General features: G+C 47.0%; 13 protein-coding genes and 1 non-coding gene across 15 annotated transcripts in view; 6 read left to right on the top strand and 8 right to left on the bottom strand.

Moving 5' to 3' along the window:
• Window positions 1-6,092: 6,092 nt before the first annotated feature.
• On the top strand, window positions 6,093-14,120 carry fosl2 (FOS like 2, AP-1 transcription factor subunit). Its single transcript, XM_076137596.1, has 4 exons — window positions 6,093-6,719; window positions 9,111-9,365; window positions 9,619-9,726; window positions 11,440-14,120. The coding sequence occupies exons 1-4, from the start codon at window positions 6,591-6,593 to the stop codon at window positions 11,992-11,994; spliced, it is 1,047 nt and encodes a 348-aa protein (XP_075993711.1). The 5' UTR covers window positions 6,093-6,590; the 3' UTR covers window positions 11,995-14,120.
• A 1,591-nt stretch (window positions 14,121-15,711) lies between these two features.
• Window positions 15,712-17,031, bottom strand: LOC142988438 (delayed-rectifier potassium channel regulatory subunit KCNS3-like). Its single transcript, XM_076137616.1, has one exon. The coding sequence runs from the start codon at window positions 17,029-17,031 to the stop codon at window positions 15,712-15,714; it is 1,320 nt and encodes a 439-aa protein (XP_075993731.1).
• A 1,225-nt stretch (window positions 17,032-18,256) lies between these two features.
• wdr35 (WD repeat domain 35) lies at window positions 18,257-29,419 on the bottom strand. The gene is made up of 28 exons (XM_076137623.1): window positions 29,031-29,419; window positions 28,828-28,945; window positions 28,377-28,448; window positions 28,176-28,268; window positions 27,956-28,084; window positions 27,694-27,827; window positions 27,253-27,418; window positions 26,883-27,028; window positions 26,655-26,780; window positions 26,291-26,476; window positions 26,065-26,100; window positions 25,921-25,981; window positions 24,936-25,080; window positions 24,501-24,570; window positions 24,315-24,368; window positions 23,660-23,769; window positions 23,194-23,410; window positions 23,037-23,117; window positions 22,689-22,825; window positions 21,900-22,103; window positions 21,679-21,825; window positions 21,431-21,563; window positions 21,213-21,323; window positions 20,261-20,425; window positions 19,948-20,088; window positions 19,683-19,839; window positions 19,016-19,256; window positions 18,257-18,921 (listed from the first exon to the last, which is right to left on the bottom strand). The coding sequence occupies exons 1-28, from the start codon at window positions 29,052-29,054 to the stop codon at window positions 18,771-18,773; spliced, it is 3,555 nt and encodes a 1,184-aa protein (XP_075993738.1). The 5' UTR covers window positions 29,055-29,419; the 3' UTR covers window positions 18,257-18,770.
• Window positions 29,420-29,972: 553 nt separating this feature from the next.
• On the bottom strand, window positions 29,973-39,094 carry LOC142988437 (matrilin-3-like). Its single transcript, XM_076137615.1, has 7 exons — window positions 38,815-39,094; window positions 37,390-37,965; window positions 35,466-35,585; window positions 32,318-32,437; window positions 31,970-32,089; window positions 30,879-30,980; window positions 29,973-30,657 (listed from the first exon to the last, which is right to left on the bottom strand). The coding sequence occupies exons 1-7, from the start codon at window positions 39,092-39,094 to the stop codon at window positions 30,605-30,607; spliced, it is 1,371 nt and encodes a 456-aa protein (XP_075993730.1). The 3' UTR covers window positions 29,973-30,604.
• Window positions 39,095-40,214: 1,120 nt separating this feature from the next.
• Window positions 40,215-44,674, top strand: LOC142988420 (G-protein coupled receptor family C group 6 member A-like). Its single transcript, XM_076137595.1, has 6 exons — window positions 40,215-40,405; window positions 40,523-40,835; window positions 40,986-41,741; window positions 42,600-42,806; window positions 42,891-43,008; window positions 43,494-44,674. The coding sequence occupies exons 1-6, from the start codon at window positions 40,251-40,253 to the stop codon at window positions 44,417-44,419; spliced, it is 2,475 nt and encodes an 824-aa protein (XP_075993710.1). The 5' UTR covers window positions 40,215-40,250; the 3' UTR covers window positions 44,420-44,674.
• Window positions 44,675-44,869: 195 nt separating this feature from the next.
• odc1 (ornithine decarboxylase 1) lies at window positions 44,870-49,749 on the bottom strand. The gene is made up of 11 exons (XM_076137620.1): window positions 49,577-49,749; window positions 48,535-48,683; window positions 48,273-48,404; window positions 47,843-48,016; window positions 47,578-47,750; window positions 47,276-47,492; window positions 47,099-47,182; window positions 46,845-47,007; window positions 46,624-46,739; window positions 45,970-46,184; window positions 44,870-45,879 (listed from the first exon to the last, which is right to left on the bottom strand). Exons 3-11 carry the CDS (start codon window positions 48,366-48,368, stop codon window positions 45,738-45,740), a joined length of 1,380 nt encoding a protein of 459 aa, XP_075993735.1. The 5' UTR covers window positions 48,369-48,404; window positions 48,535-48,683; window positions 49,577-49,749; the 3' UTR covers window positions 44,870-45,737.
• A 5,006-nt stretch (window positions 49,750-54,755) lies between these two features.
• Window positions 54,756-63,342, bottom strand: nol10 (nucleolar protein 10). Its single transcript, XM_076137619.1, has 20 exons — window positions 63,178-63,342; window positions 62,836-62,881; window positions 62,650-62,748; window positions 62,485-62,562; window positions 62,358-62,395; window positions 62,097-62,233; window positions 61,940-62,005; window positions 61,649-61,709; window positions 61,214-61,299; window positions 60,777-60,855; window positions 60,451-60,600; window positions 60,269-60,335; window positions 59,808-59,860; window positions 58,234-58,360; window positions 56,752-56,831; window positions 56,545-56,643; window positions 56,284-56,376; window positions 55,643-56,118; window positions 55,441-55,543; window positions 54,756-55,333 (listed from the first exon to the last, which is right to left on the bottom strand). The coding sequence occupies exons 1-20, from the start codon at window positions 63,241-63,243 to the stop codon at window positions 55,091-55,093; spliced, it is 2,247 nt and encodes a 748-aa protein (XP_075993734.1). The 5' UTR covers window positions 63,244-63,342; the 3' UTR covers window positions 54,756-55,090.
• A 598-nt stretch (window positions 63,343-63,940) lies between these two features.
• On the top strand, window positions 63,941-71,016 carry LOC142988433 (V-type proton ATPase subunit C 1-B-like). Its single transcript, XM_076137610.1, has 13 exons — window positions 63,941-64,073; window positions 64,297-64,529; window positions 64,976-65,043; window positions 65,588-65,673; window positions 66,524-66,618; window positions 66,758-66,849; window positions 66,939-67,034; window positions 67,289-67,357; window positions 67,981-68,073; window positions 68,168-68,255; window positions 68,375-68,472; window positions 68,561-68,690; window positions 69,970-71,016. The coding sequence occupies exons 2-13, from the start codon at window positions 64,401-64,403 to the stop codon at window positions 70,072-70,074; spliced, it is 1,149 nt and encodes a 382-aa protein (XP_075993725.1). The 5' UTR covers window positions 63,941-64,073; window positions 64,297-64,400; the 3' UTR covers window positions 70,075-71,016.
• A 1,049-nt stretch (window positions 71,017-72,065) lies between these two features.
• Window positions 72,066-73,610, top strand: kcnf1b (potassium voltage-gated channel, subfamily F, member 1b). The gene has a single exon (XM_076137621.1). The coding sequence runs from the start codon at window positions 72,148-72,150 to the stop codon at window positions 73,468-73,470; it is 1,323 nt and encodes a 440-aa protein (XP_075993736.1). The 5' UTR covers window positions 72,066-72,147; the 3' UTR covers window positions 73,471-73,610.
• Window positions 73,611-80,165: 6,555 nt separating this feature from the next.
• hhipl1 (HHIP-like 1) lies at window positions 80,166-87,386 on the top strand. Its single transcript, XM_076137598.1, has 9 exons — window positions 80,166-80,709; window positions 81,300-81,946; window positions 82,036-82,179; window positions 82,321-82,649; window positions 83,081-83,207; window positions 83,441-83,586; window positions 83,683-83,764; window positions 84,637-84,719; window positions 84,836-87,386. The coding sequence occupies exons 1-9, from the start codon at window positions 80,428-80,430 to the stop codon at window positions 85,402-85,404; spliced, it is 2,409 nt and encodes an 802-aa protein (XP_075993713.1). The 5' UTR covers window positions 80,166-80,427; the 3' UTR covers window positions 85,405-87,386.
• On the top strand, window positions 86,970-87,042 carry trnat-ugu (transfer RNA threonine (anticodon UGU)). The gene has a single exon. It is a non-coding gene; the product is annotated as a tRNA-Thr (tRNA).
• Window positions 87,387-92,221: 4,835 nt separating the features above from the next.
• LOC142988440 (isthmin-2-like) lies at window positions 92,222-103,186 on the bottom strand. The gene is made up of 6 exons (XM_076137618.1): window positions 102,771-103,186; window positions 99,913-100,146; window positions 99,523-99,820; window positions 97,570-97,704; window positions 97,412-97,471; window positions 92,222-96,663 (listed from the first exon to the last, which is right to left on the bottom strand). Exons 1-6 carry the CDS (start codon window positions 102,918-102,920, stop codon window positions 96,146-96,148), a joined length of 1,395 nt encoding a protein of 464 aa, XP_075993733.1. The 5' UTR covers window positions 102,921-103,186; the 3' UTR covers window positions 92,222-96,145.
• Window positions 103,187-104,811: 1,625 nt separating this feature from the next.
• Window positions 104,812-109,090, bottom strand: ldah (lipid droplet associated hydrolase). Of its 2 annotated transcripts, none has more exons than XM_076137625.1 (7): window positions 108,992-109,083; window positions 108,121-108,358; window positions 107,758-107,892; window positions 107,451-107,620; window positions 107,132-107,372; window positions 106,945-107,027; window positions 104,812-106,854 (listed from the first exon to the last, which is right to left on the bottom strand). In XM_076137625.1, the coding sequence occupies exons 2-7, from the start codon at window positions 108,254-108,256 to the stop codon at window positions 106,666-106,668; spliced, it is 954 nt and encodes a 317-aa protein (XP_075993740.1). In that variant the 5' UTR covers window positions 108,257-108,358; window positions 108,992-109,083; the 3' UTR covers window positions 104,812-106,665. The 2 variants fall into 2 exon arrangements, with proteins under 2 accessions (XP_075993740.1, XP_075993739.1); XM_076137624.1 differs by having other exon boundaries at window positions 104,813-106,854; window positions 108,121-108,265; window positions 108,992-109,090.
• A 675-nt stretch (window positions 109,091-109,765) lies between these two features.
• Window positions 109,766-127,452, bottom strand: part of apoba (apolipoprotein Ba) — an 18,238-nt gene continuing 551 nt past the window's right edge. Inside the window, exons 2-29 of the mRNA XM_076137614.1 lie at window positions 127,432-127,452; window positions 126,796-126,908; window positions 126,541-126,686; window positions 125,937-126,078; window positions 125,673-125,825; window positions 125,427-125,548; window positions 125,263-125,339; window positions 124,709-125,165; window positions 124,479-124,587; window positions 123,927-124,073; window positions 123,632-123,840; window positions 123,234-123,444; window positions 122,971-123,144; window positions 122,652-122,855; window positions 122,038-122,205; window positions 121,752-121,954; window positions 121,451-121,612; window positions 121,172-121,305; window positions 120,680-120,890; window positions 120,398-120,570; window positions 120,121-120,296; window positions 119,914-120,035; window positions 119,372-119,745; window positions 111,989-119,245; window positions 111,771-111,882; window positions 111,551-111,583; window positions 111,282-111,468; window positions 109,766-111,159 (exon numbers count right to left, since the gene is read on the bottom strand). The exon at window positions 127,432-127,452 is cut by the window's right edge and continues 18 nt beyond it. Of these exons, the coding sequence (XP_075993729.1) occupies window positions 109,987-111,159; window positions 111,282-111,468; window positions 111,551-111,583; window positions 111,771-111,882; window positions 111,989-119,245; window positions 119,372-119,745; window positions 119,914-120,035; window positions 120,121-120,296; window positions 120,398-120,570; window positions 120,680-120,890; window positions 121,172-121,305; window positions 121,451-121,612; window positions 121,752-121,954; window positions 122,038-122,205; window positions 122,652-122,855; window positions 122,971-123,144; window positions 123,234-123,444; window positions 123,632-123,840; window positions 123,927-124,073; window positions 124,479-124,587; window positions 124,709-125,165; window positions 125,263-125,339; window positions 125,427-125,548; window positions 125,673-125,825; window positions 125,937-126,078; window positions 126,541-126,686; window positions 126,796-126,908; window positions 127,432-127,452 (12,770 nt within the window). The 3' untranslated portion in view covers window positions 109,766-109,986. The remainder of the gene's footprint in view (window positions 111,160-111,281; window positions 111,469-111,550; window positions 111,584-111,770; window positions 111,883-111,988; window positions 119,246-119,371; window positions 119,746-119,913; window positions 120,036-120,120; window positions 120,297-120,397; window positions 120,571-120,679; window positions 120,891-121,171; window positions 121,306-121,450; window positions 121,613-121,751; window positions 121,955-122,037; window positions 122,206-122,651; window positions 122,856-122,970; window positions 123,145-123,233; window positions 123,445-123,631; window positions 123,841-123,926; window positions 124,074-124,478; window positions 124,588-124,708; window positions 125,166-125,262; window positions 125,340-125,426; window positions 125,549-125,672; window positions 125,826-125,936; window positions 126,079-126,540; window positions 126,687-126,795; window positions 126,909-127,431) is intronic.

Raw genomic sequence — 127,452 nt, 5'->3', positions numbered from 1 at the left:
TTATTGAGATTTATTTGAGACATTTCACAGAAAGAAATCAACATCAATTTAGTCAGAGAATACAAAGAGAAAGAATGGAAAATAAAGCTCAGACTTCGCTTTATAAGTAAATATAAAGGATTACACACAGATCATTTCCTGTTTCCTTTACAAACATACACACACACATACAGCACACACACATACAGCACATATACATACAGCACACACACATACAGCACACACACATACAGCACACACACGTACAGCACACGCACATGCATGACACACAAATACAGCACACACACATACAGCACACGCACATACAGCACACACACATACAGCACACACACATACAGCACACACACATACAGCACACGCACATACAGCACACACACATACAGCACACACACATACAGCACACGCACATACAGCACACACACATGCAGCACACACACATACAGCACACACACATACAGCACACACACACACATACAGCACACACACACATACAGCACACACACATACAGCACACACACATACATGCAGCACACACATACAGCACACACACATACAGCACACACACATACAGCACATACACGTACAGCACACACACATACAGCACACACACATACAGCACACACACATACAGCACACACACGTACAGCACACACACATACAGCACACACACATACAGCACACACACATACAGCACACACACATACAGCACACACACATACAGCACATACACGTACAGCACACACACATACAGCACACACACATACAGCACACACACATACATGCAGCACACACATACAGCACACACACATACAACACACATACATGCAGCACACACATACAGCACACACACATACAGCACACACACATACAGCACACACACATACAGCACACACACATACAGCACACACACATACAGCACACACACATACAGCACACACACATACAGCACACACACATACAGCACACACACATACATGCAGCACACACATACAGCACACACACATGCAGCACACATACATGCAGCACACACATACAGCACACACACATACAGCACACACATACAGCACACACACATACAGCACACACACGTACAGCACACACACATACAGCACACACACATACAACACACATACATACAGCACACACATACAGCACACACACATACAGCACACACACGTACAGCACACACACATACAGCACACACACATACAACACACATACATACAGCACACACATACAGCACACACACATACAGCACATACATACAGCACACACATACAGCACACACACGTACAGCACACACACATACAGCACATACACGTACAGCACACATACATACAGCACACACACATACAGCACACACACATACAGCACACGCACATACAGCACACACACATACAGCACACACACATACAGCACACACACGTAAAGCACACACACGTACAGCACACACACGTACAGCACACACACGTACAGCACACACACGTACAGCACATACACGTACAGCACACACACATACAGCACACACACGTACAGCACATACACGTACAGCACACACACACATACAGCACACACACACATACAGCACACACACATACAGCACACATACATACAGCACACACACATACAGCACACACACGTACAGCACACACAGGTACAGCACACACACGTACAGCACACACACGTACAGCACACACACATACAGCACACACACGTACAGCACACACACACATACAGCACACACACATACAGCACACACACACATACAGCACACACACATACAGCACACACACACATACAGCACATACACGTACAGCACACATACATACAGCACACACACATACAGCACACACACGTACAGCACATACACGTACAGCACACACACACATACAGCACACACACACATACAGCACACATACATACAGCACACACACATACAGCACACACACATACCGCACACATACATACAGCACACACACATACAGCACACACACATACAGCACACACACATACATACAGCACACACATACAGCACACACACATACAGCACACACATACAGCACACACACATACAGCACACACACATACAGCACACACACATACAGCACACACACGTACAGCACACACACGTACAGCACACACACATACAGCACACACACGTACAGCACACACACATACAGCACACACACGTACAGCACACACACGTACAGCACATACACGTACAGCACACACACACATACAGCACACACACACATACAGCACACATACATACCGCACACATACATACAGCACACACACATACAGCACACACACACGTACAGCACACACAGGTACAGCACACACACATACATTGCTGTAAACATCAGTATAAGGAGCTTCTGTGCAGGATCAGATGAAGTCGTTTGTTCTGGTAGATCAGCTGTTATGTCAGCTGTTAGAGTTTCAGTGTGAGTGTTTTCAATTTCAGTTTAGTTTTCTGTCTCACTCACTCTTTGAGTTTCATTGTTGCTCAAATGAACTCTGAATGATTTTGTCCTCCGTTGCTAACAGCACCAGCGCCTGGGCGGACATGATGAGGTCCTGAGAGGTCCAGCAGGAGGACAGGCTGCAGACAGGCTGCTGAGGGGCTGCAGACAGGCTGCTGAGGGGCTGGTGAGAGGCTGCTGAGCTCTCTGCATACCTGAGTGTGATTGGCTTTATTGGAGCTCACGCAGCCTGAATTCATCTTCCTCCCTCCACAGTCCCACACTCTGCAGGTCAAGAATGATCAAATTATGCGCCGTTGTGTTTGTGTTACACAAGTCGCCAAGGCAACCGCTAAATGAAATAGCTGGAGGACAGTTACTTGAATTCCAGGAGCCGTCTGTCTGCCTGTCTGCCTGTCTGGCTGCACCTGGTTCCTGCTTCCTGCTCCTAAAGTCAGACGTAAGGACGATCTCTTCAGAGCTGATGTTTGAGCAGGAGAACGTGGGATGATGTTTGACATTTATTCGTTTTGAGTAAAGGCTGAGCGGAGTGAGAAAAGGATAGAGAAAGTGCTGCACACACACACACACACACACACACACACACACACTGAGCAGATGAGGGAACAGCAGCAGCCTGGCTTTGCTGCTGTTTCCTTGTGAAACAGCACATTCTCCAGATTGACCGGCCACAGCTCCACATTAAAGCCCCATGTGATGTCACACACACACTGATTGTTCGTTAACACACAAACGCCTTCCCAGTCAGCACTTGTGCGTGTGTGTGTGTGTGTGCAGCAGGTATAACACCTGAGCCCTGAGATTAGCTGTTATCCAGGTTATGGGAATTACAAGTTGACATGTGAGCAGCGTCTAGGAGAGGACAGAGGACAGAGGACAGAGGACAGAGGACAGAGGACAGGAGATAGGAGATAGGAGACAGAAGACAGGAGACAGGAGACAGAGGTCAGGGCGTCATCAGAGCAATGTTTGGACTGGAGTTTGTTGATTTGAGGGAGAGGTTACACAGCAGCTCAAAGTGATGATGAAAGCACTGGAGCTGTTCGAAGTGCTCGAAGTATTGTGCAATAAATGAGTCATTGATACTGTAAATGCTTCCCACTGTCACTGCCCTCATGACAGCAGCAGGAGAGAGAGAGGATCAAGCTGAGTAAGGGAGGGGGGGGGGGGCGTGACTTGATCCAGCAAGTAGACGGATCCAAGTGAAAGCACATGAGTGTCCATGTGGCAGACACACAAACACACAAAACAGAAAGATTATAAGAATAACAATGAATGTTAAGATTCATATCTTGAATCAATATTCTATTTCACGTGTTTGCATACACACATAGATACTTTGGACTTTGTGGTTTCCTCCTCCAGGTGAGTTGTATTCTAAACCAATCTTCTCCATCCAAGGTACCTGTCCGTCTCTGCTGCGCGGCCTCTGAAGCCGCATTTACAGATTACTGAGGGGACCATGAAGGCAGCAGCGCGTCACCGTGTCCGTGTCACCTGTGGCTCAGCGCCGCTTACATCCTGCGGGGGAGATGTTCTGATGGAGCCGATTGATTAGAAGCAAGAGGAAGAGAGGCAAAACCCGCAGTTTATCAGCGTCACTGTGCACACTGAGCGTCTCCATGAGCGTCACCTCGGCCAGAGCTTTTTTTCACTATTGACCGTTTTATAACGAAAAAGGTGCCGGACCGGAGTGACGTGACCACGTGACCACGTGACCAGGCGGCGCGCTGACTGATCCAGATGTTGCCAGATGCTCCGTCCTGACCCGGAGCTCGTGAGGCAGAACCTTCCTGATCTGAGCTGCAGCGGGAATAATTACAGGACTCCGGCAGATTAGATTTCCTCAAGCAATTTAGCAGAAACCGTGTCGCTTAGCAACGCTGTTTTGATGTTCAAGAAATGTGCTTTTGGCAGACAGCCAACTAATCACTAATATCATTCAAACAAAGATTTATTGAACATCTGCGTCCTTTCACTCACTGCTTGCATCGCGGCTCCCTGATCACCGTCTCACCCTTCACACCAACGGTCAGAGGGGACAGGGACACAGAGGGGGACAGAGGGGGGACAGGGACACATGCAGAGGGGGGGGCGTTATGAGCAAGCAAACACGGGGTCAGTCACCCTAGAGAGAGAGAGAGAGAGAGAGAGAGAGAGAGAGAGAGAGGGGGAGAGAGGAGAGAGAGAGAGAGAGAGAGAGAGAGGGGAGAGAGAGAGAGAGAGAGAGAGACCTCAGCTCAGCAGGAGCTCTGTAGCTCTACGTTAAAATAGGAACCATATCAGATCGGATTAGATTTAATGCGCCTCTTCTCTCTTCTCCTATCGTGTCGCTCTCCTGGCTCTCTGCTTCTGGGCTCTCTGCTTCTGGGCTCTCTGCTTCTGGGCTCTGTGGTTCTGGGCTCTCTGGTTCTGGGCTCTGTGGTTCTGGGCTCTCTGGTTCTGGGCTCTCTGGTTCTGGGCTCTGTGGTTCTGGGCTCTCTGGTTCTGGGCTCTGTGGTTCTGGGCTCTGTGGTTCTGGGCTCTCTGGTTCTGGGCTCTGTGGTTCTGGGCTCTGTGGTTCTGGGCTCTCTGGTTCTGGGCTCTGTGGTTCTGGGCTCTGTGGTTCTGGGCTCTGTGGTTCTGGGCTCTCTGGTTCCGGGCTCGTTTCTGAGCCATATTACTCCACACTTCCTCCTTTGAAGCTGCCGCACCGCGCTGCTCTCTGACCCTCATGGGCCAAACGCCTCTAACCAACCGGATGTACATGTCGCTCTGTGCGCCGCTCCACATCACTCAGTGTAACAACCCACACACACACACACACACACACACACACACACACACACACACACACTGAGGCGACATGGACAATATTTACCTTCAGCTTTATTACCAGGAAGAAGAAGAACACGGAACATGGTGACCTTACAGGTCAGGTTAGGTTAGGTCAAGTTTATATGGAGATGAACATCACACACATACGCACGCACACACGTACATCCCCGTGTTATTATTATGTGCTTTAAAACACAGATGGACATTTCAGACTAACTCGTCTAAACTCTCCTCTCACTCTCTCACTCCCTCACTCTCCCTCTGTGTGATCGTGTGTTTCTCTCATTTCCTCCAAAGCCCACCGGGCCGAGACCGGACCGAACCGAACCGGCCCCGGCCCCGGCGCCCCGGGAGCTGCGGGTCCGCAGAGCAGCGCGCCGAGGGAGGGAATCCCTCCAGCGTCTGACGCGTCCCGTACCAAGGAAACCCACACGCGCTCTGACGCAGCTGCCCATTTTAGGAAACATGCGTCAATGGACCGAAGCGCCGGTGAGACGCGGAACTTCACGGCGACCGCTGACGTCCGTAAGAGAACAAAACAATCCGCCCCTGGCACATGTCGCCGCTCCGCACACCCGAACCCGCACTTCACCTCCCCGGAGTCCACGGGACGAGACACGGAGCCACGGACCGGTCCGCTTTCTGCTGCCCGAAACCAGAAGCACCCCCCCCCCCCCCCCCCCTCTCTCTCTCTCTCTCTCTCTCTCTCTCGCTCTCTCAGCCCCGCCCCCCGCCTGGACGCTACGCCCAGGCCGTGACGTAGGTCGTTTCGTTGGCGTTGAAAAGCGGTTGCAGTTCTTCATAGTGCCATAGAAGTGAGTCATCTGAAGGAAGTGGAGAGGAAAAGACAAAAGTTCCGTGAAGTGCAGAGCGTAGAGCGGCGTAGAGTGACTGACAGGCAGAGCGGCGGAACACACTCCAGAGCAGCACAGACTTGCGCTTGAAGTGAGTCACTGAAGCGACGACACACACACACACACACACACACACAAACACACACAGCTGAGGCTGAAGCTGAAGCTGCGCGTTTGACTTTAGGCTGAAGTTTACGCGCCGTGAGGACCTTTGGTAGCGCAGTGGAGCGACAGGTTCAGTCACACACGCACACACACACACACAGGCAGCAGCTCCTCTACCTGCTGGTCCCCTCACAGGTTCTAGACCCGGTCCGTCTGAACGCGTCTCTGGATTTCTGAGCTCAAAGTCCGAGGATTTACACGTTTGTGCCTTTTTCACTGCGAGGATTTAAGCCCGGCCGCCCGCTGAAGCCTTCGTCCTTCCTGGATCATGTACCAGGACTACTCCGGGACCTACGACACCTCCTCCCGCGGCAGCAGCACCTCTCCGGCCCAGCCAGAGTCCTTCACCAGCGGCAGCAGCACGATCGGCAGTCCGCTCTCTACCTCAAACTACCAGGTAACACCGCTGATCACACTGAGGATAACTGCGCTAATTCTCCTATAATCACTGTGCACAGCTCCAATGACGCACCGGAGATTCATCTGCGCCTTTATTCTCTGCCGTTTACTGACATTTGGCGTATTAAAGGCGAATTATTAGAGTTTTATTCTGCGATTTGTTTTGGTAATCGAATAAACTCGATGACACCGAGTCACCGGTGATTCAACAGATGGAAGAGAGAGTGTGTGTGTGTGTGTGTGTGTGTGTGTGTGTGTGTGTGTGTGTGTGTGTGTGTGTGTGTGTGTGTTCACTCCTCTCACACTCATAATGCAAAATACAATGTGGCGATTCAGTTTGAATAAGTATCAGTTTGTGTTCACCGGCGGGCTGCGAGCAAAGACAGGGGAAGAGGAGCTGAGGAGCAGAGCGAAGGAGCTGAGGAGCGGAGAGGAAGAAATACTTTGCAGTTTTCACCGCGTTTCGATATGAAGCTGAAGAGTTACGCGCTCATGCTTTCATTCGTTGTAAAATAGAAAATGGTGAAGTTTCTCCGTGTGTGTGTGTGTGTGTGTGTGTGTGTGTGTGTGTGTGTGTGTGTGTGTGTATAGACTCGCTCTGTGCAGCTGTGGGGGGATTTGAACCCAGAGCTTCCACATGTCAGTCCCCTGGATCCTCGTCCTCCATTCTACATTATAAGCTGACCCGAATCACAACGGGGGGTCGAACTTTACGCGTCCTGTTCCCTCTGGCATGAGGGTCTGAGCTGCTCTATGAGGGTCTGAGCTGCTCTATGAGGGCCTGAGCTGCTCTGTGAGGGCCTGAGCTGCTCTATATGAAACCACAAACACACACACACACACTCAGGTTTTATATACACTCGGATCTTCAAGAGAACTCAGCACCTGAACGCCACACGATTGCAGCTGCGCGCTTCCAGGCTGCGTGTTCAACTCCAGATCTCGGGTCTGAGCGGAGATCGACTCGGTGACTCGGGGACTCGGGGACTCGGCGGGTCTGATGCTCGCAGACGCGCTTCACGCTGCGGTGCGCATGGCCCACTTCCTCCAGCGGGAAGCAGCGCGCATGGACACGGAGTCTGAGCCCGGGACCCCGCGGTGTTTCCTCCGTGTCCCGGTGTCAAAGTGGCGCTCATGTGTTGATTTAACTTCCCGTGGATACGAGCCGCAAAGGTTCTAAAGCTGCGAGGCAGACGCGCGGATCTGGATCAGGAAGCTGCGCGTTGTTTACCCGCACGGACACACACACACACACACACACTTATTGCGCAGTGGCTTCTGTGGAACAGGCGCACGTTAGATTACAGTAAATGACTTCGGTTCATATCTGACACCGATTCGCTTCCGTGGAATCAAACACTGGCTGCCTGTCACAGCGGACTGGAACATGACCGCCTCCTGGGAAAACAAGGGATATTTATGAGAGCAACATTTGATCACAATCTCTCTTCTAAATGCATTTTCTTTCTTCCCTCTATATTATTATCACTACTTTAATTACAATTCTAACAATTATTATTATTATTGCTTACCTGATGCTTTTATTTTGAAGGTAAACTCGTCTAATTCTGCCCCCCCCCCCCCCCCCCCCGCCCCCCCCTCCCTCCCCTCTTTTCCTTACTGGAACTGACCGCGGGTCACATGTGGTTAACAAATCCCACTCACATGAGTCACCACGTAAACAAAGTTCCAGTAGATTCCGGGATATCCGTAGGAAAGTCGGGAATAACGCGGATGGGGGACGTGCGTGAGTTACGCTCAGCGACACAGCGGGGGACCAAAGGGTTAATGCCGCTGTTCTGATGCAACTCGCGCACTCGCCGGTTAGTTGTGGGTTCGAAGCCTGCGCGAAGGATTCTGGGTTCAAATGTGAACCAAAGTGCGATTCCGGTTTGAGAGCAACAATTAATGCTTTTCCACTTCATCAGACCTTGCATCATCATCATCATCATCATCATCATCATCATCATCCTCCTCCTCCTCAGATTCCTTCCCTTGCTTCATGTCCACTTGTCTCCTTCTTCATCCTCATTATCTCTCTGATTATGGATCCAAAGCTCCAGACGTCTTTATGTTCAAGCCACTCTGTTGTAGTAAAGAGGAGCTGCTTCATCTCGGGCTTCCCTGCATGATTCACAGCGTGTGTGTGTGTGTGTGTGTGTGTGTGTGTGTGTGTGTGTCACAGCTCTCCTCATGTAGCTGCACAGTGTTTCAATCTTTACTAGAAGCTTCAAATGTGGAGAATGTGTGAATCTGATCATGATGAAGCAGAACTCCAGAAGCTTATGGGAAGAAGTGACACGATGCTGTATCACCGTATAGACGCGCTCTTCCTCACACGCTCTTCTTCACACTCTTCTTCTTCTCCTCCTCCTCTCTCTCTCTGTAGAAGTACAGGGTCGACATGCCCGGCTCTAACAGTGCCTTCATCCCCACCATTAATGCCATCACCACCAGTCAGGACCTGCAGTGGATGGTGCAGCCCACCGTCATCACCTCCATGTCCAACCCGTACAGCCGCTCCCACCCGTACAGCCACCACCTGAGCAACGGGCCGGGCCTGCTGAGTCACAACCCGCTGGCCCGGCCCGGCGTCATCCGCTCCATCGGGGACGCCCGAGGACGACGCAAGAGGGACGAGCAGGTGAGAGACGCGGCTCTGGCTCCCGAGTGTCGGTTTAAGTGTGTGTGTGCGCTGTAAGCCGAGCGAGGTGTCTTATATTTACATTGGAAATCGTTGAATGAACATGTTTGCTTAAGGGCGAAGCGTCGATGGAAACGTGTTTATTTTCTAGCTGGCAGAATGAGTTCAGCGAGGTCGTGTTCCTACACTTGTGTATTGATTGTTCTCGTGTGTGTGAAGTCTCACCTGCCGTGTTCTCCTCACTTGCTCTCAGCTGACCCCGGAGGAAGAGGAGAAGAGGAGGGTGAGGCGCGAGAGGAACAAGTTAGCCGCAGCCAAGTGCCGCAACCGCAGACGAGAGCTCACCGAGATGCTCCAAGGGGTGAGTAGGAACCGGAGCTGGATCGGCTTCAAAGGCCCGATCCACCTGAACGCGGGTGGAGGAGGACTCCTTTTCTGTCTCTCTTTCTTCCTCGCCGCGTCTCCCTGCAGCTAAAAGCACCCAGAGTGAGTCAGACCTCGCCGCACCTGAGTCGTCTGTCGAGTTGAGAAGCGAACCAAAAATGGAACGCCGGCAAACAAAAGAGTGTCAGTTCAGCGCCGGGCTCACGTCTCTGCTTCAGTCTGGCAGCCGTCCAGACTCTGACGGCCCGGCCGACTCTGACTCCAATACCTGGAGTGACTGGTTTGACTCCGGCAGGTCTGGTTGAACAGATGACGGCTGATGAAAAGCTTTGTGTGTGTGTGTGTGTGTGTGTGTGTGTGTGTGTGTGTGTGATGCAGACAGAGGTCGGCCTGTCTGCTGGCTGCAGACGGTAACAGCGTCTAAATGAATCATTAGCTGAATTACAGTGAAGTGGAGTCTGTCGGGCCTGAAACAGAGGAATGTGCTGCAGGCCCACGCCGCTGCAGAATGCGGGACAGTTTGTAAACGGGGCAAATTACTCCTCTAACAATCCAACATCCAGACTGCCAACACGTCACACACACACACACACACACACACACACACACACTCTTCCAGGGGGAATAACGCCCTTCCTCCTTCACACTGCCGCTTTTTTTAAAAGCCCAAATAAGGAAGTATCTCATTCCAGGAACGTAAACACGCAGCGTTTGTGCCGTTTCCCCGTCTTTGATTGAGCCCGTCGTCCCTTAATGTTTTACTCGCCGCTTGTCCCTGGGCTCCTCCTCCCTTGGCTCCCTGTCCTCACTTCCTCATACCTTTGCCTATGAGTCAAAGTTCTCAGACAGCATGTCAGCGTATCCATGTTTATCTGCCTGCATGTCTCGCTCCAAAAACCTGAACTCACCAGCTCAGCCCTGTCCTTATGTGTCTGTATGTCTCTGTGTGTGTCTGTGTGTGTCTCTGTGTGTGTCTCTGTGCGTCTCTGTGTGTGTCTCTGTGCGTCTTAACTTGTCTCCAAGTGTCTTTGTGTCTCTGAGTGACACATTAACGAATGAGGCGTGAAATCTCTGTTCAGAATCCTTTTTATTAAAGGCTTTGAAGCTCCAGTTTGTGTTTAAGCTGAAGACTTTAGATTCTAACACTTGAAATCTAAACTGACACACACACACACACACACTCACACAAACACCGTTGTTGTGCAAATAGGAGCGTTGTTGTGTTTCTGTCCGGGTTGAGTTGTGCAAACAAACACTGCCCCCCTGTGGCACTTTAAAGGAACACTTCATGTTTACTCAAAGGGTTTTACAGCAAAAGAGCCTGAGGAAAAATCCCTTAAGTTATCAGGGACAAACGTACAACATCTTCATTATCCAGCAGAGTCAAACTAAGCAGACAGGTCTGTTTAGGGTTAAAGGTGAAGAGGTCAGCCTTTAACGTCTTTAGGGACGTGGATGTTGACGACTCGTTGCTTTCTAGTTTGCGTCCCCGACTCGTCCTCTTGTCCGGTAACAAGGAGGCCACATGCATGAGCTGTGTGTGAGCAGGTCAGAGGTCAGAGGTCAGAGGTCATTCAGAAGAGTCTAATCATAAATTCTTATTTTATTTTATTTCGTATTTAGTCTCTACATGTTCGTCCATACTGACGTCGTTCTCCCTCTCTTTGTGTGTGTGTGTGTGTGTGTGCAGGAGACAGAGAAGCTGGAGGAGGAGAAAGCCGATCTGCAGAAGGAGATCGAGACGCTGCAGAAGGAGAAGGACAAGCTGGAGTTCATGCTGGTGGCTCATAACCCCGCGTGTAAGCTGCCCATGGAGGATCGCCACCAGCAGCCCCTCCTCCACCAGCAGCACCACCAGCAGCAGCAGCAGCAGCAGTGCGCCCCCCTCCCTCTGACCATGCGCCCCAACATGGCCGCCCGTGGCTCCATCAACCACGTGGTGGTGAAGCAAGAGCCGGAGGACGAGGAGATGAAGTCCCAGCGCTCCGTCATCAAGCCCATCTGCCTGAGCGGCGGCGGCATCTTCTGCATAGACGGCGACGCCCTCAACACGCCGGTGGTGGCGGCTTCCACCCCGGCCGCCACGCCCAACGCCCCCAACCTCATATTCACCTACCCCAGCATGCTGGAGCCCGACAGCCCCTCGCCCTCCTCTGAGTCCTGCTCCAAGGCCCACCGGCGCAGCAGCAGCAGCGGCGATCAGTCCTCAGACTCGCTCAATTCGCCCACCCTGCTGGCCCTCTGAACCGGGGCCGAGCCGCTAAACGAACACTGTGAGGAGCAACTGCACACCTCCTCCCGTCTGTCCACAGACCCAAGAGCACATTCACAAGTCCGGACCAAGCTGACCATGTGAGCCGTTTCTCCAACAAAGGGCTAAGACGCTCCTCCTCCTCCTCCTCTCCTCCTCTCCTCCTCTCCTCCTCTCCTCCTCCTCCTCTCCCCCTCTCCCCCTGCTTCAGTGTTGTTTTTTTTAAAGTGTGTGAACCAAACCGAGGAGTGTCTCTGATCCAGCTCCCCTCCAGACTGTCGCCGTCTTTACCGAACAGACTGTTTTGACAGACGGAGAGTCGCCGAATTCTGCCGATGGCGAGATGAGTCGACGACAACTTAAGAGTTCTTATTCTATTTTTTTGAAAACAATGAGGAAAACAAAGAAGCCATGTGGCTGACGCTTGCACTCCGACAAGATCAATCAATCAATAAATCACTAAGCGAGGTCAAAACTCTGCCGGAGGTTCTGAGGTGTGAGACTTCCTCTCATCTTTTATCTGGACCTTGATTCAGGAAGAGTGTGGACAAGCTGGTAAACATTGACTTCATCTCTTTCATGTATTTCTGGGCTGTGCTAATAGATTTGACAGCGTGTTTAGTTGATGCGTCGTCTCTGTGGCTGCAGGGCGACCCTCCAGCCTGCAGGGCGACCCTCAGCCTGCGGGGCGACCCTCCAGCCTGCAGGGCGACCCTCAGCCTGCGGGGGGACCCTCCAGCCTCACTAATCTATTCCTGCTCTTTTGCCATGTGGCTTGACTTCAGTAGTGTTGATGTGCTTTTTCCTCGGTGATCTTGCAACATGTTTATGACAAAGTGTATGTGATTTACATTGATGTCAGGGAATCTCTGGTGTGTGTGTGTGTGTGTGTGTGTGAGTGTGTGGTAGACCCCCTCCCCTCCCCCCGGCCCCCCCGTCGTGTGATCTGGCCCCAGAGGGAAACGTCGTCGTCGCTCCCTGTCGTCCCTTTGCTCCGACATTCCGCCGACTCAAACCCTCCTCAGCTCTTTGTTTCTCTCCTTATCCAAATAAGGGTCTGACCCTTTCAACACTGCCTCTCATGGCAGGTCAGGTTTCAAAAGCCAAAAAGGTTTGTGTTACACATGTGATCCTGTAATTTGTGCGTCTTTGTGTAACGGAGGGACTCGCTCCACTTTGGAAAAAGCCACTGTGGTTTCCACCGTCGCCAGCTGGCAATAACCTCAAGCCTGTTTATACGGTTCTTTGTAAATCTGTCACTTTTAGTATAAAAACAATGTGGAAATTCAGTTCAAACTTGCTGATCTTTCTGTGCATGAACATATGCCAACATTTGAGGTACTTGGTAGAAAGTAGGAGGCCGTTTGGCTTCAAACAGGCACAGCGACTGATGTGAGCTTAAGGACCAGATGAGACTCTGCAGCCGGCCTGAGATCAAAGAGAACACGTCGTATTTCTGAGGTTCTATGAAGCACTTCTTCTTCTTCTTCTTCTTCTTCTTTTTCATTATTTGAGTGTGTTTGTATCTTTAAGGGGTGAGGGGTTTCACTAGCATGCACTGAGAAGAGGAGAACTGCAATATTTGTTTACTTCAAACATTCCTTATGAATATAACGTCAGGGGTGTCGTCGTCGTCGTCGTCGTCTTTGTTTTTTTGTTACCTGAGGATGAGACGTGGGGGGCGGGGGGCTGGGAGACTTTTGTTGTGCTGGGTGCAGCAAATGGACGTCCATCCATTGATTGATTACAAGCTGCTGTTTGCTTGATTCGAAGGAACGCGTCACCTTTTTCACCCGCTCACGGCGCTGTAGTGGGGCTGCAGGGCGGAGATCTGCCGCCCTGCGCCGACGTCGTCGTGCGTGGAGGTGAAACGATGAACCAAAAACTGTGGGCGAGTCTGAATCGTCTGTGTGTTGAACCTTTCTGGACCCCTGAGAATCACATAGGAAAGCCATTGACTGTAGATCTACTGTCTGTCGCCTGTTTTCAACTACTATTACTTAATTTTCCAAATGCTTTATCTGTTTAAAATGATTCAAAATTAATAAAAACAGCAATATGTATAGCAGTGTTTGTTAATTTAAATCAATAATAATAATAAAATGCATTTTCGACTTGAAGTGGGTCTGTTTTGTTCCTGGGAATGTTCAATCTACAATGTTGAAGTGAAAATGTCATGAACTCGGTCACTTCCAATTATTATCAATCAAAACATGTGAGTGACCTACAGCAGTTTGACTGTAAATGACCTAAATGTGAGGAAATCCAGTGAAATTGCTGGAGTGAAGCTACAGTTTGTCAGGGCTGAAGGTGTGAGTGACTAGGCCGGTAGGAGACAACGTGAATAAAACAAACTTTGCTTCTATCAGTCGATTAAAAAACAAACAGATTCCGTTTCCAGGGCAGTTTGTGTTTGATGGGAAACAGCTCCACCCTGTGGTCGCAGAGCCGCATGACACCTGGAGTCATTCAATTCAATCCGTGTTTGGAATAACAAGAAAAGGATAAACAGCTGAGAACAAGAACCAAAGTGATCAACCACCTGATGAAGCAGTTTGAAAGGTCATCATCTTGTATATTTGGATGTAAATATGATTGAACCTGTTCACTGTGCCATGCTTGTATGTTATACAACAAGAGGCCACTGGGGGCACTGACGTCAAAGCCAGGTCCTTTTCTTTCTACAGAAGAAATCGGAGGGTTTGCAAATATAAACATACAATTCTATGTGTAATAAATATTCTTTTAGAAAAATACCTAAGATAATGAGAAGATTTCACGTTAGGAAACTGATTTATATGAACGTCACATTTAAACTTTAATACATTTTATACAAGATACACTTTATACACTGCAGTCAAGTCATTCGATTGGATACTTTTCCATTTCTTTATACATTCGTCTTGGTCACTTTATAGTCCTTCCCTACAAATCTGTGTTTTGATCTCGGTGTGTGCGTGTGTGTTTTCTTGGCTGCCCTTCAGAGCGGAGATGACCTTCAATGTTGCTGACGATAAGGACAAGAGGCAAGGGAGAGAGGAAGAGAGGAGGAAGGTGAGCGCTGAGTGGATGTTTAGTTAAAATGGCTTCAGCCTCAGAATAATCAGCTTCCTGTGACTCACTGAGTTTTATCTTCATCAGCAGCAGTTTAATCCAGAGATGAAGAGATCACATCGATTGATCCTGCAGCCTCTCTCTTATCCAGGTTAGTGGAACTCTTTGAAGGGCGTCCAACAGATATCTGTCCTGTTTCTAATCAGTCAGTGTGTCCGCATCTGAGGACGTACACAAAGTTCAACAACCTAAAGGCACAGCGATGGGATGAAGAGTCCATCCTCATGTTTACACGCAGCTTCAAACTCAGATTAAAGTCCAATAAGGACATAAGATTCTGTTCAGAGTAACAGGATGGTGTAATGAGTCTAAACTACAATTGCTACTAGAGAACAGGAAGGGAGGTAGTTACTGTCCTTACCCTGGTGAAGGAGCTCTGTCCAGTGTTTAGCAGAGCATCAAGCTCCTCCCACCCAGACAAAGAGCTTCACAGGCCGCATGTTCCAGTATTTATTACTGTTGCTCTCCTGGAAGAACAGATGTATCGTCTGCGATGCTGACAGTCAATATGAGCTCAGTAGCATAAGAAATATGAGGTAGTCGTGTTGTTGTTCCTTCCAGGCTTCAGGTTCATTCTGTTCTTACCCACATTCTGTCTCACTCGGAGCTGCTGAGCCTGATTCGTTGGTGATTCCTCTGGCGGGCAGCGATGCGTCTCTGCCTCTCATAGAACTTGGAGAACCTGTCGAAGATGTTGCTGATGGGCAGAGCCATGATCAGCAGCCCGTACACGATGCACATCGCCCCTATCACCTTCCCGTTCTGAGTAACAGGGACCGTGTCCCCGTATCCCACTGTGGTCATGGTGATGGTGGCCCACCACCAGCAAATGGGAATCGTGTGCAGCTTGGACTTCTCAGATTCTTTCTCTACAAAGTAGATGAGCGTGGAGAAGATGGAGATGCCCACAAAGAGGAAGAGTACCAGCTGCCTCACCTCCCTGGAGCCTTGTCTCAGTGCGGCCCCCAGAGAGCGAAGGCCGATGGAATGACGCGCCAGCTTCAAGATGCGGAACACTCTCATCAGCCGCAGGATCTGCACCACTTTGCCAACGTTCTCCAACTCAGAGCTTTCGCCTTCATCTGCCACGTCCACGGCCAGAGTGACGTAGAAGGGCACGACCGTTATCAGGTCGATGATGTTAAGCGGGCTGCGTAAGAACTTCCTGGCTGAAGGCGCCACGGCCAGACGGACCACAAACTCCACAGAGAAGAAGAGGACGCAGAAGTTCTCGAAGTGGGCCAGCGCCGGGTGCTCCTGCACCGTCTGATCCAGCTGCTCGGCATTTTCGTCCACCTGATGAAACTCCGGCATGCTGTGGACGCACATGGCTACAATGGAGAGGACGACCATGCTCAGGGAGGCCACGGCCATCGCTTTAGCCAAGCAGGAGTAACTGGGATTCTCAAGTCGGATCCAAATGTTCTTACGGACGTCTGCACACCAGGAGCCTTCGAACCCTCGCAGGTCGGCCTCTGAAGGAAAGAGCTCCATGGACGAGTCCGAGCTGCTCTCATCCGAGCTGTGATCCTCTGCCAGCTTCTTCAGCTTGGAGAACTTGTACCTGCAGCAGGAGTCCAGGTAACGCTCCTCGATGCCCCAGTACTCAATCTCTTGACTGAAGGACACGACGCACAGCCCCTCTTTCAGGTGGAGTTTGCCTGTGAGGTAGAAGTTGAGGATGTAACGGAAGAAAAGTGGACTGCGGTCGAAGAAATACTCCATCTCAGAGGGGATGAAGTCGTCACACAGCTCCAGGATCGCCTCTCTGGAGCTGCAACCCAGCAGAAGGGCCAGCCGAGTGTGAGGGAAGCGCTTCAGATGGTCGTGCTTCATGCGTCGCTTGAAGCCTCCTACATTAACGTTAATGAAGCAGTCGTCAGGTGTGGCTGTGTGAAGAACTTGTCTGTACACCATGATGGAGGCGGAGTTAAGTCTCAGACAGGTATGAAGATGAAGAGGCTCCTCAGAGGTTCTTGTCTGTGATGTGCTTCACATTAGAGCAGGTGCAGGGTCTGGTTGCATCACAGTTACAGCCTGTAGAATGACACGAGATTCCTTTACTGGACATTTCCTTTCTCAGCACAAAATCCAGACTAGGCTGCAGGTTGGACTGTGTTTGTGTTTCAGAGAACAGAAACTTCAAACCTCAAAAATTACAATGAATTTAAAGCTTGAAAGAGACGAGCATGAAACTAATAATCGTTCAACTGCTGCATGAAGTTGCACAAACATTTGTTGCAAATAGATTATTAACTAGAAGAACATGTGTGTGTGTGTGGATCAGATCATATAAACCTGCTGTCTGATCTAAATGTTCTATCCTGGATAAACTTCTGCACCAAAATGTCATGGATACAGTGAGCGAACGCATTTCAAGCAAAAAGAGGACACAGCACATGTTCAGCATCAGCTGCTAGTTTGTCCTTTCCAATGCCAATGGAGCACATCAGCAGTGTTTGTTTCTCACCTGTTGGTGTCATCTGGGAAACAAAGAGGCGTGGCTCCAGGTGAACTTTATTGAGCCGGGTTAAACCATCACTGATTGAGGAGGGGGAAGTGATTTTTTTCAGATTTTGATGTGTAACACATTTACACAACGTGCAACAACTTTACATCAGTTTCATTTGTGTTTGATGAGGTGTTGAGGTGCAAACAAATGGCCCGCGGGCCAAAACTGGCCCGCCAGAAGGTCCAATCCGGCCCGCGGTATGACTTTGCAAGGTGTGAAAATTACAAGACATCAACAGTAAATTCAGCTGCAAACTGCTATTCCCAATCTGTCCACTGGGGCTGCGCTGTTTCTGTTGACACGCAACTCCAAACACAAAGGCTGTGGTCGAGGATCAAACCCATAAACTTCTCGCTGTGAAGAAGAAGAAGGCGTTAACCCTTACCCACCGTGGATCAAAAGCCCATACGTAGGATCTAAAGGTATTTGTATTTAATTGTTTGACGATTGTGGATTGGATTGAATAACAAGAATAGATTCTTTGATTGAATAAAAGATTCATTCATGTCTTCTCCGTCTGTGAAGGCTTCTTGAAGTTATATTTGCTCTCCTCAGCAGTGACGTCATCGCTCTTTTGTATTCATCTCCAGCTTGGTGCATTTCAGTAAATGCTGCGTCCGGAAATGTCTTTGAACGTTACATTGATTGTTGTTCGCTATTATTACTTTACTTTATTACTTTAATTTCTCACATTAATACACGGATGTGGACATGTATGTGCATTTAAAATCATTTATAGATGTTGACAAGTTGTTTCATATATAATGAATTTTGTAAAAAAGTGAGTTTTATTAAATGTAAACATTCAAACATGTACTTGTACTTCTTTGCACTAAAACAAAGGGAAAACATCCAATCCTGAGTTCTGATGATCCGGCCCACTGGAGTTTACATTAGACTGAATGTGGCCCCGGGCTGAAGTGAGTTTGACTCCCCTGGTCTAGATGAATGACAAAGATAGAGAAATGAAAACACAGCTGTTCCATGATAGTTTCCTTCTTTTGAGCTTTTTTGCCAAACATGATCAATCGTGTGAAAAACATTATTATGTTCAGAAGACAAATACAAAAGAGTTCTATAAAGTCAGAGAGAGAGAGAGAGAGAGAGCGAGAGCGAGAGCGAGAGAGAGGCATCATGTCTTGTCTTAGGCGACCGAGCTGTGACACAGAGGGCAGAAGTTGTGTTTGCTGATCTCCTGCTCCAGCGCACAGCGTTTACACACGCTGCACATCCAGAACTGGTACTCCCGGATCTGCTGACCCGTCACCATGCTTGTGGGTAACTTCATTTCCGGCCTGAGGGGGAAAGACAAATGAAAATTGAGATAAGATACAGGCGGGAAGTCAAACTGGTTGGTTGTAGGCGAGAGGTTCCTGTAAGAGTTCTCACCCGTCCCCGGGTCGTTCCAGCTCCACCATGCGGCTGTCCTTGGGGCTGTGCTTGGTGAAGATCTGCAGGGCGAGGTCCTCGTACAGCTGCCTCTGCTCGGGCTCCAGGCTCTCCAGGGACTCCAGCTTGATGAAGGCCCGCGAGCACGTGCCGAAGGCCTGGCTGGCCGAGGAGCAAATGGCGAGCAGGGAGTAGATCTCCACGGCCGGGATGATGTCCTCGTAGTCCCGGAGGTGAAGGGCTACAAGGGGTTTTCAGGGAAGTTGACATTAGAGCGAGGTCACAGATTGTTTTTCCTAAGTTGTTGCAGTCTTGAGACGTTGGTGGACAACTTCAGATCTATGTTACTATTCATCCGAGAGCAAAACATTCAACGTTCTGCACAGCACAATAACAGCCAGAGAACAATTTGTAACTAAATAAACTTCTAACTTCATGCAGAGGAGCTTAAACTCGTGTTCTGTGTTCAAACACAAACCAACCTAATAAGTGAAGGGGATTTATGCAGAATTTAGTTGCAGTTGCCAACACAAGGCCACAAGGTGGAGCTACAGTACATGACCTAACTCTCCAAGTATGATGAAAATGGTTTTAAGGTCTGGAGGATAAACATGCCCTCCTCCTGGCCCCGCCCCCTGTGTGAGCTCTGTCCCAGTGAGCAGGTTACCTGTGCGGATGGCGTCCTCCGTGTAGCCCTCGTACAGCTGCCTTTGAGACAGCAGGAAGAAGTGATACGCCTCCGCTCCACGCCAGGCGTTGTCCACGATACGACTGTCAGACAAGGTTGCGTCTTCCTCCAGGAGCCCAGCGAGGGCGAATGTTGCCTAAACGTGTAAAGAGTAGGATCAACCAGGCAGGATGTACTTGTTAGACATTGTGAATGAGCCTGTGATGTTCTTTCCCCTAAAGAAGTCAAACCTTAAACAAGTTACCTCTGATTTCTTCCCCTTGGCTTTGCTCTGCTGGGACGTCTTCAGCTGCTCGTGGTAACTCTCTACCAGGAGAGCAGCCAGCACGTAGAGCTTCTTCACCCTCATGGGTCGTGTCCTCTTCTTGGCCTCCTCGTCTGCTATCTGAACAAACGCACAACAAATGGCTTCACTTCACTAAACACTAAACCTGTCACTGAGGGAGAAGTTCACAACCCACGGATGAAACGCCAAACGGTTTGATTCCCACTTCACTTCAGCTTCAGAGACGTCTTTGTTTACAGGTGAAAGTCACATCAAACAGGAAGTGAAATACCTTAAACATGAGCTTGGCTGCGTCCAGGAAGTAGTGAGCTTTCCTGTACAGCTCCACCACCTCCAGGGTCTTGTTCTTCTCCAGCAGATGGGATGCATACTTGGCCAGAAGGGACTTGATCTCTTTCATGTTGTGGTTCTTGGCGAGTTCCACTGCTTTGTTCCACTGCAAGGAAATAACATTTGATACTTTACAAAACTAAATCACAACATATTCAACGGGCTCCTAGATCGGCTCCCTAACACGACACGTTCCTGTCCTCATCGGTCTGTGTGTACGGGAGCTTCAGGAGAGAGACGTGCTCTATACTGGAGCCACAGCCGTTTCATTTTGTTGTCAGATAAACACCAAATTAAGGGGAGAATCTTCCTGAGAGGGAGGACAGCAGCTTTAATCACAGTTCAGTCAGCTTCCTCTCACACAAACCAGCTGTGGTGAGGCTGAAGAAGCTTAGTTAGTGAACAAGTACTCAGTCACTCAGTACAGTACAGTGACCTACAGGTGAACCGAGACCAGGTTACCACGGTGACACCAGGGATTGGCCAAGACCCCAATCCAACTAAAATCCAACTAAATTCCTTTCTATTTGCAGGATTTGTGTGATGGAAGGATCCTGCTGCTCTCTCTCCTCTTACAGCAGCACAACAACAATCAACACACTGTGATCAGCTGGACTGTACAGCTGTTATACTGGATCCTACACATGTACCCAGTGTACTTCTCTCTGTGTGTGAGTGGAACATGGACACTGATCAGTTACAGCTCATCTGTTAAACCAAATGTCTGAGTTGACATTGGAGGCTCCCAGATCCATTCACACTCTGCAGCTACATATTCCTCAGGATGAGAGTGGGCGGACAGCGAGCGCCACTGTGATGTAAAAAGCTGTCAAACCCGGGGCGGGTGCCAGGATGTCGCTGGCGCCACAGCTCCTCTGGCCCCCGTCTCTCACCTGATTCAGATGGACACAGGTGTCGACCGCAGCTTTGGGTTGGTTGCATTTAAGGTAAGCGCTCACCGCCTGCTCACACATGCCCACCGTGGCAAACATCTGTCCAATCTCCTACAGCGCAGAGACAAACAGTGGAGGTTTAGACTCACTGAAGCCTGGAGGAAGCAAACTTAGTCTCACATTAGGTACATGAGGTCAAAGCTGAACACTTGGCTCACCGGCAAAAGTTTGTGGTTCTCAGGTAGCAAACCGGTCAGCGTCTCCAGACCATCATAGTCCTCTAACATGTAGTAGCACTCTGCCAGACGCTCCTGGTTGTGCCCCTGGATGTAGTACTCCACCGCATTCACCCTGGGAAAGGAAACCACTCATACCTCTTAAGAACTAAAGGGAGAGACCATGTTTGACCTGACTGAGGTGAAGGATGTGAAGCACTACACTCAGAAAGAACAAACGTCTCCATTACCACTTCTGTCTGTCAGCAAAGTAGTCTCCGATGGCGTTGTGAGCTTGTTCCAGCAGAGTATCATCACAGTCCCCAGAGCCGCTTTTGAGCAGCTGCAGCACCCTGAACCAGTCTCCCAGCTTGATCCTGAGGCTTATAGCCAGATCCCTGCAGGGAAACAAAGAGTCCAGCGTCACCTTCAGGTTACTGGTTAGAGTTAGTCCCTCTCAAACCCGGCTCACCTGCGGCCCATATCCAGGTACATCCTCTCCGCCTCCTCAAACCTGCTGAAGTAAGCCGCCACCTCCGCCTGCTTCATGGCTTCACTCTGCAGGTTGCCCAGGCGCTTGACAAACTCGATGCCCTGGTAGTCGTTGCAGCGGACGAAGGCCTGCTCGGCCATCTTCAGGTCCAGTTTCTGCAGGGCTGCCTCGGCCAGCAGATGCCTGAGGAGGGCGATGATGGACAGAACACAATCAGATGGACAATTTCTTTATTTTGACTGGAATCTGTGACATTGGCGGGGTTTCCACTGAGCTGCACTTTCACCTTTAAGGTTAAGGGGTCAGCTTCTCTCTCACATACAGAGTGCAGACTTGAGTTTATAATGTCTGTTTACCCAGGAGAAACTAAATCGTAGAAGATCTGCGTCATCCATCATGTTGACCTCTGACCCTAACCCAGCACACAGACTTCATCCTCATGTCTTCACAGATTCAGGTTGTGGTTCCTTCACATTCTTCAGGTTACAGACGGACATGTTGGGAGCCAACGTCTCAGCCAAAATATGGATTTGCGCAACAACGTTAAGGCTGCTGCTCCAAAAGTCTCCAAGCAAACCTCCAGTGTAAATGTGGCACATGAGTGTGAGGCTCCTCCCACGCCAGCATGGAGGGAAAACAGCTCAGTGCAGACTCCTCTAACCTATACTACATACATGACAGCTTTACATTTGAGGGAAAAACACAGATTCATCCAAAACCAAAGGTGAGGTCCTTAAACATTGTGGATCAGAGTTTGTGTTTGTTTACCAGAGTCTTGGGTGAGGATTGTCTTCGATGAACTGCGACGCATCTTCAATCCCCACTTTTTCGATGAGCGCTCGACTGTCTCTGAGCGAGCGGATCTCAAAGTTGATGAGGTTGTCTTTGTTGGGCCGCTCAGGGTCCTGCAAGGCCACAACACACCATAAGAGACACACACACACACACACACACACACACACACACACACACACACACACACACACACACACACACACACACACACACACACACACACACACACACACACACACACACACACACACACACACACACACACACACACACACAGAGCAGCTGGGTCTGTGCTGGATCCCATTAGAGAAGGAGCCGTACCTTCATGATCTCATCCAGGAGGACAGATTTGATCTCCAGGTCCTCAAAGCTGCAGATGTATCCAGATGTTTGGATGGGTTCCTGTGTAGAGTGGAGATAGTTGGTTTTCACAACAGTAAGCGCTGGTGTGTGAGGTTTCACCCGGACAGAGACTCACCTCAGGGTCCAGGTTCCTGAAGACGTACATCCTGGTCTTTTCCATCATTGCGAACAGATCGGGGTTGTCGTTGGCCCACTTCATGTCCCAGACGTCTTTTCTTTCAAACTTGGACGGATCCCCGGCCGACGCCTGATTGACAGCGCTGCCGTCTGAGGCGCGGAAGTCCAGGTCCAACAACGTCAGCACGCCGGCGATGTCGATGATCGCCAGACGACTAAAGAGATAAAGACGTTAAGCTCACTGAGCGACACACAGGAGAGCATTCAACCTTCAGTCATGCTGGAGTGTGTGAGGGGTTCAACCACATGGAGCTGCAGGTTCCACAGTTACATGTGGAACCTGAAGGCTGTGAAAGCTTGTAAGTGTGTGACCCTGAGTCATGTGAGTGTGTCGGGTGTGTCGGGGTCTGCTCCTGGATGAAGGAGTCACTGTATTGTGTCATGACATCATCGTCTCAGCTTGCCTGGAGTTGCAGTTGATGGACAGGTAGTAGGCTCTGTTGTTCAGGCTGTACTTCTGCAGGAGCGCCACCTCAGGGAGGCTGTATCTGTGCAGAGAGCCAGACTCACGGCCCTGAGAGAGAGAGAGAGAGAGAGAGAGAGAGAGAGAGAGAGAGAGAGACACAGAGAGAGAGAGAGAGAGAGAGAGACATACAGAGAGAGAGAGAGAGAGACAGAGAGAGAGAGAGAGAGACACAGAGAGAGAGAGAGAGAGACACAGAGAGAGAGAGAGAGAGAGAGACAGAGACAGAGACAGAGAGAGAGACACAGAGACAGAGAGAGAGAGAGAGACATACAGAGAGAGAGAGAGAGACAGAGAGAGAGAGAGAGAGAGAGAGAGAGAGAGAGACAGAGAGAGAGAGAGAGAGAGACACACAGAGAGAGAGAGAGAGAGACACACAGAGAGAGAGAGAGAGAGAGAGAGAGAGAGAGAGAGAGAGAGAGAGAGAGAGACAGAGAGAGAGAGAGAGAGAGAGACACACAGAGAGAGAGAGAGAGAGACACAGAGAGAGAGAGAGAGAGAGAGAGAGAGAGACACAGAGAGAGAGAGAGCAAAATGATGACTCTGAATTGTAATTCCCTTATTAAATTGGATCCTAACAGCAGATTGGTCCGTACCACTATCAGTGTCTTATCTGACGCTGTGATGCAGCAGATGGGATCTCTTGTGGCCTGAAAGAGAAGAGGAACATGCGTGACCCATGTTGTATGTAGAGGACTTCATGTAGTGTAGATATCTTACAGTTAAATGGATTTGTTTACAGACAGGTTCACTACACACAACTCTAAGGTTTCCCCACTCACTGTGAAAGCTTTAGAAAAGTCCAGACCACTATCAGTCACTCCTGAGGGGCTGCTGTCAATGGGATAGAGCCTGGAGGGGCAGGAAGTGAGAGAGGGACAGAGTTGTAAGCACTTTCCATTTCTGTGTATTGTGGTGTAGGTGCCATGAGGGCCTGGCAGAACAGAGCAGGTTTGTCTGGTGGTGGCATGTGATGCAGACGGATGAATGAATCATCTTCATGGCACTGTCAGTACAAACACCTTACACTGAAACGGCGAGCCAACAGATCCTCGGCTGGGCCCGGAGCCTCCGCAAACCTCCGCTCTGTGGTCGTCTTACCTACTTGTAACTTTTCCGTGACCGCGCTTGATATGTACTGCAAGTTCTGACACACAAATTCCTCTTCTTCTTCTTCTTCCTCCACATTGAGCGGCAGGCAGGCAGGAATGGCTCACCTCTCTCTCCCCTCCTTCTTGCTCCGGGTCACTTTGTTGATCACCAGGGCCGTGAGCTTCTTGGCCACTCTGTACTGCCACATGTAGAAAGCTTCTTTGGAGGCGGCGACCACGTGCGTCTTATTGATGGTGACAAACAGCGGCTCTGAGGAAGCAGACACGTCATCGTGTGGCAGTGAGGTTAGATCGTACATGTTCACTGTTTCACCCTGAGCTTGTCAAGTTGAGGATGTTGGTGGTTTCATTGATTGAATAGTAAAGAACACATACATGACAAACTCTATATCTATGTAAAAACCCTTTATCTGTTTATTTAACTTATTAATATTATCTATACATGTCTTTAATACCTTAATTAAAATGATTTCCTGCTCATTTTTAGCTGAGTTTGTTTTTCAAAGGCAACAGCTGCAGATGTGTATGAAAATATAATTATAAATACAAATCTTTTGCAATGTTATTGATTAATTAAACAGAAAATGTCTTCTTTCTTGTCACTAATAAGCTATAAATCAAATTCCCATGTGCTTCTGTATATTTGTATACAAGAGTTCAAGCAGCTCCTGTTTGTTCAGCAGGTTCTGATCTCTGGAGCTCATTCAGACCACTGAGCCTTTCAAACCTGCAGACTTTGAACTCTGAGCTCCTCAGCAAACAAACACTCAGCCGGGTCACTGGGAGGAAGGAATGCTGAATGTGTGTGAGATATAGAGATGCCTGCTGATGTTTGCTATAGGATACAGTGAGCCCATGAATGCCATCACACTGTGGGAGGCAGAGAGCTGACTGCCTCTCCACATCTGTCTATAGATGGAGTGTGAGCTCTCACATAGGCTCCAGGAACATCATGGGAGCTGCTCGGCCTCCGCATGCTAACCAAGTTCACCCCTGTATGCATACAAGCTCACACGTGTCCGCCCTGCTTCATGGATGATACACAGATGATCACAGGCAGAACATTCACACACACACCGTATGAACTCACCTATTTCAACGTACTTGGAATCCAGCGGCGTTCCGATGGAGTTACACAGGATCAGGACAAACTGAAACACAGCAACCCAGAGGTCATTCATGAGCTGAAGGTAGTCATTTATGACACATTATGGACGTGTGGCTTGTACTTTACCTTTGCATTACTCCCAGATTCACTCTCAGCTTCCTCCTTTGTGGCAATGAATGAAACACAGGGAGAGAAGAAACAAGAGATACACACTCATTACATTCAGCTCTCACATCTACTCAAAGTTATGGGATGTAGGTCTCACATATCTGGCACATCAGCCCTTAGTATGAACACGTGAGTACACACACACACACACACACACACACACACATGTTGGTGGTGTTTGTACCTGCGGCTGAGTCTCATCTGCTTTGGTGGCCAGGATGCAGAAGTCTCCACAGGTGGTGATGGACATCAGGCTCTTGACGTATTTCACAAACTTCTCGTTGTTCTTGGTGTCCCAGAACACCACGCAGTATTCCTGCCGCTCTGGCTTTGTGTAGGCGTACACCACCGTGCTGGAACAGTAGCCCCACTGTGAAGAGACGACACCAGGGGGACACGGTTCACTTTAACATGGAGTTTCTACATACTGAGGGGGAACTGAAGATCTTCTGCCCTGTCTCTGATCATGGGAAACATGTTACACTGTTGTTTTCAGAAACACTTTGGACAACATGTGAATCCTCTGCCTTCGTTGGTCTGCGCCTCACCTTGTAGTCCGGCCTTATGTTGGCAAAGTAGATGTAGGAGTCCACAGCCAGGCCGATCCGCAGCCCTCCTCCCTCCCAGGCGATTCCTGTCATCTGCTTCCCGGGAACTTTCAGAGTTCTCAGATGCTGTTTGAAGGCAGGAGAGCAGTGATAGAAAAACAGACACCTAACAAGTCCCTGTGTGTGTTCCAGTGTTAAGCTGTACAGAGCTGCATCTTCTCCCCTCACCTCTCCAAACGGCGTGTAGAACTGCACCACGTTGAATTCCTTATCCAGATTGGAGGTTCTGAGGGAGCCGGCCACCGCCAGCACACTGCCACAGTGATTCCACTGGATGCTCACCACGTTCATCAGAGTGTCGATATACACCGGGTCTGCGGGAGGGGAGAGAGCAGCCGAGCTCCATTAGGGAACACTGTCACTAAAGTGGAGCTTGGGAACATAAATAAGGCAAAGAAAGAGCTGGAGTGGCACTGCGTCCTCACTTTTGATGCCATACTGTTCTCTTCCCCCCGCTCACTGTCTGACTGTGGCCTCTGTGTACCTGAGACTTCTCTGAGTTATCTCTCCGTACTTGGCAGAACAATTATGGACTTACTCTCATCACTCTCGTAGCGCATGATCTGGCATCTTCCATTGTCGAAACAGAGGGCGAGACACGGACAGTCGGGCTCAACGTAACCTCCCGTCCCTGCGTACCAGTGGATCCCAGCTATACTGATGGCTCCCGTCACATTACTGAGACAGCTGATGCTCATCTTCATCTGAAACATCATGCAGATTATTAACTCCAGCACATACCTCTGCCAAGGCCCAACACTTTGTTAATTACATTACATCATCATGGGTTTACTTTTAAGGGAATCCTGCCGCACAATGGACAAACAAACAAACAAACACACAAACCTAACCTCCTAACACCCTGATGTGTAAACACAAGAAAGGTAAACTCGTCCTCTGGCAGATTGGTCATTGTGTTTCTAGGGTAACAACACAATAAGTCAGGAAAGCGATAGATTACAGAGGCTCACACACTCACGATGAAGTTCCCCTGGTTGTCATAGATGTGCACCTCTCCGTTGGCCATGCCGAACAGGAGGATCTTGCTGTCTGGAGACCAGGCCACATGAGCCAGCTGGTTCCCCTTCAGCTCCTTCCCCCAAATCCGGTTACCTAGAAGAACGAGAGGCCTTTATTCCTCTGTACGAGCCGTTCCCAAGTGTTTGATCATACAAATCCCTCTCAAAGCAGCCTAGATGATTATGAACATGTTTGCTATAATACTGTGAAGCTGTGATCACCGTCCACAGAGCCGACGATGACGGCCCCGTCCTCGTACACGATGCAGATCTTCTGACCGTCGGCGTTCCAGCTCATGCTCCTCACCACAGACTTGTTCCTGTTGTTGATCATCTCCTCGTACCACGCGCCTGTGAACGCACCAGAGTCACTGTCAGTCACCACAAAAGCCAGAGTCGTTAGGAAACAAGAGTGTATTTCTGATCTGACGGCGGTGATCACCTTTGTAGAGCATCCACACGATGATGAGGCCATTCTGGTCGCTGGTTGTCAGCTTCTCGTACTGTTCGTTCCACGTCACCACTTGTACAGCACCTGTCAGTTAAGTAAGCATTATGATTCAGATAGTGTTACCATGGAGATGGATGGGCAGCCTGCCTGTTATTAACGACTAAATGCTTATTTCATAACTGCATAACTCACCACTGTGTCCCTCTAGAGTCTGGTTCATTGACAGATTACTGGGTGCAGCAAGGCCTTTCAGTTTCACATCATCTGTTAAGAGGACACACACACACACACACACAGACACACAGACACAGACACATACACACACACAGGGACAGGGGTGAGATTTGTGTGTTGTGGCTCCATTTCTACCAACAGTGCCACAGCAGCACAGACCTGATGTTAAACTAATGTAGTCAAGGAGCTTACTAAAGTTTTAAAAACATTCCACACACTGAGAGATCGGAGAAACCTCCAATCTGAGTTCTGAGGCTCTGACATAACAACAACAACAGACTGAGGTTCAGCTCAGCTTAAGGAAGACACGTGAAGTTTTATACATTTAGATGTTGACAGTTAAGACCCCCCCCCCCTCCAGCATGTCGCCTCTCCTCTTGTGTGTGTGTGCAGGCCAGTGTGAACTCACCTGTCTGGGTTTCCAGCTTGAGGACCCTCAGGAGTCCATCGTCCCCCCCACAGGCTATGAAGCCCTGGTCTTTGTTCCAGGAGACACACTTCAGATGGATGCTGTTGGGTATAGCGATCTGAGGAAACATGGACGATTTGTCTTTATTAACCCTTTCTGTCCTGATTTGTGTGTTGTGTAGTGTCAGGTATGAGGTCGCTGACCTTCTTGCTGAGGTAGATAAACATGGCGGCTGGTGCTCAGACTTCTTTTAATCCTACGGAGTTTATCCAGGGTCTGGTAGTGGCTTCGTCTAGTTAGACTAAGGGCCAAATTCAGGCAAACTCTCCAGTTCGGCGCTGCTCTGTCGTTAGCGTAGCATTGGCGTTAGCACAGCCAGCTAACTAGCTCGCCATAATAAGAAAACAACCCCAAAGTGCAGCACAGTAGCGGGCTACAAAGCTACATGCTGTCTGGACCCGCAGCTACGAGTTTACGACTCGACAGAGTTTTACTCGACATGACTGAAGGACGTGTCAAGCTGTGTTCAGTTTGTTTGTGTTAGCTAGCAGCGTTGTATTATGGTAGCATCCCCGGTCTCCCGTGGTAACCACAGACCGGAAAAGGCGCGGCCTAATTTCAGGGCTTGTAGTTGTAGTTCATCTGTGAGAGGCGCGGAAGAGAAACTTTTAAGGGGAAAAGTAGAATAGAACGAGGCTACAGATTAATTATTTTCAGAAACGGTGGAAATGTTAGGAAAACAAATCGTCGTAATATTTTGAGAAAAATGTTAAAATACTTAACATCAGTATGACAATATCAGAACTTGTATCCTTGTAACAAATCAACTTTATCCCTAGTAATATTGTCTTTATTCCATAAAAAAAATCTTGTTTTCTTGAAATATTGCAAATGCATTCACACATTGAGATATTTCTCCTAAGAATATTATGAACTTATTCTCAAAATCTCTATTTTTTACACACTCTTCCACACTAATCAGGCTCATGTGCTCGCCTGTAAAACGATAAACCACCAAAGTCAAGCTGTGTGTAAATGTAAAACACAATGCAAGGTTTCCATTTTTCAGAATATTTAATGTCCATGTGCAAATACACTCCTAGCTTACAAACACAGACAAACTGTTTAATATCATAAAGGCAACAAAACATCATTTTACAAACAGAAACATCTGTATCACAAATATAAACTGAAACCTTTCAGCTGACCCTGTGTGCCAACATGACAAAGTACAAAATAAAGTACATGAACACATTGCATAATATCTCTGTGTTTCAATATTAATTCCATCAATTCATGATGTAATCCTGCAATGTGCAGAGAGGAACAAGCTCTGTTTTGGTCTTCTCTCTGAGCGTTTATGTTATGATTACAGAGCAACAACCTTGAGATTAGTTTTTAAGCTTTGAAGGCTTTTTGCTCTGCTAACTAAAAGAAACACCGATGCACTGACAAATTGCAGGGACAACATGTAACAATACAAAAATATCATTTCAACATTTAACATGTCTATCTACTCTTTAATTCCACCATGGTCTTGATGTTGTGAGACTTCCCACTGAGCGAGAAAGTGACTCTCTCCTACATGCAAGCCCATGTAAGGATGTAGACCACTCATACCTAATAAATACTGTAACAAACAATAACAGAGCACATTGTGAATGTGACAATACAGTGTTATAATAAAAATCAACAGGAGTTTAGGGGTCAAAGCCGTTGTTATTACACAGATTTGTTGCAGTGGTGCAGAGCGCCCAGAGCGACCTTCTTCATGGCTCTAATAGAGCTGCTGGACCTCCATCTGGTTCACTCTGTTTGAAAGATCATCAAGTAGAGAAAGGGTCAAGGAAGACAGATCAGTCATGGTATTATTAAGGAAATCCTATACATATATAATACATACTGAAGTTTTATGGTGTTAATGTTGACACTATGTTTGATTCCTCTCCACCAAGCAGCAGTGGCTTTAGGATCAAGCTCTGATATGAACACTATGTACCAGGTGTTAGGCATTATAGATCATCCATGCATCACTTTAGGTCAAAGGATATGTCTTCTGTTCAGCTCTTGAATGGTTGACTGAACCTTTTTCTGGAACACGATCTGAGCTTCACACATGCAGGCGTCTTGAGTTATTTCACTTCGCATTTCCTCTGAAAGAATTGGATAAAACAAGACATATAAGCAATGTTTCAGCATGTTAGTATAACATCTCTTTATCCTGTGTGTGTACGGTGCAAAGGAGTGACACGCTTGTGTTCCAAAGTATCTGCTTAGTACATGTTGATTGAAGCATGCAGCAGAGGTTAGGTACTACTGTGATTTCACTTTTGTGATGTCAGGCATTAGAAAAAGTTAGGATCACTACAACAGGTTAGTCCAGGAGGTTAGACAGGTAAAGCTTTAACTAGCTTATGCAGACACATGTTAACACAGTAATATAGGTGATGTCATCACCAAACACAAACAGAGGCAAACAAAAGAGTCCCATGGTCAGGTGAGGACTTTACTGAGACCAAAGTCCTCTGCTCAGCAAAGCACATTCATGTGCCTGAAACTCAGACGGCTTAAGGCTGATTGTTGTTGGATTCTGTGGCTGTGGATTCATAATTCACCCACAGGCTTTCCTGTACCTGAAGAATGAAAGAAAAGACATTAAGGGTAGGATAAGTGTGGCCTGTGTGCAATATCACATAACATATAAATAAACAGACAGCAGAAAGTGATCTTACCTTCAATTGTTTTCCAAAGCTCATCATTGGTAGTAGAATGTATGAATGGTGTCACTCTCTCTATTGTTCCATCCATAAAGTCGCCTCATGAGCCCTTAAGAAAGAGCATATAGGGAGCTCCCAGGCTGTTAAAACTTCAGCTGATCGTAGTTCTTTTGAGCAATGGAAGCCATATAAAGCTGCTTGTGAGTCTCATACATTAGCTCGAGCGAGGCGTCTAACATTCTTCCACACATTCATATTGAGTTGTGACAGCAGAAGTGTTAGTGACTTACAGCAGAAGTGCAACGACACATTGCAACTCCAAAAACAACATTTTACGAGCCCCATAAAATGTTGGAGTTAGAAGAAGAGATCCAGAGGAGAGACAATCTATTGAAACGTCTCAAGTGATTGTCTGAGGTTCTTACGTGAGCATGTTTTCTGGTCTGCATTCAAAACATATCCCACTTGACACTCGCAGTGATATGAGGCATCACTGTTGATACAAATGTGCTGGCAGTCATGACCCTGGGCACATGTATCCAGACCTGGAACACACACTCACACATTTGACTGACTTAGTCTAAGCAAATCGGTCAGAACTCATGGAGTCTCACTGCCAAACCATGAAACCATTTGCTACACGTCTCACACATGAACCTCACAACCTTCTGCTGCAGGCATCATTGGAGCTGCTGACAGAAACTCTGTACGGAAACTTTACAGCCAGTAGAGACATCTTGAAACATGTAAACACAGATGAGAAAGGTTCTTACGTGAGCAGGTTTTCTGATCCATGTTCAACAAGTATCCTGCTTGACACTTGCAGGTGAAAGAGTTCCCGTTGTTGACACATATGTGCTGGCAGTCATGACCCTGGGCACAAACATCCACACCTGAGAAGAGACACTCGCACTTAGTAAGGTGTTCTTACGAAAGGACCTCTCAGCTCGATGTGCCTTTGGTTGCACGTGGCTTAAAAGGACGCGCCCACTATTCCCTCTCAGTTATACTGAGTTACAAAGAGCCATCAGAGTTCCAGAGGGTTCTTTTGGAGTCCAGTGAGTCGTTCCCTTTGGATACTTTGGAGCTTCAAAGATGGGGAGAGCAAAACATGGACACCAAACACACATATAGAGAAAAGTCCAGGTTCTTACGTGAGCATGATTTCTGGTCTGCATTCAATACATATCCTGCTCGACACGCGCAGACATACGAGTCAGCATTGTTGATACAAATGTGTTGACAGTCATGTCCGTGGGCACATGTATCCAAACCTGAAAGAAGACACTTCCACATCTAACTCAACTTGTTAGATGACAGTTAACGAGCCCCTGGTTTATTGGGCATGCTATCCATGTATTAGGAGCTGCCAGGGTCTTACGTGAGCAGGATTTCCGGTCAGCATTCAACACAAATCCCACTCGACACTTGCAGAAGTACGAGTCAGCAGTGCTCACACAAACATGTTGGCAGTCATGTCCATGGGAACATGCACCTGAAACTGGAAAGAAACACTTCCACATCTAACTCACTGAGCTTTACATCAGTCTGGGCTCTAAACCTGTTTTTGAGCTTATGAGGGATCAGCATGTGTGAGGGTCGTGCCCATATGTGTCCTGTGCATTTATCAAGCTTAGAGAAGCAGAGCACAGACACATCGCTCCAATTAAATCCATAGATAAGGTCCAGGTTCTTACGTGAGCAGGTTTTCCAGTCTGCATTCAACTCATATCCTGCTCGACACTTGCAGACATACGAGTCACCAGTGTTGACACAAATGTGCTGGCAGTCGTGTCCTTGAGCACATGGATCAGAACCTGCAGAGAGACACTCCCACATCTAACTGAAAGCTCAAGGCAGAGGAGCAAGTGGGCCGCAGCGATTGATGTTAGGGCGAAGCTTCCAAGCACAACAGGCCAGCGTTACACATAAAGTCCTGGTTCTTACGTGAGCAGGTTTTCAGGTCTGCGTTCAACACGTATCCTGCTCGACACCTGCAGGTGTACGAGGCATCAGTGTTTACACACATGTGCTGGCAGTCATGTCCCTGGGAACATGTGTCCAAACCTGGAAACAGACACTTCCATGTGTGACTGACTTCATCTAATTACATCCATTAAGACATTTGTGCATCGGCCCCAGTCTGACAACTTCCTGCTCTTTCAAAATAAAACAACTAGTTATTTTCCTAAAAGAGCTGATATGCAGCACATCCATAGCAACAGGCTTCAGCTGAGGTGTGTTATGTTAACTTCAGTGCAGGGATCAGTTTCAAATCTTTAACATTTAGCTGATGGCTAGCGTAACAAAGTAAAGGTGTAAACAAACAGATGTTGATAGAATGAAGGGTCTTACGTGAGCATGTTTTCTCATCTACATTCAACACATATCCCTCATGGCACATACAGAAGTAAGAGTCGTCCTTTGAGACACAAATATGTTGGCACTCGTGTCCCTGGGCACAATTGTCCAAACCTGAAAAGAAACACTTCCACATCTAACTCATGCTTTCCACCAGCGTCGGCTAAACTTCTTCATCTTTAAACACTTCTGCTGCTCATGGTGCTGCACTCTGTGCCTCTGTTTGTATTTAAGATCCTGAAATAAAGGCTTTTGCGGCAAAGCAGAGACATTGCACAGCGACATGGACATGAAACCCTGCTGATGAGGTCCAGGTTCTTACGTGAGCACGATTTCCCATCTGCATTCAACACAAATCCTGCTCGACACTTGCAGATGTAAGAGTCAGCGGTGTTGACACACACGTGTTGGCAGTCGTGTCCACGGTTACACATATCTGAACCTGAAATGAGACACTTCCACATCTATCTTACTCACTTTAATTACATTAATTATGAATCTCATTCCCTCATCCATTATGGAGGCAGAGATAAGACATCTGATCTGACAGAATACTGCAGGTTCTTACGTGAGCATGTTCGCTTGTCTGCATTCAATTGATATCCTGTTCCACACTTGCACATGTATGCGTCGCCATCGCTGACACACATGTGCTGGCAGTTATGTCCCTGGGCACACGGATCAGAACCTGCAAAGAGACACTTCCACGTCTAACTCAAATCTCAGAGTATCAATGAAACAGAGTTTGGCCTGTTGCCTGTTATGGAAACTCAACGTCTCCAAGCCTCCTGCTTATTCAACAACCGGCTCTGAAACATAATCAGAGACTCTGAAACCAGAAGAGCAGATATGCAGCACAGCACAATGTGTCAGAGCATTTCTTCAAGAGATACCAAGACAAGAACAGATCAAATGAAGAAAGGTTCAGATCTTACGTGAGCATGTTTTCTGGTCTGGGTTCAGTGCAAAGCCTGTTCGACATTTGCAGACATAAGAATCATCACTGTTTAAACAAATGTGCTGGCAGTCGTGTCCTTGGCCACAAACGTCCAAACCTGAAAACAGACACATGTAACTCACTCTGTCTAACAACAGACACTCATGATGCGCTCCAGACCAGAGAGCTGTCAGAGCTAATTATGATTAAAGTCCAGTATCTGAAATGGAAAACAATGCACAAAGAAAAGAACATACTCTATAAGAAAGGTCACGTCTCACTTTTTATGATCTGGCCATGTCCCTAGGAACATGCATCTGATGGTGCAGAGAGACTCTTCCACGTCTAACTAAGTCAGAATAAAGTGACTCTCAAGTCGCTCCTACAGATTCCACACTGAGCTCCAACCCTATCCCATCTGACTAACTCTGAGAACATCTGCTACAGAGACACTGACATCAATGTAAACTCTGGTTTTCAGAGAACAAGGTACTAGAACCCTGACAGACAATGCAGAGGTTCTGGAGCTGTTCTAACCCACCAAACGCAGGTAGTGGGTTTATAGGAAGCCTGCTGGACCGAAGCAGAGACCACAAACATATCAAAAACACTGATGTTCTTACGTGAGCATGTTTTCTTGTCTGCATTCAGCAGATATCCTGATCGACACTTGCAGGCGTATGAATTGCCTTTGTTGACACAAATGTGCTGGCAGTCATGTCCATGGGCACATGGGTCAGAACCTGAAACACACACTTTCACATCACATCTGAAAGGCTCTGTTGTCCGCTGCTCATTCACACTGAGCTGAATACTGACTATGGAATTCAGTCAATCCCAAAATAGGTGCGTGGCAAAATGCTTCACACAGCATCATGAGGCTCACTAAGTCAAGTCCAGAGGAAGGTTCAAGGTTCAAGAGCTTGGAATTATAGGGTTTGATCTGATATCTGACACATTTAATACAGTATAGACAAATATAGAACAGACAGACAGACAGACAGACACTAAGACAGACAGACAGACGCTAAGGCAGACAGACACTAAGATATATACAAACAGACACCAGGATGGAGGTTCTTACGTGAGCATGTTCTCTTGTCCATGTTTAAGACGTATCCTGGGCGGCACTCGCAGGTGTAGGACTTCATGTTGCTGACACAGATGTGCTGGCAGCTGTGTCCCTGAGCACAAGGATCCACACCTGGAAAACAACACTCTCAATGTCTGATTGGCTTAAGTTGAGTGAAATCAATACTTTTATGTTACAGGAGCACTAGTAAGGTGTTAGTATTTGTTGGGTTAGTGATGCAAATGTCTCAGTCTGCATAGCCAGACGCAGATCAGCGTGCAGAATTTGCTGTTTGAAGACTCTGAGTCTCATTCTGTTTGTAATGGTCTGTTGGTGATCAGTGTAACTATGCTTTAAAGGTTGAGTCATCAGCATAAGATGATTTCCAACACAGTTCCATGCAGTTCAGACCAAAGGTAAAGTCTGCTGCATGCGTGCCAAGATCATTCCATGGAGCAGAGAGGCTCCAGGTTTCAGTCCAACCAAACCCACTGACAACACAGCGGATGCATGTGATTGGATGATTAGAATATCAGAGGAGGGGAGGAACTTGTTCTTAATGTGAATGACACAGATTCCATCAGTTGTTGTGGTGGTTTCAGAAGTTGACCAAAAGAACCGTTGACATTTGGAAACCTGTTTCTAAGAGTCCAGGCAAATTCATCAAGCACAATAAGCAGCTGGGCAAAATGCAGCGCACAAGCACTTAAGTATGACATTCAAATACACAATTGTAAAGAACTTCAGCGAGAAATGCGGTAATGCTTAACATCATTAGTAATCTGCTGCGCATCTGTAACTGCCTGAAAGCTCTTAAGAAATACGATCCTCTTTCTTTTTCAATCTGCATAATTTAAAAGGTAAAAGTCAGATAATACCGTCCAGTAACTCTGATATAAAGGTTTTCTGTCTAGTTTAGTCTAATTTAGTGCAAGCAAACGTAGCTTTAGCCTCGCGGGATGAGCAGCCATTCATGTTCAGAGTTAGCAGAGGCCTAATCGTCGCCCCGAGCGGCTCAGTTTCTCTTCTGCTAGCCGGGCAGCAAACGCAGCATGAGCACGCTTAAGGTGCAAGGCAGAGCTGAGCGTTCCCTGTGACATCTAAAGGCAGCATCATGTTCAGCTTCCACCATTGTAAAGATTTCAACAGTAAGGATGTGTTCAGGTGGTCAAAGGTTTGTCTTCTCCTTGAAGTGTGTTAGTAGACGCCTGGTGCATGTGTCAGTGACTGAACTGCACTTTACCACCAACAGGTCAAACTAACAAGTGGCAGTCAATCGGGTGGTGACCTTTGCCCTTGTTCTGAAGACCAAAGAAGAGGACAGCTGACTTTAGAATGGATGTTAGCCTCTATGGTGCTGCCAATAGAATCACAGGGGAAATTTGACATATCGACGTTTTCTTTACCATCATTTTCCTTATTTAGTAGTTTGTAATCACCAATGCCACCATCTGGACTTCCCACATCATCCTTACCACACAAGGTCTCCCTAAATTTGAAAGTGAGTTTCTCAATGACACCATAGGTCTCCACATAGAAGACGTGGTCGTCCAGCGGTTGGCTGGCCATGAGGCGGAGGGACGTCATGTCCGCTCTGCCAACTCCCACCGCATAGATCTCAATCCCAGAGGATCGGGCGGCCGCCGAAACTTCCTCCACGTTGTCCTGGGGCCTCCCGTCCGTCACTATGATGGCCACTTTGGCGATGTTCCTGGAGCTGGGCCGAGCCCCCGACTCCACGGTGAAAGCTTTCTCCATGGCCGTCTTGATGGCGATGCCCGTCATGGTGCCTGAAGCCAGGGGCTCCACGCGGGCCAGCGCCTGCTTCATGGAGGACTTGTCGAAGTAGGTCTTGAGGAAAAACTCAATCTTCACGGTGCTGGCGTAGTTGACCAGGCCGATCCGCGTGGACTCTGCGCTCACCTCCAGGCTGTCCACCATGTCCTGTAGGAACTCTTTGGCCTGTTCAAACTCAGCTGGCCGAACACTGCGGGAGCTGTCAATGATGAAGACCAGATCTATAGGACGATTCCTGCAGTTGGATCTTGCATCTGCAAAAAATACAATAGTAAAATGAAAACAATTGCTTTAAATGTTTTCTGATGCTGAGATGATTGTTAGATGGATTGGACAGCAGAAGCTGGTTAGAGATGGTGATACCTGCACTGGCTCTGACGGATGTGGGAGAGCCGGCCGCTTCTTTAGCAAGATGCCAGAAAGCAGCCGGCTCTGCGTTGTGTTGCTGTGATGGCGGCTGTGTTCTCCTGGGGGGCTGACGTGGGGACGACCTGGAAACAGAGCCATGAGCTTTGCCACAGCAAAGGGGGGGGGGGGTTAGACCAGAGGGGGCTTTGCTTCCACCTCAGCAATCTCTGATGCAAGACCATCAACATGTACAGTATGTAACAATCATTTGCATCAATATGAATGTTACAGAAGTACTAAAGATGCTAAACAAATTAATTTAAAGTGTGAATAAAGCCAGGCACCATCACATTCATCCAGCTGTGGAGTGATCCAGCTGTGGTCCTGCTGCTCTGTGCAGATTATTATGCAGAGTGATAAAACATTAGCCTAACCCTAAAGTATCACTGAAACATATAAATATATAACTTTATCATGTAAAGGGATTATACTCATTCATTCAAATCATTTTGTAAAATGGTTTGGTTGATTTATATTTTATTAATCCATTCAACCTTTTATTTGATCCAATGTTCACTTTATCTCATCTTATTTACCTCTATGATTTATTCTTATTTGGATTTGTTCTTATCCGAGCTTTCATGTTTCCTCTCTGACTTCATCCTGTCTGTTTCTCTTCATGTTGTTGCTCGATCAATCGAACTGATTAGAGGCTTCACGGTCCTCTGAGTGAGGATGAGGATGGAGCGTCTCACCTGCGGCCTCAGCTCTGCGTCTCTGCGGCAGGTGGTCTCTGCTGCCCCCGGGCCGGTCGCGCTGCTGCTGCGAGCTTCGGTCCGCACGGAGCTCCTGGAAGGTTCCATCAGCTGTGAGCATTTCATCAGATTGTTCCCAAGACCTGATGTCCTCGAGGCTCAGGGGTGAGACCCCCCGCGGAGAGCCCCGAGCAAACGACGGGCTGATCTGATGGATCCGCCGGTCCTGAGCGCCAGACTGAGGAGGACCCCCCAGGGTGCCCGCAGCCAGGAAGCCCATGGAAAAGAAAAGTCCCCACGTGAATGAAGTCATGATGCGTGTGTGTGTCGGTCCGCTCCGGTGCCCTGCGGTCCTTCAGTCTCTCAGTCCACCACCGCGACAGGATGCGTCGTTTTATACGCGCTCGGTCACGGCCAGGAGGCGGGGGAGAGAGTGGGGGGGGCGACTCGACCCAGAGGAGCGCAGGAGGGTCAGTCAGAGAGCAAAGTCTGCTGCTCCTCACCTGGACCTCCTCTAGGGACTGTAGAGGGTCAAGGTTTGCAGGTTTATGAGTGTTACACGTTCATATTCTCATACTCACATACACATTATAGCCCTCTAACCTGTCTCTGCCGTCTAGGGTCCAGGTCACACTGACATGCTGTTATTCTACATATCTGTGCAATATCAAGTTTTCCCAATTTATAAATTGTTTGTGAACTTTGCTGTTGGGACTCTACTGTACTTCACTGACAGGTGATACTCTTATCTGTGTGTGTGCTGTGTGTGTGTGTCTGTTTGTGTTTATGTAAAGTAAAAGCTGCAGCACTGAGCCCAAAGACTAAAGGGGAACAATCCAGTCTAACAGGGCGGCAGTAGCTCAGTGGGTAGAGCTTCCGCTTGGGAACCGGAGGGTCGCTGGCTTCGCGCCCCTGCCGAGGTGCCCCTGAGCAAGGTGCCCCTGAGCAAGGCGAACCCTCAATTGAACCCTCAATTGCTCCCCCCTCTGCGAAGGGTGGTAATGTAGTGTAAGTCGCTTTGGATAAAAGCGTCTGCCAAATGATGGTAATGTAATGTAATGTAATGTAATGTAATGTAATGTAACATCCCCACACAGCTGTTACACTCTGCTGCCCTCTTATGGACTCCAGATGACAGAAGATTCATGAAGTCAAGTCAAAGGCAACCCCTAGTCAACACATATGCTGCCAAACTGGTTCCAGTTTGGCAGCTTTCTCTGAACCAGTTTAACCCCTGACAGCTCCGATGCAAATCCCCTGAAGCGATGGCATTGTAATGTAGTTGTTCCTTATTTCTGTAGAGGAAGAACAAATGATTTGCATCCATATGAATGCAAATGATGCAGCTGAGGGGGAAGAAGAGCTCTTCTGTAGGAATCTCACATAGAGAAGCACAGGACTGTTACATGTAAACGTCCCACCGCTGAGTCAACATCATGACCCTGTTACTGCAGTTAGTGTGTGTGCTGTGTGTGTGTTCTTCTGAAGATGTTCGGCATGTGTACGCTCCTGGGGACATCATCATCGGAGGACTTTTCCCTATTCATTTACAAACCAATAGAAGCAATCCCGGATCTGCTGTCTGTACCAAGTAAGTACAACATCACACACATCACACACATCACACACATCACACACATCACACAGCTGAAGCTCCTGAATGTCTCCGCCTCCATTATACACGCTGACATCTCTCATGTTTTTCTAGCTATAATCGGAAAATCTTCCTACGCTCTCAAGTGATGATTTATGCCATCAATGAGATCAACCAGGACCCAACCAAGGCTCTACCCAACATCACCCTGGGATATGACCTCTATGACACCTGTGGAGACGTTTGGTTTGCCACCAGAGCAGCGCTGCATCTCTTAAAGGGCCAGTCAGAACCTCAGAGCTACTGCCTGCCTGCAGACATTGACTCGGCTTTACCAGAACCACAAACAAAAGTAGTGATTGGTGAGATGTACTCAGAAGTATCAATAGCTGTGGCACGAATCCTCTCTCTGTCATCGGTGACCCAGGTCAGAGTTCTTTAAATCCCTGCTGTTCTGTTTACAATCGCAAAAGATTCAGAATTCCTGTACATGGTGATGATGATGATGATGATGATACACATGGAGCACAGTTATATTCTGCTATGCAATTTAAACATCTTGTTTTATTTGCAACAGATCAGTTATGGTTCAACCAGTGAGCTGCTCAGCAGGAAGTCCAAGTTCCCCACATTTCTGCGAACAGTTCCCAGTGACACATCTCAAACAAAGGCCATCGCTGAGCTGGTGAGGCAGTTTGACTGGAGATCAGTGGCGATTGTGGGAAGTGATGATGAGTACGGGAAGTACGGCAGCGATTGCCTGGTAGAAAACATCAACAAAATCATGAACGTCTGTATTGATTTCGTTGACATTTTGCCCGGTAACTTTGCCCTGAACAACTCTGAAACCCGAACAAAGCTGTTCGAGCTGATGAAGAAGATCGAGAAATCCCCCGCTGAGGCCATCATCCTCTTCACTAAGGGTGCCAATGTTAATTTCATCATGGAAGGAGCCATTCAAAGCTCCTTTAACAGAACCTGGATTGCAAGTGATTCATGGTCCACCTCCACAAGCATCGCCAGCATGCCAGACATCCAGAGGGTGGGGCAGGTCTTTGGCTTCATCCCTAACCAGAAGGAGATCCCCGGGTTCAGAGACTACGTCATCAATGAAATGTTCAACACTACTAATAAGTTCATTCAACATTACTTGTTGAATGAACAGCAGGGGTCCGAGACGTGTCTGGACCCCAGCTGCTTGGTGAATTACATCGATCGGGCAGGATCTTATTATACGTACTTAGCGGTGAACGTCGTGGTCGAGGTTCTGAGGCACCTGCTGAAGTGTGACAGCCAAAAGTGTGAACGTGGCAACAATTTCAACGCCTCAGAGGTACAAAAGCTGCAAATCTTGTTGTCTTGTCTTGTTGTCCTATGAAAGATGATGTCAGATACACCAGGGTGGGATTTGCAGGAATATTGACATCCAAACAAGGTCACACATGTTGTTATTGTTTATGTAGCATTCCTGCAGCTCTTTGTTTACATTTGACTGTGATTTACTTCTATATCTTTGTGTTGTTGCAGAGACAGCAACACAGATCCGTAAGGGTTCAGACCACATGAAATATCTCTTAATTGTGACAGAATTACAAAACACTGTATCGTGACCTAGTGAGGACATCATCTCCTGACATTTTGTGAATTGGATGCACTGGACTGGAATATGTGATTAAAGCCGTCAGTTCCTACTACAGCAGGCAGAGGGTGCAGTATTTAGGACGCCTGCGCAGAACTACGCCTGCATCGCCACTGTGGGCGGAGCTGTCTTAGTGAAGGGCGTGGCAATGACGTCAGGTTTATACCATGTGTGATGCATTAGTGGTAAACAGATGCCTTGAATACATTTTGTAAATATTTCCATCACTAACCTGGTGCTGGTGTGTTGTTGAACAAACGTCTTGAGTTGTTGTTGTGTGCGCAGGTGCGTCACATGACGACCGGTGAAACTGCGCCTCCATCAATCTGCTATTGCCCCCTGCTGGCACAAACTGCAAATGAACACAGAAAATTATTTCATCACAAAACTCCCAAAGTAAACAAGGACAAAGTAAATCCCAGATGTGAAGAAGCTGTTGAAATGTCTTCAATCTAAACTTCCAGTCCAGTGGTTTCTATCACGAACAAGCTGCTTTGGTTAACATTGATGTTCAGCTTTGTGGGTCTCACATGTGTTTTTGTGGCTCCACAGTTTCTCACAGAAATCCATTCAATCAACGTCACTGTGAACTCCACACGTATATGGTTTGATGCTAATGGAGACCCCAGCATTGGATATGACATCCTACAGTGGAACCTGGCTGGACCTAAACACAGTAAGACAAACATCGGGGTCTACTGGCCGTCTGGACGAATGGAACTCTCGGGGGATCTCATCAGGAAGATGAGGAACAGCAATGTGAGGCCCAGTTTCATTTTGCACAACGTACGCTGCCAGACGTACGGTGAACTGAAGTAAACTCTAAATATCACTTCTTTAAAGGTCACGGCCTTCAACTGCTTCAAAATGTGTGAACCAGGATATGAGCTGAAGCAGCTGAAGAGACGCTGCTGCGTAGAGTGTGCTCCATGTCAAAAGGGAGAGAGTTCATCTGGTCGTGGTGAGACTTCACACCTGATGCGTTCATGAGCGATCACAAGCTGTGTGTGTTTACAGGCTCAGAGTCAGAAGTCAGTAACATCCTGAATGGAAGACATGACATTGGTGGCTAATGGGTCAAGTTAGAGTTAACATACATCTATGTTTAGATCTAAGAGTTTACAAAACCCTTCTTTTATTCTAACATGCCTAAAAAAGAGCCAAACCTGGCCTGAAAAGATCTAAGTTAATGTTTTTCAACTTATTGAAAAGACAACTTCAGTAAATACAAACACAATTTAATCTTAGTTTCTTTTCCATTTGGTAGAGCGTAGCATTGTAGCATGTAGCAGTCCTGTGTTTGAGTTGAGCCTTTAACAGGACAAGAAAAGGAGCCAATGTTGTGTTTGTCCAGTCACCAACTCTCCTCCTGATGACACAATCAATCCTTAAAGACATTCTCCCGACTTTGTGTATTTAAACTGTATTTCTCTGCTCATACTCTAGATGCGGCGTGTCAGCGCTGCGGCGATGACCAGTATTCGTCTTTGCAGAGGGACAAGTGCCTCAACAAAACTATTGAATTCCTGGATTGGCGGGATCCTTTCGTGGTCATCTTGACCTTCTTTGACAGTTTGGGCATCATTGCCACGGTTCTGTTTGCTGTCCTGTTTACGATCCATCGCAGAACGCCCATCATAAAGGCGGTCGGAGGTTACCTTTGCTTCCTGGAGCTTCTGTCCTTGCTGGCCTGTTTCTGTCTGGTCTTCACCTTCACAGGAAGGCCCACCGAGGCTTCCTGCTTCATCGGCCTGCCAGTCTTCTGCTTAGCCTTCACCCTCTGCATCTCCTGCATTCTGGCCAATCTTTTCCAGATCATGTTGGGCTTCAACTTTGATCTGAGTAACGGACGCTGGCTGCAGAAGCTCAACTGTCCCGTGGCTGTGGTGGCGGTCATCTTCGGGCTCCAGTTAACCCTGTTCATCCCGTGGCTGGCCCTTTACAGACCACATCTAAAACACACACCCGAGCTCAACACCACGCTGCTGCATTGTGCGAAAGGCTCCAAGGTGTTATTTGGTGCCATGTTAGCCTACAACGCTGTCTTGGCCTTCGTCTGTTTCCTTTTTGCATTCAAAGGGAAACGGCTGCCAGATCTGTATAAGAATGCAAGTTTAATCACCTTGAGCATGGTTCTGTTTTTAGTCCTCTGGATCCCCTTGATCCCCATTTATATGTTTAAAATTACAAAGTACACACGGAAGATAGAAGCTGCTGCCATTGTCATCTCCAGCTACAGCATCCTCTGCTGCCACCTGGCCCCTAAGTGCTACATCATGTTGTTCAAGAAGGAGATCAATAACGAGAACGCCATCACGGAGCACATCAGAAAGCATTATGAGCGCAAAGAAATGGCTGTGGTCACATCATAGAGCCCGCCTGAGTCTCACTGCTTTGATACATCTGTGCAGGGACTTCAGCTACATTTGGTCCTTTTAATGTGAAAATACTGCAGTAGGTTTGGTTTCATTCATTTCATACTCAAAAACATACTAATGCTGGCTTTGTTGCTGCCATTTCTATTGGTGTGTGTGTGTGTGTGTGTATCCTGAACCAGTTTGAGGTGAAATTAAGGGTTTGGTGAATTTTGTATTTAACGTGTTTTATTAAATCTTAAATAAAGTCTTTCCAGCTTCGACTGATCTTGATGTCTGTCTACTCACTTTGTCTCATCGACTAAACTGTTCCGGGTGCAGACAGTAGATGGCACCGTTGAGTCACGGCACGAACAGGCGTCTCCCTGTAGGCTGCGGTTGATCTTCTACCCTGATTGAACCTCGCATGCAAATCTCACACACAAAGAAAGAAAAGTACACGTTGGCTCTGCACCTAATGTTTTATTTATTAAAAAAATACAAAACTTAAAAAAATTTCCATAGGAAAGCATAACAAATGTGCAATCCCGTCTCTTTCGTTTCCACTTGATATGGTTATTCTGCTGCGTATTAATATCAGGAACAAGCTCTTCAATGTCTACAGGTTACAACACAATGAAACACAACATGACAGAGCGAAGCAGAGGAGGAGAGGAAGTGTGTGTTTGAGTCCCATCAGATCAAAGTATTCATCTCCTACATTCCTCCCTGCTCACACCAGGAGGGAACTGATGCTGTTAATGATGAACACTTCAATGGGTTCTGTATGGAAGTGGAGACCAACGGAAAAGATAAATATAAACATAGCAGCCTTTATGAGGAATCAAATCACCTCTGAACATCTCAGTGATGGAGATGGAGCTGGGGCGGGGCGTTGAGGGGCTGCAAAGGTTAGAGATCACTGCAGCAGCTTGGGTTCAGATTGGTGCTGGTAGGAAGGAAGCTCTCCTACAGAGGGATTACTCTGAGGAATATAAATAACACTTTGGACTATTTCAAGTGTTGTGAGCCCTTCGTGGTGAAGAAGAGTCTATTTGGCAGAGAGTGTGTTGGTCTTTGTGTTTTCTGACTATGCTAAGCCCCACAGAGACGCAGAGGGATTCAGCCTCACGTAGAGACGATCCCCAGCTTCTATACAGAACACTAACGCTTGTGTCACACCTTCCTCTCCTGCTCCTGTCAAGTAACTGGCTTTTTGAAATTTCATGGACATTTGGGGAGGAGAAAATAAACAAAACAAAAATGAGAACACCCAAAGTAATAACACATTATTAAAGACTACAGGATCACTCTGGCTCCGCTGTGACGTCGGGGTTTAGACCACGTTGGTCTGACAGGGCTTAGTGGGCAGCTCCAAGCCGCTCTCTCTGCCGCAACAGGCCGGGACTCCAAACACAGAGGGGGTCTCTCCTGCGGGGGCGGGGAGGCCCTGGGTGCAGATCTGCTGCACGTGTTGCCTGGAAGAGACGAGGACGCACAGGTAAACCAACAGGAAACACACGAGAGGAACAATTGCCTCCATCTGGCTTTTTTTCTTTTATACACACCAGGCGGGGCGGGACATGACGTAGTACATGTCGGGTCTTTGGAAGCCGTTGAAGGTGGAGGAGGCGGCCACGGTGTAGGCGCCCATGTTCTCAAACACCAGCCAGTCGCCAACCTGCATGTCGGGCAGGCTGCACTGCTCCACGATGCGGTCCAGCCCGTCACATGTGGGGCCCCAGATACTGCAGGGGTACATGGCCTCGTCGGGCTTTGGCTTCTATCGGGGATTAACCAGAGAAGAAAAAAAAGGGGGGATATTATATGTGATGCTGAGTGCCAGAATGAGCTGTGAAGGACAACAAACATGAGGAGTATCGGCGTGGTTACATCATGACATATGACCTATGTATGTATGTCATATGACCCCATATGACATCAAGGGACATGTGATGTCATTTGGGGTGTGATGCCATGATGTCATATAGGATGGAGACATGTCATACGAGACATCTTAAGCTATTGGAACATCTTGAGCTGTGGGACTACTTATGTTTTAATGTACGAATGGAACTGTGTGTTGTTTAGTTATTGTTATTTATTTATAGTTTATTGCTGTTATTGATCACTGTTCAGAGATTCAGGCACAGCACAAATGCATTTCGTTGTATTATCATATACAATGACAAAAGCTATTCTATTCTTCTATCTCGCCTCACCTTATGCAGGACTGGCAGACAGTGGGCGTGGTCATAGAGGATACAGTTGAAGGAACCATACACTCCATCATTGACGTAGTACATCAGGGTCCTGTCACTGGCCCCATCGTCTTCATCTGTGGACAAAAGCACAAACCATTCTTAGTATAACTGAGCATCGTCTCCTGTGAGTTCCCCTCCAAACACAGAGACGCGTTCAGGCTCTGATGTGCGGCCCTTACCGTCGTTGGAGTCCTCGTCGTTCATGATGACCTTCTTGGCGATGATGTTGACCACGAGTGTGTAAGCGGAGGCCACGTAAAAGCGTCCGGGCTCAGCGATGATCTTCACACCGCCGTCGGCTGGGAAGTACTTGTCCAGCGCCGGATTGATGACGGCTGTGATCTGTAGAGGAGGAGCACGAGCGGTTATGACGACGCCAACAAGACGGAGACTCATGACGCCACTCCTGCACGGCTCAGAACTACAAGGGTACCTCTTCAAACTTGAGTTCAGTATCATCTGATCCAGGGAATCCACCCCCGATGTCCAGCAGGTCCATGTTGAAGCCCAGTTCATGCTGCAGGCCACAGAGTGTACAGATGTTATTGACCCCACATTAACTCTCTATTGCACATCTGCAGCTGCTCAGTGACGGACATGTTGGACTCACCCCCAGGTCAAAGACGTAGCGAGCGTCAGCGATGGCCTGCCTGTACGTCTGTGGGTCCGTGCAGCCGCTGCCGACATGAAAGCTGACGCCGATCACATCCAGGCCCAGCTCCTGGGCCCGCTCCAGGAGGCCCCGACACGCCTTCAGGGTGGCCCCGAACTTCACACTCAGGCGACACACGGCCTTGGAGTCGTCCGTGGCGATGCGCAGCACCAGCCTGGAAACAAAGCACAAGAGATATTAGATTTACAACAAACCCGACTTGAGTGAAAACAACTGGTGTGAGTAAAGCTGTGCCTTACTTGGCATTGTCATGGCAACGTGCCACCTTCATGAGCTCCACTTCACTATCAAATGTCATCATCTGGACCCCGTGTGCTGACGCATACTTGATCTGAGACACCTGCTTACAGGGGTTGGCGTAGATGATCCTGTTTGGATCCACGCCCAGAGACTGGACCAGCTGAATCTCCGTCTGACATGGGGTCAAGCAAAAGAGAGGGTTATGCTGCGTTACAACTCTTTCTGTGAATAAGTAAGCCATCTAGAAAATCTCCCAACATTCACCTTGCTTGCACAGTCAAAGCCGGTTCCCAGGGAGGCCAGGGTCTGGACGATGGCCCGGCTATCGTTGCATTTCACGGCGTAGAAAGGAGTCACCCGAGGCAGCGCCCTCGCCCAGCGCAGGTGCTTCTTCAACACGTCACCCAGGTCGCACACGTAGAAGGCGTCCCTGTCATCCTGCAGGGGAGCGAATGCAGATACGCCCGTCAGCACAATGCAAAGTGAATATGAGCCTGAAAGAGAAACCTACAGCAGCTGTGCGTGTTAAAAATACACACGGAAACAGATAGGGGAAATATACTCAGTCATTACAATAGAAAGATAACAACACCTGAGCTCTACTTTGTGCGCCGGGCCCTTTGTTTCCTCTAAACCAGAGTCTGGCGTGTCACCTCAGAGCAGGAAACAACTGAGTTTGGAAGCATGGGCTCACCGTCAGGGATGACTCATTGATCTTCTGTTCAACTATATCCCGGGCAGAGAATCCCTCCTCCAGGAAAGAGAATTCAGGCTCAGTATGAGTGTTCATTGTCACAAGATGGCCTTTGGATTGGTCACTAGACAACTGTGGAGGAAAGGTGCGGGGGGACAAAGAGACAGTACAGTTACTCATCTTTAATATAAGTGTCTTTATCAGCAACTCAAGGTCAACTGTGTTCCAGTATGACATAATGATAACTTAGATAAAGACTTACTTGGATACGAAAGAGATGGAATTTGGAGTTTCCTTTCCTCAGGTGCAGAGAAGCCAAGGGGGCTCGCCAGTGAAGTTGAACCCTTTCAGATAAGACTCAAGGCCCGGGCCTGCTGAGAAGCCTGTCTGCGTTTTCCCAAAGTGGTGATTCTGTCAACAAACAGCCAGAGAATTAGACTCACAAGTCACACACACACACATGAAATATCAAAGAGAAAGGAACGAGTTTTTTATGCATTTGTTGACATTAATTTAAGTCAGAAGTGAACCATCTTGGATTACAGAAGTAAGAACTCCACAGCTTAAAGACTCCAATCTATACTTTTTAATCAGTAACCACTACATGATATTGTCGCGGGTTTATACTTTTTTATTCCTCTTTTATTCTGCGCGGCCATGACGTTGACAGAAGTGACCTAACCCTCTCCTCAGCGTGAAGCTCGATCATCTCCATTTCACAAATGAGTCACGACCACGCGATTCGCGGAAGATCTGCTCGCAAGCCCGTTGAAACGAGGCCCCGCCCATGTACGATTTTAGCCAATCAAAAGAAGCCCCGCGTTCTGCGTCAGAATAACGATTTGCAGACGAACCAATCAGCGCCAGGCAAAGTGCGCAGACGTCAAGTCGCCGGTTCCGCTTGCAACCATGCGGTGCCCATGTAGCTCTGGGACCGCAACAGTCAGAATTTGAATAACGGAAACCGAGTTAAAAATAATTATACAATAAAACGGCACAACACAGCTAATAGCCGACCATCAACTTAATTACTCGCCATTTGTGAGCAGCCCACGTCGTGGCTGCTCACAAATTATCGCCAAATTATCGCCTTTTATGTCGTAATTATCGCCTTTGTGTTACATAATCACACATACTCACTAACTCTAAATAATAACGTTACTTTACATTTAAGTAGCGTTTTGCTGCCTTTTACACCGTTTAGTTCACCGCGGCTACGTGGAAACAGGCTGCTAGCTAACCGGCTACTGCTACAGGCGCGCGCTCTCACAATGAGGTCCCGTCGCCATTTCGCTTCCTCTTACCTTAAAAAGCATTTACAAAGAGTTTGTCCATGAGACTCGAAGCTGAGGTGAAAAAGAAGCAGGTCCGCCTAAAGTTCTGTTCTGCTGAGGGCTCAAACTGCACTGGAGCCAGAGAGGCGAGCTCACGGTATTTATAGGGATCACGTTACTACGGCAACTGAGCCAGCTGAAACCGGCCGCCCCCCCTCCAACATGAACGCATGAACATATGGCGTCAACCGGTTTGGTCCTGTCGCCAAATCCACTTGGTGGTTAAGACGCATATCTTTTTACATCTTTTTACATCTTTTTACATCTTTTTGCGTCTTTTTGCATCTTTTTGCTTCTTAGTATTCAAGTTTTCGTCTTTTATAATCGTGGATTTACAAAATTCGGGACTATATCGTCACCTTGTATCTCGGCCGTTCTAAGGGGGAGGAACCATAGAATCCACATTCTTTCATTCTGAAATTTGACTTTTCTTGTGTTCCATAATAGGCAAAAATGTTTTATCTAACTTATCCAACTTTGTTATCCAACATTAGTTTGATTAACTAAATACTTTTAAAATAATTTTTAATAAAATAATTTTTATGACCATTTAAAAAAAAGAAAGAAAAGGTTTTATGATTAATTTTGATATGTACATCTTTCCTTTATGAACACATTGTTGTGCACTGAGGCTGAAATGGAAGTTAACTTCAGCTTTACCCACTAGGGTCAAATCAAAGGACAGGTTGGAAACACAAACACAGGACTGCAAAATACACACATGAAGGCTACACCTGAACACTTACCTGCTATAATCTCCTCTCCATAAAAAAGTGATGTAAAACCTGAAGAGCTGATTCACTGTAATCTTTCTGATTGAATAAAAAAAGAAGTTTTAATTCATCTTAAATCTTTAAAGTTTGTTTGAGGAAGATATCAAGACTTTCTGAGTTAAAGGTCTCAAAGTCTCGAGCCAGATTGCGCTCTGACTGACAGCAGGTTCTCTATCAAATGATCCTCAATGGCTTGTTGGCAGTCTGCTCAGTCTCACCCTGAGTTCTTGACCTACGTGATGAGATTAAAGGGGATCTGAAGTTGACCCATAAAGCAGTGGATGTGGCTCCACATGGCTGAGTAGAGTTCTGTAACCCGAGCAGTGCTTCTACATATCTGTGGGATTCACTGAACATTTCTTCCTGTTGCGCTGCAGTTTTTCCCACTTAGGTTATTGAAGAAGTCGTCTCTCTGAGTGGTTTGATTCACAAAAAGTAAGACTAAGAGTTTTCTGAATCGGGGCAAAAATGTAAAAGTGGATTACAGGTCAGGCTGATGTGTTCTGACCTCTAACATTAGACAGGAAGAGGGTGAATCGCGTTCTGCTTTAAAGTCACCATCACCATCATCATCATCAGACACCTAGTTTGTACAAAACGGCAACAAAGGGTCGAATCTTAACGTCTTTGTGATTCCTTCTATAAAAACAGGTCTTTGTGCCTGCCTTCGTCTCCTCTCCACGCCGTCTCTGGCTTCGCCTTCACCCCTCTGTTGTAATGTCTATCTCTCGCTCTGTGTGCACTTTCTGTTATCGTTACTGTGGTCCATTGTGGCCTGACCCCCACATTTGCAAGGTCTCACAGAAGACAAGGATGATGATTGTTATGGTCCACTCACAAGATACAGTGGAGAGCAGGGGCCTCTGTGATAGTGTGTCATGTGTATTACTGCATCTGGCTTTGTATCCCTCTTCACTGAGTCTTTGTTAGCTGCTGGTTCATAGCTGCACAAATATGCCACCGTCAGTTTCGCTGTAGAAACTGTGCTTCATCAACTTACAGCTGAGTTTGGACCTGCAAACATGTCTGCCTGTCTGTCTGTCTGTTGCTGCAACGATTGAACAGCTCTGCCTGAAGTTTGTGACAGTTTGGCTCCACTTGCAGCAAAGTTTGCCAAGGCAGGAAGCCAACAGAGACCAGAGAACAGTGTGTCTGACTCACTCAGGATGCATCTCGCCAACTAAATGAAACAAAAATGTCCGTATTCTTCATTCTGACTGGTCAAAAGATGGCCTGTCTTGCCAATCAAAGCACCTGATCTTGAGGTTGAACAGCAATTTCATTGCAGCATTCTGTCACAGTCTATGAAGACAAACATTCAAACATGGCGACCGTGGCAAGCGAGGAGGTCTGGTAGTGCATTTGAGGACGACAGTCAGGCTTCACTGGACGCTGCCTCGGCTGCAGCTCCTGCGACTTCAAACCCGTGTGGTGTGTGGCTCTAATGCAACACGCATGTTGGAATTACAAGGTAGAGCTCATCAAAGGTTAGAAACCATGAAATCACTGCTCACACTCACCTTCCCTCTCCCTCTCTTGCGTGCAGAGCAGCAGGATCTGATCAACAGGTTGTGGAGAGAAGCTCGGGTCCGGGAAAGTGCCTTCCTCCGCTGTCATGTCCTCAGGAAACAGGTGTGCTGGTGTTCAAGGCACCGAAACACAAATAGGTCAGAGCCAACTCACTCACACAGTTTCTCATGGATTTGTGCAGTGTTTGTGTTGATAGGTCAAGGGTCACAGGTATTCAGTCTTTGCAAGAGCTTAACAGGCCACATCCATGCAGACTTGACCTTAATATTCCCGGCTGGCCCAGATTCTGGGAGTCTTGGTGTTGCTCTGTATGGCTTTAGGCCCGTCAGAGCAGATGGCACCTGGGATGTGATTCTTTACTCTTTTGACTCTGGGCCACTTGTCATTTCTACTCAGGCTGACTGGTTTTGACAGGGCGAGTCCCCACCAAGCACGTAGACAAAGATACAAGAGCTTAATCACCTTAGAGCTGTGGAGGCGCCACAGACGCCACAGAAGCCACAGACGCCACAGACGCCACAGTCGCCACTAGCCCAGCTAAGGACAGATACAAGCATCACAGCCTCTGATCCCTGAGCTGCCAGTCACAAGGCCAGCTTCCACATTTTAAAAAGTCAACAAATGAGATATTGGCAGCGTGAAATGATTTTCAGAAGTTAACATGCAGCAGCTTTGCAGTGCTGCAGTTTTGGATGTGTAGCCTGCGCATCAGGTCCGGCTCATGGGGGAACAGTTCAAGTGTGAGATCAAGTTTCAGTCATACTTCCTAGACTGTCCTTGCTTAAAGTATTTGTTTTTACCACCATTAGAATCATTCAAGTCTAATCTTTGACTTCTGACTGTTACACAGCCGCAGTCTGAGCCGATGAGAGCAGAGTTGTTTAATTTGGCTCTGTGCTGAATCATCATTTCTTCCTCTTTCAAGGTTGACTAGCCCGGTTTGTTCGCCCGGCAGTGTGGAGGCCAATTCTTTTTTTTTTTTTTTCACTGAGAGATCTTTTGTGTTTCCTGCTTTGGTCTGAAGCTTGGCGGAGAACCGCTTACATCGGCACAATTCACGCCTTTGATCCACTCCACGGAAAAATGACACAGTGAAGAAGAAGGATCAGCGTTTTCACTCACTGTAGTGTCACGGCTTCTCACACCGATGATACAGTGTCGGGTTGAAACACCGAAAAATACAATGAAAGAGATTTTCCATTTTCATTGTGATGAGACGGCGTACATGGAGGATGGAGGGAGGGAGGGAGGGAGAGTTATGGATTGAAGGAGCTGCAGAGAGCGCATGGAAATTAGGCCTAAATGAGGGAAAGTATAGCTGCAGATAATCCAAAATAAAGTCAGCAAGTGAATCCACCGGACGCAGCAGCTGAAAGACTGCATAGAAAAGTGACCCGAGTGTTTTATGGACAATTAGGTCATTCTAGAACGCTGATAAGAAGCTTGATTGATCTACCAGTGCCTTGGATCCATGTATTTATGGAGAGTAGAACCTACTAAACAACACTTTTCCTCCTGCACCACTTTAATTGCCGAGTTGTTTGTGCCAGTTTGGTTGACCCACTTCCTGCGGCCTGGTTGCCTGTTGTCACGGTGAATCCAAAGCATTGTGACAGTCAGGAGGCACAGGGTGAAACTCCACCAGAGAACCTTTCTGTGCCGGTGATCCCCTGCCACACAATGGAGGGAAAGTAGGTTGGAGCTCAGTGATCTGTCAGCAGACACTTGAACGCCTCATCAAAGAAGGCTTCACGATCAGCAGCTTTACCGTAAGTCGCACTGCCGATCTGATCCATTCAACGCAACAAGGAAGTGATAGAAGCCTGTGAGGGAAAAGGAAGTCTATCAGGAACTTGCTTTTGTATTTTTGTCCGGGTTTCATGTGTCATGTAACATCTATAACATGTCATTGTGTGAACTTATGGCTGCTGTCTTGTATTGAGTTTCAGGCATTGTATCCGTTACATAAGTGCTTGAAGATAACCCAGCCTCTCTGCTGCTGTGGCTTCATGACCGCACACAGACAGTTACTGGTTACGAGGTTGGGTTGTTCTTGTAGTGGTGCGTTTACTGAACAGCCCAGATCAATCAGTACTGATCTCACGTTGAGCAGTGACTCCGGCGGGCCGCTCACATGGGTCACAGAGCAGAGCAGAGCAGTGCAGAGGGGCCAGGGCTGGCATGCAGAGCGGAGAAAGCCGCCTCCCCCGCATTCACAAACGGGCCAATGAGGACGGGGGTTGAAAGCATGAACGGCGTGGGGGATGGGGCGCCCAGATAGTTCTTTCACTTCCAAGAACTACAGTCGTTGGCGGGAGAAAGAAAGGAAGGCAGAAAGAAAAAAAAGAAAGAAAGAAGAGCTTTTCTGGTCTGAGCTCCAGGGTTTAATGTCACTCTGCTGCTGCTCAATACAGAAGAGAACTGATGAGGAAACAGCAACATTCTTTATATAGTCAGTTGAACTAGATGCTGGCTCCTGCATAGAAACCTGCAGGTCCTTAGTCTGTATATTTACATGCTTGTTTAAGTTTAAATTCTTATCCAGTTATGGTCATAAATCATGTTTTCTTTTAAATATCACTATCATATTTAAAATGCTGAGCTCAAAGTGACAGACAGAAGTTATGTAAGCTGATTTACTGCTGCAGCTGAGCACCGGGAGGCATGGTGATGTCATACACTGATGAACCAATAAGAACGTCACACCGAGTCTTTAGATCACAAATTCATTTATTCTGGAGATCAATCTGGAATATTTAGGAATATTTCCATGTTTGGGAAATAAAATCTATGATTACAATCAATTAATATCTTCAGATATGTTCTTCACACACACACACACACACACACACACACACACACACACACACACACACACACACACACACACACACACACACACACACACACACACACACTCACACACACAGGTCCTATCTCGCCCCTTCAGCTGTCCTAACAGCTCTGACTTCCTCCCACCCGAGATAAACTCTGCAGACACACTGCTGCAGCACTTCAGTATGCTAGCAGACCAGACACCATGTTGCAAGGCATGCACACACACACACTCTCATGTGCTGTACGGTCACACAGCGCAGAGGAACATGTGGCCCGGACCACCAGGGAGCAGAGCCCCCGACTGTCACAGTCAGCAGGTCTCACACCAGCGTTACAGTCCTGCTCAGTAACGGCCCCGTCCTCCTCTTCCTCCTCTTCCTCCGCTCCCTCCTCTTCCGCCCCGCCCTCCGCTTCCGCCCCTTCCTCCTCTTCCTCCGCTTCCGCCCCTGCCACCTCTTCCTCCCCGTCCTCCTCTTCCTGCTCCTCTGCCGCGGCCGCTGCTCAGGTGTCCCGCAGATCGCCTGAGCTTCTTCCTCTCCTCGTGATGTTCCCGCTCCGCCTGCTGCTGCTTCCTCTGCTGCTCCGACTGTGAGGAGGAACAACGCCGCGTTTAGATAGCTGATAATTAGTGGATACCTGAGTACAAACAGTAATGTGCTGGGGAAGAGAGTGTGTGTGTGTGTGTGTGTGTACCTTCTGGAGGGTGAAGGTGAGCTGCTTGCTGCCCACAGCCGTGTCGGCCATGTTGCTGGTCCCTGAGTTCTCCTCCAGCTTCAGCCGCTCCTCCAGAGAAGCTCTGAGAGAAGACACAACGTGTTCATCAGACACAGAACCACACAACACACACATATAGAGAGAGAGTTCACCTGTGCTCCACAAGTTTACAAACACATACTTCTGGAGTTTCTGCTTGCGGGCGACGTCGTTAAAACTGCGGAACTCCTCCCCGGCTTTGAGCTGGTAGAACTGAGGCTGGCTGCTGTTCTTGCGCTCGGCGGTTTTCTCTTCGCCGCTCTTCTTCTCCAGCAGGTCGGTGTCGCGGTCGCCCCGCTTCTTCTCCTGCCGCCGGCGCTCCCAGCCCTCCTGCCGCATCAACCTCCGCTGCTCCCTCACCTCGTCCACCCAGCTCTTGTCGTCGTCCGAGCTCTCCTCCTCTGAGCTGGCCCGGCCCTCGGGCTCCTCCTCACCCTCGGCCTGCTCAGAGGCGGCGGCCTGCTCGGCCATCAGACGCAGCTTCTTCTTCCTCTTCTGGCCCACCTTGGAAACGATGGGGTTGAGGAGGCGGAACTCTTCGCTCCGCTCGTCCACTTGGTAATCTGGGTTCTCAAACATCACCTTGAAGCGGTCGTCGCCCAGGATGCTGGGTACAGCCTGCATGTTCAGACGGGGGGAGGAGTCAGAGTCAGAGGGAGAACAAGCCTACAACCTTTCATCTGAAGCTTCTGGGATGGAGCTGAGACTTCACCCAAGCAGAGCGGAGCAGCCGCCCTCACATGGACGCTCATTCCACCTTCCATCACCTCTAAGGATCCCTACCTTGCCCTTCTTCTTCCTGGAGGCGAGCTCTGCTTCGTCGTCTCCCTCCTCCATCAGCTTGAGTGCCAGGTCCTTGTTCACCTTGGGCAGCTTCTGTCTCAGTCAGAACACAGAGGATTTACTTTAAACACACGTGCTGGATAAGACAAACAGCTGTGTGAGTGTCTAAGTCTGATATGTGGGCCCTGAACACACACTATAATGTGTGTATGATCTCTCCTGAGCTCATTCTGGCTCCTGGTCAGAGTCGGTCTCTCTCACCGTCAGCTGGACTCTCTGCGTCCTGGACTCCTCGATCTTCTGGCGGATCTTATCCTTGCGGTACTCCTCGTATGCAAAGGGGTTGGCCATGCTTTTCACCTGCCCGTCAAAACAAAAGGCACAGTTACATCTGCACCCAGACTAACCACAGGCCTCATCGTCATCATCATCATGAGCAGGAGTCAGGGTGAAGGGTGAAGGGAGCACCTTGTGGTAAAGCCTGATGTCCATGAAGTAGCCGTGCATGTAGGCCCTCAGCAGAGACGAGCCCACCAGGTGAGACAGACCTGACAACAACACATGACACACATGAATACAAAGAGCAAGACAAGACACAAGCTGACACACCAGAGTGGAGAAGAAGAAGATCAGAAGAAGAGGAAGATCAGATGGGTCGATCGTTACGTTCCAGCTTCATACACTTCCTCTCTCACGTGTCTGACTTCATCTCTATTAAAGTTCATTTTCATTTCAGAGTTTATCCTTAGAATGTTATTAACTTCCTTCTTCTTCTTCTACTTCTTCCACATGAATGATTTGGCTACATTTAATGATCGTTGTTCATAGGTTAACTTGTGTAAGATGTGAGTCAGCAGAATAACTGCGTGTCCCTGAAAGCTTGACGTGTCCCATTCAGAGATTACATCAGTCAGTGGAGAGAATGGGCGGAGCTGTGTGTGTGTGTGTGTGTGTGTGTGTGTGTGTGTGTGTGTGTGTGTGTGTGTGTATGTGTGTGTATGTGTGTTCTGAGAGGTACTTTGGAGCCAAGGGAGAGTCAGAGGCGGAGTCAGAGCTCCTCCCTGAGTAGAGGTGGGACCCCTGTGCTCCTCTGTTACCTAGAAAGCCTCGGGTTCACCCAGGCTGCCGGCCTCTTACGTAACGGCATCGCATTACGCAGCTCCTGTAAATCAACACCGCTGTGTCCCCCCCCCCCCCTTTCATTCCACGCCAGCCAATGGGCTTCCCCCGCGCCCTGTCACCTGAGCTCCTTCTTATTTTTTTTACTGCTGATCCTGCATTCCAATGTTCGTTCAACCCTTCCAAGTGTCTATTCCCACCACCCAACCTGCCCCTCCCCCTCTCCACCCCACACACACACCTCAAACGGTCCCCCCGGGCCGCCTCTACTTTCGTAGTCTAGCCACCCGTGCTAACCGGCGAGGCGACATCATGTCTCAGACTGATTGAGGGTCTGGGTTGAGGGCTGCGATCTCTTTGTTCCCTGATCCCTCTCAGGCTTTATGCTCCACAAATAAAAAGAAGCAAAGGCACAAAGTGGCCCGGGGAAGAAAAAGGAGAAAAAGAGCTGCAGGAGAAGTTTCCAGACTCTGTGATGTTCCTCTCCGTCACAGTCAGAGCTCTTAAACATACAGTAGACGAGCCTGATGGAAACGTTCAGGGCCTCAGATGAAGCCTGGTTATGACTCACATGACCGCAGAGCAGACTGAGGCCGGCTCTGTGTCTCTGGAACACGTATGTATCCTGCATGTGTCACGTATGAGCTGCTGGCAGAGGTGGACCTTGGTTTGAAGAGGACCATACGTGTAAAGGTTTGACTTTAGATTCTGTCCTGTGGCCTTTGAGCCGTGAGGGGGAGGAGTTAAGACCCGATCAGATCCTGAGTGGAAGCTTCTGACCCAGACCACACACACACTCACACACACGTAAAGCTGCGGTCCCAGACTCACCCAGGCTGTCCAGGTCCCTCTTGGTGACAAACTTGTAGTCGTCATAGACGGTGCTCTCTGGGCTCTCCTCCAGCTCCTCCGTCAGGTTGTCCAGGAAGGAGCACCACCGAGGAGCAGGGCCCAGGGCCTACACACACACACACACACACACAGACACACACATTGAGCATCTATAAAATGGGTCTAGGTTGTGTTTGACTTCCAGCATTTGTCTCACACACTCACACACACACACATGTAGGATTGTAAACAAATACAAACTAATATGAAACTTTGTAGGCCTGTTCTCCTGATTAGCTGTGTCGTCCCTCAGTGTGCTGTGCGATGCAGTGAGACACTCTGAGCTCCACATTGATCAGATCACATGGTCACATTTCACTGAGCTGAATCAATGAGCAGCAGATAAAAGTGTGTGTGATGCGGTGACACCACTCTCCTCTGAGGCCAAAGGTCACAGGTCAGCATTTACATGGAAGGATCAGAGTCAGCCGGGTCGGACCTTTGGAATCAACATCAGCCGGTTTCTAGTTGCGCCCCCCCGAGGTCCTTTAAGGACTCCAGTGTTTGCTCTCCATCAAGACTGAATACTGATGAGCAGAGCCGGGGTCAGACGAGGACGTGAGCGGTCAGAGTCGTGGCTCATGTGCACACAGAGTGGACTGTGTAGGGATCTGAGTGGGAGAGTTGTTATGTTATACCACTTCTCATCCATTAAATAAAGAATAGCTGTGAAGCTCGGGGGCCGAGGCGCACAGCTCCCACTCGAATAACTTGCGCTGGCGGAGGTGGAGCTACGTTAGCGAGCGGTGGGCGAATGTTATCTGGGGAATGCGTAACAACGGCACCTGGATACACCAGAGCACAACGCAAAGCTCGATCCTCGTCTACAGCTCGTTATGGTAACGAGAGATAAGGTATGGTGCCATAATGTCAGGTGTTCAGTCGGGCCGCTGAGGCGCCGAGGTCAAGGTCATTTGTTGAACTGAGCGATTATAAAGCCGCACTGCAGTTTGGGTTCAGAGTTAGACTACAGTCAGATTAAAGTCAAGAATTGTTGAGATGAGTTTATGAATGCATGTCAGCGTCTTCATGGGATCAGAACTCACATGTTTACACTCACTGTGCACATGTTTCACTCACACTGGGGTTACATAACACCTGTACATGTATACCTGTACTTCTATTCACAGTTTGCCTTTAGGACAGATGTTAGAGAGACCGGAGACACGGTGTTCAGCGCCGACTCCACGTGCTGAGAACAACACTTAACACCCCGGTTCACACATTTACACAAAGCAAAGTCCAGTTTACTGTACACACACACACACGCGCCCTGTACAGTGTGACACAGACGCTAAGACTGTCAAGGTCACAGGTCAGATCCCCCCATGGCTCGTTTACACACAGCTATTACGACTTTAACACAGGTGTGTGTGTGTGTGTGTGTGTGTGTGTGTGTGTGAATGTGTGTGTTGGCTCACTAGGATGTAACTGCGTCTTTACTGCGCCATAAATGTCAGCGCGGAGCAATAAATGTGTGTGAACACGTCCTGTGCACACGCCTGCACACTCACCGGGATGTAGAACGTGTTCATCTTGGGATCCTCGTTGGCCGTGAAGAGCATACCTGGATGTGACCGAGGAAGAAGAGGGACAAAGAGAGGAAGCAGAGGGCAGATATGAATAGAGAGTGCGCACACGCACACACACACACGTGCACATGCACACACACACACGCGCACACACACACAAACACATACACCTGCATCTTGTATCAGTGTGATCTATTTATATTCTTTCATCCTTTATTTATTTATTTGTAGGTAAACTGGCCTATTTAATCAATCTGCTCAAATTATATTTCACCTCATTTTAATGATTTTCTCTCTTTTGACTTATTTTCCTTCCTTCCATTATGAATGTTTGGAGCTTTGCCTCTTCTTGTATCTGCCCTGTAATCACACTGTGAGCTCTGCTGTACGATGGCGCCCCCCAGAGGCTGAACACAGAAGCTCAGCGGGAGTTCCCTTCTCACCTGACTGAGGGTAGATGCAGACGTCGTTGATGTTGGTCTGAGGCTGGATGGAGGAGAACATCTTCCCCTGTGAGGAGACAGAGAGCAGGAACATGACATCACTCTCAACTCTACCTTTGTTTCAGTTCAACATTCGTTTTCTTCCCCTTCCATCTCTGGCTTCTTCATAAATCAGTCTTTACCGTGTCCTTGTTCCATATCTTAACGATCTTGGAGTCGGCGGACAGAACCAGACCCAGCGGCTCGTGGAAGTGCAGTGACTTGATGGGCAGGTCGTAGTAGTGGTCCTTCACCAGCAGGGGGCGACTGGAGCGCAGGTCATACAGCAGCACCTTCAAGACAGAGCAGAGGGCAAACACACTGAAGAACGCTGCATGCTATGGATACTATGCTTCACCAGAGAGGGAGATCAATATGTGTGTGTGTGTGTGTGTGTGTGTGTGTGTGTGTGTGTGTGTGTGTGTGTGTGTGTGTGTGTGTGTGTTCTAAAGGAGGTTCTGGTTCCTACCTGACCCGTGCTGGTGCCCACTGCCATGGAGAGCGACTGGTTAAACTTCAGCGCCGTCACTGAGGGCAAACTTTGCACTCTGACAAGCAAAGAGGATTGAACACAATGACGACTTGTTGCAGTTCAAATAGAGCATCATTAATCGCAATTATGAACCCAAAAGGTGCAGCCCAGGTATAAAATGCATATCATTTGTGTAAATTGAGGGAGAAAGGCTTAAACTAATGCAAACTCTCTTATTCACATTCTTCCGTTCCCTCTCATTTCTCTGACAAACGTGGCTTTAGGAGTCAATCAACCTGAGGAGCTTAGTGAGGAACGCTTCATACTCTAAAACTCCCACAATGCACCAGAGGGATGCCCAGCTTGTGCTTGGTCTCCACAGGGGGAGGAGGCAGCATACACACCAGAGTCAACACACACACACACACACTCACTCTGCTCCTTCAGTCAGGCTGCTCAGGGCGCAGTCCAGCACGCCCACACGACTCCGCACACGAGGGTCCCAGCACTCCACTTTACCCTGCACACCAAACACAGCAGTCAGGGGACACACACACAAGACACTCTGACAACCACACACACATTTACACCCTGCCGCTAAACGCCATCAGACTGCTTTATGTTGTATATTTATGTTTATTTGTAATTCATGCATGTAAACAATCAGCAGGTTGATCTCTGAGACACATGTAAACAAGTCTTTACACATGAGTCCATCTGAATCAATATGAAGGAGTTTACTTCAGCAAGCAGCACTAAACAGTGAATGGCAATGAAAACACACACACACACAGTCTCAGTTTCACTTGTGTGTGTGTGTGTTAATAAGCGGTGTCTGGTTTCACACACAGCCTGTGATAGCTCTTTACCTCAGAGGTTCCAGTGGCAAACAAGTAATGGACGGGGTTGATGTCACACACGTTGTGTTCCCTGAGAGGTGGGGAGAGGACACACACACACACACACACACACACACACACACACACACACACACACACACACACACACACAGACAGAAGCCATCAGCTGACAGTCCCAATAACACAATCAGGCAGTGCTGTAACTCTAAACTGAATGAAACTGGTGTGTGTGTGTGTGTGTGTGTGTGTATGTGTGTGTGTGTGTGTGTGTGTCTGTCTGTGTGTGTGTGTGAGACTCACACAGCGTCGGTCTGAAGCGAGCTGAGGAAGCGGCCCTGCTCCAGATTCAGCCTGAACACCTCCGAACTAAAAACACAATCACAGACATCACAGACATGAGCACAACAACACACCGACGGGATCAGAGCTGATGGGTGCGACCCAAACGTGTTCTCACCTGGCCCCCACAAAGAACAGGTCACAGGAGGGGGGGTGGTAGGAGAAGTCCCGCCCAAACTTAGGGATGCGTGTCTTGTAGTAATGACCGTGCTGAGAGTGAAGCTCCACGTAACGGTCGCAGTGCAGGAACACCAGCTACACACATACACACACACACGTTTATACTCACACACGGCAGCTAGAAGAGCAACACTGATCTATAAAGAGATACAGCAGATGAACTCTGACACAAAGGACCGGAACATCTGCAGCTTCCTACCTTAGAGTAATCATCAGACAGGATGTCAAAGGCCACAACTGGAGGGAGGAGAGAGGAAACTCGTCACATTCGGTCATCGGTGACACGACACACACACACACACACACACAGACGGCGCTTGACATACCGTCTGAATCCAGGCAGCGCTCAAACTTCAGAGACAGCTGGTATGTGTCGTAACAACGAATCCTGGGCTTGTAGGTGCCTGAAGAAGAGGAGGAACACACACACAGAGGTGAAGAGAGATAATCAGGGAGTGCAGTGTGTGAGTGTGTGTATGTGTGTCAATCACCTGCAGCCAGGATGAACTGTCCATCCCTGGACACTTTGATGGAGGTGCAGACTGTCGGCATCTCAAAGTCCTGGATGAGCTCGATCCTCCGCTGGATGTCTGCGGGGACAAGAACACACACAGCTCAGACACGAGAACACACACACGCGTCTGTGGAAACGAGCCACGCGTGATGCTGAAACTTACCAACATCTTTTTTCTGCAGCTGCCTCTTCTTACGGTCTGACAGCCACTGAGGAAGAAGAAGCAGAGACAAGTGAAGAGGAGAAGAAGAAGAGATGAGTGAAGAGAAGAAGAAGAAGAAGAGGAGGAGAAGAAGAAGAGACGAGTGAAGGAGAACAACAAGTGTTATAAATAAAATAAGTGCTTCATAATGACCGCGTCGAACATGACAAAAGATACAGATGATTTTTAAAGCTTCCGGTTGTGATAAACTGAACATTTCTGAGCATGTAAACACGATAGCGGACTGCTAGCACGGTTAGCTGAGAGTTTCGGGATCTAAACCCGGCCGGTTCCGCCTCTCACCTCCGGTAGAGACTTCCCATGGCTCAGATTATAAATCTTCACATCATTCACGCTAGAAATCTGCATAGTTGCGGCTGATGAGCGACTCTCCGGTTCACGCCGGCGGCAGCGCTCAGTCCACGTTTTCGCACCGGAGCAAAACAGGAAGCGAGCGGGAGCTTCCGGAAATACGTCCGTGTAGAAACAAGCAGCGCCGAGTTTGGACCCGGCGGAGTTTCAACAGCAACAACGATAACAAAGACAACACATGAACATACAACAACCCTTCCATAACATGTGACCACGTTACAGTCACATATTAGCGAGCGATCTTTTTTCATTCATTCGAACCATCGATCAAATTAACGTCACAAAACAAACCCACTCATTTTAAACATTCAAAATAAATAGTTTTCTCTCTGAACCGAACCATATTCACAGCATCTAAAGATTATTTCAATAACACCAAAATAAGTGACGTTTTCTATTTGTTGTCATTGAACTAACGGAGAAACTAAATAACCGTTTCAAAATAAGACGTAATACACAGTTTATAATGTGCTGCACAGAATGGCTCAAACTCTATTTCTATCGTTGCTTGAGAAACCCACACATCAAACTGTGTGTGTGTGTGTGTGTGTGTGTGTGTGTGTGTGTGTGAGAGAGAGAGAGAGAGAGAGAGAGAGAGACAATAACCCAACCAGCGCTTCACCTGCTGTATTTACATATCACCGCCATAAAGTTGGGAGATGCGCGTTCACACTGGGATAAGTTAGAGTTCTTATTATTCAAAGTGTTTGCTTGTACAGTGATGTAATAAAACCTGTTCCAGCCCCAGAGCGCTGCTGGTCTCAGGTGAAGCTGCGCTCACACTCACACTCACACTCACACAGGACGGTCATGAAGATCACTTGACGGTAAGAATCACTATTTATTTCCTTTCTGCTTGTCTTGTCCCACCTGGTGCAGGCACAACAAATCCAAATAGATAAAGAATATTACAGAAGCATGATCTCTAAGCTAAAATAGATCAAATAACACACAAATGAAATGACAGAAATGACAGCTCAGCATATTAAACAGCAGCTAGGCTTTCACTGATGCAGCTCATCTTACTGCATGTTTGCCTTTCTGGGTCAGGTTTGCTTCTCATCGACATTCCACATATAGAATTTTGTGCCAAAGCCTTGGTCAGGCGGGAAGATTGTGACTCCAGTGCCCGCAGGTCAGAAACATTTGGAGCCATGTCAGACTTGTGGTTGATTTCTGTGCCACTGGATAAGACCAGTTTATCCAGTATGGAGAAGCTCAAACGCAACATCGCCAAAACCGGCGTGGCCTCCTGCTGCAAGTTCTCCATTCCAGAGCTCAAGGTAGGACACCGTCTGTTTGTCACCCGGGGAAGAAACCATCCTCAATACATTTAGACACTTCCCACAAAGAGGCAAACTATAGTCAGAGCATTGCAGTTGTGTGCTGATAAGGGTACAGTATAGCTGGAGTGTGTGTGTGAGGGTGTTTGGTGTCCTTCTCTGGTGAAGGGTTCCAGGCTCAGGTTGCTCTCTACAGTTTGAGACAAAATTTCCACCTGACCCCTTTCCCTCAACATGATCGGTGTTCCTTGTTCCAGGAATCCCATTTAAAAAACCTGCCAACAATCTAGAATGCAAACAATTAGAAGAACGTCTGTGCCTGATTACTTTAGAGTTAAAGTTTATTCACCAGCCATTGCCAGTACTTTGCTTCTGTTGTGTTGAATGCTTTGAGCTCCCTGATGTTGGATGCTGATGGATCGGCTCCCCCTGCTTTGCCCCCTCAGGTGGGAATACTGGACAGTCTGCTCTGCGTGTCAGAAGATCTCTCCAGGCTCGACTCTTTGACTGAGGGGTAAAAACATGACTCTATGCATACCGGAGGAGCTGGACTGCATGTTTCCCCGTGCTGGGTCACAGCATGAGTGCAGCCTAATGTGGACTTTTGTCTTTAATTAAGACTAGAAGCTCTATGCTTGCATACATTTCTTAGTCATGATTAATTTATGGTCAGGGGCAGCTGGTGCCTACTTTTCCTTCTGATTTTACATTCAGCACGGCCGTTCCTTAGCTGAGGAGCTGTTAACGGGGAAGCTGAAGCATCCTTGCATCCAAAAGTTCGCCTACATTTTGTTTTGCAAAAAGCTTGAACCAAAGAGATTTTAGAAATAGAGCTCAGATGTTTTGCTTTGAATAAACTCTAGTTTAGCCAATATTCTGTTATAATCAAACTTCTGAAGTGACATTCAGCATCTAATTGAGAAATATATAACACACACGCACACACACACACACACACACACACACAGTTAATGTGATTATAAAAGAAGGCTATAGATCATTATAATCAATAAATAGGTGCCTATCTTGCATGTGACCCTTCTTGTTGCCCCCCACAGTGTTATTAAGAAAACATGTCAGTGCTTGAGGGACGTGATGGAGCAGTCCAATGACAAACTGCTGGAGAACACCCAAGCCAATGGAGGTGAGACGCAGAGAGGCACAGTGTGTGAAGAAGGTGTTACAGCGTATAGGAACTCATTAACTAAGAGCATAGAAGCCCCAGGCAACATACACACACACACACACACACACACACACACACACACACACACACACACACACACACACACACACAGCCTGCACCACTCTGTTTATCTTATGTGAGTGTTGTTTAAAAGCCATTTGTTTTTGTAAGTTGTGGCTTCTGCAGATATTTGCCGTTCCCAGGTTGGTACCCTTCGACGGGACCTTCATGGAACCCTGTGCAGTTCCATCAGCAGTGCAAAGATAGAAGTTAAAAACACTTAATGCCTGGAAAAATGATGTCATGTTCCCTTAGAGCTGCCTGCATGTACTTGGATATCTCTGCAACATTCTCTCAGCTACTTCACACTAAACATGCAGACAAATGTGACATTACTGTACATACACCTTCACGTAGAGGAGCTTTACAAAGCCTCTCACCGTGTTTAGCACAGGGTTCCGTAAGGGTCCATTATAAGTGTCTGAGCAACAAGGCTAACCAGTGCTTCTGTCTCCATCAGACCACAGCAGCAAACAGAGCGCGCCCCCCTCTCCTCTGAAAGCCTACCTAAAGTCTCTGACGGGTACTCAGCTGCTGACTGTTTGCTCTCTGACTTGCAGTGGGATGCTGTGTGTCTCCTCCTTTACGCCCTTTAGCTCTCCTTAGTTCCTGTGTGAAGATCTATCGTGTGTTTGCAAAATGGCGGTTTGGAGTTTATTCAGTTTCAGTTTTTGGTTTCCAGGCTAAGAAGTGTTCTGTTTGTGTGTGTGTGTGTGTGTGTGTGTGTGTGTGTGTGTGTGTGTTTTAGTGGACCTGTTCAGCTACGTGACAAAGTTTCAGTGGGACAAAGCCAAGTATCCCACTACTCTGCCTCTCCCCGTTCTAGCAGACATCATCAGCAAGGTACAGTCACAGGGAGAGGAGGCTTGTGAGTCAGAGCCAGGTGTCTCATGTAGTAAATGTGTTTAGATGCACTGATGGAAATGAGCTTCATCATCTGTACCTCAGCTGTTCTCCTGTTGTCTCAATCCTTGTCTTCCAGCAAGTTAGCCAGATAGCCACAGAGCTAAAGTCTCGAGCTGCGGCGTACAACAATGTGAAAGCCAGTCTGCAAAGCTTCGGGCGCAAACTGCAGTACGTGACTCTTTTAGTTTTTTTTTAAAGTAATACTATTTCAGTACTTCCTCTGTTCAAACAGTTGAGCCGGGTGTTTGTCTTCCCAGAGGGAGTTTGCTGACTCGCAGTCTGAACGATGTCGTGAGGAAAGAGGACCTGGTAGACTCTGAGTACCTCACCACCTTATTAGTAGTGGTGACCAGGTTAGTGATACACACACATACCTCCGCCAAGGCAGAACGAGCCCACACAAAATCTGGCTCTAATCACTTACTGCCCTCCAGGCTTGTTATAATATTCTTTGTTTAGCTTACATGTATAGACAGATTGTGTGTGTGTGTTTGTGTGTGTGTGTGTGTGTGTGTGTGTGTGTGCGTGTGTGTGTGTGTGTGTGTGTGTGTGTGTGTGTTGATTTGTGTGTGTAACTATGTTTCTTTATGTGTTTGAATCCTCACAGTGGGAGGTATGTGGAGTGGGAGAGGACCTATGAATCCCTGTGTAGCTTTGTGGTTCCTCGGTCGAGCAGGTGAGTTTCCTCTGCAGTGTAAGTGCACCGGCAGTGAGCTGCTCTCAGTGTCCCAAAGGTCAGGATGGGCACAAGTGTTCCATTACCTGCAGAAAGTAAGAGTCCACCTGGCTTGTATCAGTAGCAGAGAGAGGAAAAGACTTCCACAATGGTCAAAATGTGAAATACTTTCTTCATCAACAATCAAGCAGAATGCTGGAATTACAGTGAGAACAGAGAGTCAACCATTAGAGCCTGCTGGGTTCCACAGGAATGTCAATGTTTGGTCTGCAGTGTGAGATGGACCCTGCAGCTATGAGTCACACTCACACTGCTGGAGGGTCTCAGACCAGTTTGGCTCTGACTGACCTGGGGGGCTCTGGCAGTTATGTTAAACATAAATAACACACTTAATATACATCTACCACTGAAACCCAGAGTAAAGAAGAGAGGAGGGAATCAGGATCCACACCACCGAAACAAACACACCTGGAAGGCCCATGGCCACATTAAAGATACTAAATTCATCCATATTCATTCAATCATACGTAACAACCATACATGGCTGTTTTAAGCAGTTGCCAAACTTCTAAAAGTCTTTTTGCTAAACCATAACTGAGCCCATCTCTCCTGTTATTCCACAGGAAGCTCTATGAGGCTGAAGAGGAAGCAGTTTTCTCTGTCACGCTTTTCAAAAGAGCCGTGTGCGACTTCAAATCCAGAGCCAACGAGAGCAAGTAAGCCGGACGGATTATACAGACGGCAGGAAATCAAGTCAAAGCTCTGCCGTGTGCCTCAAATGTGCCTTAATGTAGCTCATGATCCACACAGGTTCATCGTGAGAGAGTTCAACTGTGACCAGGAGGAGCAACAACAGGAGGAGAGGAACAAAGTCAACGTACAAAAGAAGGAACAATATGTGAGTGGCTGTGTGTCTGGGCAGTTTTGGTAAATGAGTGTGTGTGTGTGTGTGTGTGTGTGTGTGCGTGTGTGTGTGTGTGTGTGTGTTAATCACTCGTGCGTCTCTCCTTTACACAGGGAATCTTTGTGCCTTGGCTGAAAGTGAATTTCAGTGAGGTGTATGTCGCCTGGATCCACGTGAAAGCACTGAGGGTGTTTGTGGAGTCAGTCCTCAGGTCAGTGTGTGTGTGTGTGAGAGGGAGGGAGAGATATAGAGAGGGAGAGAGAGAGTGTGTGTAGTCTCACTGTGATATTCCCTGCTAGGTACGGTTTACCGGTGAACTTCCAGGCTCTTCTGCTGCAACCGGACAGGAAGCAGATGAAGAAACTAAGAGAAGAACTCGGCTCGCTCTTCATTCATCTGGACCCCACCATCACTACCAGCAAGAAAGAAGTAAGTCACCAAAATGAGGCTTTAAAATGCTCCGTTTAGTGCAGGAGATAGACATATACAAGATATAAACATATAAATGGGTGACAAATTAAAGGAAAAACTAGAGTGCAGATTGCAGGTGTTCTGTAGTCAAGGGCAACGGCAGGACAAACATGTTTTTTTCCATGGTGGGCCAAACTGGATTACCCCATGGAAGCTCATGCAGACAAAGTGAGCACACCACAGGGGTTTTAAACTACAGACCTTCACTGCAGCGAGGCAACTGTGCTAACGGCTGCGTCTGCGCCCCAGAAGTGTGAACACGAAGAGAAGAACTCTTCCTGAGGATGAAAATGTTGGGTGAGATTTGACTGCACCAACAGAATGAGATAGCAGAACCATGCTGCAGCAACATGAACGCAGCATTGAGAGTTCAAACATCGTATCGGCCCGGATGGAACCAGAGGGAAGAGGGAAGAGCAGATCAATACAAAGCTACTCTGACACCATCTTCATCCCATCATGACGGTTCTGACTGAACACTGTGGGAGGTTGGGACCGTTTGTTTTTAGAAAGTTGAGCTGTTCTTGTTGCTCATGTTGATTCTTCCTTTAATTTGTCACCCATCTGCACTTAATCTTAGCCACACACACACACACACACACACACACACACACACACACACACACACACACACACACAGACAGTCACTTTCTGCTCACATTGAATTAAAGATGTGCAACGTTAACCTTCGACATGAGCTTGAAACAAAGTCAAAGCTCTGCAGATATCAGGAGTCAAACAAACCCGTGTGGTATATTTGTAATGAATTACCAATTTAAAGTTGCTTCACTGAAATATTTACATGTGCTGAGCAGCATGAATATTACATGTGACCTCACCTTAGACACAATCTTAGCTCACCTCTGCTAAACTGATGCAATACTGATCCTTTCTTCTGCTTTACGTGTTTCATCTTCCAATGCAATCGTATTCTCAAGGGTGATTCATAGTTTATATACAAAAGCGCCTGAAAAATCAGTAGCAATGTTGCAAAATATTATTAAACCTTTATAAAGTTACTCGGTAAGAAACTCTGAAACGTGGCTGAAAGGTGTGCTGCAGGAACACAACACTGAGCCCTCAGCAGGTGATGCTTCCTCATATCTCCACCTGTTCTACCTCAATCTGATAAGAACACACCCCCTGACATGTTCCTGGGTGATCTGTGCTGTCCTGTGTTCCATGTTGAACGTTTTATATCTGACCCACTGCTCTTCTGTCGTCCCGTGCTGAGCAGCTGAGCTGTGACATCCCGGGCCTCAGTTTGCCTCAGCAGGAATACTTCTCCTACATCTGCTACCACATCAACACCAACGTTTTGGAGTACGCTAATAGTAGCTAGTAGTCACATCTGAGCGGACCCACACAACAGCAGAGCACATGTGGGATGAAGAACAGAAGAACTTCATGTGGTGGCTTGTTTCAGAGCAGTCAGAAACAGATTTCATGGCTGCCTGGATCTTCTCACCACCATGTTAACGTCACATGGACCTCACTCTGTGCTGTCCTGCACATGGACCTGAGGAATTGGTCCAGATGTTTGATCCCCTGAGCCTGAAGGGGAAAATACTACTTTTACACTGTCTGCATATTTACTGTACCACTCAGCACTGCATATGATTGATCTTTTTTTTCTAGGACAGCTGCAGTAATACATCTGGAATAATTCAAAGTGTCGATTGTTTACCGTGTCTTGAATGGGCAGGCAAAAACTTCATAACAAAACTTAATTGAAACTAAAAACAACAACATGTTTCTGTGTTAGCACCATAACTTCACACTCAATAAAGACACCTCCAATCTGTCAACACCTAAAGTTACCCTGTAAGTGTTCTGTGCGATTACGTCATGTTTTTCTGTAAAGACAGCTGTTATCAGTGAGGTCATGTATGTTTCTTGCAGTCTAGTAGCTCTGTTTCTAGGTGACGGCTGTTTGCTGCCTTGCTCAAGGCTTATGGAGGTAGATGCAGCAGCATGCGGTGGCTGTCAGGCACACAGGGAGATTCTTTCCCAAGGTGCTGCAGCGCCACTCAGTGGACAGTTTGGATAATGGTCTGCATTTCAAGGAACCTGGAATTCCCCACAATCATCTTTTTTGGGGTTTATATACTCATTTATATATCTGATCCATCTAAAAAACAAATGTGGGTCCGTCAGGCTCTGGGGGTTCATCTCTATTATGATGCTGTATTAGCTTTTGTTTTGAAAGCAATGTAATGTAAATGTTAATATATGTGTACAGTTTCATGCAATTGAAATGACTGCGTTCTACCTTCAAATCTTTAGAGCCATCACTGTGTTATAAAGCTGCTTTCATCTAAATCAGGTGGTTTGGATATATAAAACATCAGTATGAAGAGAAAACAAGTGGCTCTGATCCAAACCTGAGGTGAGGAGAAGCAGCAGATCAGGTGAAGGAGTGAAACCTGTTCACTCCTTCGCCTGCAAACAAGACAGGTGTGACACGTGTGTTTACACAATGAGCTCATACTGTGAGACAACCGGAAACAGTCTGATACTGAGGAACAAGCGGGAATAGAACATATAATATTAGGGTTAGACATTTGGCAGAGCACTATGCTGCAAAAGCACTGTGCCTCTGTTATGTAGTGCATAAAGATAAACACACACACACACACACACACACACACATCTCTGTCTGTGTGATTATGTACAGTAACAACTACAAACTGAGCCCCAGATGAGTTTCCCCATAGGGAGCGTTGTGTGATAATGAGGTTGTGATGCAGTGAGCGGTCAGCAGAGAGCAGAGCTGCTGCAGCCTCCATGAGTGTGAGGAGCAATCAGGCAACAACACAACACACACACACAGGGTCGCTGATGAGAACACTGATTGGTTGGCTCATGTGATCCCAGGGAACATAGTTTGACATTTATCTGTGCTTTAAGGTCCATCTGTGGTTTGTTTAGGAGCTTAAATGAATAATGCTGCTCATTTAGTTATGGGATGTCTTTGGAGCCACATAGGCGCATACTGTGTCATACAAGTGTGTGTGAGAGAGAGTGTGTGTGCGAGGGAAAGAGAGAGACATTGAGAAACAGAGGGGAAGAGAGAGAGAGAGAGAGAGAGAGAGAGAGAGAGAGAGAGAGACATAGGGAGAAACAGGGGGAGAGACAGAGAAACAGGGAGAGCGAGAGGAGAGAGAGGAGAGAGAGAGAGAGAGAGAGAGAGAGAGAGAGAAAGAGAGAGAGAGAGAGAGAGAGAGAGAGAGAGCGAGGTGGGAAGTGTGAGCAACAGCTCTAGCTGTGCCATATTCGCAGCTCTGGAGACTCAGGAGAGACGGAACATTTTACGCACCGAAATCATGGACGTTCATTCGGCCAAACGTTTTCACTCAGCGCCGTAGATCAAATCAGACGTCACCTTTGCTCCTCGGTCAAACCGTTTGGTAAGATGTGGACGATTCCGAGGCCAAACTACAGAGACGGTTTGTGCGCTGACGGCGACGCAGAGATCGCGGTGAACATCGGCGGCGTCAGAGTGGTTCTGTTCACCGACGTGCTGAGCCGCTACCCGGACAGCCGCCTGGCCGAGCTGGTCAACTGCGCCGACCAGAACGACGATCTCATCGCGTCGCTCTGTGATGACTTCGATTCGGGCAGAAAAGAGTTTTATTTCGATCGCGACCCGGATGCGTTCAAATGCATCATTGACGTTTACTACTTTGATGAAATCCACATCAAAAACGGGATTTGCCCGATTTGTTTCATCAAGGAGATGGAGTTTTGGAAGATCGATCAAAGTGTTTTGGACGAATGCTGCAAAAGTTATTTGACCGAAAAGGAGGAGGAGTTGAGGGAGATAGCCGGGAAGGTGAAGCTGATCCTGGATGATCTGGAGGTGGACCAGTGCTTTACGCGCACGCAGCTGTGCCAGAGGAACCTGTGGAAGCTGATGGAGAAGCCGGAGTCCTCCCTGCCGGCGCGCATCATCGCCATCGCCTCCTTCCTCTTCATCCTCGTCTCCGCCGTGGTGATGTGCGTGGGGACCATCCCGGAGCTCCAGGTCGCGGACGAGGAGGGGAAACTGGTGGAGCACCCGATCCTCGAGGCGATCGAGACGGCGTGCATGATGTGGTTCACCACGGAGTACCTGCTGCGCCTCGGCTCCTCGCCCAGGAAGCTGCACTTTGCGCTCTCCTTCATGAACATCGTGGACTTCATGGCCATCATGCCCTTCTACGTGGTCCTCTCCCTCACCTACCTCGGGACCTCGTCCATGATGGAGCTGGCCAACGTGCAGCAGGCTGTCCAGGCTCTCCGCATCATGCGCATCGCGCGGATCTTCAAGCTGGCGCGCCACTCTTCCGGGCTGCAGACTCTGACCTACGCGCTGAAGCGGAGCCTGAAGGAGCTGGGCCTGCTTCTCATGTACATGGGGGTCGGGATCTTCGTCTTCTCCGCGCTGGCCTACACTATGGAGCAGAGCCACCCGGAGACCCTGTTCAGGAGCATCCCGCAGTCTTTCTGGTGGGCCATCATCACCATGACCACGGTGGGATACGGAGACATTTACCCCAAAACCACGCTGGGCAAGTGCAACGCCGCCGTCAGCTTCCTGTGCGGGGTGATCGCCATCGCGCTGCCCATCCACCCCATCATCAACAACTTCGTGGTGTTCTACAACAAGCAGAAAGTTTTGGAGACCGCGGCGAAGCACGAGGTGGAGCTGATGGCGCTGAAGTCGAAGGACGCGCGTAAAACAGACCGTAACTGAAGAGGCCATGCGTAAAATAGACGGAACTAAAGAAGCGAGCATGCAGGACGACGTCAGAGCAAAACAAGAACAAGATGAAGACAAACATAACTGTGTAGGCGGATGTCAACATTGAGGACATGTGGAGACACTGAGGACATGTGGAGACATTGAGGACATTGTATCTGTTGCTTGATCTCTTTTTGCTTCGTCCTCATTGATCGTTATCGTCAAGTTTGTTATGAAATTAAAATATGTGCATGAAAACAAGACAAACAAGGTGTGCGTGTATGGATGATTGTGTTTGTTTATCAAATGAATCAGATGAAGTGTGTGTGTGTGTGTGTGTGTGTGTGTGTGTGTGTGTGTTGTGTTCTGAGCTGTCAGGTGACTGTGACGTAAACAAGAGTTTTATACTTCATTCAAAATTAAAACATGATTTTTAATGTTGCATCCTAATGGTCCTTAGTTCTGATTCAGTCTTATCTGCCACATCCATTTAGAGCCTGGTCTCCTTCCAACCTTCAGCATGTTGGCTGCAACGATAACAAAGCCTGACAAATCTAACAGACACACTTAGAGATTAAGCTGCAGAAAACAATAAAGTCTGTGTGTATTGCTGGATAATGTGTCTCCCCCCCTCTCTCTCCCTCTCTTTGTCCCCTACTCTCTCTCTCTCTCTCCTCTCTCCCTGTCTTTGTCCCCCCCTCTCTTTCTGTCATTCTCCCTCTCTTTGTCCCCCCCTCTCTCTATCATTCTCCCTCTCTTTGTCCCCCCCTCTCTCTATCATTCTCCCTCTCTTTGTCCCCCCCCCTCTCTCTCTATCATTCTCCCTCTCTTTGTCCCCCCCCCTCTCTCTATCATTCTCCCTCTCTTTGTCCCCCCCTCTCTCTCTATCATTCTCCCCCTCTTTGTCCCCCCCCCTCTCTCTATCATTCTCCCTCTCTTTGTCCCCCCCTCTCTCTCTATCATTCTCCCTCTCTTTGTCCCCCCCTCTCTCTCTATCATTCTTCCTCTCTTTGTCCCTTCCCCTCTCTCTATCATTCTCCCTCTCTTTGTCCCCCCCCTCTCTCTATCATTCTTCCTCTCTTTGTCCCTTCCCCTCTCTCTATCATTCTCCCTCTCTTTGTCCCCCTCTCTCTCTATCATTCTTCCTCTCTTTGTCCCCCCCCTCTCTCTATCATTCTTCCTCTCTTTGTCCCCCCCTCTCTCTCTATCATTCTCCCTCTCTTTGTCCCCCCTCTCTCTATCATTCTCCCTCTCTTTGTCCCTTCCCCTCTCTCTATCATTCTCCCTCTCTTTGTCCCCCTCTCTCTCTATCATTCTTCCTCTCTTTGTCCCCCCCTCTCTCTCTATCATTCTTCCTCTCTTTGTCCCCCCCTCTCTCTCTATCATTCTCCCTCTCTTTGTCCCCCTCTCTCTCTCTCATTCTCCCACTCTTTGTCCCCCCCCCTCTCTCTCTCATTCTCCCTCTCTTTGTCCCCCCCCCCCTCTCTCTCTATCATTCTCCCTCTCTTTGTCCCCCCCCTCTCTCTATCATTCTCCCTCTCTTTGCCCCCCCCCTCTCTCTATCATTCTCCCTCTCTTTGTCCCCCCCCCCCTCTCTCTATCATTCTCCCTCTCTTTGCCCCCCCCCCTCTCTCTATCATTCTCCCTCTCTTTGTCCCCCCCCCTCTCTCTATCATTCTCCCTCTCTTTGTCCCTTTCCCTCTCTCTCTATCATTCTCCCTCTCTTTGTCCCTCTCCCTCTCTCCCTCCTTCATCCTGCCTCCACCTCCCCCTCATCCTCAGCCTCTGATCCGTCAGCGTCCCTGGCTCTGTGGTCGACCACATGCAAAGCTGTCACACCGTCACATTCTGCTGGTGATGCACACATTCCAGTTTATAGATTAAGAAATGTAACAAACCTTGTGCACAGAAAGCCAAAGCCACAGAGCATTCATCCACACATTCAGGTGCAAAGGATGGAGGGGAAATTTGGGCAGAAGTTCACTGACAACGACTTGGACCAAATATAGCCTTCATATGTTATGCATCAGCAACCATTACAGATGAGTCAGCCACACTCCTCCGCACACACACAGGTTGAAATTACATGTTGCTGTTGGGTGGCTGGTACGACCTTTAAAGTGATTGGCAACGGTCACGCTTCCTGGGATAAAGCTGGAAGCGTTGGAGCTGCTGGATTGTATGAAAACGCAAGTGTGAATCAATGAATCCATAAGTTTTGTTTGCTCGCTGTGAGAGCTGTAAACAAAGACATGAAAGACCCCAGAGCCTCCCGGTCGATACGTGCCGTCCCCCGGCAGGCCTGGATGTTTGGCAGAGAGAGATCTCCCACGATCCTCGGCTCCTCCCAGTTCACGCCTGCATCTGTGGGAGGATTTAGGTTTAAATGGCGTTTGATTGAAGATCCGATCAATATCCACGGGTTCCCATTGGTGGAAGTGAGTCAGCGTAGGTGTGAGGACGTCTCTCCTGCAGACTCAGAGGGATGGAGGGTCACTATGAGGAGCTGCAACATAGAGACTCTTCCCTTTCTTCTTCCTTTCTCATCATCTCTGGGAGGCTCCATGTCCGGTACACATGAACACCTGAGCTTTTGACATGTGGAGGTCAAAGGTCAACAAAATTGATATTTTTCTTTTCTTACTGCGATTGAACAATGCACAAAATGACGTATAATTCTTCAGAGTGATGAGTAAATCAGTTTAATCAGGCGTGTAAAGATCCGAATCAGAGCGAGAAACTTCTTCCTCATTCTCTCCTCATCATCACACTGATTCTGTCCATGTGTCAGACTCCAGCTCTGTCTTTCACAGCAGTATGAACACACGTTTGGAGGACTTTGGGTGCATGTAAATATGAAAGCACAACATGTTTCCCCACATTCACCTTCATGCAGGATCCCTGAAGCAGACACATTTATTAGCACAGCGACGAGGAGAAGAAGACAGATTCCTACACAAGAGTGCAGCCAACTGTGTTCACAGGAACATACGACTGAAGCGGAGGCGTCGTTATTATAAACGCATCCCCGGGGCTCTGCGGCGCCTGGTAAAGGTTTAACCCCCTGTGTCACCCACAAGCTCAGTCTGCTCTCAATCAACAACTGAATTTGACTCCAGTGGCTTAACAAACACGAGAAGCCATAATTACTGTAAGTGGAAAACATGAAACCTGCATTTAAACTCAGTCCTTCATCTGAAAAGGCAAGGAGATGAGGAGTGCCAACGCTTAATCGCTGAATGCAGAATACCAGAATATTCCACAGCCACCTTCCATCTGTGCACATATTTCATATGAAGTGTGATCAGAGATGCACGCCTCCGCTCTGTCAGAGGGGCACACATACATGACCCAGACCCAGAGCGGCCTGCTGCTCCCTGCCTCAGAGCAGATCAAACACATGCTGCTTTACACGACAGAAATGTGACACCAACTGCTCCCCAACGTGTGAGAAAGAAGACCTAGCTGCTGTTTCACACTCAGTATGCATGTAAACTGTATACATGCCTAACATTAGCAAGAACACTATCTTACTAAGATGCTGTATTCACTATTCTATATGCAGCATCAATCACCTCCACCTCTCCCTCACAGCGTGTTGTGGCTTTAGCAGACTGATTGTTTATTACTTCAGATCAGAACAGCTACTTCAGATTCAGACAATGTTAGTCAGGCTTATTAGGCTTAGTAAGGTCCACCTCCCATATTTGGATGTAATCTGGCTCACGATGGCGTCCACAGACTGAATGAGCCTGTAAGAGTCGTGCAGGTTTCATTGAATATATATGACTCATGACTCATTCATCGGATTCTAAAGCTCAGTGGAATGGAAGTGTGCTGTAAGTCCTTAACACAGAATTCCTTTCTGGCAGTAATGTGGGATGATTTCTCTGATGTGGAGGTATGAGGAAGGGAAACTCCACTCAGGCTCTCCAGGTGCCTCTTCCTCTCTCAGTTATTCGCCCCAGCTGTTTCCCGCTCATGTGGCCGTGGCTTCAGTGTGTCGTGGGTGGTGATGGCATCAGTAATGTGTTGTTCTGCTCTTCTTAGCTGGAGAAAGGCCTTTGTTGTGTTGCTGCTGTTTGCTAGTATCACCACAGACAGGGTGAAGGCACTCTGCACAGCCAAGTCTGGAGTCTGATGTTCTCACAGAGCGCTGTGAATAAAATCCCGCTTGGCAGCTGATGTCATCGCTTCTCACTGACCTGAATGTGCAACATTTCTGCCTCCGAAGTGTCTTTGCAGGGATAAAACACCAAAGTGACAGAAGCAGAGTGACACAGTGTCAAAGTGCTGTTTGCCTTTTACAAACCTCACACCTCAGACGCCTGCATGCAAAACCATTCACCGCTGCAGCTAACCACTGTCATTTTTTTTTACGTGTGTCTAAAGAAAAAGCACAACTAATTTCCCTGAGCAGCAGCGGCTCTCTTGTTGTCATGGCTCCAGTCTTTAAATAACAGTCTGGCTCTTATTATTCTGCCTCAGTGAAGCCTTTTTGCTCTCAGACTTGGACTCCATTGAATTGTTTCCCTGCAGCTCAGAGGTAATGGATCTAATCTTAGCTACACACCTTTTTTTTTGTTTGACACAAGCACACTGTGATGCTGAGTGGGACACGAGCATCGGAGAGGAGTTGGCTTTCAGCAATTTCCCTCAGGGTAAATAAAGTTTTATCTCATCTCATCTTCCCTCCCTATGTAATAAGATCCCACTGCATTGGGCAGAAAACAACAATATCAAGGTTACACGCAACTGCAACTTTACTATTTGTTTGTCAAAAAAAGAGTTATGAGCCAATTAAGACTAAACATGGATGAGGAAACGACTCGGTCATTAGATTTAGGTGCAAATAATTGATTAATTGACGGGGGGGGGGGGGGGGGTCGGCGTGGGCGGGGGTATGTCCGAGTCCGGGGCCGTGGTCAGGGATATGCCCGGCTCTGGGGGCGTGGGCGTGGATAGAGTAACTAGATGAATACAAGAGTAAATCAGTTTAATCAGTAAAGTTACTACGTACTATTACAGAAATGTGACATTAACGATTAAACAATTAAGGGGGCGAGGGCGTGGTCGGGTCGGGGTCCGCACACAGGTTCCCTCCCATCTGCACTGCGACAGAGGAGCCATGATGATGCTTCTCAAGGCATCAATTTGCTCTTAAATGAACAGCAAATAAAACCATGATGGATGTTACACACCTACACAGCTGCTATTGATGTAAATGTGAAATCTACTTTACCAGCTTTAATTATGTGTGTGTGCCAGGCTGAGAGCTGTACTGTAATTGCTACTCCAGGATTGTCAGCTTAAATGCACAGCATGATTAGTGACACACACACACACACACACACACACAATGCATCAAAACAGCTCTTTCATGAACGGCCAGCTGAATTTTCCAGGTCAGTGTTTGCATGCATGCGCACACACACACACACACACACACACCCACACACAGTCATCAATAACTGTTTGAGAGATGTTTTACATGACTGAACACATTTATGTCACATAATAAACACCATATGTATAACGTGTAGAATCTACTGTTCCTTGTTCCTTGTCCATCTAAGGAGCAGTTCAGTCAAATCAAACTCAGGGATGTGGCGTCATCTAGCAGCTAAAGCACACTGCGGCCTCAGTCAGAATGCAGTTAGCCAGGGACTTTGATCACAAAGAGTTTATTTCTACAACATAAAGGGTGCACTTACGATTTCTTGTGACCTGAAGTTCTTTTATCTACCTGTGTTGAAACGCATTTATTGGAAGTCGCTTTGGATAAAAGCGTCTGCTAAATGACCGTAATGTAATGTCAAAGTTAAGTCAAAGTTAAAGATAAATCAACCAAATATGCACATTGAGAAACCAACCCTAAATAAAGTAATCAGCTGAGTGAATCCCCTGCATGACACTAAAGAAAGGAAACGGCTCACCAGCACTCTTTCCCTGTGATGATCAGGAAAAGGGAGACAGAAAGGGTGAGCAAGGTTTAAATAGGGAGTGAAGGTAGATGAGGGGTGACCAAAGGAGTGAGAAGAACCAATCAGTGCTGAGGACAGGGTAGGAAAGGAAGTGAGGTAAAGGAAGTGAGGAAGGTGAAGAAAAGTAATGCCAGAATAAAAGAAAATAGGAATCTTAACTACATGTGCATAAGTGTCCTCCGGCCACATGCAAAACTAATCAATAATCATAATGACATTAGGGGGTGTTTGAGCTCGAGGTACAAAGCGTTCATTTATGTGGAGAAGGTTGCCATCTAGCGGTGAGCTCTAGCATGACATTAGATGATTAATCAACATGGAAACCATAATGGAAAACAAAGCAAAACTGTAGAATGAGTTCAGTCCAGATAACGGAATGACATCAAACCAGGACAATGCGGTTGTTTTTGTTTTGTTTTTAGAAAACAACAAAACAAAAACATTTCCATCTATACATTTAAATGAGATGAGTTAATGTGTTAATGTCAATGTGCTTTAGCTTTTAATATAGTTTTACCAGCTAAAAATGTTAAAACTGCACGTATCAAATAAATAAATAAATAAATAAATAAATAAATAAATAAATAAATAAATAAATAAATAAATAAATAAATAAATAAATAAATAAATAACAACATTAATAAATAACATGTGTAGATGCGGAAGCGTGCGTGTTGTCGCTGTGTTGTGATGGTTTATAGCCTCTAACAGCCGCTTTGATCCGCTGCCTCTGCGGCTCCACAGCCTCCTCCGCTGGTTTCCTCCCCCCAGCTTCAGGCGCAGATGCATCGGGTCAACAGATGGTCCTCAGCGCAGCTCCAGCCTGACAGCAGTAGAGGACGCAGCGCCGCCGCCTCGTCACATCAGCAAACAAACAGCGTGATCAGCCTCGGAGCAAAGTGCACTCAGGAAGAGGCTTCTTCCTCTCTCCTTCCTCTCTTCTTCCTCACTGCTCTCCGCTCCGAGCTTCTGACCGGACGCCACCATGCGCCGGGTTCGTGGCCGGATTGCGGCCGGTGCGTGGCTGATCGTGTGTGTGTTGGCGCTGTGGCTCAGCCCGGTAAGGTCACACCCGCAGTGTTTGGACTTCAAAGCCCCCTTTCGACCGCCGGCGGAGCTGGAGTTCTGCGTCATGTACAAAGACTTCGGCTGCTGCGACTTAAACAAAGACCGGGAGCTGATGGCCAAATACTACAAGATCATGGATCACTTCGACTTAGAGGTTTTTGCGAGCTGCGCCGCGTTCGTGCAGGAGCTGCTGTGCCAGGTAGGCGAGGGAGAGGTCAAAGGTCACTTGGCTCGTCCACACGTCTGAGGGTTTGTTTACTACTGAAGTGGAAGAGTGCAAGCTAGAGGCGAACAAAGTGCACTGATCACTAAACGTTCAACAGTGTTCTTATTATGTTTTTATATTCTCATTCTGTTTAATCTACTGGTTTTATGAATTCTATTTAGTCTTTCAGTCATGTCATTTTCATTTAGGTGAAGTACAGCTCATTGAAACCATGGTTACAAAGCTGAACCTACAGTTTATTAACCCTCCATTCTAGCTGTTGTTCCTCTGCTGTTTGTCATCATGTCCCCTCTGGTCTCATGCTAGTGAAATGATTGATGTTATAAATTCACCATCTGAACTTCAGTGGAGGCAGTGGAGTCCTGATCAGCCTTTAGTGTGTCTCCATTGAGCTTTAATGGGCGTTATCCTAAAAGAGCAACAATTGCTTTTATGAGATCAAAGATCGCACATTGAAACTTCAGAGATGTTGTTGAATGAATCTGCAGTGACAGCAGCGGGACATTATTCATGGAATCCAAAGTGTCCTCCTCTGTTCTCGCCTCCCTTCTCCATGAATGCAGGAATGCTCTCCCTACGCCGCTCACCTCTTTGATGCAGAGGACCCGAGCACTCCTGTCCGGACCATCCCCGGACTCTGCCCCGACTACTGCCCCAAGTTCTGGACCAAATGCAGAAGCACCATCCCTTACCTGGTTAACGACCCGCGTGTGATCAGTGCCCAGGAGGACCAGACGCGCCTGTGTCGTTACCTGCAGCTGGACGACGTGGATTACTGCTACCCACACCTCCTTAGCAACCAGCAGCTCTCCAAGAACCTGGGCCGGGTTCAGTCAGACGCTGAGGGCTGTCTGCAGCTGTGCCTGGAGGAGGTGGCCAATGGGCTGAGGAACCCTCTGGCCATGGTGCACGCCAACGACGGCACCCACCGCTTCTTTGTGGCGGAGCAGGTGGGCCTGGTCTGGACCTTCCTCCCTGACCGCTCCAAACTGGCAAAACCGTTTTTGAACATCACCAAGGCGGTGTTGACTTCATCTTGGGAAGGAGACGAGAGAGGCTTTCTGGGATTGACCTTTCACCCCCAATACAAATACAATGGGAAGCTGTATGTGTATTACTCAGTAGAAGTGCGTTTTGATGAGAGGATCAGGATCAGTCAGTTCAGTGTGTCCTCCAACGACATGAATGTGGTGGATCACCGTTCTGAGCGGTGAGTAAACACTGGAGGTCTGTGATCAGGCAACTGAAACCTGGCAAACTGTGCTGTTGAGATTTCTCACACACTTTCTTTCCTTGCAGAGTTATTCTGGAAATCGATGAACCAGCATCCAACCACAACGGAGGGCAGCTGCTGTTTGGAGAAGATGGCTACTTGTACATTTTCACAGGCGATGGTGGAATGGCAGGAGACCCGTTTGGGATATTCGGGAATGCCCAGAACAAGTAAGAATGGCAATTAAGAGTTTGAATAGTTCTTGAAACTATAGCACCAAAGGAACTTGTAGGCATGTGCAGGATCTGTGAATGATGAATGTGTGTTTACTTCATGTGCCAAACATCAGCTTGTTTCCACATTCACTACAGGTCAGCTCTCTTGGGTAAAGTTCTCCGCATTGATGTCAATGACAATGACAGAGGCCCACTGTACAATATCCCTGCAGACAACCCCTTCATACACGAGCGGGGGGCACGGCCCGAGGTTTACGCTTACGGCGTCCGCAATATGTGGAGGTGCTCTGTGGACCGCGGTGATCCTCTGACTAAAGAAGGCAAAGGGCGAATCTTCTGCGGGGACGTGGGCCAGAACAAGTTTGAAGAGATTGACGTCATCGAGCACGGACGGAATTATGGCTGGAGAGCCAAGGAGGGATTCTCCTGCTATGATAAGAAGCTGTGTGCCAACAGCTCACTAAGTAAGAAACATCTGCATACTGAACAAACACTTCTCACTTCTTACTGTTCCAATTCCAATTAGCGATAGGGTTTTAAATGATGGTTCACTGGTAAAACTCTAAATTGCCTAAAGATGAATGGCAGAGTGAGTTAGGATAGCCTGGGATGGGCAGGTAGAGGATGGATCGATGGAAGGATGGAAGGCGTAAGCAGAAGTCGATCATGTTGTCAGTCAGAAAGTCTTACTCATGGTAAATCCGTGACCATTATTTACTAAATGAGTAAACATGCATGCACATACACGGTTTATTCTTAATTATAGATGTTCTTTGCCCTTTGAACCCATTTATATAGCAAGTGACTACGTACTTGTACTTTAGAATTGGCGATAATAGGCCCACATTTGAGTGACTATAAGTGTAAAATACCAATAATGATCCTTTCTTAATAGATGACGTCCTGCCTATTTATGCGTATCCTCACAAGATGGGCAAGTCTGTGACCGGTGGCTACGTGTACCGAGGCTGTGAATACCCCAATCTGAACGGCATGTACATATTTGGAGACTTCATGAGTGGGTAAGGCTGCAAATGATGTGGGAATGTTTTGAGCCTCGTGACTACGGACCTGCTGCTCTCACTTCTTCTGCCTGGAAAACACCTCATCTGGCACACGGTGCTGTTGAATTCATGCATGTAGGAGTTATTGCTCTTGGAAATGTAGGGAGAGTAGGAAGTCACAAAAAGAGACATTACAAATGAATGAGCTCTAACAGTGTGTGAGCGTCTGAGCGTGGATTTGTCTCTTTCAGGCGTTTGATGAGTCTTCAGGAGGACAAACAGACAGGACACTGGACATACAATGAGATCTGCATGGGGATGGGTCTGACCTGTGCCTTTCCTGGACTCATCAACAACTACCACCAGTACATCATCTCCTTTGCTGAGGACGAAGCTGGTGGAGCATAAACACACACGCCTTACATTTTCTGCTCTAGTTACAGCTTGCAAAAGTCTTTTCCCTGATGTAATGTTTGGCTCCTCTTCCCACCAGGTGAGCTGTACTTCATGTCAACAGGAATACCGAGCGCAACGTCCCCCTCTGGAGTTGTCTACAAAGTGGTGGATCCCTCAAGGTGAACATTCAAACAACCTCACTCATATTTGCGTGGTTCCAAAAGGTTGCGTAATTGTCCGTGTACAGTACCTACACTCTGCAGCGAGTACAGTGCGTTACTGTTTCAAGGAAATCGATATTGAAGACACATCTGTTCACAATTACAAACAGGCCAGAGGCCCGTACAGTATCACAGCCTGACGGTGACGTGAGCTCGGGCCTGTTTTCCTCTGCCTTGGAGAGATCACTTTGTTAGTCTCTTTTCCTGGATGTGGAGGTCACACTGCCTGTGTGTGTTTTAGTAAGGAGGGGAAATGAAGCGGTGCTGCCAGCAGTGTGAAAGCCTGCTGTCCTACATTCGAAGCCTTGGCTCTCTCCTTGTGTCTCTCAGCAGTCCATGGTTGTGCTGCTCCTATTTTTTAACTGACTGGTGGTGTTTACATGCACTATATACATGCTGCCTCTATTTCTCTATTTCTACCTCTATTTCTCAAATGTCATGTAAACCTAATGCCACTGTAATCAAAGTTTATTCTGAGCAGCAGGCCGAGATTATGCAATTGTAGATCAATTTATTCAGGCATGTAATCGTGTTATTCAGAGCATGAAGTCCCCGCATGCATGTCCTCGCCTCATATTGTGATTACGCAACACTCATTGTTTCTCAGAGAACAATAGAATTCCATCCAAATACTCAGGATACAATTTGAGGCAACCATTGTTTGTAGACTTTAAAAGTTTTATATGCCTGAATAAAGTCCCTTATAAATTGTCTTGGTCTGTTTCATTGAGTAAGTGACAAAATGTATTTATTGCCTTAATTGCCGTGTTGCCAGTTTTTTGAGTATTTCCTGTCTCTTATGTTTACCAATATGTCGTGTTGTTTTACAGACGGGCTCCACCAAAGAAATGTCACTATGAGCCTCTTCCAGTTAGAGTGAAAAGTAACCGCATCAAGTTTATTCCCCAGGAAAGTGAGTTTCCCAAGCATTTGTCTTTGATCTCACTCTGCTATCTCCCGCAGGAACATTTCAGCATCATTCATGTTTGCTGATGTAGATCTCCCTTGTTTCCATCCTTCTCTCCTCAGCATTAACTGGCCTTGAGATCCCAAACAAGGAGGGGGCAGCGGAGCCTCCCACAGAGTCACAGGACTGGCTGCAGCAGCTCATTGACGACCTGGACACGTTACAACCAGCCCCGACCACACATCGACCCACCACAACCACCACCAAAGCACCCAGACACCCCAGGCGGAAAGGCCGGCGCAAGAAGGGCAAACACAGGGCGGAGGCCCCCCCCGCGCTACGGAACGGAGCGCTGAGGTTGGTCGGGGACGATCAAGGCCGCAGCGACCGTGGACGGGTGGAGATATACGTTAATGGAGAGTGGGGTACGGTGTGCGATGACCTGTGGACCACCAGCAACGCCGCAGTGGTTTGCCGGCAGCTGGGTTTCCAGTACGCACTGAAGGCCTCCAGGAACTCAGAGTTTGGAGAGGGGAAAGATCTGCGGATTCTTCTGGATGACGTTCAGTGCGACGGGTCTGAGTCCAGCCTGCTGGAGTGCGTTCATCCCGGTGTGGGGACGCATAACTGTGCTCACTACGAAGACGCAGGAGTGATCTGCGGTAGCTCGGACAGCTTGGTAGAAGTCTAAATGTGTAGAGTCTATAATCTTCCACTTAACCTGCTGCTTATAAACCCTCCCTGTGTTTAACACTGTTATGAACCTACTGCCAAATGCGCCTTTTGTCTTCGTCCACAAGGTGATGCCTGCCATGATAGCTCAGCGGTAAAGGAGGTGGGCTCAGACCCTCAGATTCTCCCCTCAGATATCACCCAAGCTGCCTGTATGCACTGATAATCAATGTAATAGATGTTTATTAGCTCAGAGCCTTACAATGTAATGCAACCACACAACATCAACACATCATATCACTGCTTTCCTCAGATAAGCTTCCCAGAGTCCAAAGCTGAAGCAGTATGAGGGGAAAACAAAGAATTCCATCATCAGAGCCTTTCAGAAGTTACATAACTCCTGGAATGCACTGATGAAGTCCAACAGTGTGTCACTATCTCTCCTTGAATGTTTTATACTTGCCAGCTGTTGCACTTGTGTTTGCGTCTTCCTCAGAGAGTTTATTTTTTTAATTAGAATGAATGTTTGGAAAGACTGTAACATGTCTTTGGCCTCTCTGATGCGATGGAGTGACAAATGATTTAGATCTGAATGTCACGTTCCCACTCTATGATTGAGCCCTAACACCTGCTGAATGAATACAACGTGGATATTAAACGTTTGTGCTGCTGATGGAAATGTTCATTTCGAGATGGAAAGTCTAAAATGTTAAAATATGATCAGATTTAACTGCAAGCTAAATGAACTTGTTAGAAACAACATAATTAATGTGGAATAACTCATTTTTAGGGGTAAAATAGGTCCTTAACAAGTATAGACAGCCTTCTCTAACATGGCTGTAGCTGTGTTTAGGTCTAAACTCTCAGTCTTGGTTGTGCTGCTCTGACATGTCTGCTCGCATTCAGCTCCTGACTGACTGAAGAAGCCTAAAGTTACGTAAAGCGTGACGTCAGACACTGCTGAGTCCACGCGTGGCTCATGAGCTCCGCCTGTCGAGCCATGATGCTTTGTAACTTTTTGTTTTCAGCTTCAGTTTTGTTTTCCGACGTAACTTCATCACAGAACCTGCGGGTTTGATGAAGGGTTTGTATGCTTTTAACTTTGATCGTCCTGGTTAATGATTCTAATAAAAGTGATCCGTGTTAAAGCCTCGTGTCTTTGACCTACAAAGGAGTTAAGCTAAGCAGGTAAGCCCGCGTTTTGATGTCAAAGTGCTCGCTCGGTTCGTTAACATAACTTTAACCAACATGTTTATACAGCGACGACTTAGTTGAGCCAATAACGCAACTACTGGAATTTGATACATTTACGTTTTAAAGTTTTGAGGCTTTGACGCTAGTTATTTTTAGCGCAGCGTGCTCGATCCAGCTAGCAGGTTAGCTAGCTTAACTTATTCGTACAGTTTCTCTCCAAGCTTCTGTGAATGTTGTCACTGTCAAGGAACTAAACGCGTGAATTGAAGTCAGCGCGACTTGATTACCGTTGTTTTATTTCATTTTAAAGAACATAACTTATTAAAAAAATACACGTGTACATGTTTTTGCATTTTGTTCATAATCATAAACCTCAAACATGCGGTCGGCGGCTCCATAGCTCAGTGGTTAGAGCACTGGTCTTGTAAACCAGGGGTCGCGAGTTCGATCCTCGCTGGGGCCTCGGTTCGTTTTTAGAAATACATTTTTTGCAGATTCAAGGTTTTCATTCTGTAGATGTCACACATCGCGACCTCACAGAAGCTCCGCAGAGGACCGCTGCACCTCAAACTACCCCATATTATCTCCTAGTGGTCGCCTAACGCAGTTGTAAGGCGCGCATGAAGCCGCACCTTACAGAAGTTAACACAACAACATGTAGGTCCAAAGATGTAAGAACGCACAATTGTTTTCTTTTTATATGTTATATGTCATAACGCACCAAGGACCAGAGCAAATTCATTTTAAGTGTAAACTTAACTGGCGAATAAAACTATTGTGATTCTGATGCTGATCACCTGAAACCTGCCACAGTCTCCTGTCTCCTCTCCATGCCTGATATCACTCTACTTTCTTCCATGGATCGCCACCAGATGGCAGAGTTGGTTAATTTTAAACTTCTCAGTTTGGAATGTGGATGTTTGAACAGAAGAGAGTTCATCTAACACGTCACACCAGCTATCCACACATTAGAGAAAGTGGCTTGTTTTCAACTTGCTTTCAACTTAAGTGAAAACAAGATCATCAAAAAAATTAATTGAAGAGGTTTTAAACTATTTGAGGGTCACAACCATCTCTCCTGGGTCATTCAGAACGTCTTTTAGTCAGTCACAGTCTTATATTGTGTTAAAGGGCCGAGCTGTGTTCTTACCAGCTTGGCACACATTTAAGGTAATTATATTAAGAATCCTCTAAGTGTATATTTAGTAATTGGTACCTTAGTTAAACTATGAATCACAACACAACCCATGTATGACCCATGATGAAAGGTGGCCACAGTCCAGAGGGTCAACGTTTATGTATACAACACACAAGATACTACACAAACATACACTGGACATTACACAAGATTACATACGTGTAGATAAATATCAGGAACGAGCGCTTACAAAAAATCTGTATGTTTTGTAATGAGCATATGCTGGGTTGAGAGACACACACACACATTGATGGCTCCACTGATAATGAAGCCCGACAGGAGGTGGTGAACATTCCCGGAGTTCCCTGCGGAGCCAGAATGCCGCTCCAGTCGACTCAGGCAGAGGAAGGGGTGTGGCGTGAAAGCTCATATTTGGAAAGAGAGGAGACCTGCAGGATGTTCACCTCTGAGCTTCAGGGTCTGAGGAGATGGCAGCAGACTGAGAGTCTCTCTTTTATACAAGCAGCCTCAGTTTCCAAAGTGCTTCAAGAATATTATATAGCTTACTAAAGTAATGAGTACGGAACCTGGATAACCTTATGGTAAATATCTCACACGTACACACACGCAAACAACAGGCCGACTCAATGTTGCTGCTGGCGTACATGAGCTCAGCAGGAATGTTGACGGACCCGAGCACATGGCTGCAGCCGACCTGAGCGGCCATCTGATGTGCAGGAGGCTCCTGCTCCGCTCCTGAGGCTGGATTATCTTACCCTCCGCCTCACAGACATAACTTCATATTTTCACTGTGGTCTTTCTAAATTCTCAGGTCTCTCCACTGTGAAAGCTATTCATACATGATGGGGACAGCCGGGTCATTGAGCACGGGCCCCTTCGCCTGCCCCCCCCCCCACGACTCACAGCTTGGGGTCTCTTATCGTGTGAAGTCAAGTCAACCCAATATCACACACAATGTCTCAAACATCACAACATCCCCGTCCTACACAAACGCTCCTTTTCTGTAAAGAGCTCTGAACAACATCAATAAACCATCACAATAACAATCACAGCACTTCATCTTTGCAATATTCCGTTGGGAAAATCCTCGTTGGCACTCGGGTGACATGATCCCTCCCCCCGCTAACTAAAATTGGAGTCACAATTTCCTGTGTGAAGGCCTGCGAGCGCAGAGGGAAGCTGCACGGCGCTCGACACCGGCTACTGTTACTCAAACCAAACAACTTATACCCCTTTAAAGAGTGGCTTCTGAATGGTGTGAACAGCGCAGCATAATTTTAAACCGTGGATGAGGTTCATAAGCACTATATGAGTTTAATGGTATTTTTAGAATGGAATAGCTCATCTTTTTTTAGCAGGATGGGGAAAAGTGTTACATAAAGCAAACTCCATCTTCTAAGCTTCTTTGCAGGGATACAGTTTGATAATGTGTATGTGTGTACTTAAACAGAGTCTTATCCAGTTGTGTAGCGTGGAAAAGAAGCAAGGAGGAGGTGAGAAAAGAGCTATTCCATTTTCCCTAACTTAATGAAGCCTTTTGAACTTTGGGGATCAAGAGAGAGAGAGAGAGAGAATGCCAGGAAGGAAGAGATGAACGCACACACACAGACACACACACACACACACACAGACACACACACACACACACACACACACACAGGCATGTGTTTTATGGCCATTGGAGGGGCAGTAAATAGTGGCCTGTAGTCTGTGTGGATGGAGACCATTGGACCAGATGTCTGATTTCACAACATGCAGCTAAAACCAGCAGACATCAAAACACACACAGGAGGTTCAAAAGACCCATCCAGGGCCAGGGGACGTAAAGGTCACAACCTCAATGTTTTTTCTTCTTCCAAAATGTCCACTTTTAAAGACTCTAGGAGACGCAGGCTCAGACACAAACGCTCAAAGGTGTTTATGAGCTCCAGACGCTTTGGAGAATCTTCCCAAACTCCTGCTCGCCTCTCATTAGGACGCATTAGGACTAAGAGAGTGTGGGCGTGGCTTTAGCCTGTATACTTGTGCGTACATGTATGTGTCCACTGGGGGGGAGCTTCACATTTAGCCACCGACAACGCAATTAGGAAATAAAAATATTGTTATGTCATGTTATTGTTTCTCAGTTTTTATGCCTCTGATTCCCTTTCCGGAGCGATATTGAGGTGCCCGACCTCTCATCCAACCCTGTTTGATTCTCTTTCCCGCAGCACCCTTCAGTTCGAGCTGAACCTGCTCATGTAACACGGCTCTCTCACGTGGTGTGAATTCCACCATTAGCACAGTCCAGGTTTGTTTCCCCTTCTGAGCCGCTTCCCAGAATTTATCTAATTTATTCTGTGCCGTGCCAAAACTCTCTGGCCGGTGAATGAAGGCAGGGAACAAATCCAGAGCTTTGAACAAACCCGCGCCTGTGTCCTGTGAGGGATTTGAGAGATGTCAAGAGTTGTGTAAGCAAATATTTTAACGGTAGCTAAAGCTTCTCAATAGAGCCACAGCGGGCTGTTAGCACATCGCGAGGAGAGTTATCACAAAGGCGTCTTTCTGTTTAAATTACTCTCAGCTGCCGTCGACAGAGCTAAAGGTACGGTGTGTGTGTGAGTGAGAACCAGTGCCCCATCTCTGCAGACGTGCAGCATCAGGGCTGAGCTCAAGCAAGATGTTGGACGTTCTCAATGTTGGTTGAGGTTAAGGATGCGGCTTGTGGGGATCAGCAGCCACTTCTGCTGGCCCACAGAGTTGACAAAACCCAGGAACTGACAGGATCCTTGGACAGCGTGCAGACTCAGACCTTCTGCTGGTCTTCTGGCATCCTGGGTGATCAGGTTTTGAAACACAGAGCGTTGGACATTAGCGGTTCACGGTGCTGAGTAAGTGACTCAAACCAAACGGGGGTTCAGAGAGGGTAAACACGTGCACGCCATATTCCATGCACCCGATCTGTGAGAGGAAGACGGGGTATCGAAGACAGATGTGTTGAGTCCTTGGATTGAGAATCGTCGCCAAATCTCTGCCTCCACTGTATCGGTCCACTGTGTGTTCGTCCTCTCAGAGGCTGGAGGGGAACGTGCTGCTACACCAGTCCTCACTTTACACTCACAGAACAGGGCTACCTTCTGCTTTTATGAGCCATGTTTTCCTGTGTTACCATACATTTTCCTGTGCAAAATTCCCTTGAAGCAGGAGAGCAAAAGCGATGCTAAAGCCACAAAGATGATGTCAGTGTCCAACTACTCTCCCTCCAACAGGCTCTGCCATAATGTTTTCATTTCCAGAGGATTACTTCAATCACAGTTTGGCCCCGTGGCCTCACTTTTCTCCCCTGCAGACACCAGAGGAGGAAGGAAGTCTATCCCTGCGAGATTACCAGCTCTGACCCGGAGTTCAACAATCCCAGGTGTTAGGCCGTATCAACCCCAGGCTCTGGAGGGGCTCAGCGGGATTGAGCTGCAGCTTAGTTGAGAGATGAAAATGTGTTGAGTGTATTGTGCCGGAAAGGAGCATCAGATTGTGTGAGCGGCGACACAAGAATGTGAACATGTTCAATGTAAAGCTTCATAGTACAGCAGTGATCAATAAGCTGTCAGTAAGGCTGTGGCTCCCTGGACACAGATACTTTGGTACTTTGGAAAATTCTTCCATAAGGTTCCGGATACCTTTGTAAATTAAAGTCGGCAACAGTGTGTCATTTTTCGAGAGGGAATCGTAGAGAAATGTACACGAACCATTTCAAACGCTCTGAGCACGTTCAGTTCTTTGATCTTCCTTATTTGCCTTATGGCCCAGTTGTTATGGTTGTTCTCCAGTCAATCCAATAGCTTGCATGTGTTCTCGGGTCTGTTTGGGTCCGTTTGCTCTCACACACGGTCGTATTGACCCTCCATTGTTTCACCACACAGAGCAGAGGTCTCTACTATTTAACCTTTTGTCCACTGAAGGTGAGCTTATTGTCTAGTTGAGTATTGGTTGGTTAGCTCTTGTTTTCTCAGGAGGTTATCAGCACCCCCCCCCTCACACACACACACATACACACACACACACAGATTCTTGTACAGTCACTCAGCCGTGGACAAACGACAGCAACTCAAAAGGTTTTTTGCAGTTGTGAGTGAAAACTAATAAATGTTCTTTTCTTAACCCAAACAAATGATGGGCAAAGTGATTGATGTCCATAAGCACAACATGATTTCCTGAGCCAACACACACACACACACACACACACACACACACACAGTGCTTCTGCTCTTTACTCTCTTTGCTTTGAGTTCCCGTGTTTGTCCAGCTTTTATGGCGGTCAGGGGTCAGACGAGCGGAGCACGGCTGGATGAAAAGAGAAACAAAGCTTTACAACTCTGGTGATTTCCTGGAAAGTGTGTGTATGTGTGTGTGTGTGTGTGTGTGTGTGTGTGTGAGCGTGTGTGGTGGGGAGGTTCGGGGGGTGGGGGGTGGGGTAGTTTTGTTTAACCTAAATGAGAAACAAACATTTGCCATCTGAGGTTTATTAAGGCGGCTGTAAGTAGAACAGAGCGTACAGCAACGTTTACACAGGAAACAAATACATGTACAGGAACTACACACGCCAAAGTCTCTCCAGGAAAAATGCTGTGAGCAAGTATGCTGACCCAGATCAACGTCTTTATCTGAGAACACTGCCAGTATTCTGCTTAGTCACACTTTTGCCTTTAATTGCGGTAATTCTGTGTAAATGTTGTGTTCAGGTACGCAAGCAGGATGCAGCATCATCCCAGCCCTGCTTTCTACCACATGACATCACTCATATATCACCATATCTCGTTTCGTTCTTGCTATTCCATGTTTCCATATCAACGTGCACATTGCTGCCTGCTGATCTTTTATCTTGGATGCTTACACAGAACCCTCACGCCGGCTACAGATTATAGATTAACGAACCAAACTTCAGATGAATGCGGGACCCGGGTGGGAGCATTCTCATGCCAGAGCGTGTATGCAGAGTGACCCCGGGCCTGTGTTTGTGCCGAGGCGGCTCACGAGTGGAGCCTAACGTGGAGGTACAGGCTCTTAATGAGCGACCTGCTAATCTCAATCGCTTCTCAAGTCATTTACAGACAAAGGTTGCAGAGTGAGATCAATAAATCTGTTGAAATACACTTAAGTCTGTGATAAGCAGGCAACCAACTCACTCACCACTGCTCTTATCTCACATTTACATGCCTCAGTCTCTGTGCAACATTTCTGTTCCGTCTAGTTTCACCACAACATGCAGGTTTGTGTTATGTTGGACTTTGTGTTCCTCTTAGTTTACCTAAGAGATGTTCCACTCCTCACATTTCAGATTTACCTTTTTCATTTGTGATGAGACAAAGTGAGATTCACTGGTAAAATGATTGACACCATGCATGCAGCTTGAGTGTGTATGCTATCTGACACGCATGTTATCTGTGATCCACACACGCACACACAGCTCTATTAAAGACAATCGGACTCGGGATGTTTTCAAGCTTTCCTAACTAAATATACTTCCCAGTAAAGTTCAGCTCTCTATGTTTCCTACAGCTGGCAGCGCCGTCAGTCAGCAGCATAAATAAGTTAATGCTTAATTGACTATTAAATGCAGCTGTGTCAAACACACACAGCTGTGAATCCGATGAGCACATGGTCCACTCAAGCAGCCCCCCAGACTTAAAACGGATCTCTACAAAAACAAAAAACTCTTGTGAAGGTTTACACAATTTCTAACATTACAAGTAGATATATTATAAAGTGGATTCATTGCATGTTGTTGTGTATTGATAGTTTGAACAATTGTTCCATTATCCACAGGTGGGACAACCTCACTGTAGTTTTGAGTTGCTGATAAGCCTGTGAGCTAAGCCTGAGCCAAGTCCTAAACAAGTCCTAATGAGGTTTCAATCAACTTTAATGCCTGAATAATCATATAATCACGTGAACAGTTGATTAACAACAGTTCATGTTTCTCCTCCTTTTCAGATCAATCAATCTTTGTCTGATATCAAAGTGAAGTCACAATCAGTTTTACGATGATGTCACCTCAAGTCTCAAGTCTCAGTCCTCACCTCCCATATTTAAACTCTTGGCGTTTCACAGGTACCCCACCTCTGCTTGTTCCCACAATTTCTTGTTTTCAGTCCAAACAGATGTCAGTCCAGGTATCGTTATCTTGACCTAAACCTGTGGACTTCCTGCTATAGGCTTTTGAGTCAACACGACGTTGTAAAACATTGACATCCTCTTTTTGAACTTAAATGACCGACGTCAGGAGCCTGCGTACTTTAAACTATCTGCTATCGCATGGTTGGAAATAAACCATCTAACCAATCTAAGTCTTAAAAACAGCCTGGCAAGCAGCTTGTCTGAACCCTTTAGGTCCTTTAAATTCTTGATCCAAAAATGGTGAAACTCCATCAACGCTGGTGAGTGAGAAGGTCAAGTCAAGCTTTCTGACGACTCTGGTGTTGTAATGGAGAGCAGGACAGTCGCGTCCACAAGCTGATGAAAGTGTTCTGTTGTGTTAAAGGCTTAAGGGATAAAGGTTTGTACCTTGATTCACCACATTAGAGCCCTTCTGAGGAGAAAACGCTTCCTGTGGTCCCATTGTTGGTCCAGTGGAGTCCATGTCCTAATCAGTGATGTGTGTAACCTGAGGCTGAGCACTAAAGCCTCTGCAGTCTGGAATTACTGAATGCACAGAAAGTACAGCGTTTATTCAGCCTGGACCAGCTGCAAACTGACCTGCACCAACACAGATTCCTTACTATGGCCTTCATCAGCCTTCATCAGCATTACCTATGCAGCCTAATAAGAGACAGACGTGCCAGTCAGCTGGTCATTGTCCCAAGGAAATGCTTAATAAGATGCAGGTGTTGTGTCTTTGGAGCCATTATGTACTTCCTGCTCTGAGATAGGTACCCTCAAGAGCTTCAGGAACTGCCGGGGTCGGCTCGTAACACAAGGATCGGCTATTGGTTCAATGCTTTGAGCTTCTTTCTGAGCAAAGAAGAAAAATGCACTGAATGAGAGAGGAGAGCAAGCACACTGACTGAAGCTCCAACAGGCAGATCAATGAGCAACACAATGGAGTCATCAATGTTCCATACAACCAGTGTGAGAGATGACAAGATGACAGTATGGTCCTTAGTATGCTCCCTCTCGCAATCTCTTGATCTGCGCAGGTAAGCCAACAGTTTCTACACTCACACTCTACAGTCTGATTGATGAGTCACGACATAGCTGCTCACACTGAACATACGCTGGACCATCCAAGCACTTGGTCCATGGTCATTTCTGCTGAATAGCATCAGTTTTCGGTTTGTAGGACTTCCATCTTGTATCTGAAGGAGACCCCTGTTACGCTGCGCCGCAAAAATAACTTGGCCCGACTCCAAAACCAGTCAGCTAGGACAGAGTCAGGTTAGGCTCTTAGCTCAGCGTCTGCTCAGTTTTGTGAGGACCTGCAGGTTTGTGGGCAGACGAGCCGAGTTCTTGCTGCGCTTCCTCAGTAGAACCTCTGCATTAATCAAACCTCCAGATACCTACAGCAGGATTAGGTTCTTAAAACAACAGCCCGTCAGCTTCTCAGGCCAGCATGTTGAGCAACAGGCCTCAGAACAGCAGGAGAGGAGGAGGAGGAGGAAACTTCAAAGGCCACCGTGTTTACAGAGCGCCGCTTTCCCCTACAGTGTCGACACACACACGCACACACACACTCTGAAGAGGGTGTTGGGTTTTATCTATCAGCCAAGGTGTGACAACTTCCCCTCACTTCTCACACATTCTTCTTCTCTTCTTCTTTCTACTCATTTTCAATTTACGCACTAAATAACAAACTTTACACACATTTATGCCTTAAACAGTAAGAGCAACAAAGGTGGAATGAGAGGAACACTTATCTAAAGTCTGTTTGACTTTATTCTCCCTTTAGAGTTGGACATGAATTCAGTTTATGGGCCATTAGATCAGATAAAAAAAACTAATAAATAGGATCAACACACACACACACACACACACACACACACACACACACACACACACACACACACACACACACACACACACACACACACACACACACACACACACACACACACACACACACACACACACACACACACACACACACACGATTCTGGCTGAAGTTCTAGTTGTTTTTCAGCTTCACCACTTTGGACTTTTACACTCACGTTTTCCATTTCTTTTCTATACATTTTATTCTTGAGCCGTGAGTCAATGTGATGAAGACGTCAAAAGACCATCGAAGGTCCAGGCACTGAGGACGAGTCAGAGGACCGTTGTCTCAATGTTACAGTTCTTCGATCCTCCTACGTCCTCAAAGAACATTTAAGAGACACTACAAGAGCGGAGAAACGTGACTTTGTGACTGATAATGCTCCTTCAATTCATCAGTTGATCAGTACTCCTTCGCCTCTTTCAGTTCCATCTCAAACACCTGATCCAGAGGGTTGTCGGTACAGCCCAGTCCGTTGTTGGGCGGCCTCACCGAGTGAAACCGACTCCAGTCCCCCTTACAAAGGATCCAAGGCAAGATGTCCACCTTGTAGTAGAGCTCCGGCGAGAACTCGGTACTGATCAAATTCGGCGTCCCTGCCCCTTTGCCTCGCGTTATCAGTCTCATCTGGTCGTCGTAACAACAGTGCTGCGCCGCCAGAGTCGTGCTCTCGTACGACAGCATGGAGCGGATGCAGAATCTAGCCGAAGGTTTGTAGATGTCCAGCCGCTCCTTGGGCCCGCTCGCGTCCCTCCAGCGGTAGGTCTTGCGGAGTCTGGCGTCCTGGATGTTGACAGAGTTGTAGACGGCCTCAGACGGGTAGGAGCAGGGGCAGCTGGGGAGCTCTGTGACCACCTGATGCATGTACTTCTGGAGGAAGTCGTTCTTACAGCTCAGCCACTTTTCGCAGCTGTCGACATCTGCCAGAGGAGGAAGAGGAAGAGGAGAAAAGACGAGAGAGACGTTAAAATTCATCACCGGACCGGAGCCAGCTCAGGTTTCTGATGGACCACGAACAAACACTTCAGCTTGGAGTCTTGCAGAGGAATGACTGAGAACTTTAAAACTCATTATTTTCTAAGAGTCATACCGATTCTGATCTCACGCTAATCAACCACAGATGGTGATTCTATTGTAGACACGGACACAGTTGACTTCATTACCTTCAGGTTGCTTGTGGCTAGAGTCTCTCACAGAAGCTTTAGGTTTGAGCCTAAATGGGTTCTCCTCATACTGCATCAAGTTTATTGGGCAAACAAAGACGTTTGGGCCGTCATGGCAACACACAGACGTGTAACCTGTATGTTAAAGTGCTGCCTGATTCAGAAAGCAGGAGTACAGAAAGAGGAAGTGGAGTTGAGGTGGAGGCTTATTTTATCTCTCCTGGTGTTTTCTGTATTTATGTTTGAAAGGAGCGATCCCATTTTCTGGCAGGAGCTCAGCAGCAGGAGAGCAATAAAATCAAATAAAAATCGAACCTTTGCGGGAGGAAGTGCTGGTGTTTCACTGCGCCTCAGTGAAGCGGCGCTAAGCATGCTGGGAAAGGAATGTTCTTAAATATGAAAAGCAGGCACACGCAGGGTTTGAAGGACTTTTCAACCTGTCACTGCATGGAAGAGAAACCTCCAAAGTGCTGACGTGCGGCGACACAGAACGAGCTCGACATACTTGTGTCCAGGGAGTCGCTGCTGTTGGTCGTGTGGACGGGCGTGGGTTCAGTCACGGAGTCTACAGCACACAGCAGGGAAGAGATAGATTTATGATGAAGAACACGCGGAAATGCACACAATACACACAGAAACTAAACCGTCCAAATGTAACCTCACCTGTGCAGCTGTCCAAGTTGCATGTGTGCGACTCGGTTGCCGTGCACGCGTAGCCACAAGATCGAGTCCGCTTCTGGGTGCCGTGGCCGCAAGTGACGCTGCATGGAGACCATTTGCTCCACTCCTCCTCGTACTCTGAGGAGACAAGGCCACGAGGAGATGAGCGAGGGAGGGACAGACGGGAGAGGGACAGAGAGAGGGAGAGGAAACTTAAGGGGAATATATGTGGGCTGGTTTCTGAAGTTGCCCTCGTGAATTCCTCGCCCAGCTGGCGAATGTGTGTTATGCAATTAAGGAGCGAGGCAACGACAGCACAGGACCTCTGAGACGTGTTCCTCTGTATTCAAACAAGGCTCGCAGGAGGCAAGAGAAAGGCACAGGACTTCAAAGAGACTGTGGAAGAGGAGGAGAAGGGGGAGGAAGAGTAGGAGGAGGGGGAGGGAGGCCAGCAGGAGTGAAAGTTTTTGCAGCGAGAGTGATGACAGCTGTGTGCAGGAGAAACTCTTCGCTCAGCTCTCACAGCCTCTGATTCTGTTCTCATCAACAGTTGGGCGTTTTGCTCAGTAGCTTATTGTGACGCAACAAAGCTAAATTGTCTGTCGATAGCAGAACTCAGCACGCACGTCGCTCACAATCAAGTGTGACGTGTAAAACAAAGACTGTGGGAACATTTAATGGTCCGGGATAATAAACATTCTTCATCTTTTGTCTACAGAGATCCGTGCCAGTCTCTGTAGCCCGGCCTCTCAGATTTGGAACTGTTCCACTCAGACATGTTTCCACACAGACGGTAATGATGCACAACAATTAAATCAATATCGCATACTTTACGGGGAAAAGCCGTAATCGCTCTAATGATCAAGCAGGAAGCAGAGCCAGCTGGCGTCGGTGAAGGAAGGAGAGCGAGAGCGAGTGAGAGCGAGTGAGAGCGTGTGAAAGTGTGAGTGTGTACGTGCCTGTCATCACACTGCAGTGCAGGAGGAAACTGCACTCTTACATGCCGACTGTTCTCTAATCATGTGCTGGTATTTGCAATTAAGGTGAATAAGACCCAAATATACCACCTCAGTTACCCATCATGCCTTCTGTTCTCAGCTGGGAGGACGGTCGAGGTTTAAACGAGCGTGAAAGAGTAAAGGAGTGAAATGCAGCACGGGTCATTAGATTACAGAGAGATTTCTTGATAAAAGGGTTCATAGTTGCCCTTCGGTAGAGTTACATAGTTTAAAGTAGCTCTGGCAAAGAATGAGACAGCAAATGTAACATTAGAAGGGGGAGATAATTGGAGAATGGTATAGAAAGATAAATAGGAGTATATTTTTCTTTGCCTCCATTCCTCTTTGAGCTGTTAATTTCGCTTGGCGGCTGCGTGGCCATACTGAGCTGATTGCTGGCATCAGAAGCGGAGGCCTGAGTCGGGGGGAGAAGGGAGGGAAGGAAAACAGACAGACAGGCAGACGCTCTACAGAGCAGAAAGCAGCAGAACCAGCAGCAAAGGTGTGGAGGACTTGGATCACATCGTGGGATTTAATGTCCACATCCTGTAGATCCATTAATAGAATCATGGTATTAGTCATTAATACACAGAGAAGCAGTGCAGAGTCCAGGCTCAAGAGCTTATTATAGATGCCAGTGTGACAGCCTGGTGGAAGGTCAAGGCGTGGTCCAGGGACGGGGCCATTAAAGTCTAATGTGGCTCTGGGCTCACGGGCGGAGGTGGAAACTTAGCAAAGCAGGAACCGGGCAGGTTTTGGACCAAAACATGAAGTGTTAATAAGAAAAGAAATCAATCCTTTTTCAGAAAATTGTGAAGACCAGGATCCTGAGTTCAATTATCCTCATACAGAACACAACTCCTACAAAATGTGCTAAAATGACTGAAAATCGACAGAGTTAGAGATTTGAAACACCGTTCATATAAATGCATGTGAGCTTCAGTTGAAGGTTCCTCACCATAGTTATCATTTGTGTCCCATGCCATCCAGTGGTCTACCCACTCTCCTGCCACTCCGCTCAGGACGACCTCTCCCGGGTCATAGCTGTCCTCCTCGGGATGCTCCTCCAGGCTGGCTTGGTCCAGCCCGTTCTCCAGCTGCTCCGGGTACGCCCAGAACAGCGGCCAGAAGAGCCTCTTGTGGCTGTTGGCCCACTCGGATGAAGAGGTGGACCAATCGTTGCGCTCGCCCTCCTTGGCCAGGTCCATCTCCACCTCTGTCTCTGTCTGTGTGTCGCCCACCACTTCTATGGTGACCTGACGGAGCAGAGAAGGTGGAGGTCTCCTTACACTCAAACCATGACTGATGGATCAAACATGGACGATGTCTTCCTCATGTAAACGCATACCTGTATGTTTGAGTTCTGTGGGCTCAGGTCTAAATTGGCCAGCTCTGGAAAGTTCTTCAGGTCAAAGATGAAAGGTTCAAGGTCCTCCTCAGGTTGGGGTTGGGGCAGGACGCCCTGGAGACGGTGCTTCGGCAAGGGCAGTCTGGACCTGGAGGACAGCGTCTGGAGAAGGTTCTGATGCTGGAGCTCCTCTAGACTCTGACTGGTGTCTTCATGACGACGCTCAGCAATCACCTGGGGGAGGACAGAGGAAAGAGGACAGAGGACAGAGGACAGAGATGAAATGTTTCTCCATGTTTCCATCCAATGGTATTCAGGAATCCTGCGATAAAACCTGTTGAACTGATGTTTAGATTACATGCAGTAATCTTTTAGCTTGGATCCTTTAGCTTGGACTCTGATGATAGAATGTCCCTTTAGAAGTGATGTCTCTTCATCATATTCAGCTAGTAGTGTGCATACATGTGCTGTCTGCAAGATCCAAAGCTTGTACACGTTTGCTCACTAAGCTTGTGTTTCTTCATTAAAACCCCACAGAGTGAAAGAATGCAACTCTCTCACACAATCACACACACACACACACGGACCACACTGAGCTTGATGATCTACGGTTTCATCTTTGCCTCAAACAGGACACGGGACATTTGAGATCCATCCGTCCCACACAACTTATTTTTGCAATAAAGCACACAACTAAAACTTGAACTGCCTGAAGAATTTGGCGCCCTCCTTAAAATGTGCCACCAGCTCCAGCGTGCCCCCTGGGGTGGGAGGGGGAGGGGGAGGGGGAGGGGGAGGGGGGGTTGTGCCTGTCCATCCCAGATCATTTGGTTGAAGCATTACCAGCACCTCCTCATTCTTGTACCGGAGTCAGCATCTCCCTGTTCACATTCCTGTTCCAGACTGTGGATAAGTGAATGTTTGTGTGTGAGACAGGCGAGTTGGTTTTGCGACCCTGGACGGCGTCAAGCATCAACGCTCCCTGTGAGCAACATGAACCCAACCACTCGCTTTCATAAAAACACAGAGGGGGAGAGAGAAAATGGAGACCAGAGGAGGAAAGGGAAGATTTATATATATATATGAGAGAGAGAGAGAGAGAGAGAGAGAGAGAGAGAGAGAGAGAGAGAGAGAGAGAACTTCTGCTTCTTCAGTCAACTAGGTGCTCAAGTGACAAAAAAACAACCATAGGAGAAAACTTGGCAGCAGCGACGGACATAATGGAAGAATCTGAACTATTCAACCAGCACGTCTGAGTTCAGGACGGCCTCCATCGGGGGACTGGACTGAATCAGGGAAAGCTGGGGATGTTTCACTCAAAGCAGAAATGCAGCATTGGCCTTATAGAGCAGGAGTGTCACAGATCTATACCACAACACACACACACACACACACACACACACACACACACACACACACACACACACTTTTAACTAGTTATTATTAGACATTATTGCATTCTTGCCCTCAGAAACACTGATTGTCTGATGGATCAGGTATTGTTTTGTGTGGTAAACCTTTAAACGCTAACAAGTTGCAGACTGTATGTTTGAATAAGCAGAAGTGAAACCATACCAGACTTCATGAAAGAGGCCAGGCCGTTCCAACAGCAGCCTTTATCTCACGTATGGACCTGCACATTTGATTTGTAGATTAAACACAGCACTCACAAATGTTCTTTCACCTCTCAGCCAACTGTGCAAACCCACAACGTCTGCCAAGAGTCTGGAGCCCAACCATCCATCCATCCATCCATCCATCCATTCATTCATGCAGTTTGACTGAGAGCCTGTGTGTGTCTGCGGGGCTGATGGAGGCTCCATCACTCAGGGACTCAGCAGCTACAGTGAGTACAGTGTGAGAAAGAGAACCTACCATGAGCTGTCAGCCTACGCACAGTGGAAACACTCGGAGGAAATATGTATGATTGAGAAAAGGGTGATGAGATCTGATCCAAATCATTCATTCCTTACTGACATCTGTGCTGCTCTGAGTTTCTGAGACTCTGACATTCAGAGAGATTCTACAGGATGCATCTGATCATAATTAACAGAAAGTCTTATTCAACACTTCCTGGAAGAATTTCACAATAAAATCCATATCGGGAAATTAATAATGTACCATAACTTCAACTACTGTACGACTCTTATTTTGAAGCATCAGCAGCACCGTCAGTCGACTTATGTTCTGCCCAGCTGGCTGTAAAGGCAGAAGTGTGCATCATGCGTGTACATTAACAGGCAACCAGAGCAACAACACATTCATACAGCTAGAAAACACTTTGATGACTTTATTTGTCCTAATCGACTTGAAACTCGACTCAGTCATCGATAAGCCGCCACTTCTCTCTCATTATGGTGGTCGTCACATTCTCTCCATAGCAGAGATACAAACAAGTTTAAAGCAAATCTGATTTTCGTAAGAACCAACAGCCAACATGTTATTTGATGTGAAAGAGTAATTAAATATACAGCAAAACACTAAAAACATTGATTTAAACCATTATTTAAATAATTGTGAAAATTAATTATTATTATTATTATTAATTTCTCTAGATTTCTCTCTAATTTCTAATTTCTCCGATTTGGGCCTTGAGCCTCCAGCTGCGACTTGAAAAACAATGACTTGGCCCCACAAGTGGTAAAAGTAAAGTCCCTCCGAGTGATTACAAAGTTTAGAAATGTCTCGAAGCGATAATGAACAAACGTCAACCATCGCCTAATCAATACTTGATCCAATTGGAACTGTCATCACGTAGAGGCGTCGCTGGTTGAAGCGGTCGATATTTGATTGGAACAACATGACTGATGGTGCTTGTGCCCGTGGGAGATGAAAGCTGCCACAGCCGCTTTGTTTACCTCAGTAAGCCCCGCAGACGAGTTGGAGTCTCGGGCGTGGATCTTCTCCGTGTCCGTGGGAAACCCGCTGGCTGACGCGGACATCAGGGCGACGGCGAGCAGCCACAGGCGAGACGCTTCCCCCGGCATGATCACTGCGATGAAGACCATCAACCTCCAGCCCTCAGACCTTCATCAGGGTGACCCAGGTGCTCATCCCGACACACTCACGTCCCCAAAAGCTTCAACTTTGACCCGAGCGTACAGAGAGGAAGAATCCCCGGCGGTCTCATGGAACCTCGGAGGGAGAAACAAACAGCGTTAATCCAGTAAACTGAAGCGGGGCGCCTCGATGTGACACCCGGGCTGGAAGCGAACCCTCTGCGGGGAAGTGCAGCTCGCAGAGCGGGTTTAAGAGCAGCACGACCCCCCTTCCTCTGTGGATGACGCGACGGAGGGAGGGAGGGAGGAAGGGTTTGAGTTCTATCAGGGGAACTGATGGACAAATCGATGAGCAGTTTAAGGCAACAAAAGGATTATAGGATGAATTATAACTAAGAGAATTATTCCACAGGTAGAATCTGTTTACATTTAAGCTTTTGCTTTCTCTTGAAGAAGATCAAACCACAAGTCAACTCTATACGATTCTCCTTAAATGCATCAAACTTATTAACTTCTGTTTTGTTTTAAGGTTTTGCAATAAAGAAATCTTCTGAGAAGTCCAAAGTTCCAAACCCAGATGTTCCAAACAAGACTCAGAACAAACGACGACGGCACCGGTGGGTGACAGCGTCGTGCAGCCTGAGAGGCTCAGACTGAGGCAGGACCTGGCGACTGGAGGTCAACACAAGTTACTCCATCCTGGAAGTGTGTGTGTGTGTGTGTGTGTGTGTGTGTGTGTGTGTGTGTGTGTGCATTTAATGTGATTACAAATCATGGTATGTGCGCACACACACACACACACACACACAAGCGTACACTCTTAACTCTTTCCAGACACAGGTCTAGAGGATGTGGAGTGAGTTGGGTGGAAAAGGAGCAGAGTGGAGCAGAGTGGAGCAGAGTGGAGCAGAGTGGAGCAGAGTGGAGCGGGGGATGGGGTCAAGGGTGAAAGAGCTTCCAGATGTTGAGATTTTTTTTGGCTAATGAAAGTTCCTCTTCACTTCCTACTTTGACTGAACCTATGTATGTGTGTGTGTGTGTGTGCGCGCGCGCGCGCGTGCGCGCCGCGTGCGCGCGCGTGTGTGTGTGTGTGTGTGTGTGTGTGTGTGTGTGTGTGTGTGCGTGTGAGCTTCCAATCTTCACACTGCTTTGACAGTTTTCTCATTGTATTGGGTTTCTGACACGAGTTGTGAGTCCGCACACACACACGTGTGCACATTCACACATGTTTGCACGGCCTTCAGTTTCAGGCTGCGGCTGCTGGTTCCCGGCGGTTCACCGCTCCTTCACCGCTCCTTCACCGCTCCTTCACTGCTCCTTCACCATAACCTCACTGCACCGCCTCAAGCCGCTATGACTAACTACAGGGACGCTTCGGTCTATTCATCCGTCCGGTTACTGGGAAGAGCCTGAGACGTTCCTGATCCTGTCTGAGTCCCACTCATGCACATACCGTGATGTTTTAGAATCTGAACTCAATCATAGTCATACCATTGATGGTACGCTTCTACTCTGCCATCATTGAGTCCATCCTCACCTCCTCCATCACCGTCAGCGTATCATACACTGTGCCGAGAAGGTGATCGGCTGCAACCTGCCGTCCCTCCAGGACCTGTACGCCTCCCGGACCCTGAAGCGGGCAGGCAAGATCCTGGCCGACCCCTCCCACCCTGGACACAAACTGTTTGTAACCCTCCCCTCTGGCAGGAGGCTGAGGTCCATCAGGACCAAAACCTCACGCCACAAATCCAGCTTCTTTCCCTCTGCAGTGGGCCTCATCAACAAGGCCCGGGTCTGACACTGACTCATACTAAACCCCTGCACATTCACTTTATTTAACAGTATTCTAAAGTTAATTTATTGCAATAAACTCCTGCACGTTTTTTTAACACTTTATTCATCAATATGCATTTAGTTAACTTATTTAATTTAGTGTGTTTTTAATTTAAGTATTCGCCGAGCTGCTGTTCCTATATATTGTTCTATATGTTGTCTCTTGTTGTCTTCTCTATATGTTATACGTTCGGACCAGAGCAAGTTCCTCTTAAGTGTAAACTTAATTAGCAAATAAAGCATTTTTGATTCTGATTCTGATAGTCAAACAAATCTGTGTCTGAGTCTGACTTGGCACGGAGTTGAAGTCCAAACCCGACTGTGAATTCATTCTTATCGTCCCAAACTCCACCAGTGAGCCACCTGACTCCACCTGAGGAACCTTCAAGGTCTTTAAAGAACATCTGATCCATCATAAGCTGGAGACAACGTTCCATGCAATGTGCTGGACTGTGGTTGTTTGTCTTCAAACTGGATCCTGATGTGTGTTTTAGAAATGAGGTCTGAACCCAACGTGAACAATGGGGTCAGACGTGGCTCCAGGTCATGGAGAGGCTCAGCAGAGAACCCCAGGTGTCCCTCCTCCTCTGCCAAGTTCTCCTGCTCCTCCTGGGTGATCCCGAGACATTCCAGGCCAGATGGGATATGTGATTACATCCCTCCAGCATGCTCAGGCTGCCTTGTGATCTCCTCCCAGTTAGATTTGCTTGGCATACCCTCTCAGGGAATGGTCCAGGAGATCTCCTCTGATCAGACGCCCAAACCATCTCACTTTCCCCTCCTGATGTACCAGCGCCTCATCCCGTCACCCTGAGGAGGAAAGGTCTCCTAGCTGTGATCTCTTCTCCTATATCAGCCTCACTCTCCACCTGGAGGGGATGACTGCCCACCCGAGCCCCCCCAGCTGAGAGCCCAGAGCTCAGATTAAAGGAGTCCACAGGGACGCTGGGCCTGAGACGAGACAGGAGCTTCAACCACCAGGAATATTTGGGAAATTGATCTCATTTATTGAACGAAAATTGAAAAGCTGCCCGGTTACAAAACAGAACTTAAATGTCACTCAATTCAAGCTTTGACACTTTTATGTGGTCGGTAAATCGTCCATTAGTGAGCGAACAGAACAGAAATGCGTTCACAATGAAATGGGTTTGACAAAATGAACTTTGCTGGTTCAATTACTTTTAAACTGTGTTACTTTTAATTCATGCACCAGTGTAACACTTGTTGTTGTGTTGTTGGAGCACTGAGAGTGTGTGTGTGTGTGTGTGTGTGTGTGTGTGTGTGTGAGAGAGGTATTACATCCTTTATTTGGCATGTATTTGTTTCTTAAGTGCTGCATCTTACTAAGTGCCTATTGTCACCATCAGTTTAGCTTTCTGTGGACAATAACTACAGTCTGGAATGTAAGTATATGTGTATATATGTGTGTGTGTGTGTGTGTGTGTGTTTGTTGCAACCTGTGAGTGCACTGTGTGTAGGTGGAGCCTGTCCACCTACACACACACACACACACTGTAAGTACTAATTACTTCCACATTTGTCAGGTTTTGGGTCCAGGTAAACTGTTACACTCTGGGCCTGCACACGTGTGTATGTCTTTATGTTCTGATGACTGAGGAAAGGCTCAATCGCACACCAAACTGTTAGTGTGCACTGCCCCCTTGTGGACAGAACCACATCAGGTCAACACAACATTCTAGTAAGTAAGAGTTAATTTGATATCTCTGGCTGTTACATTAACACCATTAATTACAAATGATGAGTGACAGTGTGTGTTTATGTCCAATGTGTCTCAGCTGAGGACACACAGCTCCACCTCTGACCTTCACCTTCACACACGGCGGCGTCTCAACCTGTGGCCCGGCCGGTCAGGATGAGATCCAGAGGAGGAGTCGGAGGACGTAGAGGACAGAGAGGGAGCTCATGTCCTCAGGTCCCCACGGACCCAGCCCACCACCAGCTTGGCCACTTCCTCTGCTGCGTCCAGGACGAAGGCGTGCCTGAAGCCGCTCTCACACAGTCTGAAGTCTCCATGTGGGAAGTCCCGTCTGATGTCATGATAATACTGGACGGGGCACCAATGATCTGTAGCTCCGTAATAAAACACAAGCTGCAGAAGAAGAAGAGGAAGGAAAAGATGCTGCAAGAAAGTTCATCTCCTGAAAAAAAAACAAATCCTGGTTGATGAGCGTTTCCTCACCTTGTCAAGGTTCCTGCTGATGGTGGCGTCGTCTCTCTGCAGCACCTCCCTCATCTCCTGACCGCCCATGTACATCGCATTGGCTACAAAGACAGAGAAACAAATTGCTCCCGTCAGTGCTTTGTTTCATTCATTCTTAAACATAATAATTGATAACCATTTTTAAGAAAACAATGAAACAGCTGACCGGCACAGTGGCCACTGAGGAGGCTGACAGCAGGCTGGATGATGCTGCGGTCCAGGGAGGAGATGCTGCCCAGAACCAGCTTGATCAGGAGGGTTTTGAGTCGGGTGGGCAGCAGGGACAGCAGGAAGACGGGCAGGTAGGCCACATAGCGCATGTGACACAGCACAGGGGTCAGGACTTTGCCCTGAGGCGTGCAGGCCATGCGCTCGATGGTGGGGAACAGCATGGCGGCCTTCCTGATCTGTCAAACCAAAGGGGACACGGCCTCGTCATATGTGACGCTCTCAACTCGTATGATGCGACGGGTATCAGGACTCACCTTGAGCTCCGGGTCTCTCTTCATCATCTCTAAGATAATGTAGCAGCCGATGGAATGTCCCACCAGAACCAGGCTGGTTTCCCTGGGAACGTGTTTTCTAACAAAGGACAGTTTGTGTTCAATCTGCCCGTTCAGTCCAAACACATCCTGCTCTGCTGCCAAGGTCGCATCTGCACAAACAGATCCAAACACAGCGTATAAGCAGTCTGTAATGGACCAGCTGAGCGTTACATCCAGAACTTCTCTTCTGCATTCAATACTGCTCCCACTGGAGGATGAAGATGAAGAGGATGAACTGTTGCCCTACCATCCACCATGCCCATGGAGCCCGGGGGGGCACAGTGGCCCGCGTGGCTCACAGCCCAGACAGGGTGACGGTATCCAAATGTACGGTGAAGAGTTTGCATGAAGGTTTGGTAGAAGCCCACCACACCGGGGTTTCCTGGAAGAAGAAGAAGAAGAAGAAGAAGAAGAAGAAGAAGAAAGAGAAGAAGAAGAAGAAGAAGAAGAAGAAGAAACGCACAGGTCACAACTTTAAACAGGTGGATCCTCCCATTGGCTGTGTTCTGACCAATAGAATGAGTGGATGAGGGTTGTATGGTAAACAACTGGTTAAGGAAAGGAAATGTTATTAAACAGAAGTGAATAAAGCAACACCAAGTGGACTCACCGGGTATGATGAGGAAAAGGACCTCATGACCCGAGTGAAGCTGACACGAGCCAAACTTCAGGACCTCTGTGATGGCGCCGGAGCAGTACAGGAAGTCTGTCTGAGGCTCGTCCCGCTGCTCTGTCAGGGCCTCCATCCACCCTCACTGTGAGGGGATCGGGACGTTTAAAGCTCAGATGGTTGAAAACATTTCATTCAAGTTTGATCTGCATCCTGTAACCTTAACTCCTCCTCAGGGCTTCGCTTACAAAAACCACTTCAGCTCATAGAACAGGTTTATTTGTATTCAGGGTAAAAAATAAAAATGATATTCAGGTTTTAAAGAGATCCGTGACTGAGCTCTTTGGCGGGGTTTGGCTGCTGTACATGAGGATCAGAGCAGAGGCCAGAAGATAAACAAGCTGAACTTTGTCTGCAGGGTCCAAAGGCTTTCACACACGTCAGAGCCCAAAGTGTGCTGCGTTTGTGTGTCACTACGGCACAAATGAAAACGATTAAAGCACCAACTCCCTTTAAACCCATAATGTGAATGTAAACAGCAGCGTAATAGCTCTGTTCTAACTCTAACTGTGGGAAAACACGGACTAAAGCCTGCCGGTGTATTTGTGTTATAAGTGTGTACAGAAGGATCCGCTAATTGTTCTATTTCATCTAATGAATGTGTTTACATTCTGTGAGCTCTGATGTGACGTCACCTTGTTTTGATATACTTTGAACAGCGTTTTAAATCGAAACGTCCACGACCACAAACACTCATAATAATGTAATATAATAATAAGACACTTAGTTTGAACTGTATTAGCTGAATATACTGGATGACGCGGCCATGCTAACATAACCGTGTTAAAGTGTTAAAGTGTTGTTTGTTTACCTGTCAGATGTTCAGGGTGAAGATGCTGCGGCTCCTCTTCACAGATGTCTCTGAGGCACTTCCTCATCTGCTAATCCTTCATTCTCATTGGTCAGCACAGTCTTCTTCTTCCTCATTGCCCCCCAAAGGATATTCGACCTGAAGCTGCATTACCTCCCCCTACAGGCCATAATGTGTAGTGTTTATGTAGTTTATAAAGTTTAGATTAGGTTATTACGTTCGTATGGTTTTATATTACGTTAAACATAACAATCAATACACGTTTAGAGAAAATCCTAACCTTGTCCTCCTTATGTACTTATAATGTCATGTACTGTACCCCCCATTGTATGTACTTCGCACCCCTATTGTGTGTACTTATTGCGTACTTATTATCTACTTGCATTCTTGCACGCTTCTTTATTGCACTAGTTTGGGTGATTACTGATTTCTGGTTCTCGTTTAATACTGTACTGTAACAGTAATTTCCCTCCGGATAATAAACTTTCATCTTATCTTATCTTATCTTAAAATGTATTTTGATTGCACGATCAAATTAATTAAAACGCGGGTATTGTCCCTAATCAGGGGCATGAACATTTAACCAGAATATCAATACTGGCAACAATTCCGACTTTACGTTATGAATGTTACATATTAAACGTCTTGTCACTTATTTTATATTGGCATCCGTTCATAACAAACATTCTCTAAAGCACCAAACGATTCTATGGGCTGTGTGAAGGATTCTACTGGATGTATCTGTTATTATAAGTCAAAGATGAAACAATGACATTGCAGTACAAATGTGGTTTTATTTAACACCATAACACTTACTTTACTTACATTGAAAAACCTTGTTAGTACACTAATTTCAAAAATCAGCAAATTCAAGAACAACAATTGGTGTATAATGAATACAGACACAAGCACTTGTACACATTTCATTTGACATAAACACTACATAATGTTTGACATATAAACTCTGTTAGTCACAATGAGGGAAACACTGTGGGTCACTGCCTGGACTGCGTTGGCAACTCACTGAAGGACTTCCAGTAGAAGGGTAAAGGAACGTCAATGTCCAGCTTTTTATTGCTCATCTTTATATATGGCTGGGTGCTCTTAGATGCTCTTCTCAGCAGGTCTATGCTTTCATTCAGTCCTCCGTAAAAGTGGGATTGCACAATGTCGATCAATTCCTTTATGCCGTTATTTACATCTTCCGTATTCACCGCGTCATAAGCGTCGTGCACCGCCTGCTTGGTGAGGTCCTTATACTCAGCCACATTATTTCTTACATCCCAAATCTGCCGTTTCACCTCTGCATAGAAACCTTCAATTTCAGCTGCAACTTCCTGGTTTTCAGCTTTTAGGTTGGCGATGAGATCACTTCCCTTTTCGGCAATGGTCTGAAATGCGTCACGTATTGCCCTGCGGAGCACCCCAAACCACTGCTTCACTTCCAATAACAGCTGATCAGGTATGTATGATAGAGAAGACTCTAAATTCTCCGTTATCCTTTCTCCATTAACCACAACATCAGTTCCGGGTATGGTGAACTCCATTTCCCTGAAGTTTGTGTAAATGGTCTCCATGAGGTTGGAGAACAATTGGATTGCTCTGTGGATGACTCCTGACGCAGACCGCCGAGCTTGCTGTAACATTTTCAGACCAGTTAGCCGCTCTTCAGATCCTGGCAGAGTAAAGCTGATCTCACTCAAGATCATCAGAATCGTATCCAACAAGACGTTAATTGTGTCTTCACTGTGTCGCAGAAACTTTCTGGCATTGTAAGTCAGCGCTTTTGTTACATCCTTTATGTCCATGAACGCTATTCTGTCAGTAGCCTTCCTGTACATGTCTTTACTTTGATCCCTCAGGTGTATGGCTGACCTCTGCACTGCGTAGAAGAGTGCACGGACCTCATGATAAGCTGTCTCGATGGTATTGGAAGCTACGTTCTTCACCTTCATGCCACCACGGTTCAGATCAAAGCCAAAGTGTGCAGTGTGATACTTGTTGATGAAGTTGAGCACAGCTTCAGTGACGGCAGGAGTCCTGTCTTTGGACCCTTCAATCATTTGGTGGATGCCATCCAAATTCCACGCAGCCTGGATGCTGAACTTCTCAGAGTTTCTCAGAGTGGCTTTGAAGGTCAACATATCCATGTCCTTCTCAGGTGCAGACTAAAAGATGTGAGAGGCGATCAACAGAAAAATTAAAGCGGATGATTGCCAACATTTTTCCGTACAGACTAGGTTTGCTGCTGCTGGCAATATGAAAGCAAAGTACTTGAAATGTGTCTCACCAGATAACGGCAGAAGAGTTTTCCATACAGCTGTGATGGAGACCTGCGCTGGATGTGCAACCCAAGGAAACCCGATGACAGAGAAGACACAGAGGCAGTGAAGCCGTCTTTGCGGGAAGCAAAGCGGAAGCTCGCATCAGTAAACGTTGGACTGGTGATGTCAACATTCAGAGTATGACGAGACGCCCTTTACAACAGAGAGGGACAGATGGTCACAAGATGGACGACAACACACTTTCAACTCTGTAATGTGACTGCACAGAACTTACACTGCATCAGCCTGAGAGGTTTGACGCTTCATCCTGAGGAAACAATAACAGATTCAGCATTCATTTTTGAATCATCAAAGTCATATGTGGATAATTTCAGTGAGGCAACATTTCAGGTGGATAGGGTGTGTGTGTGTCTGTGTGTTGTAAGCGTAAAATCAGACCTCTAATTTAATTCGACAGTGTTTGAAGACACAGACACGCACACACACACACTTACCTGATGTCTTGTGCAAAGACGTGTTGCCAGTCCACAGTTATGTCGCTGTGAATCAAGTTGCACTTCCCATTAAGACTGACGGCCCCGTTATCAAATCCAAGAGTTGCTTTAGCTAAAGGGATATATGGAACATAAAACACATCTCACACATCTCATGTAACAAATAATAACCAGTAAATAAGATACATTTGTAAAAGAAGAGTTGATGTCAGTCTTACCATCCAGCTCGTACGCTAAGAAGACCATGGTGGAATCACAAACAGAATTCAGTGAAGTTACAAGGCTGGAATCCTTCCGTTCCAGGTTGGCAGTTGTAGTCACTTTATAGATTGGTGAGGAAACCTTTAGGGTGGTGGCGAGGGCACCAAGAGCTGGGATGAACACACTTGAAGGCAAAGAGTAGGAAAGTTCTATATCTTGCTCTGGAAAGATGACGGTTGGAATGTCAAAGTTTGACATTTGATCTGCAACTTCATCGGGGCCGTCGCTGCTTTCATCCTCCATGTCAGCATTCCATATGGAACGTTGGATTTCTCTCACAAAAGTCGGAACTGCTATACTTATCTCAGGAAGACTCAAAGTCACACCCGTTTCAAACAATTCGGATGGTAATTCCAATTCCATGACATCATTTGTCTTTGTGTATACAACACTGGAGGAGATGTTCAAGAATTGCAAGTCGTTCTTATTCGTAACCTGATCAAACTTGAGCACATCCCAGAGGGTCTTATGGTACACAGGGATCTTTACTGACTTCAGGAAGGACAGGTGACCTTCCAGTGATTCAGTCAACTCCATTCGCACCTCAGCTTCATCATTGGACAAGAGAACATCACAGGCATGGATGATCTCAGCCAGCTGTTCCTTCCCACCCCAGAGGAAAGACTGTTTCTCTGAGCTCATTGCAATGTTGACGTTGTGCAGAAGTTCGGCGCGGCCAAAACTGCTCGGCTGACTTGCAGCGACATCCACTGTAGCCTTCAGGGTTTCTGAAGAAAGGTAATCCAGCTCTCCTTTAACAACATGCTTTCCATTTGTCCTAAAAATCTGCAAATCGACATTATTGTGACTTATGTAATCAACTTCTGCAAATACTCGACTCGGGGAAACCTCAAGGGCAAAGTTGTCAATCAGGTCAAAGTGGAAGATATTGTTTGTGCCTCGTTTTTGTTTGGTGTTTTTGTCAATGTTCATGCTGAAAACTGTCCTGGCTGTTGAATCAAGGCGTTCGGCATGCATTTGGACAGTGGCACCATTTACTAGATCTCCAGCAAATTTAAATAACATTAGAGTCATGTCAGACTTTCCTTTGGCTGTGGTCCCCAGTGACACATAGGAAGAGAGCACCTCCAGTGCCAGGTTCAGGTCAACGTCTCCCTCACCTACAGATTCAATCAGTGGAATATTAAACATGTATTTCAGATTCATCTTTGAGTCTACACCTGGTTTTGACTTGGTGTTTCCAGTGAGTTGCTGATTAAGTTCCAAAATAAGGATGGGCAGTGTGATTTTGGCTGTATTGGCTACAGAAGCTTCCACGCTCCCTTGGATGAGACTGACAGCACAGTCATGGTTTGCTTCCACATTCTGGTGCATCAGTGATACAGTAGTTGCCAATTTTACTCCTCTTCTACTTGTCAAACTAGTGGTCGAGTCAAGTTTCCCATTCAAAATGTCAAAGACGGACACAGAAGAAGCTCCAAAACGACCAACAATGTCAGACTCTTTGTAAAGACCAGCATTCACATTCAGGGTAAGCACCGTGGATTTGAAGGAGAAATCATAAGTAATGTTGCCCATTGCTGGGATCGCAATATTGTCTTGATAAGTGGGGAATGTGAAAGTGGGCAGCTTCAGTTCACTTAGAGTATCTGGAACATGTATGACTGGTAACTCCAAAGATGGCAGCACAAGGGTATAGGATGGCACAGTGAAACCCAGTGCTGGGATTTTGAAGCCAGGTGTACTAACCTCCTTTGGAACAATGTAGCTGAACGCTGGCAACTCAGCCCTGAAAGCAGAAACCTCAATATCGAGGATTGGTATTTTGTATCCAGGGACAGTGAAAAACCTTGGAGGCTGACTCGAAGTGTCAATCTTGTGTTTCACATACTGTGACTTTGCTTCGTTGTATGAATCCTTCAGAGATGCAACTATCTTGTCTCTGGATTGTTCAAATTGAGCATGGATCATGTTAGTATTGTCAAGGATGGTATTGTAGATCGGTGCAAGGTCTAATTCAAAGCTGTGTACATCAGGGCTCTTATGGTATTGGAGCTTCAGGTTCACATCAAATGACTGTTGGGGGGTGGCAAGCAAGGTTTTCAACCCAGTGTCTTCCCACAAAGAGAATCTATTGATCTCCGGGGTTGACATGTCTAGGTAAGGCATCCTCAATTCTGGGACTGTGAGAGGAACAGTCAAAAAGTCCAAATTAGCCTCTCCGTTAGCCGACAAATGAAACAACATGTCTCTTTCATTATTGTCCAAAATCAAATTGTGATTGTACTTGTACTGATTGAATCTTGCCAAAGTGAACCAAGAGGCGCGCTGATTCTCTGAGTTTAGAATAACACCTAGATCATGCTGGAGGTCCACCTTGCCGGTGAGTTTAATAGGGAAGATCATCTTCGAGTTCAACTTATTCTTAGCATCCAGCACAATCTCAAATGGATGAGCCATGAATTCCAGAGAGTTGGACATGGATCCACTCAGGCTCTCAGTGAGTTCGGCATCATGATGAGCTGTCAGTGCAATCCTCAAGTCTCCAACATCTGCCTTTCCATTCAAAACCATGACACTCCTCTTGATAAACACACCATCAGTCTCAGCTCTTGCTTCAACAGTGACATGGCTTAAGGCCACTGACTCGGCAGTCAGCATTTGCCTCATTGTCAAGGTATTAGTGAGTGTTTCTCCTACAAACGTTAACTTAGCAGTGCTATAACTGATGCTCAATGCTAGATTACTTTTATGTATTCCTTCATCTGAGTAATCGCGAATGGACCACTTTCCATTTCCAGTACTGCCAGTGGTGACAGTAATTGTTCCTGGTTCCATTTTGGCGACTACGTTCTGTGACAGGATTGTTTCACTAGAAAGTTCAGCCGCTGGGATGTTCAACATGTGGCTGTAGGCAGTTTGCACCTCTGCAGAGATTCCACTCTTCAGTGAAAATTCCATGTTGTTGACCAAATCTGCTGTGTACATCTGTGTTGTGGCCTTGGCTTCGGTCTTGGCAGAAGCCTCAGCAGAGGAGCCAGTCAGAGTCAATGATCCTTCATGATGAATGGAGAAAGCTGTGTGTATAGCTAATACATTCTCTGTGAACAACAACTTCTTCATTTTTGGAGCCTCCAGTTGCGCCGTGGCTTCAAGGGTGTATTCAAGGAGCTCAATGGTTGATTGGGCTGTAGACGTCACAATAGCAGAAAAATGTGGGTGTTTGGCCGTGGCAGTAGAGTTCTCAATCTTCCCTGTGGTTAGGAAATTGTGATGAGGGGAGCTCACCTTAAACTCTCCGTAGAGTTTGCCAAAAAGTGTAATACACACATCACTGTGAATCTCTGGCATTCTGATCTCAGGAATAGGAAGCACCGTGATTTCAAAGTGCTGAAGTTCTAACTTGGGGATCTCGATAACTGGAAATCTGATTTCTGAAAGCTTTATCTCAGGAAAGGTGAGGTCTGGTAGTTCAAATAGATATAGAACTTTTAGATCCCCAAATATGTCCTCCGGATCTGGCATTTGGATCTGCAACTCTCTGAGCTGGTCTATGATTGCAATTACCTTTGCTTTGATCTCCTCAAAGTCTATTGTAAAAGCAGGGATCGTGTAGTAGTTAAGGATGGTGAATTTGGGGACTGAAATTTGAGCTGGGATGCTGATCTCTTGCAGTTTGTTTAGGTTGATTGTAAATGCTGGGACCATAAGATCTGTGAGCGGCAGCAGAAAAGCAGGAACTTCTATCTCAGCTATTTTCAGTGCATCCAAAATGTCATCTACAACCGCCTGTATCTTGTCAGTGATCTCCTGGTCCTTCACCAGTCTGCTGATCCCCTCTATCAGTCGGTTGACTTGGAAAGAAATGTAGGCCATCACATTGGTGTAGGATTCACTTGCTCTTTGAAGGTGAATGTTCATTTCATCTCTGATATCCATGTAAAGGATCCGGTGTCTCATGTCTTCAAGGATTTCCTGCAGTTTCATCTTGACGTCATTATAAACCGTAGTGTCCATCACATTATGCAGTTTCTTTATAACCTCAGCCACCTTTGTGTTTTTTAATTCCTCCAAATATGTGATAATGGAATTCTGTAACTCCCTGAAAAATTCCCTGAGGGCCTCCGATTTCTGCACAATCTCATATGTTTTAATCTGCTCATTAATGTAATTTGTTAGTTCAACAATTTTCTGGTTGCTCTCATCAACAAAGGCATCGTAGTCAAAGCTCCTTATTGACTTAAGTGTTGAGGAAATGCTTTTATTAAGCTCGTCAAAGCTCGTAAAGTCTATTGCTTGCAGCCGACTGGTTACAGTCTGCAGAAGTTGTATAATTCTATCGTAAACATATTCCAAGTTGATAGTTTTCAAGGCATCAGCCACTGACTGCACAGTATCTTCAATTTTGAATTCCTTGATGAGCACCACTGCCTGATCTAGTAATTCTTTAAATTTGACATCAAGCTCATATTTCACGAGTAGATCCCTAATGTAGAAGTACACTGCGTTGAGCTTGTTGGTTATTTCATATTCTTCAATCCAGTTAACAACAACCTCATTCATAGATTCAATCACTCCTGCTATCTCAGAGGCAGGTATTCTATACGATAGCTGCTCAACAAGCGCAGCCATATCAGTCGAAACAATGTAATCCTTTACATCTTGGCAGAATTCTTTGATATCAAACGTCTCCATGGCTCGTTTCAATTCAGAGATTTTTTCTTTGATTTTTTCCAAGATTCCATAATTAGAATCCAGGTCTCTGAGCCATGCAGCGCTGCTTTCTGTGAGCTTCTGTAAATCAATCTGGCCGATGATGTCTTCAATGGCGTTGATCGTTCTGACGAGTGAGTGTTTGACTTCATACTTTTCATCAAGGGCCTTGAGGTCATTTCCAATTTGTGAAAGCAAATTTGTTGCCATGTCTGTGAACTGTCCTGTCCTGAAATAATCTCTAATTGTAAGAATGAAGTTCTTAATTTTGATTGCAACATCCGTCACCGTATGTTGAATGTTGTTCCGCAATTTATTCATGGACTTTTCCAAGTCATCCATTGTGAAAGAGAACTCATCTGTCATATAGGCAAGTTTTTCCTTGATGTTATCCACCTTGGCCTGTAGGTCCATGTCTCTCATGAAGTCAATCACTTGTGATGGTAGCTGATCCAATTTGGTTCTGAATTCAGCAATAACTCTATTAAGATCCAGATCATTGATGAACCGTTGCAGTGATTCTAAGGAGTTTAGAACCGTAGTCTTGAGCTGTTCAAAAGCAGCAGGAATGCTCTCTATGAATGGTATTTGAATGATATGACAGTCACTGTTCTTGTCATACTTGAGGAACCCAGACACACTGAATTCTTCACTTTCTGGCGCTGATCTTTTGGAAACACCTGGTTGTGTTCCGCTGAAATGGTCTGTTAACACTACTCCTGAAAACTCAATCCCAATTTTTTCAGGATTATTGTAAGCGGACATGTCCTGGTGGTAACCGAGCTCATTCAGCTTGGATTTTGTTTTCCAAGACAGTGATTGTTCATTTGGTGTCACGAGGCCATTTAGCACGTTTTCTATTTGAGTGGCTAACTCCCCACTTGGAAGCATGTGCGCCGTTGACACCCTGCTGTCATGTGAATACGCAAGAGCGAGGGGCTCTGCTGTAACCAGCAATTTACTGTACAGCTGCCCAGTGTGTTCTCCATATAGATTCATTTTCCCATCACTGTTGACAAGGGCATCAATTGTGAGGCGGAAGGGCAGAGCTACTGTGCGTATGTTGCTGCCAAAACGTAGAAGTTCAGAATTGATTTGTGCTTCACAGATTGACTTTGCGGCCAATCCAGCAAACTCCAGTTCACAGTCGTGACTCAGTTGTGCACCCATTAAGTTTCCAGAGGTGGAGGATTTCAAAGTGCCAGCCATGTCATCATAGTGGAACTCATACTTATGCATAACAGTCTGTTCTTCTCCATAGGCTCCCTTAATACCTCCACTCAGGCTAATCTTCATGGGTTCAAGCTTCATGTGGCCTTCATTGCCCAAACTGGCATCATACATCTTGAGGTCATTTGTTGTATGAAATGACACCACAAATGGTTTCATATCAACCATGGTGTTTTGTTTGTAGTAAACATCGTTGCATATAAAGTTGCTGGTCTTGGTCTGGAGAGCTAGTGACCACAGACTGAGTGTAAGCTTGTGGTTATTCTCAGTTTTCATCTCCTTTAGGGTCCCCAATGTATTGCTTGAGAAGGTCAGAGACTTACGGTTCAGAACAAGATCCATGTTGTTTCTTGTTGATGCATCATGAATGTGACCTTTGAGGTCACCATGCAAAGATGCTTCTGTGCCAGTAATCTTTCCATTGAAGTTGAGCTCTCCCTTGCTTTCCTCAGCCATTGCTTTGGACTCGGAGGACAGGACCGCTCCATTATAGTTTATAGCACCATTAAAGATATTTTCTAATGTCACAGGGCTACACTGAATGCTGTTAACTCCACTTGTGGTCAGTCCGTTTCTGTCTAACATAACTGAAGCTTTGTGTAATCCACGTCCTGCGTCAAAGATGAGGGATCCTTCAGAGTTTATCTCAAGCCCATTTGAATCCAGGGATCCTGTTATAAGCGAATATGCCCTGTTTGTGTCATCATCTGCCTGTGACTCAATTCTGAGTAAAGCCATTTGCTTTGACAAACCAAGCTCAACTTTGTTATTCAGTGTTTTATCCACAGCTCTGGCAACAGTACTGCACTTCATGGTCACCTGTGCATCTTTATACTTGAACTCTGCCGAATGCTTGAGGATATCACCGAAAAGATTTGTTTTGGACACAATGTCTAACTCTGAGTCTGCATAGACTCCATCGATGACGTTATGAAGCTGGAGAAATGGAGAGGTGACTCGGAAGTCGGATTTTCCTTTTCCTTGTCTAGCTTGAGGGCGCACAGTATAGCTGTGGCTGTAGGAGGTGTTAGTGTACACTGGACCTATTTTGATTGTTGCATCCAAGTTGCCATCCCCACTGACGTCTTCTGAGTCTTGAGGAGAAGATGCCTGTCCAGAGTAATAGACAGAGGTATGCAGGCCTAGTGGACTCAAGGCTTCAAACTTGTAGTTGGCCCTTGCTTGGATATCACTGGTCACAGACACGGTATCTACAGCGCTGAAGCTTGTCTCAATGAAGCTATGACTGAAAGAGCCATTTGCCAGATACTTCATATTATCATCAGCTGGTCCTGATATCATCCCAGCTCCTTAACCAGAAAGAAATGATACCATTGTCAATAATGCTTATAGCACAACAGTGCACAATTTTAGTCAACTGTACCAAGAGTAAATTCTTCAACAATAATAGAATGTGGTGTATAAAGGGAATTTACCTTCAAGTTTGTATGAAAGTAGGTTGAAAGGTGATTGGGCCATGGCCTTGTACTGTGCGATGTAACTGGGGACATCGATGGTGTTGTTACCCCCAGAGACAGAGCCCTCCCAGCTGTAAAAGTTGCTGTTGATCTTGGTGGATGCTTCAAATAGACCAAGAAGAGGCACCATGAACTCCAACGACCGAGGTATAGTGAATGACGGTAAACGATAATTAGCGGCAGGAACGTTAAGTCCAATCTCTGGTAAGTCGATTGAAGGGGTAGACACAGTGGAAGGGAAGTCCAGGTCTTTAGATGTTTGGCCTCCTAGTGGTAGAGGTAGTGAGATAACCACCTTATCCTTGTTGAACTGGTATCGGAACAAGGTGTCACTGTAAAGGGAAGAAGATACATAATAAATGTTCTCTCAACATTTGGACTTTGATTCTGAAAATGTCTGTACAAACTGTCATAGAAATAAGGACAGAGGAGTAGTTCAAATCTTATGGTACAGTGTGCTCATTAAGTCATCAATTCAGCTTTAAAGCTAACACACTTACGATTGCAGGAACAATTTCTCAGGTAGTGCTGGCAAGGTCAGATCTGCGATGCTCCTTTTTTCTCGTGGGTTTGCAAAATACGGGACGCCTGCCGCCAATTTGTCCAGCCAAATATTACCTGCCTGTTGGGTGACACAAAGATAAATCCGATCTCGTCTATATCAATGCCATCCTGCAGACATACAGTGATAGATGTCGTGGCATTACCTCAATTCCTTTGGTGACTATGTGGCGCAGTTTCATATCAGTCTTTGCAACCTTCTGGTCGAGCATGTCGTCAAGGAGCTGCTGCAGCTGTCTGTAGTAGTTCTCTGTGTCTGGCATCAGTTTCATAACCTCTGAATTCAGGTCTGAATTCAGTTCCAGTTCCATCTTGTTGTCATCTGCAAAGACAAATAAAAGATTCCCAAGATTAACAAATGCATGAATGAATGAATGAATGTCCTCCTTCTGTCTCATTTAGTATGACATTGCCGATGGTTACCATATTTAAAGGAAGCTTTATGTTCAGACGTTGTCTCAGGAAGGTTGAATGCTGTCTCTACATTCAAGAAAACACCCTCATCCAATTTCAGGGTTGCTGTAACAGAACCATCAGCGTTCAAGGATGGGACGGCCATCTGGACTTGCAACATGGCATCCTTCATCATTTGTGATCTACGACCAAAAGGGAAATGCATGTTTAAAAGGCGGTATGGTGGTCAATTCCTCCTCACTATAGGCCTGTTTCTGTCTCAACTAAGTAACCAGTTGTAGTTCAAAATACCTCATACGTCCGACCAAAGTCAGCTGTGGGATGTTCTTGTTGGTGACATCGATGGTGATACCTCGCATCTTCTTTCCTTTTGTATTAGTGTCACTTACAGCCAGGTTGATCCCGGCTTCCACATCATAGTCAGGAATGACAACCTCAGTGGTGACAGTGTTCTTATTGCGGTTGTATGTCAGAGATGCTGTGGCCTCTGTTGAATCAACACCTAGTGAGGGCAGAGATGAGCCATTATAAATGTACTGTGGTAGCCCCATTAAACACAATATTAAGAAAAGGCACTTGTTTCAACATCATACTGGTACAATAAACATCATATTTGAAACAATGATATTGAACAGATGGCTACTTTTGTTTAGTATATGGCCCAAATGATGATCACAACAAGGACTGTTACACAATTCCCTCTGTCTCATTTTCTACTTCCTGCCACCACATATTTCCCCTCCATGTGTTGTACAAAGATTCTCTCATGGCTCAATCTCTTACCTTCTGCCTTCAGGGTTAGCTTCAGGGTCTCTATTTTGTTTCGACGACCATCTTTGCCCTCACGCACTGTTTTAGAACTAATAGTGGCTGTGTACTCTGGAACTTCCCCTGTGGGCTGCAGCTCAACTGCAAACCTAAAAAAACCAAACAGATTTCAGTAAACTTGTTTGACGGGACGATTTGTAGAAGACAGAAGTATTGTTTTGAGCACTGACACGCGAGTGTGAGGGACACATCTGCCAATCACAAACTACATGTCACAAACACAGGAATTCTTACTTGGTTGGTTCTGTTAGGGGATGGTACGGGTTAGAGTAGCGTGTGACGGTGCAGTAGTCCAGTCCAGTGATTAGAGGCTGGCATTCAGTTGAGTCAGTCCGATTCTCAACCATAGACGGCACAATCTTTACTCGGCCAGAGGAGACTGACAGCAGATTATTGCTATGTTTCAGAAAAAGACAGAACATTTAAAGTGATTGAACTGACGCAAAGCTTAGGTTTGATAATATGCAAAGGGTGATCACATGGTTTTCACTCATAATGATGGAGTTCTGTGTGATTTGAAGCAGCTGCCACTTACCTGACGCTGAACAACTGAGTGGACTTGGTATTCGGGATAGACAATCTGATCTGATTGCTGTTGATGGAGACTTTAGCATTGATGGAACTCTCGTGGTACATATTAGTATGAATCTCCACTCCAGCTACAACGACGTCGGGAAGGTCCACACCCATTGTGGTAATACATTCCAGGCCAACTGAAGGCATGAAAGACAGCTGGTTCTGCAAAGAGATGAATACATCAGCAGGAGGAAATAACCTAAACTGTATCCATATCCATATACGGGGACATTGCTCTATCTTGCCATGCTAGAAGAGAGAGTGACGCCTCCTCTCGCACCAGCGGCGAACACGCAAGCCATCCGCAACTTCAGAGGGAAGCCAGAGATAGTGGGGACGGAGAAGCTTCTCTCCATGAAGATGTAGTGGCCAAAGATGTCATTTTCAGTGCTGGATATCAATGCACGAATGGCCTGTGAGAAGAAATGAACGAGTTAGATGAGGATCTCACTTTAATCATGAGGAGCTTTTAAAAACAACAACAACAACAAAACTAAAAGATCTGTAGACATGCTTTTGTGGCTGTAGAGGGTTCGACCTTTATGACATTACAAGGGTCACATGACTTCCTGTTATTCTTCAACATTTCTGTCTTTTCCTCCTCCCTTTAACCTTCCTTTTTTGTTCCCCCTTTCCTATTCTTTCTTTCCTTTTTCTAACTCGGATTTTCTTTGATTCCCTAAAGATTTTGAGTAAAGGACATTTATTTATTTAAGAATATATATAATATATATTTAACTGAGTATATTTCCACTCATATTTCTTTGGGTTTACGAGAGACGCTAAAGGTAAAGGACAGCTTGGATTCTTTCACATGACAAATTCTCAGACAACAATGACAGGAAACCAAAGAGCTGACCTGGACCGGTAGAATCCTGAAGAAGAATTGATAGTACATAAACAGAGTCTCAGCCATTTGTTTCATTTCACTCGTCTTGATGTATCCGATCTCTTCTCCAAGGAGTCTGAGGTAGGCGGTGGCCTCAGGGACTGGCGAGGAGCGTATCTCATCCACGAGCCGGTTCATGAAGTCTGTGATGTCTTTGACAAGATCCTGTGGGATCTAGAGAGACGTTTGCAGGGAAAGTATTAGCTGCAGAACCTGCATATGCAATGAGGCTGGTAGCACGTTTGATAACAACACACTTAACTGTGTATAATCCCACAAATCAGTTCACCTGTCTTTTCATTCTGCCGCTGGCGGGCGCAAGTCTGTCCAAAACCTGTTTGAGGGTCTCTGGGGCATTGTTGCCTGCCCAGTACAGGACTCTGGAGACAGCGTCGGGGAAGAATCCCTTCTCTCCAAAGAGAGCATCGATCGTCGGTTCAAATCCTGATCCCTCAATGCCGATCTTAGAGGGGGAAGTTTGGAGTATGTGAAATGTTTCACTCATTCGCTCATTTTGTCTTCACCACAAATATAATTTAGAACATACGGTACCTCAAAGGCGTTGTCGTCGTAGCCCAAAGCTTTCAGAGTGGTCTCCAGCATCACCTCCTTAGGTAAAGTGTCCATGGAGTCAAAGACGACGTTTAACTGGACTGAAGCAAACTCAGTGTCTATCTTGTGGTTCTGTGACATGCCAATAGAGTTCTCAGGGATAAAATTTGCAGGATCCAGTTGGTCTGTCAGGGCCATAACAATGTCCTCCCTGCGTGCAAGAAGAGGAAGAGTGTGATGATGCAAAGCACACAAACACACACACACACACACACACACACACACACACACACACACACACACACACACACACACACACACACACACACACACACACAGATCCCTCCCAGGTTGGCGGTTGGGGCTGAGGGACAGTGTCTCAGTCTCTTAGTACTCACAGTTCTGTTTGTGGATCGTTGAATCTGAGGTTCATCAAATGGGAGACAACGAAACTGCTGAGCTGCGGCTCTCTCACCATCTTCAAAGACCTCACGATGTCGGCCAGCAGCATTGGGTCTGGGTTCTTCATCAGAATGAGGTAGGCGGCGATACGTTTCTCAACATTGCTCTGATCATCTCCATAAACCTCCACGAGCATCTTTCCTACCTATTGAAGCGAGAGGATGTGAGCAAGTGGAGGCTGCTATTTACATGATTGTATACTTTTGATATTTACAGCAAACGTGCTTGTACCTCATCTGTCACTTCCATCAGCCTGAAGGCCTGAATGGCGGCCTTTTGGTTTGACAGAGGAACATCGGTCCTCCTAGCGCAGCGTGAGAGAGATGAGATCAGGTCACGTCCGGCAGCTTGCATGGCCTGACCCATGACGGCCACAACCTAGAGGTCAGGAAGATGAGTTCATATGGAGAAACACACGTGACGTTGAACTCCCTGTCCAAAAGTAACTCCATTACTCAAGCACAGCATTTAGATTCCACTTTGAGGTTCTCATTTACGACGGTATTAACGTTGGATCAGATTTATGATGCATGATCCACAACATGTATCTGACAACTAGAGTCACAAGTAAAGACCAAGTCAAGTCACAACTGGTGTTGTACTGATGCACTACCAAATTTAATGGCAGAGGGATAATCTGTTGTTGAACGGCACAGGTCTAGGATGCTTTGTTTGGTTCAGTTCAACGCTATCAATTCCATTTTGTAGTAAGTTGTATTAAAGATGCAAGGCCATCTAATAGTTTTCAATACTGATATATGAATTCTTGAATTGTTGGTATACCTTCAGTGCAAGAAAGGACATCTCTGTGTCCTCTGAGCAGTCCTGTAACAGCGTCTCCATGAAGTTTGCCACATCTGCCACCGCTGGCGTCACCTCTCCTGTATAGAATCTAGGGAGATGTTGTGATAAAAGGAGTTATGGTTGAGTGTTTCCCTCTAGTGGCCACATGCAGCAGGTACACAGATGGACAAATATGTCAGATGATCTATGAAGATACTTAGCTTACTTACTTTTTGACTGTGTTGGCCAGAGCGTACATGATGGCTTTGCTCTGTCTGTACTGGGCCATGCTCAGCATATCTCGGACGCGGTGCTCATCTGGGTCATCCTGCCGACTCAGGCCATAGACCAGGGCGTCCACCTCCAGTGACAGCCCGTCTATCGTTCTGATGGCCTGGAGGACGGCACTGGAGCATTCCGGGGTTCCGCACTGGAGCAGAGCCTGCCAGGTGAGCAAGCCGGATGTGTCCAGCATCTCTGGGACCATCTGGCTCAAAGTCTCTCTCTTCAGACTACGTATGCTGGACACCAACTTGTAGAAGAGACTCGTCCTACTCTGGCCTCCATCTGTGTCCGCCAAACCCACAAGGTCCTGCAGGACGCGCAGAACGGCCTCCTTCGTCTGGACCGCAGCTTTATCATCAAGATCTTCAAAGCGAAGTGTTTTTACACGGCTTGGATTGACCTCTGCGACAACACACAGTTACATAGAAATAAGACATCACACACAGCGGAAGCACTTTCTAAGCTGAATACACAAGAAAACACATAAATGATCACTCACCAAACAATCTGTTGCTGGTCCGCGTGAAATCTTGAAAAACGAACCACTGCTTCACTACTGATGATATTCCATTGTCCCTACAGGGCAAATCAGAAGCTGAGGCAAAAGGCCATATCACACACACACACACACACATACACAGATGCAGAGAGATGCCGTCTTACCCGGAGAGAGGCGCGTAGACGTGGTTTTCCGTGCACTCGGCTGCGGTCACATGCTTTCTCTTGTTGTCAAATTGGTAGTTACAGGCTTGAGTGCTTCTGAAGGACGTAGACGAGTTGAAATTCTGGAAAAACAAATGCACTGTGTAGCTCAGCATAGGTAAATCAACTTACAGATACGTTCACATATGGTCAAACTCTGCTGTTTTCACTCAGTAGCGACTTGAACACTTGATGCAAACGTCTCACCAGGTTTTGCAGCAGCGCCAGGGGGCTGTGGGTCAGTTGGTGTCTGCCATAATAGTCACACATGGACAGATCTCTGTTCAGGGTCACATCGGTGGCGATGTCCCTCCTGGCGTTCACCTGGAAGTACACGGCACACACACCGTGCACTGTGCTCTGAAGAACAAGAGGTAAACGGGAGGATTAGTATCAGCCGTCCTCTCCTTCAAGTCGACTCCGTCTGTGGCTGCTTGGGTTTTGCTGATGAATTCTGGGAAATATTCGAACCGTGTAGATGAGCTCTTGGTCCTCAGCCTCCGGCACCAAGAGGCCGGAGATGATTCCTCTCTTAATGTTGAGGATGTTGAGCGGCTCGTCCTCCTCGGGGAACAGCCAGACGTTGTTGTCTACGTTGAACTTCAGAAGATTCCTGGATGAGGAACACACACACACACACACACACACACACACACACACACACACACACACACACACACACACACACACACACACGCACACACGCACACACGCACACACGCACACACGCACACACACACACACACACACACACACACACACACACACACACACACAGCACTCAGGGACATGTCACAATAAACAAACACAGACTTTTGACTCTGCATGGACATTTAGATTCACACTGCACTGAAACCCTGGAACTCTGTGTGTCCTCAACCATGTTTTCAAGATCTGATTATTAGATCTGCTCTTAAAAGCTTCAAACTGAATTTTTAAAGCCTTTACTTTCTTTTCACCTTCTATCTATGCCGATGAAAACCCATTACTCCTTCTAAACTGCTGTTACTCCTACTGTTACTCTTTATGTAAATATAAACTGTATGTGTATGACATGATGAAGATGAGCACTAACTTGGCCATGGCAGCCTGGAAGGCCTCAGAGCTGTCGGCCGGAGTGAACACCGGTTCGCCCTCTGGATCCGTGTCGGTCACCTCAAAGGCATTGCAGTCCTTTGTGTTCAGGATGAAACTACATGTTTGGGGGACTTCGATCTCAACCTAAAGAGGCGGAGTCAACAGAGGACAGAGAGGAAGGCAAAGAGATCAGATAAGAGTCTGGATCCAGGGCGCAAAGTAAGTAGGACAGGATGTCAGTGACATACTGTACCTGACAGGTGACTTTATGGCCGCTCCTGTGCCTGGAAGATCCATCCACCCCGTTGGTGCTCTCTGTGCTGTACTGGTAGGTATATTTCTTAAAGGCCTTGAATCTGGACGCCACTGCATGTAGAGAATGGCATCACATAGATAGAGAAACGGTAAGATTGTTGTTTTCTATCTGGTCTTAGTCTCTGATGTAATCATTGAAGCTGAGGTCGTCTCCACAGGTGCATCTTCATCAGCCATGTTCCATATCATCAGTTAACTGAGGACTTTGCTCCAAACAGTAGCTGAATCAATTCAAAGCACCACAGCCATTGTGTTGAATCATAAACACCACAGAACAAAAGTTTATCAGCGGCTGCTATCTGCAGGACGCAGGTCATGAGGCTGTTAGTTTAGCTGAGCAGCCATCGATCTGCGCTCAGGTCAATGTGTGCTTGCAACAACACACCGCCCACCAGCACACAGCAGGCACGTGCACACGCATGCACACACGCACACACACACACACACACTATTTTGATTGCTTCAATTTGGAGATTTGTTGTTGGTTTAGCACATTAGCTGCACAGGATTTGTAGATGCAGAATGTTGGATGTAATCAGGACGTATAGATAACAGACAAAACAACACAACTTACATGAACACGCCGCTTGTTCAT

Source organism: Genypterus blacodes, unplaced genomic scaffold (genome assembly GCF_046128005.1).
Source record: "Genypterus blacodes isolate CSIRO-AG114 ecotype Tasmania unplaced genomic scaffold, CSIRO-AGI_Gbla_v1 ptg000327l_1, whole genome shotgun sequence".
NCBI lineage: Eukaryota > Metazoa > Chordata > Actinopteri > Ophidiiformes > Ophidiidae > Genypterus > Genypterus blacodes.
The sequence above is the reverse complement of the archived record's forward strand: the minus strand, read 5'-3'. Positions and strand labels throughout refer to the sequence as shown.

Bases quoted from the DNA above. Each gene is read 5' to 3' on its own strand.
- fosl2 (XM_076137596.1), top strand. From the start codon at position 6,591: ATGTACCAGGACTACTCCGGGACCTACGACACCTCCTCCCGCGGCAGC. The intron at 9,366-9,618 runs GTGAGAGACGCG...ACTTGCTCTCAG, and splicing joins GACGCAAGAGGGACGAGCAG to CTGACCCCGGAGGAAGAGGA. The intron at 9,727-11,439 runs GTGAGTAGGAAC...GTGTGTGTGCAG, and splicing joins TCACCGAGATGCTCCAAGGG to GAGACAGAGAAGCTGGAGGA.
- LOC142988438 (XM_076137616.1), bottom strand. From the start codon at position 17,031: ATGGTGTACAGACAAGTTCTTCACACAGCCACACCTGACGACTGCTTC.
- wdr35 (XM_076137623.1), bottom strand. From the start codon at position 29,054: ATGTTTATCTACCTCAGCAAGAAG. The intron at 28,946-29,030 runs GTCAGCGACCTC...ATGTTTCCTCAG, and splicing joins TTATCTACCTCAGCAAGAAG to ATCGCTATACCCAACAGCAT. The intron at 26,477-26,654 runs GTGAGGCGCAGA...GTCTCTTCACAG, and splicing joins ACATAAGGCCGGACTACAAG to TGGGGCTACTGTTCCAGCAC.
- LOC142988437 (XM_076137615.1), bottom strand. From the start codon at position 39,094: ATGGGCTTCCTGGCTGCGGGCACCCTGGGGGGTCCTCCTCAGTCTGGC. The intron at 30,981-31,969 runs GTAAGAACCTCA...CAATTCTTTCAG, and splicing joins AGACCAGAAAACATGCTCAC to AGGAAATGCGAAGTGAAATA. The intron at 30,658-30,878 runs ATATCCTTTGAC...CCCTTTCTCTAC, and splicing joins TCAAGAGCTGAACAGAAGAC to TTGATGATCTTTCAAACAGA.
- LOC142988420 (XM_076137595.1), top strand. From the start codon at position 40,251: ATGACCCTGTTACTGCAGTTAGTGTGTGTGCTGTGTGTGTGTTCTTCT. The intron at 41,742-42,599 runs GTACAAAAGCTG...GTGGCTCCACAG, and splicing joins ACAATTTCAACGCCTCAGAG to TTTCTCACAGAAATCCATTC. The intron at 42,807-42,890 runs GTGAGGCCCAGT...ACTTCTTTAAAG, and splicing joins GGAAGATGAGGAACAGCAAT to GTCACGGCCTTCAACTGCTT.
- odc1 (XM_076137620.1), bottom strand. From the start codon at position 48,368: ATGAACACTCATACTGAGCCTGAATTCTCTTTCCTGGAGGAGGGATTC. The intron at 48,017-48,272 runs GTGAGCCCATGC...GCTCCCCTGCAG, and splicing joins TCAATGAGTCATCCCTGACG to GATGACAGGGACGCCTTCTA. The intron at 47,008-47,098 runs GTACCCTTGTAG...CCTCCTCTACAG, and splicing joins CTGAACTCAAGTTTGAAGAG to ATCACAGCCGTCATCAATCC.
- nol10 (XM_076137619.1), bottom strand. From the start codon at position 63,243: ATGCAGATTTCTAGCGTGAATGATGTGAAGATTTATAATCTGAGCCAT. The intron at 62,749-62,835 runs GTAAGTTTCAGC...TTGTCCCCGCAG, and splicing joins GCTGCAGAAAAAAGATGTTG to ACATCCAGCGGAGGATCGAG. The intron at 61,710-61,939 runs GTGAGTCTCACA...CCCACCTCTCAG, and splicing joins TCGCTTCAGACCGACGCTGT to GGAACACAACGTGTGTGACA.
- LOC142988433 (XM_076137610.1), top strand. From the start codon at position 64,401: ATGTCAGACTTGTGGTTGATTTCTGTGCCACTGGATAAGACCAGTTTA. The intron at 64,530-64,975 runs GTAGGACACCGT...TTGCCCCCTCAG, and splicing joins TCTCCATTCCAGAGCTCAAG to GTGGGAATACTGGACAGTCT. The intron at 68,473-68,560 runs GTCAGTGTGTGT...ATTCCCTGCTAG, and splicing joins TTTGTGGAGTCAGTCCTCAG to GTACGGTTTACCGGTGAACT.
- kcnf1b (XM_076137621.1), top strand. From the start codon at position 72,148: ATGTGGACGATTCCGAGGCCAAACTACAGAGACGGTTTGTGCGCTGAC.
- hhipl1 (XM_076137598.1), top strand. From the start codon at position 80,428: ATGCGCCGGGTTCGTGGCCGGATTGCGGCCGGTGCGTGGCTGATCGTG. The intron at 82,180-82,320 runs GTAAGAATGGCA...CATTCACTACAG, and splicing joins TTCGGGAATGCCCAGAACAA to GTCAGCTCTCTTGGGTAAAG. The intron at 82,650-83,080 runs GTAAGAAACATC...CTTTCTTAATAG, and splicing joins GTGTGCCAACAGCTCACTAA to ATGACGTCCTGCCTATTTAT.
- LOC142988440 (XM_076137618.1), bottom strand. From the start codon at position 102,920: ATGGTCTTCATCGCAGTGATCATGCCGGGGGAAGCGTCTCGCCTGTGG. The intron at 100,147-102,770 runs GTAAACAAAGCG...GTCCTCCCCCAG, and splicing joins CGTCTGCGGGGCTTACTGAG to GTGATTGCTGAGCGTCGTCA. The intron at 99,821-99,912 runs GTATGCGTTTAC...CTGCTCCGTCAG, and splicing joins CACAGAACTCAAACATACAG to GTCACCATAGAAGTGGTGGG.
- ldah (XM_076137624.1), bottom strand. From the start codon at position 108,256: ATGGAGGCCCTGACAGAGCAGCGGGACGAGCCTCAGACAGACTTCCTG. The intron at 107,621-107,757 runs GTAGGGCAACAG...CTGTTTGTGCAG, and splicing joins CTCCATGGGCATGGTGGATG to ATGCGACCTTGGCAGCAGAG. The intron at 106,855-106,944 runs GTGAGGAAACGC...CTTCTTCTGCAG, and splicing joins TCAGCAGGAACCTTGACAAG to CTTGTGTTTTATTACGGAGC.